The 144,091-nt window shown below is 36.4% G+C and overlaps 3 protein-coding genes across 12 annotated transcripts; 1 reads left to right on the top strand and 2 right to left on the bottom strand.

The window, feature by feature from the left end:
* Window positions 1-4,887: 4,887 nt before the first annotated feature.
* Window positions 4,888-36,078, bottom strand: LOC109046097 (glutamate receptor 2). Of its 6 annotated transcripts, none has more exons than XM_042738314.1 (17): window positions 35,816-36,077; window positions 35,584-35,724; window positions 21,778-22,017; window positions 16,734-16,930; window positions 15,803-15,856; window positions 15,557-15,715; window positions 14,373-14,540; window positions 14,059-14,163; window positions 13,849-13,956; window positions 13,553-13,759; window positions 13,067-13,434; window positions 12,477-12,675; window positions 11,960-12,207; window positions 10,633-10,747; window positions 10,096-10,209; window positions 8,148-8,282; window positions 4,888-6,718 (listed from the first exon to the last, which is right to left on the bottom strand). In XM_042738314.1, exons 1-17 carry the CDS (start codon window positions 35,898-35,900, stop codon window positions 6,554-6,556), a joined length of 2,808 nt encoding a protein of 935 aa, XP_042594248.1. In that variant the 5' UTR covers window positions 35,901-36,077; the 3' UTR covers window positions 4,888-6,553. The 6 variants fall into 6 exon arrangements, 5 of the variants coding, with proteins under 5 accessions (XP_042594248.1, XP_042594252.1, XP_042594250.1 ...); XM_042738315.1 differs by having other exon boundaries at window positions 6,579-6,718; window positions 8,033-8,282; window positions 35,816-36,078; XM_042738318.1 differs by lacking the exon at window positions 10,096-10,209 and having other exon boundaries at window positions 8,067-8,282.
* An 11,116-nt stretch (window positions 36,079-47,194) lies between these two features.
* glrbb (glycine receptor, beta b) lies at window positions 47,195-66,699 on the bottom strand. 3 transcript variants are annotated; one of them, XM_042738320.1, is made up of 10 exons: window positions 66,285-66,693; window positions 63,284-63,426; window positions 62,582-62,688; window positions 61,167-61,234; window positions 57,343-57,569; window positions 53,602-53,684; window positions 52,999-53,139; window positions 52,706-52,858; window positions 51,023-51,294; window positions 47,195-48,047 (listed from the first exon to the last, which is right to left on the bottom strand). In XM_042738320.1, exons 1-10 carry the CDS (start codon window positions 66,285-66,287, stop codon window positions 47,751-47,753), a joined length of 1,494 nt encoding a protein of 497 aa, XP_042594254.1. In that variant the 5' UTR covers window positions 66,288-66,693; the 3' UTR covers window positions 47,195-47,750. The 3 variants fall into 3 exon arrangements, 2 of the variants coding, with proteins under 2 accessions (XP_042594254.1, XP_042594253.1); XM_042738319.1 differs by having other exon boundaries at window positions 51,008-51,294; window positions 66,285-66,687; XR_006156445.1 differs by lacking the exon at window positions 47,195-48,047 and having other exon boundaries at window positions 51,162-51,294; window positions 52,042-52,858; window positions 66,285-66,699.
* Window positions 66,700-71,856: 5,157 nt separating this feature from the next.
* On the top strand, window positions 71,857-120,761 carry pdgfc (platelet derived growth factor c). 3 transcript variants are annotated; one of them, XM_042738321.1, is made up of 8 exons: window positions 71,857-72,441; window positions 72,545-72,611; window positions 88,726-88,885; window positions 99,755-99,950; window positions 110,536-110,716; window positions 118,732-118,939; window positions 119,030-119,250; window positions 119,588-120,761. In XM_042738321.1, exons 1-8 carry the CDS (start codon window positions 72,371-72,373, stop codon window positions 119,699-119,701), a joined length of 1,218 nt encoding a protein of 405 aa, XP_042594255.1. In that variant the 5' UTR covers window positions 71,857-72,370; the 3' UTR covers window positions 119,702-120,761. The 3 variants fall into 3 exon arrangements, with proteins under 3 accessions (XP_042594255.1, XP_042594257.1, XP_042594256.1); XM_042738323.1 differs by lacking the exon at window positions 88,726-88,885 and having other exon boundaries at window positions 71,864-72,441; XM_042738322.1 differs by lacking the exon at window positions 88,726-88,885 and having other exon boundaries at window positions 71,865-72,611.
* Window positions 120,762-144,091: the final 23,330 nt, after the last annotated feature.

Raw genomic sequence — 144,091 nt, forward strand, 5'->3', positions numbered from 1 at the left:
CAGCCTCCAGATTTAGCTACTAAATTAAACCCTACTGCTTTAATCATGCTGTTGTTACAAAACCCTGCCCACCAAAGACACGTCAGCCAAACTGATGTTAGCAAACCATTTCATGAATATAAAAAAGCTCAAACTGGTTCAGTTTACAGCACCTATGTTGAATACAGAGATGTGATTTTTCAAGATACGTATTTCGACGATATCTAATATTGTATTTCGAATATCTTGCAATAAATTTTTATGTGTGATATTTCAAAACAATGGTTACATGGTCCTAATTCTCTTAGATTTTTTTTATGCGCTACTGTTCAAAAGTTTATATATTATGTCTGTAAAGCACTAGTTTCACACACAAATTCACAGAGACTGAGATGGCAGAAAGCGCATCCTGTTGCTTTCATTAAAATTTAAAATATTATTTCATAATATTACTGCTTTTACTGTATTTTTGATTAAATAAATGCATAAAAAAATCATTTTTGAACAGTAGCGTATATAATTTATATACTTTATTGTATGGTTGTCCAGAATACATGATTTTAATCGATTAGATAGATTATTTTAATTTTAATCTATGTATTCTCCAGTTAATGATACTTTGAAAGTCATATCTTTGAATTCTTACTAAAGGCAATATGTTTATTCACACAGATGGACAGAGAGAGAGACACCAGATGCAGAAAATGGTCTATGAACAGATGTATGAAACAGAGGCCTTTAGTCTCATATATCAACTTCACACCTCACTCTGCCCTTGGCCTCATGTATTATCATAATCAGAATTAAACAGAATTAGTAAATTGATAACAACAAACATGAGATTATGCAAGCAAAACTCAATCGCATGCACATGCATGCTTGCCTTTTATGTTCCTAGATAAACACTCAAGAAGTCCCATGAGGAAAATTACTGAATCACACTGATGCTTTCATTTACAGATTTATATATTTATTTATTTATGTAATGCTAAGAAGCAGTGACTCATACACTCAGCCACTGCTTCAGTCATACAAGAATCACATATCTCCCTTCTCAGAGAGACACACCATTTAACTTTACTGCTTTAGCTGTGAGGGGGTGTAAGTGAGCGTGAATAATGCGGGACATTAAAGCACTGGAGATCACCCACTCCCTTCTGCTGACTATTCAAAAGAGACTGTCTGACCATTTACTCCACTGTACTGCATTTGTTTAATAACAGAAACCCAATCACATTGACCCAATCTGTTACACATAGATATTTTTTAGAGATCTGCAGCTGTACTTCGTTTTCAAGTGCCAGCAATGAAGTCAGCATAGCAAAGTGCCATTTTTTGTCATTTTGAGAGTGCTGTATCAGTTTGTTCTTATGCTTAATTCTCTGTTATTCAAAAGAATATTTGTGGTTTCTATCACAACATACTCAGTTACATAAAGCACATTAATAACCTTGCACAGTAGAGAATCTCTTGTGGATGAGATGAATAATCATGGCATGGAAGTGGTTGCCATAGAAACTCATGCCGTGTAAGGTGGCAAAACACTAGTTGAACTTCGGCACAAATTAGTGTGTTCCATGACTAGCTCAGCTAGTGACTCCATGGATTTAAGGTACAAAGATCACAGCAATCGGTAGTTGTAGACGTGAGTTCATGACTTGTAAAGGTGACAAAGACACAAATCAGTTACAACAGCATCTTCAGATCCCACATGCTAAACGCCACCCTGTTCCTCACACAGGAAAGAGCACAGCCGATGCTGTTTCCATGACAACTCAGCCAGGGGATAACAGGTTCTATTTTTTCCCTTCTGTGCTGAATCCCAACCCATTATACCGCAAGAGGAAAAAAAAGATTTTCTTCTCATTTGTTGTCTGAAGATAGCCTTGAGAGGAGCAAAATGAAGATGAGCTTTGAGTGTCAGGTCTACAGAGAAGAGACTTCATATCACATGTCAAATGCAGATGCCGTCTGCAACTTTCAGACAGTGTTCTGTGAAACCTTCTCCCAACTGAATTATGGGTCAGGGACACATATATCACACCAGCTTATCAAGTTTTATGGATGGAATCTGGTGAGATATCCAGCTCTCTTATACCTCAAAGACTGACAGTTCATCTTAAAGGACACCTATAATAACCCTTTTTAGTATGTAATATAAGTCTCAGGTGTCCCCAGAATGTGTCTGTGACGTTTCAGCTCAAAATACCCAACAGATCATTTACTATATCATTTTGTAAATGCCTATTTTGAGATGAAGCAGAAACACACTGTTTTTGTGCACGTCTCCACAAACACAAAAAAAGGTATAAAACCCGCCACCTTTTCCAGAATAGGGCTGTGCCTTTACAGCTCCTACCTCAGATACTCTGCTAAAAACATTTGTTTGGTTTTGATCATCGTGTCTATTGCACTGAAATCATGTGTTTTAAACCTTATTAGTTTAAACTTTTGAGAGCGCACGCATCTAAAGCACGCACACAGAAAGCAGCTGTCACACGGCATGTGAGTACTGAACTAAGTTCTCTTTCGTGTCTTATTGCGCTAAAACTGTCAAATACACAAGTTTATATTAAAAACACCATGAGTTACAAAAACAGTTGGTTATGTCTGTGAAGGTAAACAGCTGGGAAAGAAATTGCATGTTTCTATTAGATGTGTGTGGTAGCAGCGTAATATACAGTAAATTAATTAACAAATCCACAGCTCCGTTGTCTCCTCTGAGCCTGGGACTCTAATAGTGTTTTGTGCTCTTCAGTGTAGCCAAAGACAGAACAGTTAGCATCCTTTGCTCAGACTTTGGTCATGGCATTAGAACTTATGTAATGTTGTCACTTGCAAAAACACAGTGTCGGTGATGTGGGCAGAAACTTGCAGATAAAGGGGTGATAATATTATAATAAGATCCCCTTTCTATGTCAAGGGGAAGTGAAATCTGAGTGGCTCGTTTTTATTTTATTATTATATTAATAATAATAATAATAATGTACTATTATTATTGTCCTTGAATATTTTGATTTGAAATGTACCAAGAAACTAGATCAGAGTTTGTTCTGATTAATCACATCTCTGGACTGGGGAAATGGAAATATTGTAGTGGATGAATACAAATGATTTGTAATGAGACTTTGGCCACTGACCCTAATATCAAAGTTTTTCTCCCTCAAATGGGTGACATGCAAAATTCATTGCTAGGGCAAAATTGTGAATTCAAATTAAATCCAATGGACTGTCAATCAAAACATTGCGAGGATATAGTCCTACATTTCTCTTTTACCGTTCTTGATGGAGAGATTGAGGTCATGTTACATCGCCTGGTCAATATAAAGTGATTTCTTCATCATTTTCTATTTTGGAAGGTAATATAAGTTCATCCTTATGAATATGTACATACAGAAATATTTACATGTCTTTTGCCAAAGCTTGTAATATAAATTATGCAGTGAATTGGTGTATTATTTAAAATAGTCGCATTTTTGAATTAGGGATTATTGGGATTACCGCAGGAAATTTTCTTGCCCCAATTTTGTTTCATGTAATTCCACTTATAATGCATATGTTTTCATGAAACTCTGGTTCCTCTGCAGATCCCAGGCAATAGCTTTGGGGCTTCATTATAAGAGTGGCGAGATGAAAGGTGAGGCTGTATGAGGTATTGATGTCTCCACTGCACTGGCATATTCAGGGCAGTCCTGTTGTTCCTCCTGCTGTCATCTAGCTGCGCTGTGCTTGAGTTTATCAATGATGGCTTTGATTGAGTTGCAAAAAGGGGAAGCTGAAGTGCAGATAGTCATCTTGGACATGGCAATGGGTTTTGAAATTTAGCCCACCAATCCCCTGTCTTATCATTGACCTAATGACTGAAGATAACCCAAAGGTCAGCGTTTTCTGACTGACGTGGATTTAACCACAGCTATATCCCTCCTTTTGTCTGTGTATCAGATGACACTGCCTTATTCTTAGCAACGCATCTTTGAAAGTCTTTTGAAGACAAAAAAAATCTTATAGTAATTTAACCACCCTATTATTGATGGACACTTTTTGCATCCATGCTACTAAGTGTCAAACTAAATGCAAAACATAAACCATAAAAATATGAGCAGGGTGCTTTGTTTGGAAACCCAGTAGAGGAACGGAAACAGATCAGGAGGTCTTTTAACAGAAGCTTTGAGTCTCAAGCCAGATATCTCCTTTTTTGTTTTCCATCAAGCATCTTTTGAAATGCAGGGAATGTATTTGAAGTGTCCCAAAACACAAAAGTTCAGATGATGAAATGTGGAATTAGATAAAGAGTCTGTTATTTCTAAAGTGCCCTTCTAAGTCAACACACACCTTTGTGCAAAAGCCCAAAGAGCCTTTAATATTTTGAGACTAGATGTTAGATGAAATGTTAAATGAATGTCTCCAGAAGTGTTGGGCACCATGTGGACTGCAAAGATGGAAGGGAGATTATGTAGGAAGAGCAGGGGAGGGTATCTGTTATTTCGGAATGTGTGACATTCATTAACACCAATGCAGAGACGTCACAGCATGATTACTTATGATCAAAAACACCTCTCTGTTCCTCTCACTTCCTATCAGCTAGCAGACACATTTAAATCCATCCCAACCCAACAAGGAATGGGTGGAAATTACTTCATGAATTATCTATTTGGAAGAATGAAATGGTTAATTGTGTGTTTGATTGAGTCATTTTGTCTGTGATTACTGAAAACACTTTAAAAAGAGTTTTTTTTACTTCAAAATGATTAGCACATATTTCTCAGAAGACTTGAAATGTTCTGTAAAATGGTGTTTAGATGAAGCTCTGTAACCTCAAATGCCTGCAGAGTATATTTTGTTGCTTCCTGCTCAGGACTGAATTTGCTATAATCATATTGATCAATGAAAACTGCAATCAAGACATAAGACTATTAGTCAGCTTTTATTTAGAAAGGATCCCAAAAAATAAACAAGTTGGCACACATTCATTTACAAAATGGTAGAGAGAGCGGTCCTTAAAATTACATGGTCTTGTTCAACTAATAGTAATTATATCATGACAAAACCAAAAGTCTTAACCAGTCTCCCAGTCTAGTATGAAAGACTGAGAGAAAGGCTGAGAAGGAAAAAAATCATACAGAAATGTACATAACTGTGATAATTTTCTGAGTTTACAAATGTACTCTCACTTTTGTGGACATCTTTGTTTTTAATCTTGGTTTATTGCAATATCAAGTGTTAACTGTTATAGTTGCCATTGCTTTTTTAGGAAATAGTAATTTAACTGCGATAAACTGTGGAGTATCTTCATTATCAAACAAACTGTTCTCTAGTTGTAGGTTTCATAAATACTGAAGAATAAGCATAGATGTGTCGGCCTGTAATACAGCATTTCTTGCCTTTTATGAAAAAATATATGTAAGCTGGATGCTTGGAAAACAAATTCTAGATGCAGAGTGAAAATGTAAAAAAGCCATACTGTGGTCTTAATGCTAAATTTGCTATAAGGTAGAAACAAACCAGCAAAAATGTAAATAAAATCCTTGATAAATCACTGTGTATACCATCCAACTGTACATTTAGTAACAAAACTTACAGAATGTATTGACTACATTCACATTGATGACAGATTAATATATGACTATATTTATCAATAATTTTGGCACACTTAATTATTTGGCATTTTTAACAGAGCATCTTGTTGATGTGTATGCTTCTATTCATTTCACAACAAAACATATGCAATAATACAATAGGTACTTTTTTTAACATTTTCCTTTTTAAGTTCATGATGTAAACACATTTTCTTTTTTAATATTATAACCGCTACCCTGATTTTCTTGATAAACAAAAAATACAAACAGATTCTTGAAACCAAACAAGTCGATGAAATTAAGAGAAAATAACTGCGGCACTCACTTTTCAAACAGATTTCAAATGTCAAGCATTGCTAGATATTTCATATTAACACCAAATGTTAATGAATATATCAGAAGAGGACTAATAAATTACAAGATAAGCAACATATTTGGCATTAAAATGTGAAACTAGTAGCTAAGCTCTTAAAAGTATGTCAAGATTATGATTTACAGCTTTAATTAACTGGTATGCAAGCAGGTTTATTTAAAAGCCATTTCTGTGAAAATACATAAAAATACTTTTTCATAGAGATTTTTTGTTCGTTTTATTAATAAAAAGACATTTCACATCCTGAAGCAGACGATGGTAACGTGTGCTTGAGCCGAAATAGACATAAGAACGCCGTCAGCTACGAAAACAGACAGACTTTATTAACTTCTTTCTTTCCCGCAAAGAGCTTCTATGAGTTTCAAGTTTGTCATCAAAATATCCGTTACAGAGGGGTAGATGTCATCAGCTCGCTATGCGAGTGTCTTTGTGTCAGTCTCCGTATTTCCATTAGAAGAGTGCATCTTTTGTTATAAAGGGCCAAGGAAGGATTATGTCTCTATGACATCAAATGAGGCCCCCGTCCTCCATTCAGGTGAGAGATAGGGGAGAGAGCGACAGGAAAGAGAATAGAATGCGCTCTATTGAAAACCATTGTGTAAGGCACTCGGCAGGTTCTTATCCATCAGGAGAGATCAGTCAGACTGACGTTCATTCCCACACCAGGTCTAACAAAGGGCACCGCATGTACTGCTTTGGGGAACTCAGGACTCATCACACGTCCATTCTCACCAGTACTCCCAGTAATAGACAGTCTCGCTTTGCTCCTCATAGCGTCCGAAAAGGTCACCTGGAACACACGCACATAGATGCGAACGGAGAAACAAACATCCACACACACACACACACACACACATCAAACAGAGAGATGAAGGAAAGTTAGAGCGGATTTCGCAAACTGGCTTCAAGCTTATTTTTAAAATGTTTAGTTGAAAATGCAGACATGAATTTTATGTGGTGGAAAAACATCAAAAATGAGGAGCAAAGTCGCGAGCAATCACCATTTAAAAAATCATAACGCAAGCTGGCAATGAGGGAGATGGGTATGGAGGCTTGTTTCTGTCATATAAAATAAAAAAGGTAATTGCGACTTTTTATCTCACAATTCTGACCTGTTTTCTCACAATTGTGAGTTTATATCTCATATTTGCAAGTTATAAAATTTTATTCCTGAGTATATATCTTGCAATTCAGATTGTTATTTATTTTATTATATTTCTGGTAATTTCAAGTTTCTATTCCTTACAGTTTAGACTTTTCTTCTACTAGGTCTTAACATCTCACAGTTCTGTCTTTTTTCTTGAAATTCTGAGATTATATCTCAAATTTGCAAGTTATAATTAATAATTCTGAGTTTACATTTCACAGTTCTTTTTTTCTTGTAACTGCAAGTTTGTATTCTCAGAGTTTGGACTTTTCTTCCACTAGTTCTTATCATCTCGCAATTATTACTTTTTTGGAGTTTTTATCTCATAATTCTGACATTTTGAGACTCGTAATTTGGATTGGATTTCTTTTTTTCTCTGAATAATGATTTTACGTCTCGCTTTTGTCTCATAAAATTGTAATATTGCACAAATGTAAGTTATAAACTCATAATTTTGAGTTTACATCTCGCAATTCAGTTTTTTTCCCCTTGTAATAGCTTGTTATTCTCACACTTCAGACTTTTCTTCTTAACATCTCGCAATTCTGACTTTTCACTTGCAGTTCTGAGTTCAAATCTCACAATTCTGACTTCTGACATATAAACTCAGAATTGCAAGAAAAAGTCAGAATTGTGAGATAAATAGTCACAATTACATTTTTTTTAATTCTTTGGCAAAAATAAGCTTCCATATGGATGGGTGATACAACAACAGTCATACATGACAATGGAGTTGACAGAAAAAAATCACACGAGATGTACAAAAAACTTTTCTCTCCAATATATGTGCAGTGGACTGAGAGAAAGGAAGTTTTTTTTCCACTAGGAACACCAGTACATACGATCCAGTTTACGGTCCAAATCTCCTCATTCAATAGAACATTCAGGGAATGGAACAGATGGAAGCCAAAAGAAGCGTGCACGGGGACAGACTGGAATGACGGCCGCGTATCCTACCCCCTTAAATTTTTACACTTTCGATCCCATATACGTTGTACCCTTCCTTATAAGTGGCAAAATTCTGTGAATTCTGCGAGGAAGTGGGTTTAATATTCTGTGCATTCTTTGCCACCTTCATGCGCTTGGCCTCGGCTCGGGACTTGTAACAGAACTCGACCAAGGCCACCAGCATGGCCAAGCCCAGGCCGCCCACTAGGATGTAGAAGACTCCAGCCACATTGCTCAGGCTGAGAGCGCTGGTCTTCTCCTGTAAATGCATACGAGACACAGGTCAGCAGTCAGGAAAAGTACAGGATCTCAGTAATAAGCATTCAAACTGTATGCATAAATAACAGTATATTTAAGTGGCAGTTTTATGTCTATGTGGATATAAATGCACAGCTCAGGACAGTAATGCTAAAACAAAAATTGTACTAAGTAGAATGCCCCGCTGGTTAATGTGCCCTTGAAGCGATGCAATGGGGGCATTCAACAATTCTGCTTGAATGGGATGGATTTACTAAAGCCTTTAACATTTGCTTGAAACTTACATACAAAACCAGCATTGTGGTTTATAATCACAGCTCTTACATTCCTGTATGCTAATGGCTGTAGTAAACATTATTTCTTTGGTGAATTCACAGTTATAGCAGGGTTAATGTGCTATGCTTAGCTGTTATATGAATTACGCTTGTCTAAGAAAGCCTACAGGACCATTTAAAGGGATGCTCAAGAGAGAGGCATCTGGATGGAAGGCATAGCATTAGACACAGGGAAGCAGATGACAGGCATAGTAGGTAAAAGGCAGGAGTTTAACACACAAATACACACCTACTAAAAGGTCTTTGGGGAGAGGAGCTGTCATTTAGATATTCTTTTCTAAATATTAGTGTTCTGTACTGTGCACAAAATGACCACGCATAAAACACAACACATAGACAGATACAGAGCTAACTTTTTTGGAAATTAATTTTTTTTTTTTTTGCACTGCAAAACACCTTAAGGATCTGTCGACCTGTTTTAACCTGGAATTTAAAAAAAAATCATGTATAAAGACATTTCATTGTTTAATTAATAATTTAACCACTCTAAAATAATAATAATAATAATAATAATAATAATTTAACCTTTAAAAATGTGTTTTGTTGATTTTTATTTGTGTAACTGTATGCAGTTGGGTTGATTCAGTCATTTTAATTAATATTTGTGACTTGAATAAAACCTGTTAATAAAGGTTTTTAGGTTAGCAGAAAAAATAGTCCAATAATGGTAATACATTAAGTTTTTAAGAAATTAAAAAAAAAAATATATGTACTTAAATTGATCAATCAATAATCTGAATATTCTGATCAATATAAATAATCTGATCAATCACTAATCTGAATATTGCCTATAGTGGTTGAGGTTGTACTTTGATTACATGCCTAAGAAAACAACCTACACTACGTTGCAAAGAGCACTGTTTTACATACCCATATTTTGTTGTATTCTACAAGTGAAAACATGGCAAAGCATTATGTACCAGGTTTCACATATTGTACATATATATTTCTGTAAGCATCAGCACAAAGCACATCAACACAATACGACAATTGACAAAACACAACCAAACAGCTTAACACACAATGAAACAAAGACATTTAAGAATCTTGGACACCCTTGTAGATGGTCCTACAAATGACCTGAGAGAAATCATGTTCGTACTTGAACAATTTGAAGTCTTTCACTGTATGTGCTGGATATGAATGTCTGAGAACTGCTATTCTATGCTTAGGTCTACAATTAATAGCCGGATCTGTGATTCTCAGATTGAGAAGCTGGAAGGAGACCACTAGTTGTGTTACAGATATTACAAAAAGTGCGTATGACTGAAGTGGCATGCATTACGTTTTAATTATCAGTGGATGGTACCAGATATTAGTAGCTCTGCAGGCATTAGTCAAAGAATCTCACCAAGGCATCTCATGCTTGTCTGTGCATTGTCTGTCTACATTTTTTTTTTTTTGTCATTATTATTTAAATATGGGAAATTCCCACTAATCAAAAGTGTGGTTGATCACATAGAACCTGCAGCGACTAACCTTACTTCCAGAGTCCTTGGATCCACATTCACCTTTATCGTACCACCATTTGTTTTTCAGCTTGTCTAAGGTGCCTTGCTCACTGAGTTTCAATACTGCAAGGTTTACTGGCGTCTTCACGTGGGAAATAACATAAATAACATTATCAATGTTATTTTATGTTATTATTACATCACACTGATTCAACTTTCTCTTAGAGTTGACCTTTTCTCTCCTCTTTTCTTTACTGCCGTAGCGATTATGACGTTGATGCGCCATTTGGCCTAAGCAAATGCAAGTTTTGCAGAGCCAAATGTGCATTAACGTATCGCCTGAAGTAAGCAGCAAGGGCAACAGCGATGTGTGCTGCACACGATGACCAATCGCAGAGTTTTGGTGGTTTTGTTTATGTGTGCGTCCTCTAGCAATGGTTGGCAATGCTTAGTGTTGTCAGTGTTGTAGAAAATGTCCGCCTTTGGACTTTTGGATGCTGTGCTGTTTTGCTGCTTGCTTGAGTGTTGCATTGAGTTACCCATCACTTTGCTCTCTGGGGCTGACCTTGGAATCACCTCCCCCGCTGCCGCACTCTCCCTTGTCGTACCACCATTTGTTTTTCAATTTGTCCAACAGGCCTTGTTCATTCAGTTTTAGTACTGCGAGGTTAACCGCATTTCTTGAAACGATAAAACATAACTTGTAAGACAGGGTGAGCCAACTTAGCAATTGTCAATGGTCCTCTTTCAAACCTGAAGACTGCTTTCCTCTTTTTCAGCATTTTAACATACGTATAAGAAGAAATCATGATATCTCCTCCCTTTCAAAATATGAAGCTGTTAGAAGACTAATAGCATATATTAAGTGAGTTTAACTGACGAAAGTGGCTCAGAGTGCCATGAATAGAGAATTTTAACGCAGTACTCACATCCATAACTAATAGCAGTGGCCTGCAAGTAACATTACTAGAAGAAGGACAGCAGAACAGCAATAAAAGTTGGTTATATCTTCATCATACATAATTCAATCTTCTCCTAAGGCCCTCCCACCCACTTGTTAAATCTGGCCAGATTGGTTTCTGTTCACAGGAGGAGGAGAAATTGAATCCCACTAAATGAAGACTGTCTCTAATAAGGCAATATGAAATACATCTCAATCAAATATCAGCATATCTTCAATAAATGCATTAACATTGGTAAACCCAAGCAGTGCCACCTGTTACATGAATATGACTAAATTTGGTTAGATCGGCCAAATTGGAAGTTCAAAGCACATCTTTGTTAATGTTCTTTAACGAAAAATGTGTACTGCAAGGGTTTGGTAAAAACATTTCAGAAATCACATTATTACAAATAAGCAAAGACAGCAATAATTAATGAATATAGAAAAATGAGAGACATGACGGCAGAGGATATTAAGCAGAACCTTGAAACATTCAAAAGACAAAAAACAAGACAACTTTTGAAAAAGACAAAATCTCAAAGATAAAAAAAAAAATAATAAAATATAAAATTTAGAGTAATGAGGTATTTGAATATAGAATATATATAAAAATAAGCTTTCCATATATAATTATTAATGTAAGTGTAAATAAGATATAAATAATGAGGTATCTATAAAAATAAGCTTTCCATATATAATTATTAATGTAAATTTAAATTAAATAAAAAATATTAAGAATACTTAAAAAAACTTAAAAAATCATCATAAATATCATGATAAATATTTTCCTTATTATTATTTTTTTTTTATCCATTATTTATTTGGCTCTAATGTATCCGGCTACCACATTTATCTTTTTTATACAAACCAGGACACATGAGCACAGCTACATCAGGGTAGGTGGGATACTATAACAACATTGGACACATTGTTATACTATTCCACCCACCTTAATGAGGATCCTTTGGGGGTGGCGATGCCGTAGCCTTTGGAATCCAGGTTTCCTCCAACCTTCATAGTGTCACAGGGTTTGCGCTGCTCGATGTACTCGTTCATGGTGGACTCCAGCAGGTATGCATACTTCCCCTTGGACTTCCTCACCCGCATTACACCTTCTGCTGTCGTCTTAACAAATACAGAGGGCTCTGCGCTTTTCATGTACGTCCACATTTTGTCAAAAAGAGCGATTTTGGAACGCTGGAAAGAAAAAAAAAGATGCATGGATTAATATGAACTCTTTACAATCTCTCAAAATAATGAAACCAAACAGGTATTTTCAGTTTACTGTAACTACAAACACCAAAGCAGGCATGGATTTAACGTTTAGGTTCACATTTTATATTAGCCTTTGAAACATTCAACAAAAGAGTGTTATTAATAGTAGTTAAAACCAAATTGCAAATGCAAAATTAGAGAAAAAGTAGGCATATGGATTTTAGGGATTACAGTGAGGAAAGAGCTCTTACCCTGAAAAACTCTTTTGTTGAACCAGAATCTAAAGTTCCATAAGCAATCTCTGTTTGCTTTGCTAAGTCCTCTGCACTTTCAATTGGAGACACCATCCTCTCTACTGTTAGGAAGGCAGCCAAGTTAGCCGTGTAGGATGAAATTATGATCAGGGTGAAAAACCACCAGACCCCTCCAACTATGCGACCAGAAAGAGACCTGATGAAAAATGCCCAATGGGAAATATTAGGCATGAGAGCATGATGACAGTTAAACATTTCATTCTCAGCAAATAGGCTTCAATGAAAGCTAAATATGTTCAATTTAAATGCAACTGTATATCTGAAACTGTTAAGTCTTGTATGATCTTGGAAAAGATATTTATGACTAAGGACTCTGAAGTCAACATGAAGTCTGAACAGATGTTTCACTAATGGTATTTGTGAAAATAGCTGCTAGGCAAAATTTGCTTCGCCTGCTTAGATGAGTCTATCATGCATAATGAATAACGATCATCTAAATATGTAATGTTTTAGTGTAGTATGTTTATTCATTTAAATCAATATCTTTTGACCAAAAAATCAAGGCCAAAGCAAGATCAAGAACAAACCTTGGTGAAATATCACAGCCCTGTCTCATAAAAGCTCCAAGAGAGAACCAAAGGCTGTTGAAAATCCCAAACTCATTGGTTGACTCGTTAGTCTGTATCTGGCCGTCCTCATATTCCTCTGTGTGCCACTCATATGGACTAAAACGACTGACCAGGAAAAGCACCACGCTTACGCCAATGTAGGCAAACACGATACACATCCAGATCTCATAGGCCAGTGGGTCCAGGAATGAAAAAACACCAGGCTTGGATTTCTGAGGCTTCTTGATCATGATGGAGATGCCCAAACTCATAAATGGCTTTGAGAAGTCGATGACTTCTTCTCTGACTAAAGTGATAGTCAGTGGAGCCACTGCAATGTCAGCTTTCTAAAATCAAAGAGATTTAATATTTATTCATCATAGGAAATGCTGATGCTAACAGTTTAGAAGCTACTTATCAATTATGCCCAACTTTGAAGGTTATAAAAATATATATGTTTCTTACCCCGTAAACCAACTCTCCAACCATTCCATTCCAGATCTTCGTCTCTGCATCTCTGGCTCCATATTTGCCATCTCCTACTATTTTCAGCTGATATTTAAATCCACAGTGTTTTGCTATTTCAGCTGCCAAGTCCACACAGTACCCCTCGTATCTTTCATTATCCACAAAAAGGTCAGCATTCTTCTTTAGCATTACATACGGCGCTTCCTGAAAAAGACAGCAGGGAACACCTTGTCAAGGAGCACATACTTTAACAATACAGCATAATAGTATGGAAAAACACAACTGAGACCTACTAGAATAGTGGTGACGATCACAGTCTTGTTTTCCAACCCCATTGTATCATTTGGGAAGAGATCAGACTTTGTCACAACCATTTTGTCAACTTCATTCCAATAGCCAATCTGAAAAAGAGAGGCATTTATGAGTAACTTGTAACACTTGTGATGTGAAATAATACATGTTGCTTTCCTTTCTATACATTTTTTTTTAGAACCAAGCCTTACCTTAACTGGTCCATTGCTTTTCAGTTCCATGACATTGACTGTGTAATTCACCCTTTTTCCGTATTGGTCAAACTGAATATTACCAGTGAGACCATCAACTCTCACCTGCATGAAAATGATATGACAGAAAAGGACAATCATTTTTGAGGGATTTTCTTTTCTTTTTTTAAAAAAAATTCAAATATCTAAAATGGCCTCTAAAAGTGTCAACCCGGGTTTAATTTTATTTTACAAATACTTCAACAAACCAATATAAACAATAAAATTATACAGATTTTATATACTGTAGGCAGGTTGTCATAATGACTTGTCACCTGTTTTAGGGCACGCTCTATCTCCACCCCTTGTGCCCAAGGTACAGCAGGATTGGCCAGGCAGTCTCCATTGTTAGCTCTACGGGAGATGTCAATTCGCTGTTTGTGCAGATAACGGAAGGCCTCAGTCATCACCTGAACTGCGTCATATGTCAGTGCTGAAGTGTACTGGATACAGAGAGAGAGAGAGATGGTAAGGAATTAGTTAACAGGGTTGGAGAAGATAATCAGAAAAATACCTGTACTATGGGTGATAATAGCAATTCTAGCATTCAAGTCAATGTGCATTCACGAGAGCACCACGCATGCGTATGGTGCTGCTGACGCAGAACCCGGATACACTGCGGCTTGTTTACAAGCAGAAGAATGCACATGCATGCATTGTGGTACTTTCCTGATGGCAGAGAAAAATTGTTGAATAGAGTTATTTTTGTTTTCTTTGTGCAATAAAAGTATTCTCAAAGCTCCATAAAATTACAGATGAACCACTGATGTCACATGGACTATTTTAATGATGTTCTTACTGACATTCTGGGCCTTGAACGTGGTAGTTACTTCAGTTTCTGCATTGCTGTTTATGCAGGTTCAGAAAGCTCTCGGAATTCATCAAAAATATCTTAATTTGTGTTCCTAAGATGAACAAAGGTCTTACGGGTTTGGAACGTGAGGGTGAGTTATTAATGTCACAATTTTCATTTTTGGGTGAACTATTCCTTAAACATTTATTTTGTAAAGCTGTCTCGGGAAATAACAGCAGTTATATGAATTTCATTACATTTGAATTTGTTTGCTACCACAATGTACATTCAATTCAAATTCATGAATGTACTGCAATTTAAAAGGCGTTCTCAATTCTAAATTATGCATTTTCAGGATAAATTGGTAATGTAAGAATGAAACACTTGATTTCAGTCCCAGGAAATTAAGCACCTACTTACTCTTTGTAACTTGGCGAGAAGACAGATGAGACTACATTTTATCTAGAGTTGAAAATGACTAACAAGCTTGTCCTGCAAATTGCCTGAAATATACGGGCATTTAAATGAAGAGGTTTTATGTTCATGTAGCAATTACCTGAACATTTCTTTTAATCATATTTAGTGAAGCTGTCTGAAACAGTAAAAGGGACTGTCTCTCTCTCACACACACACACACACACACACACACACACACACAGATCTCACCCGTATCTTGTTGTCTGCTCCAGGATATTCTTTTTCCTCCAGGGCTTCCCAGCGCTGGTCAAATTTAGATACCAGAGGGTCATCGAAATCCACAATCTGAAAGCCTGAGACATTAGCTCCACCGTATTGGATTTTTGAAAGATCTCCATCCACAAAACCCTGAAAACATGACATTTTCTCAGCATTTTTCCACATTTTCAATAAAATGTGTTGTTCTTGGGTAGTGTTTAATTGTATATAATTTACCAAGTTTGCTATGATGTAGTGATATCCTTTCACATGCCTGCCAATAGTTATGACCTGCAAAGAGAATAATAAAGCTCATGAAATCAATTAAATGAAACTACACTTCATAGATATATTTTAGATAATGATAAGAAAATATATACTGCTCCATGTTGAGAGGTTTGTGTGTTGATGGCAAGGTACTTGTGACATGTATGTGCAATTGTGTGTGTAGATAAAGCTATATTATAGAGCCCAGATCAGCTGCACTGATTCTGGCGGTTGGTTAAACACACTTCTGCAGGCTTTAAATACAAATCAATAGCTCTTCCCTGAGGGTGCAGCGAGTGTGAATGAAAAAAAACATCTTATGAGGACTTTTCTGCCCGCTAATGGTGTCTGTTTGGGCAGCCTAATTAATGATTTATAGTTATGGTGCTCTTAAAATGTACTAAGTTGCTTTAATTGGTAGTTTTTATATTGTTATTTAAGTATTAAGTAGACTTGTGTTTTATATAAAGATAAAAAGTTCTTTTTCTTTACATACTGTACACTACTGTTTAAAAGTCCCTTACACTCACCAAAGGTACATTTATTTAATAAAAAATGTTAAAGTATAAATAAAATACTATTAAATACTGGGTCTGCATTATCCAGGAATCTTTTATTATTAGAAAGTTCAATAATTTACTAGATTGTTGGTTAATAAATGTATAAAAAAACATCTTGCTGATCCTGAACTATTAAATGATAATGCATTTATCTCGCTTACATGCAATGTCTGCATTATATCTTCACCCATACAAATGACGATTCAGAATTAAATACAGATGCAGCTAAACCAACTCATATTAGGAGCACATTTTTGGAGCTAAAATACTGCATGCTAAGATGACAATGTCATAATGTCTATCACATCAGAACTATTCAGTGCATCAGTTGATATGTATACCTGTTCCATGATATCTTTAACTTTGTCCTGCTCACAGTCAAGAATCACTCTCCGCTCCTTCTTGTTTTCTAGGTCCTGAAAGAGTGAGCGATATGCTTCATCCTTCCTGTCGTCCTTCATGTTGCCCACGTTGATGGCGGTCACCTGCCATTTCTTCTCTGCTGCTGTGTCCAGCACAACTTGGAGAGTGGTAAGTCCTGATTATGAGGATGAGGAACAGATTAGGTTTTTGGAAGATGCTAGGAAGCAATAAAAGCTACAAAGGTCAAACTAGGCTACTAAAAAACATAAAAAAAAAATTTAACAAAGCAAACAAATAAAACAAAAATTCAAAATCTCAAACTCTTCAACATTTGTACACTAAGCACCAAACATAATTATATAATTGTTTCAATTTCTTTGCATGATTTACAATACTTCACACCATTTTGAATCACTGGTTGCCAGTTACATCCTTAATAATACTCCATGGAGGATTTGATGCAGATAATAAGACTCTAAAATTGGCATATTCATTTCTGTCAGTCACAGGGGCACTTATTAAGTAAATCAATGTGAGTGAGTGCTTGTATGCTAGATATGTGCATTTGATTTGTAAGAATATGAAAACAGTGTGTTGTGTTTCGACAGAGTACATTAATTGTGGATAAAATCTCAGGGAGTGCAGGGCACAGTGGGATCCTGTGTTTAACCTTTGTTAAATGTGTGGCTTATAGACATGAGGATCAAGGCTTACAGCTATTCTTGGAGATAAGTGGTTAAAAGCTTGTTAGTAAGGGCCATTTGTGCTAACAAATGAGATGATAGCATTGAAATGCATTGTTACTCCAGCACTCTCCAAAACACTTCTCAATCTAGGAAATCCTGATGTGGGTCACTTAAAACCTAAGGAGCAAATGAGATGATAGCACTTCTGTTCATTATTGTTCCAGCACACTCCAAAATCACTTCTGAATCTAGGAATGCCTGATTGGTGACATAGAAGCTGAAGATTTAACCATTTGCAGGCAAATCCTGACTCAATAGGAATTAATTTAATTTGCTAGCAATGTCCTTAACCATGATATGCAACAAAAAAAAAAAAAAGTCATTTGAAATGTAAAAAGATTTAACATTGTAACACTTATTTTGGCAAGTTTTGGTCTTAATATTGTTATGCTTTTTAAATAAGTATATTATGCTAAACAGGGTTGCATTTATTTGATTTGATCATAATGATTGATTAAAATAACTGTTTTGTATTTTAATTATTTTAAAATGTAATTTATTCCTGTTGACAAAGCTGAATTTTTAGCAGTCGTTACTCTAGTCTTAGTTTCACATGATCCTTCAAAAATCATTCTAATATGCTGATTTGCTGCTCAAATAAATAAATAAATAAATAATAACAATTAATAAAAATATCAGTGTTCAAAACAGTTGTGCTGCTTATTTTTTTTATGGAAACAGTGAATTTCCCCCAAGATTTTTAATGAATAACAGTTCAAAAGAACAGCATAAATTAGTTTGTTTGTTCGTTCATTTGTTCTTTTTTTTTTTGTTTTTTTTTTGGTTGGTATACTGTCGTTTTCAGCAGTTATGTGCATCCTTGCTCATAAAAGAAAAAAAAATCTTACTGGGTGCAAACTTTTAAACAGTTGTTTATTTGTAGCATGTTTTATATTATTTTATGTAGTGCTCCACAATCTTGTTGCATAAACGTGAGTGAAACCCTAATGAATAATGGTTGTGGTTCAATATCTGTCTATTGGTTTCCCAGTACACCCTGTACTATACAAAACAATAGACAGATACTGAACCACAACCATTATTGAACTGTGATGTCAGCTGTATTCCATAATCTCATTGTCTCTCCATAAGCACTACGCAGCTGGATCTTTGTAGATCTTGGTAGATCAGAGGTGTTACACTGATTTAATTAGCCATCCCAATTATGCAGGGGTTATGGATGAGTCTCACAGTGAAGGAGAATTAGTCTTTGTGCACAGCCAATCCTTTATTGACTATATAAGACACTATAAAGCAAAGCAAATCACCAATAGATGATAAAGTCAAAGGAGATGGGGAGCAGTGACTGTCCTTCAAGCTCAAAAAAAAAAGAAAAGAAATGCACAATCCAGACAAACTTTAGATACTATTTAGCAAGACACATGACTCTGAAGGTGCTCTAGCATGTTTTCCAGTAAGCATATTTCTCTTTTGTCATTTACCTGTCCCTGATGACAACACACCACCTAACAAGCACGAGAGAGCGTTTGTGAGGCTATATGAGTGTGTCAGCATCACCCCTGTCTCATGCGTTCCAGGACCATGGACAGTGACATGCCAGATCCACATGGGCAGCAGGAAGGGACCTGCTGCCCATGTGAAATGACCCTCAGATACAGTCACTTCACTGCTCAACAGCATCCAGTGTAAAAGGATGGTGGCATCTCCACCAGGTGAGTGATGAAGAAAGCGATCAACTGACATGCAGAAAGCACCTAGCAGGCTGTAAAAATCCATCACATCTTCACGTCCACACCACTGAACAGAACAATAAACTGGAACCTTCACAATTTATATAAGCACAACAACTACTGCCCTGGCCACCAGCCACTTTCACTTCCACGCTCTGTGGTTTAAAAATAAAAGCTTTTCTGGGACTATAAATTATGAATTTGTTTCCTGCTAAAGTGCTCAATATCGGGCTTGAATAAACTCTTTATCAACCCATCAGCCATTTCTTTACTTAAACATGCACAATGTATTTAATGCAGCAACAAGTGTGTATGCCTGTATCTGTGAAGGTTATCTAGGCTAAAAAATGCAGTGGTGTGTGATGGACTTGAAGAAATGAATGAAATGAAGAGAAAAAGTCACTCCTCTGTTTATATATATATATTTATTGAATTTATATATATATATATATATATATATATATATATATATATATATATATATATATATATATATATATATATATAAGATAAATTCATATTCTAGTCTGATTCGATAGTTTGGGGTTTTTCAAATAAATAATTTTATTATTTTTTATTCAGCAAGAACATTAAATTCAAAAGTGACAATAAAGACATTACAATTTCTATTTCAAATTAATGTTTTTTCTTTGAAACAAAACAAAACCAAAAAAAAAAAAAAAAAAAAATAAAAAAAATCAAAGAATCCTGAAAAAAAATCCACAAAATATTAAGCAGCACAACTGCTTTCAAAACTGATAATAATAAGAAATGTTTCATGAGCACCAAATTAGCATATTAAAATTATTTCTGAAGGATCATGTGACACTGAAGACTGGAGTAATGGCTGCTTAAAATTCCGCATTGCCATCATAGCAATAAATTACACTTTCATATATACGAAAATAGAATAAATAGTTATATTAAATTGTAATAATATTTATTAATATTACAGTTTTTACTGTTTTTGATCAAATAAATGCAGCCTTGTTTAGCACAAGAATGTTTTTAAGTTTATGCTTTTTTTGCTTTAAAATTTGAACAATTGAAATAAATTAATTAATTAAATAATCTAAATAAAAAACTTTATTATTCATAATTACCTTCTTTTAGACTATTATTCAACAAATCTTTGGTAAATACCACAAGTGTAATGAAGGTTGCAGACATGGATGTACCTCTAAAAAATGGCTTACTCACAAGTCATCATTTCAATCGAGTGATTTTTAAGTATATTCATGACATGACTGAAAGTGGTGATATCAGAGTAAGTGTGTTGTTTAATAATGACATTGCTGCTTTTTGAAGAACTGATTGAGCTGAACTGAACTTGTTTCAAACTGATAAATTCCACACTTTTATTGAAGTGAATCAACCACATCATGTAAATCATCTGTAAATGTATAGTATATTACGTATCCTATAAGATGCAGTGCACATCCTATTACATACCTTAAATCCTCCACATTATTTGCACAAATGGAGGACTGGAGGAATGCTGGATGTGGCATTAAATTTGCATTTATGACTGATCTCACCAGTGAAATGAATCATGACCACAGGCGCTGTGCTGCTGCTCTCACACAGTAACACCGACACATTAATAACACACACAGCACAATGGTTACCATGGGAATGCAGCGTCGATTGACCTAATTAGTATGACAAGTGATGTAAACGTGTGCGTCAAGGTGTATATTTCATTCCACATACACAACCACACAAGTCTGAACTAAATAATGCAGATACAGCCCGCAACAAAAGCAAACAGTCACAAAGGCATACAAGCAAATGCACACACAAAGAGGAATGTTGGGAACATTGGGTTATGTATTATATAAATGACACAAAGTAGCAACCTCACAGTTAATAAATCGCCATTACAGACATTTACGACACCACGGTCCTCAGAGACTCACGTCAACCGTTCTCATTTGTGCCACACAGCTCTCAACCTCCACAACCATCAAAGAAAGTGAGAATTGGAGGATGACATAGAGGAAAATGCGTAAGACAGAAAGGGATATTGAAAAAAAAAGGGAGAGTGAGAGACACAGACGAGCTTGAGGCAAATAGAAAGCTGCAAAACAAATGCCAGTGGGTCCAACAAACACAAAATGAACCTTTAATAATGCTGGATCCTGCTCACTCCAGCTCAAGGTGCAAAATAAACCTGTGTTTCATTGTAGATATGCCTTTTGACAGGCTAATATCCTTAAATATGAATAGTCTGAATGCAACAGCCATAATCTTATCTGTAGCATCAAATATTGTCAATTGCTTTTATTCAGAATCATAATACTGTGTGAATTATAATAATGTCCCAAGCCCTGCATTTTAATGATGCCCCATGCTGAACAAGCCCCATGCACCACCTAAAAGCTAAAAGAAACTCTACACACAAAAATTATAAAATGGTAAAAAAATGGCTTTATCCAAAAGTGACTAAAAGCCCTCAAACTTAAAAACAGCTTCCCACTTGCAAAACACAAATGGGATCCTGTTTAAAAGTAAATCTATTATTTTTCCTCAGTTCACACACGTCATGCTTATGTGGTGTTGAATAATGCAGTGCAGTGCCTTACCTCGGTCACTGTCGTACAGGTAGGCAAACTTGTCCCATTTGTAGTACTCAATGAGACTCAGGAGAGGCCCTTTGATGTCTGGTCGCATCTGAATGATAAACTGCTGATTTCCGTCCAAGGGAAAGCTTGGTGTGATGAAGGAGACGTGCAGTGTCCCACAGAACGACGTTATTGTGTTCACTGACTTCTTGTCATAAAATCCAAAAATAGCATAAACTCCTCTTGAGAACTGAGAACAGACTGAAAAAAGAGAGAATCAGTTAGAATCTGATAGAAACGTAACACATTATGAGAGTCTTGCTGAACTGTAAGATCTAATTTGTAAAGATTCTTCCCTCCCCTAGTGAAAAAAATAATAATAATAAAATGTATTTTTAAGTATACTACAAATACATGCACATATTTATGTGCTTAATAAAAATACCCTGCAATTGTACCCTCCAAATTAATAAACACGTAAAAATAAACATAAAATAAAAAAAGCTAAATTTGAAAAACTAAATTTGTACATAATGCACTTTAATTGTGTGGAAGTAGTGCTGAAGTCCAACTACTTACAGTACTGTAAGTATATTTGATTGTGTAAGTGGAACTATTGCAAGTATACTTCAGGTGCACTTTAAATATGTTGCATTTAAAGACTGATTATTATACAAAGAACATACTTAATAGTGATATTTAAACACATTTTATGCACAATATTAAAAATTGTATTGTGTAATAAAGAAATACTCCAAATGAAGTTTAATTATATTTTTAAATCAGTAAGACTTAAGTGACGTGTCAATAAAAATGCTAATGGATTTCAGGTATACTTAGTATGAAATAAATATATTTTAAATATTTTTATTATTATTATTATTATTATTACAAAGTGGTGCTTATTAAGAAAAATGTTATCAAGTAGTATGTGAAATTAGATTTTTTTTAAATAATCACAAAATAATATTTTTGGAGGGAAAAAGCTATATTAAATAGTAAAATAATATAAACATTAAATGTAACGTTCAGGTATATGATTCTATACATCAATTATATATTTTTAAAGTACATTATTATATTGTTATATTATTTTAATTACCAAAAACCTGAAAGAGGCACTAGACAAGTCTTTTTTATCATAAAGATTTAGATACAATAAGAAAAGACAATGCAGAAAAAATATAATCTAGTTTGGATCCACTATTTTTTCAATGTTTTTTAATGGGCTGATGAAATTAATTCTACTTTGGAAGACTGTAAACTTCTTTGTTCCTATATGTGAAGTCAGCAGAATTAAAAGATGAAGATTATTACTGAGGGATGACATTATCAAATGTATTAATGAAATATCCATTGTAATCATTTAACTTAAGGCCTTTTTGTAATTAGACTTGCTGACCAAATTATGACTTCATGATTGATCAGAGTTAAATTAGTGAATTAAAACCCATGAAAAAGAAAATGACAGAAGGTGGTACTAACATTTATTTTATGTTTTTTAATCACAGCAATCTTGGTCCTGTTGTCTGGTCAAAGCCTCAGGAGTATATGACCAAGAGCAACAGTATTACTAATAAGGGATGTTTGCTGGCACCTAATGAGTCTTTGTGTCACTCATGCTGTGCATCTTCATAAATCACACCAAGACAAACGTAGCTGCAAAAGACTGCAAGTACAGTTCGTCCTCATGTTCCTGAGATGGTATAACATACTGTAACTGGGCCACCTCTATATCAATGACCATCTGGCTCTGAGACTCTGGAATATTTTCCCATCCCCCACTTCCTCCACCCACGACAACAGCTCTATTTTCGTTACCACCCCCAACCCGGACTGTCGCTATTTCCCAAGACACCTTTCTGCCTGTCACCTCCATATATACATTTTATACAATGGACACTTCCCCATGGCATGTGACAGATCATAAAGCAAAAGTACGCAGCTGGTCTTAGACCTGTCCTTAATGAGTGTGTTGCTCAGAGTGTGTTGTATCAGCCAAATGAACTAGGTCAAGCAGCATAGTTTAAAGCATTTATGAGCATAAAACATTCTTATCTCTAACCAGTTTCAACATTTGCATTGATCTAGCAATCAGAGGGGCAAGAAGAGGTCAGGTCATCTGATAGGTCAGAGCAGGTCATCTGGTAAATGGTTGATGAATCAACAAAATGTGGCATGCCAGTGCTGATGCAAGCATATGAAGCAAAATTTTATAAATATTCAATGCAAATGTCATCTACCAATGTCATCTTTTTTTTTTTTTAATTACCAGCTGTATTAAAACAAAATAGGTGAGAAAGGATGTCAAGTACAGATAAAAATGCACTTTCAAATTGCCTTTCCTCAGGCTATTACTGTATAAAAATAATGGGAATGTTTCTTTATTATGCTGCCAATTATTGCTTGCAGTCAACCTCAATACATTCAGAGTTATACTTCGATTAGGGGAACTGTTCCATTCCCTAGTATGAATTGTAGTTTTAAAGGACAGATTATAATAGCCTCAAAATGATGTCTCTTTAATTATTATTTCCTATATAATAGATTTATAAAAATCATTCAAACCAGAGACGTACAACCTTGCATTTTTTCCTTAGAATATATAAAATTATATTTTCACTGCCTTTACTATTTGAGAAAACAACTAAAAGTAATAATATTATATGAAAAAATAATAATATAAAATACATATTTGAAATGAGATATAAAATGAGAGCACATCCCTAGCAGGGCAGTGAAGTAGAGAGCAGAAAACTGTAATTAATTAAGTTTTGCATCATTATTGTCATTGCCAAAGTATTCTGATTTATTTTTCATTATTATTTTAGAAAATTTTATTTTACATTTTTATTATTTTTTTATTATATTATTATATCTTAAAGTGAAGAGATTAGTTTTTTTAAGCGTTTAAAGTGCCTCTATAATTGAAGAATCCCCTATATAACCCATTTCTCAATATGTGTGCTATGTAATTAACACAAACTTGAGACTTAGATGTTTGTATGGCCCAGTCAGTCAAGTTTGAAAGAACAGTAGATGTATGTCTTATTAAAGTCTTTTAATCAAGAGCAAGACTGCCACCATTTACAGAGAACGAATGAGATTCAAGAAGCCATTAATGACACTGTCACATATGACTGCTTTTCAATGGCATAGAGTCATTTGCATACAGAAACAACCCTAACAAGTGGAGTGTGTGGATAAATTACTTCATGCTGTTAATAGCTAATGCTTCTGAGCTCTGCATATTTATTTCATTTCTTGTCATTATTACTTTTGCATTTAATTGAAATGTTGCTTCTCTTAAGAGTGCAATTAAAATCTCTATATTCTCTAAAAATACTGTGTGAAAGAACAAAGACTGCATGGTGTAGCTGGAAATTATTTGTATCTAATTCTGCCAAGCGACAAGTATTATGTCACACTTTTCTGTAACCACAACTAGTAGGTCTTACAGGAACAGTTTGCTCACCCCAAGACATTGTAAACTCATACTCAGACAATTAGTGTCCAGGGTAGGGTTGCAATAGAAATTCAGGGGTTCTTAAATTGGACTGTAAAATCCACATTAGAGGCTTTGTAACTCATGGCTAGTTTGTAACTAATGCTTCAGTTGCACCATTGGTTCGTGTGGCAGAACATACCTAGAGGCTCGTTAGCACTCCAGAAAGTAATGCATAGTCTTATTAGGTTTACTTTTAAACAACCAACAGCCTTCAAATTTGTGTCAAGAAGCTGTGTTGCCTTGAATTTCAGTTTTGGTTGATTCTAACTTATATTGCTTCGCGTAACTTGTGATAAAAACTATTTTCCCATGAAATACAGTATGTGAAATAAGTTAGTGAAAACTAGAACAGTCCTGTTCCTCATGTACATACTATGTACTTATTTTAGTAATTACAATGACTATGTAATAACTAGGTACTAACCCTGAACCTACCCTTAAACCTAACCCTACCCCATGTAGTTACCTTGTATTACCAGAACTTTCTTAGATAAATACACTGTAAGTACACTATAAGTACATATAAGTACACGTACTGTAAAATAAAGTGCAACCGAATTTTTATATGTACTGCAAATAATATTCAGAAACGTTATTTGATAGTAATATCAATAAATAAATACTGTCACACACACACAAACATTTTATTGAACATGCACTTGGAGGTGTGCTGTTTAGAATTGATTTTTAGATTCTAACAAGTCATTTATTTATATAATGTTCTCTTTCTTAAAATTAGTGTAAATGATCTTATATGCCTAAAGAATTTAAATTCGTCAGGTAAAACATAAGTTTACTTATAGAATTATTAAATTAGTCTGCTGTTTGAATCCCTACCATTAATCATGGTCAGAAGTGTCTGTAAATATTTAGTTTATACAGTACATAGAGTTAGGTTTCAACTAAATGGCGGTGCAATAAAAAATAAGTTGTAACTTATGCACATGGCCAGAGTCTGTAAAGCTCAAAAAAGGACAAAAAATACCTCCATAAAAGTGCTATTATTGTTTTTTTTTTTTTTTTTTTTTTTTATCTTTTTTGGTGTTTGACAGCTGTGGTCACTATAAACCATTGTTGTATGATGAGTTGCGTAATAATTCTAAAAACTACTTTCATGTTCTACAGAAAAATAAATAAATAAATAAATACAGCAATTGGGGTTGGAACAACATGAGGGTGAACAAAATAATGGCAGAATTTCTGAGTTTTTGTACTCTAGCCATGGACACAGTAATTAGTGTGTCTACTATGAAGATTATGATGGTCCAAACCATAGATAAAGCTCTATATGGGCTCACCGGGCCTGATCATAGAGCTGATATTAAATGTGTCCTGGTGTAATGAAAGCAAGGTAACCTTCAGAGAGAGAGAGAGAGAGATGAGAGAGCGAGCGAGCAGAACGCCTGTAGTGGTATATTTAGCTGTCCTCATTAGTTGGCCTTATTTTCTTGCGTCTGACACATTCTGTTCTATAGGGCTTCCATTTCCTGGACCTGCGATCAAGTCTGCTTTCGAAATGTGTTCCTTGATCGACTTGTAGCTGGCTAAGTTCATTTTAGTATACATTGTAGTATTGAATGCAATTTGCTCTGATTACACAGTTACATTAACTAAAGCAAAAATTGGCACAATATTGTGGAATATGTTACACATAAGCACAAATCACTTGTTTACACTGATATAGGTGGCACATAAAAGCATTATACGTACTGCTCCATAAGTCATCGTTATCATTTCTAATTAGTTGTTTATTCATTGTATCATTTGTTTCTTTATACTAACTGAGAGTGTGCACAGTAAGTCTAATTAAATGTTGATTTGTAGCATGATAATTTTTAGTGTTCCTCCTCCTCTTATGTGTTGACATATTGATGAATTGCATATGCCACCTTATCGCTGCTTGTCAAACCATTTCATAGGGTTTGTGCTGTTAGCAAACAAAATTGTGGTTGCTTTTTTATGGTCTGCAGTACATTACTCCGTCACTTTTCACAGTAGGATGTGCTGAGGATGATACTGCTGAAATGGCTGGTTTTGGTCAGGTTTAATAGTCTTTGGCTATTATGGTCTGGTCCTGCGGGTGTGTTTAAGTCCGTATGGGTCTCTGCGTATAAAAGCAAGTTTATGTGAGCAGACATGTCTGAGCGGACACATTCCTGCCATTGGTTTAAGAGGAGCATTGTGGGATGGATGTGGTTCTCACAGTCTCTTCCTGCAGCTGCTCCATGGAAACACAGAGAGCCTCAGTCCCCTGCAAACCCTCTTGTTTACAGAGACAGGATAGAGGCATGCTAAAAAGATAGGGGGGGGTAAAACAGACAAAAGCCTGACCTTTGAGACCTGACCTAAAAATCTGATTTTAAACACATGGGGCAAAAGTTCAAACGAAACATGTTTCAACACATAATCATGTGATCTGGAAATGGAGAGAGATTTACCGATTCAAAACACAGTGTTCTCTATAAAATTAACAAATGATAATGCGTGTCATTTTTGATGTGAAATTATTTTCTCCTATCCAAGCTATCTAATAATAATAATAAAAAAAAGATTATACCAATCTGACACAGCAACCAATAGTCTTTGTTTGGGGTTGGGCTTACTGTGTGTTCAGCCATTTGGTGACACCAATGGAGCAAAAATTACACACATCTCCTAAAATCGTCTCTTTTTTAGTCTCCTCCGGACAATTTAAAATAAGGAACATTTCTGTGAGAAAGAACTCATTATGCTTTTATTAAACTTTTAAAGTGTATTAAACATTAATGTAAAAGTACCACCTTTAGGCTGAAAATAATTTTCTGCATTCCTTAATTATATAATTTTCCTTATGAGAACAATAACTCTTTTGGATCAGTGATTCAGAAATATTATAGCAAAAACAAAATTTAAATATTGTAGTGGTAACAATCCGTTTTTTATTTCTATTTATTTGTACTGTGCAAACCAGTGTTATATTGACATTATTTGTATAGTATTATTGCATTGGTAACACTTTAGTATAGGAATCAATTCTCAGTAACAAATAGTTGCTTATTAGCCTGTTATTAACATATTGGCTGTTTAAAGCACATATTCTACATGACCATATTCTACATCCCTCATCCTACCCAATACCTAAACTTAACAACTAACTTGCTTAATAAGCAGCAAATTAGGAGTTTACTGAGGCAAAAGCCATAGTTAATGGTTTGTTAATGGCAAGAATTGGACCTTAAAATAAAGTGTGACCATTGCATTTATTAATATTTTGAAATAGCTTTTTTTATATAATTTTTTAATATTTTTTAATGTAATTTTGGCACGTGCTTTTGGTTTTAGATTAAGTTCAGGTAGTTGCATTTCATATATATATATATTATATATATATATATATATATATATATATATATATATATATATATATATATATATATATATATATATATATATATATAGGTTATATTTCATCTAATATTACATTTTTTTTTTCAACTTTATTTCAGTTAATGAATATAATTTTTAATAGTTTCCGTTTTAAGTTAACGGTAACAACGCTGATGCCAACTGTCTATCCTGAATTTTTTTATTTATTTTTTTGGTCACTTAGCTGATCCGTAAGCACAATCAGAGAATTCAGGCACAAATTAAAGCCTGAATGCAGAGCAGGTGCGTCTGACAAAAACAGTCAATGAGGAAATTCTGCAAATGGCTGGATGAAGAGAGTGCAGTGCACTGATGTGTCTCAGCATCTAATAAGGTTCTGTAAGTAGCTCGGAGTCGGAGTCCAGTATAATAAACATATGAGACTTGATGTTTGCTCATTATTGACGTTCTGTTGCCATAGCAACAGCATCAGCCAGACACTCAATGGTGCGAGAAGGAAAGCTGAATGTTTCAAAGGCTGCAAAACAAACCTGAATATGATTAAGGGAATGGACTAATAAAACATGAATTGATTAAAATCATTTTGTTTTAAAACACACCTTACAGCCAGTGGAGAATTCATTTTAACGCAAAGACTCTACTACTTATATACTTATACTTATATAGAATTACCTGTGTATTATAAAAAAATAATAATAATTTTTGTTCAGTAAGCAGTTACATTTATTACTAATAATTAGCATAATAAACATTTCCTCCAATAAGTAATAGTTCATTAGCCTAACTGGAGGTCATTTGCACGGCAACCTTGCATAGAAGATATAGAACATGTGATTATAGTAATTTTACAGCAGCTTTGAACATGGCACATCCGATCAGAATTTAGAATCAAAACACTGTATTTTATAATAGTGCTTTTAGATTAATAGTGCTTTAAGCTTTTTTAAAAATGGCATGCTGTCTTCAAAACATGAGCTTAAAATAATGTAATTGGCTGTGTAGATTGAAAAAGTGAAAGCACTTATGGTGAAAGTTATTATAATGCAGTCAGCATGAATAGCAGCAGTTTGTGGACTTTCAAACACTGTTCTGAATTGACTTCTGAGAATTCCTGTTCAAACATGCACACTGTAACCACAAACTGAGCGCAACCACTATGATTAGTCATGCTTAATTTCAGTCATGAACACTTTATATGGATTACAGCAGAGCGACGGCGATAGATGCAATTTCCATTATGTAAATGCAACTCTTTAAAGGAACCCAGCATCTCCATGGTGACCGTCGAATAGAGTGTGTATCTTTCCTGTGTGTGTGTGTGTGTGTGTGTGTGTGTGTGTTGAAGTTGATTTCACACTCTGGCAGGACAAATCATATTCCACCCACACATACAAACACACACACACACAGACACACACATGTTCATTCTAAGGGAGTTCTTCGGTGGCAAGTGTACAAGCTTAGGAACAGATAGATAAACCACAGGGCATTAGAAAAGTCTTCCTATAAGGGAAAGCTCATCACTATGGAAACAATGGCACAGTCTGGAGCGCTGGCTGTGAGGGATACTAGCTGGAAGTCTCTTCGTTTCCTGTGAAAAAGACCCCCAAAAATCCATAAATATGCACATTTCAAGTTTTAGGATTATTATCTCGCCAATAATAGTGTTTGACTGGAAAGTATGTTTTATTTCTTTGTTTACTAGGTTAATGAATGTGCTTTGTGTAACCTAACCTTAGGTGCCTTCGTTTTATTTTATTTTATTTTATTTTATTTTATTTTATTTTATTTTATTTTATTTTATTTTATTTTATTTTATTTTTTACATATAACAGTCCCCATTCATGTCATTGCAAATATCTTAAACAAAAATGATTTATGTACATTACTAATTTGGGGTCTATAATATTTGTAATGTTTCTGAGAGAAGTCACTTATGCTCAAGAAGGCTGCATTTATATGAATAAAAATACAGTAAAAACAACTGTGAAATATTATTAGAATTTAAAATAAGTGTTTTATATTTTAATACATTTAAAAATTATATTTATTTCTGTGATGCCAAAGTTTCGAGCATCATTATTCCAGTCTTCAGTGTCACATGATCCTTCAGAAATCATTTTTAATATGCTGATTTGGTGCTTAAGAAACATCAGTAGGTGGTGTCCAATGAATTTATGAGTTAAATCTATGAATAATTTATTCAGTCAGTTTGTTAAAGAAAAAAAAAACTGATTTATTTAGGAACAAACAAGTGACTGCCTATTTTTGTGAGTGACTGAATTATTTATTCAACTGATTTGTTATATTTTTAAAAATGGGCTGAAGCAAAAATAAATAAATAAATAACTAAATAAAATCATTCAGAACCTCTAGTAAATAGCATGTTATTTTATTTAGTAGCCTAATGTTCAGGTTACAATTATGGCAATCATCATGAGAAAAAAAAAGTGACTCTATATATCCACAATTGTGCACCTCTAGTTCAGAGCTATAAACAATAGTATCCATTTTTATACATGAGAGGCTGACAGGTTTGAGCACAGACTAAAAGAGAGGCCATATTGAGATGTTAACCAGTACTGACTCTCACTCATTTGTCATGATGAGATGATGTACTGGACTTACACAGAAATATGACAAAGCTACGCTGCCTCACACGGCTCAGCCTTAAAAGCTCTTATTGGATGGCGCACAATTACTGCTTCCCTCTGTATGAGAAGACTAGAGAAAGTGGAAATCGAACTGTCAGATAATTTATGCAGGCCATTTCTGTTATGTAGCTGCAGCCAGGAAAAAAAGGGCTTTTAATAGATGGGGGTCATCCCTGTGCGGGGAGCTACTGTATACTGCACTTCACTGAAGACTCCTTCCCAACAGAGCCTCTTTCATTTGCCACAGAGGATTTTCATCTTTCTTTCTTGGTTTCTTTCTTTCAAATTTGCTTTTCAGTATTTTCATGCATTGTCCAACTTGCAGAATATTCTTTTTAATGGCATTTATAAAACCAAGTTACTCATCAGTTGCTTAGTGACTTCATTAGGAACTCTGACATAAAGCATGGTTTAAGATGAATTATAATTTGACCCTTGTAAATGTAAGTGATCTAAACCATTCAAATGAAACCATCTTTTAAAGAAAAAAATCTGTCGCTTTTACCTTGTTGGAAAATATGAAGTCTAGCTAATATTAGACAATGCAAATTCAAAATATTCCTCGCATTAAGCCGCCAAAACGGAAAATATGAGTCATACTGCGACAGGTGCAGTTTTACCAACAGACAAAGTCTGTCATAATGACAAAAAGGTATATATTTTTAGTAAAAAATCAGATAGAAATAATTCAATAAATATCCACAATTCACTTGGCATTGGCAGGTGTGTCATAAAGTTTACTTTGGACCCTGACTTCAAATCTTTCACAGTTTCTAATGCCCTTTTTCTGTTACGTGCTTTTTCCCAGCAGTGAAGCACTAAAGCCTTTCCCAGGCTGCTGTGTGACAGCCGGATCAGAGCGAGCACTCCTGAGAACCCTACTGTGTCAGGTAGGAAAAAACAGCAGGTCTCTTTAATTGAAAAGGGATCGAACCATCCAGTTAGTGGAGGATAGTCGAAGGACTGTGTATGTACTGACAAGAAGCAAGGATTGAAACACACGCAGCTATTGATCATGATCACGTAATTTATTTCCCATGGTTAATAGACTTCACACACTCCAAAACCGTATATGCAGTGAGAAGATAGATCAGCATAGATAGGGTCCTTGCTTTATTTATGGATACTGATATTTCCAGGGGTTTATGTTTGTATGTTTCTTGGTTAGGGCATTTAGTGAAACACAAATGCACTGAAGCGAGTTCCAGCACTGGAAGTGCTTCCAAAACCAGGGACAAAACCACAGTGGATATCAATCAATGCTCCCAAATGGAAATTTGTCAGCTTACATGCAAATGAACATCCTGAGAAACTATTTAGAAAAGAAGATATACATTTTTTTAAGATAAATACTAATGCATAACACACATTTACTAGTGTACAGTATAGTGAGTTGCACATAACTATACTAGAAGATACACTTTCATCCCATTAATTTGATAATTAATCTTTAAGAAATGCCAAGGAGCGGCAGAGTCTTTAACCGTATTTATCTACAACTAATCTGTGTAATATTTTGTGTAATGTCAGCAAACATGCTCCAGATAGATGGAAAGCCTAAGGAAAGCTGACCAGCACATCTGCTTTCTTGATTCAAATATATGCATATAAATACGACTCATAAATCCACTAAATTAGATTGTGAGGCCCTGTGCAAACACAAAGCTTCCATGTTTCAAAGCTGGGGTGTTTTATCAATCAGTTTTTTTTATATTATTATTATTATTATTATTATTTTTTTTGTTCAGAGAGGTGGGCAAGCAATCATGGTCAAATCAGAGCCTGTTATTTAACATTATTGTTATAAACAGTTCTTAACCTACCATTAATCATGGCACCTTAACATCAAATATGTTCCTTCAGCACTTCTTGAGAACATATTTCTCAGTGAATATCAATTTTAAGCTGCAAATGACAAACAACCAAGCTATATGTATACAATAGCACAAGTGCTTTTCAGGTTATCAGATAATGTGAGCGGGCTGGTTCACATCTGAAGATAAGAGCTGGTATAAAACACAGCATCTTGCCAACAGAGTCTCATTACCAGTCTCATACCAAGGTGACATATCTTGTTGTTTGTCTCATTAGAAAAACCATTTAACACTGAGCCATTCGCTCTATCTGTTCTGGAGTTGTCATACTTCAGTAACAAGATCATTCTGACTCATTCCTAACCAGCAAAACAGAGCAAATGTCAGGTTTAGAGAGTAAATGTTTTCCGAACCAACAAGACCCGTGAAGTCTTTCCTATACCAGAGACCAAAGACCTAGTCTGATCTGTGTCGCATAATTGGATCATAACATCCACTGTGTTCTTCACATGCTTCATGTTAAACACATCATGACTGATCTAAATGACATAGAATGTGGTCTAGGTTAAATTCTGCTGATGGATACGGTCTCCCCAGGTGCTTTTGGAAGGAGACACTAAACTGTATGGGAAAGATGGAAATGATAAAGCGGTGCCTGTAAATGCATAGTGCCATCTAGGGGTTTTTATGTATGAGAAATAAAAGGAACGATGCCTGAAAGACCTATTGTTACAGCAAAACACTCATCTTGAAGAATAAATATGAAAAATGGTACATTTCGAGAGAGGTGAGATTAAAGTAAGTTTAAACAGAAAATTATAGATTATGCAAGACTGACCCAGTTAAAAGACAAAATTCACATATATTCTTAAAGACAAAACCCATGGGATGCATACTTTACAAACAAACAAAAAAAACATATGCAAACTAACATTCAAACAAACATTTCCTAGTTTTATTTTTTTTTTTCTTCAATAAATATGCATTGCAAATGAAGTAATAAATCATAAGTGCTACAGTATCAAGGAATGTGTTTAAAAATGCATCTGTAATGATCAGGAAACTAAAACATAGTATAGAATGTTCTCATATGGTTCTCATAAGGCAAAAATGTTAACTGAACCTTTTGAAGCGAGTTTCTTCAACAAGAATCCTTTTTGAAATATTGCTTAGCAACAGCCCACTGAATACTAAATGAAATCCTTGAAAAATAAGTGATCCACTTAATAAAGGCTTCATTTATTCATGATCATCTCATAAAGTTCTGTGCTGATTAAATCTAATGCAGTGATGTTCAAAAAACTATAAAAGAGGTTTATCATGCATTGGAAATTTCTTCTTCTTACTCTTCTGGCCATTTCTAGCTCACACATTAACAACAGCAAACATGTTTATGCATGTGTTATCAACTGTATGTTATCTAGCCTTATGATGCTGATAGACCACAAAAAAATCATACAAAATGAAATATTGTGCCATAGTTTTACATGGATGTTTAATGGCATACATTTTGTCTGCATTAATGAGTTCTAAAAATCTAAAGATCAATTCTGGGCTCTTTTAGCATTATTTATTAATTTACTTACTTTCATGGAATAACTCGTTAAAAACCTTTGGGACAACTTTTTCCTGGTTATTTTAATAAAAATGACCACTTTTGCATAACTTATAATCATAATGCAATTTATAATACTACTGTGTGCGACTGAAGCTGCCAATATAGGCCAAATTTGCACATCTGTCGTGACAAATCCATTCCATCCCACTTATGAAAAACAATTACCTGAAGCATTACAGGTGTTTTGAAAAATGCCATGGGTGTTTTAGCTGAAAATGACATCATTTAAAGGCCTATTATCCCAGGTGGCCTTTCGCCCCATTGTACCCAAACATAGAAAACAGTGTGTGAGAGAGGATAAAAAATAAAAATAAATAAATGCAGCTACACAACATACTAAAAGGCCATAAGTGAAAGGGTCATAACTTCAAAATCTTGGTCAAATTTGACAACATAAATAATTACAATTCTATAGAATTGTAATTATTTTAATTAATATAAATTGTAATAAATAATAAAAAAATAATATATATATATATATATATATATATATATATATATATATATATATATATATAATATTTTTTTTTTTTTTTATTGATTATGTCAAAAATCTTGCTTCCTGTGCCAAAAACGATAGTATTTATAGCATTTTCTTTGCCGAAAACGGAGAGAAATGACCCGAAGACAATAGCATGGTTAAGCAGCTTCTGATGATGAGAGCTCATTCTCATCTCCGTTACTGTGGAAACCAGCTTCACATCCCTCTATACACGAATTCCTACCAATAGCCACACTCAAACTTCAGCAAATTCATTCCAATTGCCAAAATCTGATTTGTTCAAAATATATAAAAACGACCCCCCTGTATAATCTAAACTATGCAGTCGCGTGCACTATTTATATCAAAAAGATGACATAACTTACAGCAGTTAGTTACAGCGAAACTGTTAGCTACTTCCAGATTGTCGATGTGAGGCGTCAGTCTAAATTCAGCCGTTCCGAACTGAACCATTCCGATCCGAAACGCGCTGTACTCCTGATCAGCTCCCCTCGGAAACAAGCCCCCTGCACGACACAAAATATATGTTAAACAATTACACAGTTCACATGTATTAAAACGCTCATTTTATAAAAATTACGCGCACACTAAACATACCAATTTGAACACTTGGAGAGCCTCCAATTGTCAACCCACATAAGAGGGAAATGAGACAAATCGATAAATTCTTAAACTGTTGCATCTCCACGACAGTGTGTGTTCACCCACTGTATGAAGGAAATATTTGTCGTTTACACAGTGTTGAATCGCATCCGTAACATATTGAGGCGTTGCTGGAGAATGAGAGCGGCTGCTGTCTGCAGGTGGTTCCTCTATCGAAGACTCCTGCCTCAGTCCCGCTTCTGGAGGAATAATGCAGACCTCTCTCTCTCTCTCTCTCTCTCTCTCTCTCGCTCTCTCTCTCTCTCTCTCTCTCTCTCTCTCTCTCTCTCTCTCTCGCTCACACACACACACACACACACACACACACACACACACACACACACACACACTTACATACAGGAGCTCTGCACACATACACGGTAACCGGCGACGAACGATATAAGAGCACGGAGGTGATTGAAATTAGAAATAATTTTTAAGAACTACTTCAAAACACGTGCCATTTTCATAATTTTTGTGTTTGTTTTTATTGCAGACGGTTTTATTTTATTTTATTAAAAAAAAAGATTTGATTTAATGTCATGATCAAAATAATAATAAAAAAATCAAGTGCTAAAAATAAATAGGTTGTGTAGCCATCATGGGGGGAAAATTGTCCTTGCATCTTGACTACAGGTTTGAATACTTGAACACATTTTCTAAAATGTTTTCAAACATGTATTTCAAGGTAGCCTAATTATTAAAGGGATACTCCACCCCAAAATGAAAATTTTGTCATTAATCACTTACCCCCATGTCGTTCCAAACCCGTAAAACTTTGTTCGTCTTCGGAACACAATTTAAGTTATTTTGGATGAAAACCGGGAGGCCTGTGACTGTCCCATAGACTGCAAAGTAACACTATCAAGGTCCAGAAAAGTATGAAAGACATTGTCAGAATAGTCCATCTGCTATCAGTGGTTCAACTGTAACGTTATGAAGCGACAAGAATACTTTTTGTACACAAAGAAAACAAAAATAACGACTTTATTCAACAATTCCTTTTTCAACAGTCTCCTCTGTTCCTCTCATGCTGCGTATGCTCTTTTGTATCAGCCGCGCCACAAGGATGCACTGTTTCTACGTGTATTTAGCTTTGATATGAAAGAAAACAGTGCATCCTTGTGGTGTTTTCTGGACCTTGACAGTGTTACTTACTTGGCAGTCTATGGGACAGTCACAAGCCTCCCGGTTTTCATCCAATATATCTTAAATTGTGTTCCGAAGACGAACGAAGCTTTTACAGGTTTGGAACGACATGGGGGTAAGTGATAAATGACAAAATTTTCATTTTGGGGTGGAGTATCCCTTTAAGTTGATCCTACCACACAGTCTTGAGGGTCTAAAGGGGTGTTATCTGTTTCGTTTTATCTAGTCATATGACAACAAAATGGCTTCCTGCATGTTGGTTATGCCACACTGACTTTGATTTGGCTGACACCAGTTGTTGTTGTTTTTAACATTAATAATATCTTAAAACAAAATTGCTTCAGTGCAATTTAAATAAATAATAATAATTATAAAAGATTGTCCAAGGCTCATGGAATAACTGCTTTGTCAAGAATTCTCTGTGTTTTAATTATAAATTTATTTGATTTATTTTATATAAAGCTGTGTTCAAGGCATCTTTGTATTTTCTCTCTTAATAAAGAAAGAAAGGTTTCATTTCCCCAGTTATGAAAATGGACTTTATAAACTAAGATTAAAAATATAAAAGGGGTTTCTTTGTCTGATAAATATTCTGTTAATTTCCCCCTTTTTAAATGTGATGACTCTTTTTAAATGTGATCATAAATTAATTAATATTTTATAATCATACAAAAAGTGCTAAATTACACAAGTTTTACCATCCATATAGGCTACATATAGAGCGTATCTCCACGGCGTTACTGTGGTATATGTGAATATGGATTTAGTTAAGAATTCTGGGCCGATTACCTTTTTCAAAACAAAATTAGAAGTTGTTGTGAGTCCTATTAGATCTGCGGGTGCTTGAGTCATTCCCACAATTTACTCCACTTGCTATGACCCTGGACTACCATACAGGACTTCAAACATGATGTTCACATCCGAGAGGTTGCATTGCCTTCAGGACCATGGACAGGTCCCTCTCACCTCCACAAAACAAATGACATGAAACCTTACCTGATTTGATGAGCTGAACATACAGTCACGTGTCTTTATATCTCTAGATTTCCATATCTATGATGAAACAAAAGTAAATAAAATTTCATGAACATTTTGCATTACACAGCTTTGAACAACCTCCTTAGAACAGTCTGGACTGTGTATTTTTGTCATTTTCTTTTTTTACACTATTTGTGCACTCATTTGTATACTGTGTGTGTCTGTGTGTGTGTGTGTGTGTGTGTGTGTGTGTGTGTGTGTGTGTGTGTGTGTTGTGTGTGTGTGTGTGTGTCTGTGTGTGTGTGTGTGTGTGTGTGTGTGTGTGTGTGTGTGGATCAGTTTGCAAGACATTTAATACACCTGTCCCTAGTTTTTACCTCTGTACCACAACACTGCAAGCCATACTTTTCTGAAGTGTACATCACAGGCCATATTCTCTAAACCCCAGAGTGCAGTCTCTGATGAAAGACCTGACTGCTTTCATTGCTGAATATATAATGGTAATGAATCTACTAATAGTGCTCACAGATCGGATTGAATTTTGGAAACATTCTGTTTCCTCCCCTCCCTGCAGCAGAGACCACAAGCAACACCTTAATCATCCTCTTTTATATCTCCCCAACCGCCATGTCCCAGTTTCATTCCCCTTGGCCCATGCTCCATACTGCATGTGGTGCTATAACAAGATCCCAGGCTGGAATGTGTTTCAGGGTTAAATTGCAAATATAAAAATTGAGCTCACTGAAGTGATAAATAGAAAATTAAATATTTCATGATGAAAAAACGACAATGTATTTTGCTAAAGAAAGGTGAAGATAACCATAACCCACTTTCATTCATTCAAGCTCAGTTAACAGTAACTTCTAATCACTTCAAAAGCATATTTTAACTTCAATCAGTGTGGCTGTAATTCACCTCACAAGCAATTATTGCTTATATAAATTAGATTTTTCTAAGAATGTGCTAAACACAAAAATCTCTGAAAACAGTGGGGTTGAATACGTGTTTTCAGGCAAAACAAACAATATATGGATTCCCCCTATATATTTTTGTAGAATAAAGAAGATGAGATTGACAAGTAAATGCATTACTGAGAAGCAAAAATTAGTAACTAATTAACTATTAATCGCTTTCAGCTTTAGTATATACTGTGCATGGTACACACACATGCTCTTGCTTTCTCTCTCTGTGTCTTCTGGCACTCTTCAATGTCATTTTTCATGCTCATGGCTGTTTATCAAGTGGGTCGTCCTCACATTAACACGTTACTGCTCTATCCTCTCTTCTCCTCCTGGATAAGCCCCCGTGAATCTGCATATATATAAGTAGAAAGGGCATGCAGTGGGCAAGGAGATTGGCTGCAGGACTAATGGCCATTTCCCACGGCATAGACCTATGTGTGACACACTGAGAGAAGTTCACATGATATAGTATGATTTAGCCTATAGCTATATCACAGGCTAGTGTGTTTGTCTTTCTGGCTTTGCTTTTGTAGAAAACAGTACACAAGGCATTTCATATGCTTTACAGACCAAGATATTAGACTTCACCGAAACATTCGCTGAAATGGTGCTCAGTTATTATGAATTATTGTTGGTGTTCAGTTATTATAAATGGTTCTCATCAATCTTGAAAACAGTTTTTGTGGAAACTATGACACATTTTTTTCAGGATTTTTTTGATAAATAGAAAGTTCAAAAGAACAGCTTTATTTATAATAGAAACTTTTATGTTAAAGTGAAATGTTTTTCACGTTTGATTAATTTAATACATCTTTGCTGAATAAAAGTATTAATTTCTTGATTTTTTTTTTAAATTAAATATTACCATAAAAATATTAGCCAGCAAAAACTATTAGAATGATTTTTGAAGAATGGTGTGACACTGAAGACGAGAAATGGCTGCTGAAAATTCAGCTTTGCCATCACAGGAATAAATCACATTTTAAAATATATTAAAATAGAAAACAGCTATTTTAATAATAATATTTCACAAATGAATGCAGCCTTAATGAGCAAAAGAGACCTTGTATATATATATATATATATATATATATATATATATATGTGTGGTGTGTGTGTGTGTGTGTGTTATTCATTCGTTAATTAATTTATTATTATTTAATATTAAAGAATTACATTTCAACAGTGAACACAAAGATGCTAAATAAAAAAAAAAAATATATATATATATATATATATATATATATATATATATATATATATATTGTGACGAGCATCCTAGGAGGAATCAGCGTCGCCCTGGCAACCAACGAGGCACACCTGCACGTCCTCACCGCCGGCTGATCGGTCACCGCTGCATCTCGTTAGAACACGGCTCTTAAACAGCACCTGCTGAGCAGACAAGACAGACACTGGTCTCGAGCCGATGAGACGCTGGACTAACGCTCTCTCTTATTTTCCCCTCTCCAGAAAGCAGCGAGTGACCGACAGCCCGCCACGTTTGGAGCACGTTTTGGACACCCACTTTCCCTCGGATTGAGCACTGAAGAGCACCGTTGAGCACCAGCCTACCCACACCGGCTTGCCAGCCCTGCACTTTAATTGTAATAAAAATCCACCCTCCGGGGCCTTTGTTGTTCACGAAACCAAAACTTGTCGAGTGATTCTTCCCCACGTCACAGTGGTGGAGAATGCGGGCAGATCGGTGAAGAATCACCGGCAAGTTCACCGCCCCAGCCCTCAATCCATCCCTGAACCTATTATTTTCTCTTCCATGTTTGCACGCCCCAGCACCGTGGAAAGAGGCACGCTCAGCCCCACGATGGAAGAGGTTCTGCAGCACCTCGCGGAGGTGAGCATCCGCCAGCAACAGATTGTGGAACACCTCGCCACTCGCCAGGGCCAGACGGAGGAAGAACTCGCCGCCGTCCGTACCGCCGCCTTTCCAGCGTGTTCCGCTACCTGATCCTCGCGCCCAAGCCACCCGCCTGTTACCAAAAATGACCGCGGATGACGATGTGGAAGCCTTCCTCCAGGTATTCGAGAACACCGCTCAGCGCGAGGCGTGGCCTGAGGACGAGTGGGCACGTGCGCTGGCACCCCTCCTCACCGGAGAAGCCCAACGGGCTTACTTCTCCCTTCCCTTTGCGGCCGCAGAAGACTATCAGGAGGTCAAGCGAGAGATCCTAGCGAGGCTCGGCCTCTCACCCGTCTGCGCGGCCCAACAGTTCCATGAATGAGAATTCAAGCCCCAGGTGCCAGCCCGTGCCCAAGCCGCCGAACTCAGCCGCATCGCTCAACACTGGCTGCTGAATGGAAGCCCCACTGCAGCACAGGTGGCGGAGCGAGTGGTGGTCGATCGCCTCCTCCGCGCATTACCCTGCACCCATCGGCAAGAGGTAGGAATGAGGAACCCGACCAACACCCAGGACCTCGTGGAGGCGATCGAGCTGGCGGATGCCATCCATCACCGCAAGGCCGGGGACCGAGCGCTGCCTTTTCCCCGGAGGGTTGTCCAGGCGCGACGCCCGCTCGAAGGCGCACCCCGACCAGTCAGCAGGCCGATGGTTCCCCCACCGCGGGATGAGCCCATGCCCAGCGCTGAACCGCCGTCACCCCCGCGAGCATGGCTGGCAGGCTGCATCGTCCACCAGCGCATACCCTCGGGAGCCCCCCAAGCAGATGTGACGGTGGAAGGGAAACGTTTCCGGGCCCTGCTGGACTCAGGCAGTGCGGTCACCCTCATCCAGTTGCGGTTGTGCCCCCCTCGAAGCGGCCAGAAAAGCTTCCTCCCGATTACCTGTGTACATGGAGACACTCGCCAAGTACCGGCCCGGAGAATCACCATTTCATCCCCCCCAAGGCACCTGGCCGGTGGAGGTTGGCCTGGTGAAGGACCTACCGGTGGCCGTACGGCTGGGAAGGGATTGGCCCGGCTTCGACAGACTGCTCACCGCCGCTACTCAGCCTGCCAGCCCCGAGGGGAACCGTGGGAGACGGAGCCGGCCTCGAGCACCCCGCCGCCGTCCAGCGCTGCTCGCCTCCGACAGTGGGAGAGAAGGTGAGTCCCCCTCCCAGCCTACTAACTTGTTTTATGAGGTGTACCAACAGGCGGCGGGAGGGGGAACAGCGGGAGGACGACCGACTCAAGCACTGTTGGGCACAAGTGCGAGTAGTGGATGGAGAAGACGTCCTCCCCCAGCCCCACCCTCTCCCACATTTTGTCGTAGAGAACGGCCTGCTGTACTGTGTCGCCCAGCGAAGGGGGGTAGGAGAAAAGGTTGCTAGTCGTGCCTCGAGCCAAGACCGAGACCATCCTGGAGCTGGCATTCCCACCCCATGGCAGGTCACCTCGCGGCAGCCAACACCACCCAACGCATCCGCGACCGCTTCCACTGGCCAGGCCTGGAGGCCGAGGTGAAGCAGTTCTGCCAAGCCTGCCCGACCTGTCAGGCCACGTCGCCCAGGACCCCTCCCCCCCCCAGCCCGCTCATCCCGCTGCCTATCATCGAGGTGCCCTTCGAGCGGATTGGAATGGATATAGTGGGGCCGTTGCCGAAGTCTGCCCGGGGGCATGAGCACATCCTGGTCATCATCGACTACGCCACCCGGTACCCAGAAGCAGTCCCCCTGCGGAAGGCCACCGCGAAGTCCATCGCCCAGGAGCTGTTTCTGCTGGCCAGCCGAGTCGGCCTCCCCTCGGAGATCCTGACTGACTAGGGGACCCCATTCATGTCCCGGCTAATGGCGGACCTCTGCAGGCTGCTACGGGTGAAGCAGTTGAGGACCACCGTATATCACCCTCAGACGGATGGGCTCGTGGAGAGATTTAACCAAACCCTCAAGCAAATGCTTAGACGCGTGGCAGCGGAGGACAAGCGGGATTGGGACCTCATGATCCCCTACGTGCTCTTTGGGATCCGCGAGGTTCCTCAGGCCTCAACTGGCTTCACCCCCTTCGAGCTCCTGTTCGGCGGTCAACCACGGGGGCTCTTTGACGTGGCCCGGGAAGCGTGGGAGCAGCAGCCTGCCCCTCATCGCACCATCGTCGAACACGTCCGACACATGAGGGAATGGATCGACCGAGTGATGCCGTTAGTCCGGGAACACCTCACCAGGGCCCAACAAGCGCAGCAACGTCACTACAACTGGGCAGCCCAACCACGGGAGTTCCAACCCGGAGACCGTGTCATGGTCCTGGTCCCCAGCTCCGCCTGCAAGTTCCTGGCCTCCTGGAAAGGGCCCTACTCGGTGGTGGAAAGAGTGGGACCGGTCACATACCGGCTGAGACAGCCGGGACGGCGGCAGGCGGAGCAACTCTATCACATCAACCTCCTGAAGAAATGGGTGGGGACCCGGGACCAAGTAGCTGCCCTGAGCCTCACCGAACCCGTGGTTGTGGATGTCGACCCCCATCTCTCGGCGGCCCAGAAGACAGAGCTGCAGCACCTGGTCAGTCAGTTCCAGGATGTGTTCTCCTCCCAGTCCTGGAGCTGCGGTACTACCTTCTGGGACGCAAGTTCACCCTGGTAACCGACCATGCGCCCCTACAATGGATGACCCGCTCCAAGGACACCAATGCCAGGGTGACTCGCTGGTTCTTAGCACTCCAGGACTTCCACTTTGAGGTGCGCCATCGAGCCGGGGCCGCCAACGCGAATGCGGATGGCCTCTCACGAATCTGGACAGCTTATGCAGGTCTGTCGGGGGTCATTTCCCCCTCCCTCCCCCCTACTTCACCCCTACTTTCACCGTTTATCCGCAGGACCAGAACGACGCTTAGGGGGGGGGATGTGACGAGCGTCCTAGGAGGAATCAGCGTCGCCCTGGCAACCAACGAGGCACACCTGCACGTCCTCACCGCCGGCTGATCGGTCACCGCTGCATCTCGTTAGAACACGGCTCTTAAACAGCACCTGCTGAGCAGACAAGACAGACACTGGTCAAGAGCCGATGAGACGCTGGACTAACGCTCTCTCTTATTTTCCCCTCTCCAGAAAGCAGCGAGTGACCGACAGCCCACCACGTTTGGAGCACGTCTGGACACCCACTTTCCCTCAGATTGAGCACTGAAGAGCACCGTTGAGCACCAGCCTACCCACACCGGCTTGCCACCCTGCACTTTAATTGTAATAAAAATCCACCCTCCGGGGCCTTTGTTGTTCACGAAACCAAAACTTGTCGAGTGATTCTTCCCCACGTCACAATATATATATATATATATATATATATATATATGTATATATATAATATATATATATATATATTATATATATATATATATATATATATATATATATATACTGTATATGTGTGTGTGTGTGTGTGTTATTCATTCGTTAATTAATTTAAATTTCAACAGTGAACACAAAGATGCTAAATATATTTCAGCATTTGGTCATATTAAAGCATATGGACCTCCCCCCATTTATGTGCACTGTGGACTAGAGCTGCTCTAATCCATGGTGACATGACATTGAGGCCATAATCAGCAGTGTCACCCATGCAACATGCAGCTAAACTGGTCAGAAAAAAGAGAGAGAGAGAGAGTTTGAGGTTAGAGGAAGAGATGGAGAATGAAAAAGACAAAGAGAGGCAGAAAAAATGACTTCTCATCATCCGTTTCCTCCACACATCATTTCACCCCTATTCTTGCCATATATCCAGTTCTGTCATGCCTCCATTTAAAAGATACCATCCCTTTCAAACACCCAAATTTATGCACACTATCAAGCACACACACTCCATATCAAAAAAGTCAGTCCATCTGCCTGGGTGTTTGCAAGTAACCTTAACATCAGTCTCAGCTCATGATAAAAATTTTCCCTTCACACTAAGACTTCACTCATGCGTGGATGAGAGGCAGTGACAGTGGAAAATTCAGCATTGGGAATGATGCTTCCAATGATTTATTTATTTATTTATTTATTTATTTTTATTGCCATTTCTTCTGATTTGTCTTAAATACCTAATAAAATATCAGCTGAAGATATGTCACTATATATTATAATTATAATAAAGGCCAGTGTTGGGTGTGGAAGGTGCAAGAAAGAAGAAGCTGCCATTCCACCTCCACCTCACCCAGTGTGTGTTCAGGTTGTATTAGACAGTAGTCTATGTGATATAGGTTACAGACTGAACTGACCGGTGGGGTGGGAGGACAGATAACCAGCAGGAATCAGACAAGCTGCTTGAAACAATGTTTGAGACAGCAATCACGGGGAAAACGCAGAGGAGAACGCACGTAGGTGGGCTTGGAAACACACGCTGAGTAGAGTCACGCTCAAACACACAACTGCATGCTGCTGAAAATAACTTCAAAACCGTTGAGACACATTTTTGAGGAGTGCTTTACCTGTATTGTTCAAGTCAGTCTTAAATTTTACCTGCTTCGACTATCAATAGAGCACATATCTAAAATAATTTCTTATAATGTGCATTGTAATATCAAAATGGCTGATATGTATGAAACATTTCACCAATGCTGTCTTTTTTTTTTTTGATTATCAAACTGATATCTGCGTATTCAATGGCGTACACCTCCATGTTAGCCTGTCTAGTTACACAAAGGCAGCGGCGCTACCACAGTAATTAGTCAAATGACTGTGGAGGAGGATCTCACAGTAAAATGCTCAGAGGGAGGAAATACATATAAAGCAATTGGCTAGATAACTGAGAACAGTTTTTCAACACTCCATCACACATTTGAGTGATTTTGATATGTATATTGTAGTCTCTTTAGTGAGAAAGTTCATAAGTCTGACCCCTAGGGGGCTCTGTAGTGCATCTTAACATTTTGAAGTCTGAGGGTTTAATCAACTTTAAGTTAAAGAAGGCTACCTAAAATACATAATAGATAACCAAAAACATATCCAGATGAAGGTCTTTATACTAAAAACACTGATTTCCACAGCAGTCTGAATCTAATGTGACGGCTTTAAAGGTTTTCAAAGCAGACCTGGCTCCAGACACAGTCAACCCTGTGAGACAGGGGAAATATATCAGCAAAATCACGCAGTAGCTGTCTCAGTGTCTGTTGCCATAGCAACTAACTAACCATTCACATGCTCTGCAACTCTGTGTATACCACAATGATAATATGAGGGGAAAAAAATGTGGTCAGGTTTCCCGACGGTTTCTTCTTGCACTTTCCTTTTATATAAACAACTTCAGGTTTCTCTTAGATTTATTGGCATGGCCTTTTTGTTGTGTGAATGCGGCAGCTAGGGAGGGGTGGGGCACTCTCCTTTAGCACGCTTCATTACATTCCAGACAGATTTCATATTCTGACTAGTGCAAAGACACCCGTAGGTCAATCTACCAGCATATTTCACAGCATAATGAATACTGGTGCTTGGGTTGGGCGCAGGAACAGGTCAGACCCTGACTCCCAGACAGCTTTAGTGTCTTAGGTCTCATGCTAGGTCAGCAACACACATAACAATAAATCAGTAGGACTTTAAACAGCCCTTATGGAAAAAATGCTCATAGTTCTTGGGTAAATTAACTTTGATATTATGGAATCAACACTAGAAAAATCCAACTTCTATTTTGTTAGGTACACTGATTTAAAGTAAAAATGTAGCTACATTCCATTGCTTTAAACATTGAATTATATTTCTAGTGCACAAGTTTAGATTTCTACATTTACATGTTGCACTTGAATAATTTAATTTTGTTTGTCTGTTCAAAACATTTGGGAATTCTGTGGATTATCGGGAATTATTTAATTGTCATTTAGAAGTAAATGATAAAACAATAAAACATGTTTTATTTTAAAATGTCACCATTAGCGTGATTAGTGTTCAGTTGAACATATTCAACACTAATAAGACGTTTTAAGTTAAGTGGACTTCACAACCACAAACAGTATTAGTTTAGTAGTTTATTTGACCCCATAACTTTTAACTTTCATCAAATACTTAATGTACTTGTTTATATTTAGGTCTTATATTTATAATCATAAAGATTTTATATTTAGCTATATTTCATTTAGGCGAACAACCAGTCTATCAAAAATTGCCACAACTGTTGAGAAAACTCAAAAACGCTTTGCATTTGGTAGCGTTAATTAATTAAATAATTCACCTCAACTTTTTTTTTTTTTTTTTTTTTTTTTTTACAGAAAGGTTTATAACATCTACAGACATGATCCAAAACTATGAGCAAAACGACTTATTTCTAAGACTTTTTAGGATATGATGATGTTAGGAGAGATATAAATAAGAAAAATAATCATAGGTCATGAGGTCAGATGAGCCATTGGGGCCTTTATTGATGGTTGATTCACAAGCACAGAATATGTTTGTTTATTTTTTTTTCTGTTTTATACACTTGCTTGTAATTTCTGGAATGCTTGTAATAGGAACATCAAAAGACAGTTCTTATGGCAGTGTTTATCAGTACAAATATCTCAGCATCATCTTAACAGCTGATCTGTAGGTCAAAAATAATGTTATATATTTTAAATACAATATATTAATATCCATATATTCCATTTCCACATGCAAGATAATAATTTCTCTCAGGTTTGTGCATAAAGTAAACATAGCAGCTGAAAATCAATGTTTTAAGCAATGCCTTCATTCATTCTTTCTATTGGAAAATTTATATATATATATAATATTAAGCAATATATATATATATATTATAAGCACTGTGTTTATTCCCATAGTTTTGCTCTGACTGCACATCAGAGAAAAAACTGCTCCGTTTGATGTCTGAGGTACAAATTATATGGGCCGAAACGATACAAAGGAGGGAAAAGTTATCTGAATGGAAGCAGTTTAAACTTTACACAATCACAAATACACAGACCAGTAAATGACATTAAAGAAAAGGAAGGTGAATGGGAAAATTGCACGAGCATAAAGATCTATGCGCTTGGCTGCCGAGGGGATGACAGGTTTAGGAGGTGGCGGCTTCTTGTTGTTCTTGGCTTGCGATTTACCTAAAGCACTACCAACTTCAATGGGTTTGCCGTAGCAGTCAAAGTTTGAGAGTTCAAAGTCTCGTGGCAGAGAGCCTACAATGCTGAAGTCATTGGAGCGCAAATCTGACTTGGAGGTGCATACCTTTTTGCACCTTGTCTCTGTCACCTGAGAAGGATAAAGAGGGAGAGAGGGAGAAAAATATGAATAAAGAGAAAACATGTCAGATCTTTGCAACATCTGGTGTGATTTTTACTGAAACATTAAAGGGATAGTTCACCCAAAAATCAAATGCCTTCATCACTTCCTCACACTCATGTTACTCCAATCCACTGTAACATATGTTCTTCAATGAAGAACGAAAAGAGTTATCCTGAAGAATGTCCAAGCTGCTTTCTACCATACAATGAAAGTAAATGATGACCAACACGGCTGTCTCTGGTCCCTTATCCCCAAAAACATAGTAATAATTTGTCTAATAAATCACTACCAATGGTACTTTGTTTTTTACCATTAAAAATAATAAAATTAAACTAAATTATAAATAGTAATAAATAAATGGTAAATTTAGAAAATTACAAATTTAGAAAAACTAATTTTTCCTGGTGAGTTTATTAAATGAATAACTGATTTTATTATTACATTAGTGTTTTTCAGTGTGTGAATTAGGGTTAGTTGTGTTATTATTGCAAATATATGTAGTATGTTATATGTAGCTTCACTGAAGAAAGAAAATCATACTGGTTTGGAATTATATGAACACAAGTTATTGGTAATAGAATTTCATTTTTGACTTAACTATCCCTTTAATTTCACACTTAGGTATTTTCATTTGTATAATTAGGAAATGAACAAATGATAGCTGGCAGGCGGATCATTTATGCATTATGATACTCATTCAGGCATCAGACATGGACAACTCATGCCAAATCTGATTAAATGTTTCCCTCTGACTTTTGTCCTTCAAGTAGAGGCACATACACTCTCTCTTTCTTTTTGCATTCTCCTTTCTCTTGACACTCTAGACTGCTGGGAGAGGGAGATTTTGAGGACAGGCAATTATTTCGAGCTCTTTCTGAAGCCCTAACAGGGCAGAGGCAGTGTAGCATAGCCCTCCCACGCAGGAACAACAGGAGAAGGAAAAAAAGTAGTGTGAAGAAACACCTACCTTGCATCAAAATAGAACAGGACAAGACAAGCATTACGAACTGATGTGACATCGCACTGTCTGTTTCTCTCTCTCTCTGACTAACGGAGCAGAGGGATGTCTGGATAACTGATGTCTGATGGTCTAATGCCAACTTGTCTGTTGTATTAGTTCTGGATGTGTGGAAAGGGGCAGAAGCCATGCAGTGCTGGACCGCACTACTTCCCACTGGGCACACAACACTTAAATCCTCAAACAGCTTGATATCTTTTCTAGTGTGTGGGGACACATGCACAGATTTAGGAAACTGTCTGTCAAATGCAGTAGGAGCTTTCATATGCTTCTGATAAATGCTGCCTGCTCAAAAGCATTGAGCATGTCTGAACAGCCGTGAGATGGCTAGAGAAATCAGTGGCAGCAACCAAGCCTTGGGACGCGTCCAAACAGCTCTAATTCAAAGCAATGAATGAGGCTTTCTTGGAGGTCAGTGACTTTCAGGGGTTGTGCAAAGAGCATGTGGGTTAATTTGGGGTCAGATGTTCTTCTGGTAGCTGCTGAAGGTCCAGTCTGGGAGTAAATGTGTGACAGTGGTTGAAAACACATTGCATCCTTAAACCTCCCTCTGGGACCAATTTAAAGCTTATAATAGACTTGAGAACACATTATTCAGCCTATTTCTCCTGTCTGTTAAGCTATCCTTGCATTCAAGCTCGGCTTCCAACTGTTGCTATAAAGCTGTCTGTTCTGAAGAACATGAAGTACTGTGATTATCCCACCTACACTTTTGCATGCAGACTTAACATTAGCAGTGCATGATTTTAGATTATATAACCACAGGGACAGCAATGCAACTGAGTACAATAAAACAGAATTGAAACAATGAGCTCTTTGAAAAGGTCAAATCACCCATTATACATTATGTGTGTCCCCATGTGCTGCTTAATTGCATGGTCTCTATACGGCATACTGTTATGGAATAACAGTATGCCGTAATGAATGCAGTAACAGGTTAAAATATATAATAACAAATTAACAATATATTAGTATTACAGTAGTCAACAAGACTAGGATCAAAACCTTTCATTAAAGTTGTCCTAAAACAAAAACAATACCCGTTCTTGTCTTAGGAGAACTTTGATGAACTTTTTTTAATCCACTTCATATGCTGACTCCTGTAGATAAATTATTATAAATGCAATTTGATTATTTATTTATATGTTTATATATTAATATACTGTATACACTAATGTTCAAAAGTTTGAGGTTGGTAAGATTTTTAAGCCTCTAATGCTCACCAAGGCTGCATTCATTTGGTCAAAAATACTGTGAAACAATGCTATTATTACAGTTTAAAATAACTGTTTTCTATTTTAATATATTTTGAAATGTAATTTAGCACAGCTGAATTTTCAGCAACCATTACTCAAGTCTGAAGCACCACATGATCCTTCAGAACTCATTCTAATATGCTGATTTGGCGCACCATAATATTTTATCATAGCTGAAAATGGTTGTTCTGCTTAATATTTTTGTGGAAAACTTTTTCAGGATTCTTGATGAACAAGAAGTTCAAAACAACAGCATTTATGTGCAATAGAAATTTTATAATTTATTTATAACATTATAACATTATTATAATTTATAACATTATAAATGTCTTTACTGTCTGTTTTGATTGATTTAATGGAACCTTGCTGAATAAAATAATTAATGTCTTGAAAGAATTACCCCAAACTTTTAAACAATATTGAATATAAAATATAAGTATGCAAATGATAAAACTAGGGTACAATAAGATTATCATGGTAGATGTTCATAAAACGGTTCTGACATGTCCAAATAGTTGAGTACCATCACAATATGTACTGTACAATAAATCACTACCCCACTTCCCATGGTGCTTTTATTATAATTATGAGCTATGGTAGCAATACATTATAATCAGTTTGTTTAAATACAAAGTCGTCTGGTTGTTTCTGACCTGTAGTGTACTAACGTGTATAGGGGTGCTTCCCATGCCATTGATGGTGTTCTTGGCAGGAGTCTTTCCCTCCACCTTCTCCTTACTAGCAATCTTTGCTCTCTCCGCCTCCAATCGTTTAGGGCTGTTAAGCATCACCTGAACCACAGCGTATTCGACCAGAGAGGCGAAGCCAAAGAGCAGGCAGGCAATCAGCCAGATGTCAATCGCCTTTACATAGGAGACTTTGGGCAGTTCAGAGGCCAGAGACGTGCACTCAGAAGACAGCGAGAGCACTGACAGTATCCCTGCAGACAGAGAGAGGTCATTAGATCAAATGAGTTTATCTGAAGTTGTTTCCCAAGATAATACTAGAGCAGACTGTAAAACATAATATGAAGGCATCTGTAACAGTATTAGATCAGTGGACAATAAATGCCATCCATATTTAACAGGTTTTCATCTTTTTCTGTTACACTACTGTTCAGAAGTCAAAGATTAGTATAAGATTTGACTGCATTTATTTGATCAAAAATACAGTAAAATAGTAATATTGTGAGAAGCTTGATGCTTAATATTTTTGTGGAAACTAGGCAACATTTTATTCATGATTCTTTGATAAATATAAAGTTCAAAAGACCATCATTTATTTGAAATAAATCTTTTCTAAATTAATTAAATGTATTTACTGTTACTTTTGATCAATTTAATGCATCCTTGCTTAAAAAACTTATATATGCATCCTTATATATTATAAAATTATATATATATATATATATATATATATATATATACTGTATACTTTCCTTACATGTTTGTTCCTGTTCCGTATGTTTTTAAATTTTGTTATTAATAATTTAATATAATCTTACATCCTATAATATACTTATATTTTAACATCAATAAAATTTGTAAAATATGATTAAATATTAAAATTCTATTTGTTGATTTCCCCACAAAATCTAGTTTAATCTGGGTCTGTGTATGAATAATTTAAATGAATGCAAACACACAAATATAAACCAAACACTCACAAAATGCAATAAATGACTGACCTGAAATGACCATGGACAGTGGCGTTTTGACATGGCTCTTGATGTGAACACATTGTACTGTGACAGTGACAACAATGTGGACAGAATGATGGTGGTACTGGAATTACCAATGAAATTGCAGAAAAAATCAATCGTAAACAAATCACAGCAGAGGGTTTGCAGACATTTTGTAATGTCCACCCATGAAGCGCTACGCAGTGCACAAGGAATAAGCAAGTTCTGTGAAACAATGCATGCATTTATCAGCAATATCAGGCTATAATTAGAAAACACAAGAAATCATCACATTTCACGGCATCTTGCATAATCTTCATCGCATCTCAGAATCCTCTCTCACTGACCTCTGTGGTTCCCATACAGAATTAATGCCTGTGGGCTGCAGCTGAGGCTGATGGAAATATCCTGGACATGCATTATATTTCCTTGGAGATGCCTTTAGGTAAGCAATTGATGAAAAGAAGCTAGAGTGCTGTAGGGGATAGAAAAGATCACCCTAAACCTCCCGCAACGACGGTATTGAAAAGATTCATTGGTAGATGTTACACTGATGAAAACGGAGAATGAAAATGTAAAAGATGTGGATGGTTATGGGGGTACAGGACTCCACAGAGACATGAGATGAGGTGCTGATGCTTGTGGCGGGACTGATGATTGGAAAAAGTACCCAGAGGCACACGGGCAGCACTGGCGTCAGGGTTAATCCAAAAAGAGAGCCAGGAGAGCACGACGATGAGCAGGGTGGGAGCGTATACACCCATCATGTAGAAGCCCACCTGCCGCCTCAGAGTAAAAATCACCTCCACACACGTGTAGTAGCCTATCATACAAAAGTTCAAAAGGTTGCTTTAAATTGACATGGTTTATCCTGGAATCGCATCTAATGGCTACCTCCTCAACAAGGCTGGAGAGAGCTTATGTACACATAAGTGCCATTCATGGAAAGTGGAAAGCTTTTACCCGTCCCTGCGTAGAACTTGGTGCAGTTGCCATATTCAATGTCCTCTTGTTTAATATCGAACTGAGGCAGAGCAATCTGTTCCATCTGTACAGGGTCTCCAGACTGCCACATGAACTGCAGGTCATCTGTGGTGTAGCCAACTAGACACGCATTAAATAAGAGAAAAAATAATGTTACAAATAACAATAATAACTGTTAGACTCCAAGAAAAGTCTGAAAATAGGCCACAGCATACTGTGTTAATATGAAGGAATATTAAGTATAGATTTTTCTGATGTTTTACCCGCATTTTGAACCACAAATTGCATTAAGTTGTGTTTTAGGGATAAAGGAAGAGTCCATGAACTTCCCAGTACCTTTTCTGTTTTTCTAATGATTTCTAATTTTTTTTTCATACAATGTGTACTAGCCTGATACTTCAGTGATTGACTTTTTTAATTAAAGTTTTGATTATTAAACATTATATTTATAGTGATCGGGCTCACCAAGAGCACTTTCTAGCAAAATATATATTATTTATAACATCAAATGTATATCAACATCAAACCTTTTATTGTTTTCACATTAAATAATTATAAATGATTGTATTCATATTCACATACAGCTCTCAAGCTGCATTTTGCATCGCTGGGTGTCCATGGGGAAGAGAGTCAAGTCCAGTGGACAAGAGAGGGTAACAGACAACCTGAAAAAAATAAATAAAATAAATAAAAAAGCAAATTTGAGTACCAGACAATGAATCACACCGCAGCCTTGAGAGTTTGAATCAAGAGTAGTAATTTTGAATGGGGCATTTTACATTGCTTTTCCCTAAAATACACTTCTTGATCAGCTATAAATGGTCACCTAAACATTATACCGATTTGCACTTAAACATTTAGTTTTAAAGCCGTGGACATTAATGAGGGATAAAATAGAAAAATAACAGATTCCACTTACTGCATTTAAAGATTCATGCAGAATATATTCAGCAATATTGCAAAGATTTCTACCAAGATTATTTTATCACCAAGTTGCATCACTTGAAAGTCAATCCAAATTTAACAGATTTCATAAATGCCACAGACATAAAAGGTATTTCTTGCCAGTGGGATAAATTCTTCATGCAGTTCCCTTTATTGTGCACAGCAAGCACACCAAGTCATATTTATTTAAAACACCATTAACACATGAAAGCTTTTTGGTTTTCTGCCGTAATCTGACAAGCACAGTCTCAGATGCAGCAAAGAGCTACTTTTTACACCAGCGAGGCCACACAGCACTTGAGTGCCTAAACTGAAGCACTGTGCCAAGATATTTTTGTAAAGGCCTGGGAGAGGTTAGAGAGATCTGTTTTTGTTTTAAATGTATCTTTATGGTGCATTATACAAATTATCTGAGAGGAAGTGAGAAAGAGAGAGACGATGTAAGATGGGGTTAGACAAATAAAAAGACAGGGCATGCAAAGATGCAAAATAAAGATTCCTTATGAAAATAAACACTGCATCCATCATATTATCTCGCTCCAAACAATGTTTAGTTATAAAAAAAATTCATTATTATTATTATTAATTTATTTTATTTATTTATTTGTCACTTATAATGTCCAGTATACTGGACATTTTGACTTACGCATATACAGTTTTAGTATCACTGAGATAGTATTATATTTTGAGTTGTTTAATTATTTTTCTATTTTTTATTTGAATTTTGAAGTAAAGTTTTTGCAGTTAGTTTTTATTCTTTTTTATTTCAGTAGTAGTTTGTTGTTTTGGTATATCAATTTAAACTAAAATTTACTTAAATTAAAACTATTTATTTGGTCTTGGCAACTAGCATATATATATATATTACATTTACATTTAGTCATAGCAGACACTTTTATCCAAAGTGACTTACAAACGTCTATGCTTACAAATCAAAAATTAACAAAAAAGCAATGATATGCAAGTGCTATAACAAGTCTCAGTTAGCTTAATGCAGTACACGTAGAGCAAGAGCAAGCTAGTGTTAGATGCCTTTTTTGCTTTTGTTAATTGTATAATAAATAAAAAGAAAACAGAATGAATGCAAAAAGATTGGAGAAGCTAGTTTTTTTTTTTTTTTTTTTGAAAACAAGCAGTTAGTAAAAGAATAGAGTGCAAGTTTAAAAGGGGCAAGTTTTTATATATATAGTGAAGAAGAATACTTCACTTTAGTTAATAGTTTATTAATACTTTATTTTAGTCATTCCTTTTTTTCAAGTAACAAAAAATGGTATGGTATATAATGATATAGTGTCATTCCGGCATGCTGTTATTTCTGAAATCTTTTTTAAGCTGACTAAAAAAGAAGAAATCAAATCTTTGCAGAAATGTCAGAATGTTCCGACAAGAAATAATATTCTCATTTTTATTTCCAGTACACTGGACATTTACAGTAGAATGAAGAGGTTATGGGAGCAGAGGGATAATAAAGTGTGATAATGGGGGGAGGGGGTGTCATGAAGAAAAAGAGATAGGAAATATATGAAATATAAAGTCTATGCATGTACAGTATTTGAGGAAGTTGAAAGTCGGTGGACGAGTGAAGGCAGAATTTGTTTCAGGGAGGTATCTTATGAAACAAACACTCTTGTTTCTTTTTGAAAGACTCTCATTAAGACAGTAATCCCTTGCCACACACATACCCAGAGATAGAGCAAAGCATCCTGGGCCGATGCCAAAAGTGAGAAAGGGCTCACGGAAGACCACCCAGCTCATGCTGTGATCCGAGTGGCATGGAAAAACACTATGGAAATACATTTGCCTCAGACATAACGTGATGCTCTTAAACACACTTCCCATCCAGATTGAAATGGCTCTGTGCCAGTGTTAAGATTTTATCTTTACCCTAAACTGGACTGTGTCCAATGCCCGGCTGGCACAGTGACCACAGTTACAACTCACGTTTGTGTAAAGCATAACAGCTTGTGGAATAATTGTTTACCTTTATCAGAATTGTGATTCTGATTCTGATACCTTTATCAATAACTGTTTGTTTGAATCTATTCGCGTTGATAAACTATTGCTAAATAAAATAATATTTCCACAGCACTGCATGGACAGATCTACAGCAGGTGTGTTCACTGGCTACTAGAAGTCTCTGAGAACTTCATTCACTCAGCAGGACCTGCAGATGAAGCAGTGGAAAGATAATGACAGAGGTGTCCACCACTGCTAAAGGACTGAACTTTCACATGGGATCAAATAGCAGGAGCTGTAATTTAGGTGTCAGTGGTGAGGTGAAATCCTAGGGTCAACAGATGTATCGAGTCTCCAATTCTCAGATCACTTTAAGTCCCCTGAGGTTTATTAAAAGCATTAAGAAGAGCTTGGAGGAGGACTAAGTCACTGCTCCCTGTCATTCAAACGTGTATTTTCTGTTATTTTGGTTATATAAACTCAAGATACTTATTTCACTTGTTTTGGTTGTATCTATCCTCAAATTAATATGGAAGCCTGTTTCTACCTCAGACTTATTTGGTAATTGGGTCTTCATTTCTTAAAATTGTGAATTTATTTATTGTGATTTATCTCACAGAGTGATTAAAGTGAAGTTTAGGGGCAGTTTGAAAAAAAAAAAATACTTTTACATCCTCAGCAAGGATGCATTAAATTGATCAAAGGGTACAGCAGATTTTTACATTGTTGCAAAAAAACTTGAACTTTCTATTCATCAAAGAAAAAAAGTATCAGTTTTCACAAAAACATTAAGCACACTGAAGATGAGTAATGGCTGCTGAAACTTCGGCTTTGACATCACAGGAATAAATTACATGTAAAAAATATATTTTAAAAATAATTATTTTAAATTAAAACTATTTATTTTATTTTATTATTTTATGCAGCCTTAGTGAACATAAGAAACTCCTTACAAAAACATAAAATAAAACAATAAAATAAAAAAATAATAATAATCCTATGGACCCCAAACTTGTGAACGGTAGTTTATCTCACATGTGCAACATTATTTCTTGTAATTGAAACTTTAAATCTTGTAAGTGTAACTTCATTTCTCACAATGTGACTTTTTATCTCACAGTGTGACATCGTAACTTATTTTAAACTTTGTCTCACAATTTAAGATTTCATTGCTCGGTAACTGGCTTCCATACATTTGTGGACATGCTGAACCATTAATTCCAACACCTTCAGATTAAACTCCAGCACAGTCATTTGTTCCACTTTAAAAGGCCTTGACATCTAATAAACTCTTGTGTTTGCTTTGTTTTGATTTCTGCGGTAAATAATGTGAGTAGGTGTTACCAGCACTCAGACCTCATTTGTCACCATCCACAAAGACAGAGGTTGGATTCTTTGCAGGAAGAGAGCATAAAAGTTCACCTCATGCTGATGAGGACATCTCCGTTCCTGAAGATAAAGAGCAGGATGTTCTCCTGAGTGACGTCATGAAAGTTAGCACTCTTTTCGTTGGCAAAGAAAAGATCGGGTTTCCACAGGCATTTAAACATCTTCGGGTCAACTGTGAGCGAGTCTGACTTGAAGTCCTGAGGAAGCCGGAGTCTGGGATCGTTCCAGCGCTGTCTCAAGAAGATGTTGACACGGTAGTCCTAGGAAATACAAGCCAAAATATCCATTAAAGTTTTCACAAATTCAATCAAGCCTGAAAAACCTGGTATTTTGTGACTATAAACTGGCTTCTTGGATGGTAGTTAGCAGGGCTGACACCTGTCTTTGTGTTACGTGACAGGAACTGTGAGAAGCCTTGATTTGGACACAAAAACAGCACATTAGTCCTTAGGGTGACAGAGGAGCCCAGGTGTCTTAGGCATCGCCATGGTAACCAGCATTTCTCACAACCTCTGAGTGATGTTTTTAAAAAAATGCCTGTCTCTGAAGTATCCAGGCTACAATAATGCCTGGTATTGAAGTTGCACAGCTGCTGCGCTTGGAGCTGCTCCTATTTACATTTCTAACTATCGCAAACATCAGAGGCGTGCAACGGGTGCTGCAGTGAGGGCTCATGTTGTATGTGAGCACCTACACTAGGGAAAACATAGGGTTTGTTAAGTCAGATTGGCCCCAGCTTCCCTGCCAGCTTGCATGAGCAAAAGGCTTTGAAGTGGCATTTTCTAGTGGGGCTTGTTTTGCTAGCGCTGATACTGGAAAGACAGATGACATGCCAAATAAAATTGCCACACCACACTCCAGCTGCACTAGGTCAAGTGAATTTGGTTCCTAAATGTTATTGGTTTTGTTGTCTCTGCGTGTATGATTCACATCTTGGTATGTCCTGTTTTTCATTCGGGGCTCCGACCAGGAACATTCAGGATGTATTGCACTCACCATGGATGGCACTGTGTCATCCCAGCCAACAGGAAACGTTATCAGAACATTCTGGTAAGGTTCTCTCAAAGTTATAAATAAATTTTCTTCCAGGAACGTCAATAGAATGTTTGTTCAAAGTTATCTGGTCTTTGATAATCTTCTCAAAATGTAAGCACAAAAACATTATTTATACATCATTAATGGAACTTTTTTTTTTCTGAAACGTTTTTTAAAGGTCACATATTATGGAAATCTGACTTTTTCCATGTTTAAGTGCTATAATCAGGTCCCCGGTGCACCTACCAACCCAGAAAACTTTTTTAGTAAGACTTTCTCTGCAAGCTTGTGAAAAAAAAAACAAGCCACTCAGATTGTGTTCCCCCCGTGACTTAGAAAGGCGATCTTATTATAACATTTTCTTAAACACCAATTTCTTTCCCAGCTGTTTACCTTCACAGACATAACCAACTTTTTTGTAACTCATGTGTTTTTAGCATAAACTAGTGCGTATTTGACAGTTTAAGCACAATAAGACGTGAAAGAGAACTTAGTTTAGTACTCACATGCCATGTGCGTGCTTCCAATTTGTGCACTCAGAAAACCGTATATCAGAAGTATAAACTAATGTGGTTTAAAATGCATGATTTCAATGTGATAGACAAAAGCAAACACATGTTTTTAGCAGAGTATCTGAGGTACGAGCTGTAAAAGCACAGCCCTATTTTGGAAAAGGGGGCGGGGAGCAGCAGCTCATTTGCATTTAAAGAGATGTGCACAAAAACAGTGTGTTTCTGCTTTCACTCAAAATAGGCATTTTCAAAATGATATAATAAATGATCTGTGGGGTTTTTTTGGACACCTGAGACTAATATTACATATTGTAAAAGGGGGCATAATAGGTCTCTCCTAAATGTTACTACTTGTTTTTGAATGTTTAGAAAAAAATTAAAACTAATTTTTCTATATTGTTTGCAGAATAATATAATGGAATGTTCCCCTAGGGCCCATTCACATTAAGAACAATAACTATAACAATAATAGTGTCCACACCAATGTACAATAACATTGTTTATTATAAGCATGCATTGCGATTTTGTCTTTTGCCACTTTAAATGATTGAGTTCTCTATTAAAGTAGGATGGATTCTGATTGGCTGCCAATGTTTTTATCATTCATTAGCTGAAAAAAAGTTCCTGTGTGGCATTATCATTATAGTTGTGTGGACTCTTCTTTTAAATTTAGAACGATTTTTAAATTGCAGTTATCGTTTATAGTTATTGGGCCTTTAGTGTTCACATAACCATGAAAAATGTTTTTAAAACGTTTAAAAAATTGATTTTTTGGAACATTCAGAGAACTTTCAAAAATAACATTGTCATAACTAAATGAAAAGGTTGGCAAAATGTTCTTAGAACATAATTTTCTTAGCTTTAATGTTTACAAGTGTTGTTTTGTTGGACCTCCCTGTCCAAATGGTAATAAAGTGCTATATAAGCTGTGGTAGGCAAAGTGGCCTACTTTTTACTAGTCATGCCTCTGGAGAGGTTATGAATAGGCTTTTTGTATTTCTGTTGTATAACACCTGTTCATTTTAAGGTTAATCACAGCAGAACGATGCAACAACAAAATGGGACCTCATTCCCAATGCTATAAAAGCCTGGTGTCACGCAACACTCCTGTAGAAGTGAATGCAAAACTATATTCAACCTATGACACCATGCAGTGCTGGGCAGAAAACATGGTCCTCTGATGTGTTTCCAGGGGAAATATTTTCAGTGGAGGTGATCTGAGACACTCTGGCATGACGGGTTGTTTATGGGTGTCACTGCTCATAAGGAGCCAGAAGTAAGATTGTGGGGTCTGGAGCTGATTTATTTATTTTTTTCCTGGTGGAGTGTTAAGTTAACACGGTAAGCCTAAAATAAAGCGCACAGTCATGAATCTAATCGTCTGTCTGGTAGTTGTCTACCAATCTGACATTTTAAAAACTTTTTTTTTGAGACTGATCTGTGTTCTTTGTTGATCTAAACATCGCTTTCAATATCAATGACCTTTTACGATTCTGCAAGTAAAAAAAGTAAGAAAAGAAAGCAGTTGAATAATCTTGAGGAAAATACAAGACTCAATGATCAAACGTTCTGGCAAATGTCACTTAACAGATTTGTGTTCAGCTTGTTTTGATAAACATCTGTATTCAGGGAACCCTTTGTTGTACGGTGAAATTACAAAGAAATTGATTGATTGGAAATTACTCAGATTTATATGAAAAAATAAATATGTGGAAACATATGGAAAATATGTTAATTATATACACTACCATTCAAAGGGTTTGGGGATAATTTTTTTGTTGTTGTTGTTGTTGTTGTTGTTTTTGTACTTTTATTTTGCAAGCATGCATTAAAAAATTAAAAGTGACAGTAAATGTCTTTATTTCTATTTAAAAATGCTGCTCCTTTTAATTTTCTGTTTATCAAATAATCCTGGAAAAAATGCATCACAGTTAACCAGTTAACACAGAAAGAAAGAAAGAAAGAAAGAAAGAAAGAAAGAAAGAAACAAAGAAAGAAAGAAAGAAAGAAAGAAAGAAAGAAAGTTAAAATGATTTCCAAAGGATCAGGTGACACTGAAGACTGCTGAAAATTTATCACAAGAATAAATAATATTTTAAATATGTTAAAATAGAAAACAGTAATTGTAAATTTTAATATATTTTTTTACAAAATTACAGTTAAATAAATCCTTGGTGAGCATTAGAGATTCAAAAACATTTTGAACAGCAGTGTTTATATATTTATGATTATTATTTCTATGTTTATTTATCGCTATATTTCTGTGTTCACTATTTATGTGTATGGAAAGACAAAAGTGATTTACAATACCATAGTAGTCTCTTGGATGGACCCAAAGCTGTTGATAAAAATGTTCACACGATCCTCAACAGGAATACCAAAACAAAACACAAACTTTACATCTCAGCACATCAATCACATCAATCAAACAAGACGCACCAGAAGTTATTCTAGCATGACTTTTGAAAGTCATTCAAGTCATTTACACAGCACACTTTCTCACGGACTATTATGGGTAGCATTAACTATTTGGTTTATACCATGAAACATATGTTTTCACTTTATGTATACTACGTGGAAAGCATGTCACTATAGGAAAATGCTTCAACTACTACATTGCTATTCCTATTCCCAAGATTATAATGTTGACTTTAATGACTGCCAGGAGCTTTCATATTGCCCAGATATGAAGAGCAGCTGGCTGGCCATAGGGAGTAATAACACTGAATCATACAGTGAGCTCTTAACACTCAGACCACATCAAGGCTCACGTTTACGCTGAATGCCAGCGAGCAGAGGTTCTCACTCTTTACAACCTGCTTCATTATATAAGGAAAGGCTGCCAACAGTAGCATAACCTAGAATTATGTATCTGCCACAATGTATATACATACATTAAAACATGCTTTGTAATGTTTTATAATTGGACATAAATATATTCATTGACAGGTGGGTATGCACGCAAAAGGCGATGTAATAATAGTAACAACTAACAAGTGAATAAATAGCAGTACCCAGGTGAAATAAAGTGCACTTTCATAATATATTTAAAGTGCTCTATTTTCATGCACTAATTTTGTTAATATACTAAAAATTGTGTAGTATTTCTTAAGATAAACTTAAGATCGTCTAAGTGTACTCAGCTGTGCTATTTTGGGACACGATGAATATGAACTAAAATGCACTTATACCATCTCTGTATTTAAAAAAAATTATTTAGTTACCACTTGTAGTACACTTGAACCATCTTTCATACACTAGTACACTCAAGTGTACTACAAGTGGTGACTAAATACATTGAGAGTATGTTAAAAGCACATTTTAGTTCATAAGCATGGTGTCCTGCAAAATAGCACAGTTGAGTACAGTTAGATAATCTTAAATTCATTTTAAGAAGTACTAAAGAATAATTTTTAGTATATTAAGTACAAAATTAGTGCGCAAAAATAGAGTACATTATGAAAGTGTACTTTTTTTCCCCCCTGGGTAAACAGTACCAGCAGAAGTATATATTTATACAAGGAAGGGAAAGCTTGTTAAGAAAAACTCCTGTTGCTTTTGCTGAGGTAATCTGAGGAAAGTGGTAGGGCATTGGTTGGCAGTTGGTAAAACCGTTTGAGTGGCTGCTAGGAGGTCTCTATTTGGCTTCTGGGGTGTTGCTAGATAGATGAGACAACATAATGAATCTTGTTCATAATTACATATATCATGGCGCTAATACTGACCTTTGAAGTTGGGTCGGATTCTTGGGTCATAGCTGACCAAAAGCCTGTTGAGGATGTTGCTGGTAGAGTTTGCTGGAACCCGTGCCAGATCCTCTGACGACAACTGCCTGCAGGGAGCAAAGATAGGCGACATTAGGGTTCCAACCAACAACAAAATTATGTGAAATAATGCTCATGTTTAAAGTTTCAGTCATTTGTTAATTAAAATGACTTTCATTTTTCATTACTATTGCAAAGGGCAGCATTTCCAACTCAAGAGTCAAACATGATGATGATGATGATGTGAGTTACTTCATGTGCGAAATATGAAGTACACACAACATTAGAGCAGATTAAATGGATAGTTCACCCAAAAATGAAAATTCAATATCCTTACTACCTTTTTGGGCCATAAAACATTTCATTTGCGTTGCTGTCTATGCAGGGTCAGAAAGCTCTTCGATTTCATCAAAAATATCTTAATTTGTGTTCCGAAGAAGAACGAAGGTCTTATGGGTTTGGAACGACATGAGGGGGAGTAATTAATGACAGAATTGTCATTTTTGGTAACTGTCCCTTAACTGGACAGTAACTGTCCCTTTAACCGTTAGTTAACTGTAAGTCTATAGTTCCCATAGTCAACATTAATGATGAAATGTGTATAGTCCAATAGCAGTGTTTTATGAAAATTAGCCATAAAATGATGCATACAAATGTACTTACGAAGGACAGTAAACTTGTTTTCCCTTCTTCTTTCCCTTCTTAGCAGATTTTTCTTTGGTGAATCCTCTTTCCATCCAGAGACAGATGATAAGCAACACGAAAATCACCTTTAGAGCCTTCATATTACAGCAGTTTAACTTAGCCTGGAAGAGAAACAGAGCAGGCATATATGTACTGTATTATATTAGATGCATACTGACATTATTTCTATAATGGTTATTAGGTAATTTAGGGCTGTTTTTTAATAGTGTGATTTAGTCCCTTTTATTTAATTCCAAATTAAATAAAAATGAATAAATATTTTTAAAAAAGCAGTGTCAATATTTTAACATCTACACTGCATTCCAAATTATTATGCAAGTGATATATCAATAGGATTTCGGTACAATAAAGAGATTTTTGCTAAACAGTTTGAAAATGTGTTTCTACAGCCACTGTGCAGGTTTCTCTTTGTGAGGTTTGGTTAGCAGTGACTGAAATGCAGCTTTACACACAACTGTCAGTCTGCATGGAGAGGATCTTGAGACTCCAGTAGCTTCAAACACCTGTCTGCTGCTCAACAGTGGCTTTTTTACCACTGTCATTACAATACAGTTCATTGTTTGACAGAGACTTTCCTTAATAAATCTTTATCTGACCAAGATCTTCTGTGCTTTAAGTCACTCACAAAAAAAATTTGCTTTTCACAAAATATTGTTTTGATGCCTTTTGCAAGACATTGCACTTTTTGTACTTTTCATCTTCAGAAAGATCTTTCTTCCTCACCATATTTCATAAGAACTGTGACTTGCATAATAATGTGAGGATTTCCATTTAAGTAGGGCTTCCATTTACCTAAGAAGACCTGTCAAACTCTTGAACAAACCTGTCTGAGATTGATACCAGTTATCTAAAAAGATGTGAAAAACCACACAAACAAAAATCTGACTCTTTATTGTACTAAAATCCTATTGATATATCACTTGCATAATAATTTGAAATGCAGTGTACTTTTTCGAGAGAGAAAAAAAAAAAAATGATATTATTTTCTTTGTTCTAAGTCTTACATAAACTTAGCCCTACAATTCCCAGCGATATTAATGGATAACAATGCCCTCTCTCAGAGGACATACAGTTAGGGCAAGAATGCGCTGGGCTGTCTTGGAGACTGATGGTCCGTTGGCTCAGGAAATGTGGTTCTGTTGTATCCGTGACCACTTTAAAAATGGTTTTGGGTGTCTGTCAATGTGGGTGGTCTGACAGTGTGCTTCTACAGTATAAAAGCACAATGTTTCCACAAATTATATAGGACAAATTATTAAATTTATTACCAAATCTACAAATTTTGCCCCTAAACAGAGCCTGGGTGATATTTATGTCACAAGCATTCTTGGTATCCTTGCATGTGCATTATATGAATGTTAACAGGATTCATTCATTTAAAATGTACAATAGGAAATAACTTAGTTATGCTTAAAGTAAGACCTACATGTCAGCAGTATGAACTATGCCAAATGTCAACCTATTTGACTCATGTACAGTCCTCTGTACACAACCATCCATGAGTGTTCCAAATGTAGATGAGAGGAAACAATTGGAAAGATCAGCATAAGGAATTCCCCTCTGAAGAACACTGCCAGAAAACTCCCCTGTCTAGACTCTTCCACCCTCCACCTCTGGAGGCCTGATTCTGCGCCAGTGCATTGATCATCATCTTAACTGAAACAGGCCAGCGTTCATGCACACTCCTCCAATCTCTCACTCATTCCATCATTATTATTATCACCAGATGCTTGTGTTTCTCTTTCCGATCTCTTAATCTCTTTCTCTCTCTCATTCCCTGATTCAGCGGTCATGGCAATTTGAGTTTAATGTTCTTCTTTGGAAAAAGGCACACAAATACTGACTGCAGGTCTGCATATGAAGTATAGATATTAAAGAAATGGATTATAATGTTTTACTACGGAAGATAATTTAAAGAAAAGAGAGACATGGTTTTGCTTTATTTTCACAACAGACTAAATCTAAGTAAATTTGACCCTTATTCGATTGAAAAACTTTTTTTTTGGCTGTCTGCCCTTAGTAAGTCTGACTGCTTCATTCGCAGCTAAAAAAACTCACTCTGTCCCACTTATACACAGGTGATGTTCATTTTTCATGATCTCTGACCTATAACAAATATCTGTACAGGAACCTAAAGAAAACAGAGAAGCATCCAGAAATTAAATGATTATAAATTATAAATTATAAAATTATAAATTATATTAATTATTCCTACTGTAGCTCACACAATATGTTACAGCAATCCGAAGAGGTTTAAGCAAATTGCTGCTCATACAATATTATGAAGGCTCCATATAGTGGCTGTATCCATTTAGAAAAATATAAAAAGTGTATAAAAATATAATGTTTGTGTTAATTTATTTAAATTTCAAACTAAAACAATAATAATAATAATTTTATAATAATTGCATAATTAAATAATAACAACATAGGAAAAATACCAAAATATATAATGTATTAATCAAAAATATATATTAAATATAATTACAATATACATATATTTCACACATTTATTACACACATTTATGTTATGGTTATCATTTTATTTCAGTTATAAAACAGTATCGTAGTTAGGCCCAAATTACATAATTTTAGACTGACAGATGATGCTCATATTGGCAAACCTCATCACTCTAGGTTCCTACTGGCATGCTTATATTTTATGTATATGCAAAAGCGTAAAGGTATAGCAACGACCTGTGGATGCATTTGAGCATCAAGTTGAAGAAGTTGCATTCAGGCATGATAGAAAATAAAGCAGGTCATGGCAGCAGATGGAGGAGAGGGAAAACAGCAACAGTATCCTCCATGACGAAGAGGGGGTTGGGATGACGATAATGAGGGAAAATACAACACAGAATGACAGCATTTACGCGCGTCGCACCTCCCCCCATTCATCGCACAGATTTCAAACGCTCGATCGCTCTTTTCTTTAAATATAACCCGCGGTTTCACTCACCATTTCAGTATGGTAACGGTTGTTGTTCCACAGATCCGATCCAGTAGCGCTGACAGTGCAATCGGTCGTTAAAAAGCCTTCATGACCAGTCAGCGTCTATATCGCATTCTGCTCGTCGTTTCTTCAGTCAGCGCGAATCAGCGCGAAATTTCATTACGACGGCGTTTCCCGTCTTTTTTTCTTATCTTTTTCAATTTCAGAAATCTGAACAGAATATGTATTCCCGCTGTCCTATTGCAATGGTAAAGGGTTGCCAAGATGGAGCCTTGTGTGTGCTCCTGTCATGCAACATGCGCAGTAGAACGCTGTACAAGGACAGGATTAATCCAGCTTCCACAGCATATAATAATGCAAGGCCATCACACTTGCTCTGCCGTTTCAGCACCAGTGTGTTCCTGAAAATGATTATCACGCGCAGTATTCTCTGTTGTGTCCATATGATGCTTGAAATTGTGCTTCTGTAACAGAAAGATGAAAAAGAGAGAAATAAAGAACTCATACAGTATGCAAAAAGAATGAATGCAAGAAAGAAGAATGCATGCAAGGACAATTGCAATAAGAAACAGATGAGAGAGAGAGAGAGAGAGAGAGAGAATTAATCTATACAAGAAAAAAAAATTCAAGAATGAAAGAAACGATATGTAAGAATGAATGTTTCACTTAAAAAAAGAAAAAGAAAACAATATGTAAGACTTAATGTTTCACTTAAAAAAAAGAACAAGAAACAAACCTGTGTTTTTTGTGCATGTGTAAATAATTAAACGCTTAACCTTCATGTTAGGTTTAGGCCATTTTGACCTAGAAAATGATAGTTAAAGTTTTTGCATTGTACTAATACTTACTGTCTTTGTTCACACAGGGTATTATAACTTTTTAAAGAATTGTTTAAGGATTTTTTTTGACAATTTTTAAGTAAACATTGCTAAAATTATCTACAAACAATTTTAAAAGGCCAGTCAATTTCAACTGAGATCACCAGATTAGGGAAAGGATTTTTAGAGTAGCACACGGGTTAATGTTATTTGCTTTATAATTATATATATATATATATCCCTCTGTTCGTGTACTATATATATATATATATTTATATATATATATATATATATATCCCTCTGTTCGTGTTCCTAGCTGAATGAATGGTGCCATTTTAAGCTTAAACAAGACTACTCCAGCAACAAGCAAAGTAAAACACAAGTGTGCCAGCCAACAGACACAAGGTGCAAATGTCTGTATTTTTAAGAACATTGGGACATAGAACCAGTTGCTAGGGAATGTAGCCATCAGGTATAGTCTCAAACCGAGGCCAAATACATTTTTTGTTCCCTCTGAGTGACATCAAGTACTCTATTACTTCACTCAACAGACAACATAAACATTAAGACGTGAACCAAAAGCAAAGCTCAGACACATTTCTCTCCCATGTAGATATTCTCCAAGGGTCCTGGGCAAATGGTGTTTGGATTAAGTAAGAATGAAAACACAGACATTCACAAATTTCCACAGGGCACTCTGGTGTTCAGCAGAGGTCCAAAGACCTCAAGCATTGTTCGTTTGAATTATACGCAATACTATACCTCCTTCATCAGCTTTGTCAGAACAATAGATGGCTTAGTCTCTGTTTTTCATTGTAGCGGAGCAGAACGTATTAATAAAGCGTGCACATAAAAACTAAATTACTGATTAATACAAGTTGAATTAAAACCCCGACGATAAATGACCAGGAACAAAGGGAGGCTTGTTTTCAGAAAACGTTCAATGTTTGGCCAAAAGCCACATAGCTGATGGACAATGTAGTACCGGTCCAAAAATATGTCAGTGTTCTAGCAAATCGAATGTGGTATTATATCTGGCATGCAGACTCCACTTTGCTATCAGTCTCCACACACCCCTGTGCTGACACATTCTTCAATAAAAATCAAAATAAAAGCAGTCATAGGGTGAAGGTACCACTTACTTTCTCAAAGACACTTCTTTTTGCCGTATGATGCTGTGTAGCTCTCAAGAGGTGATTGACAAGCATTCCAGGGGTATGAAAGAATATCAGGAAGACCCTAATGGAGAATAACTGCTGGGACTGTGAATTAGTCATCATATATATACTCACTAGATGTTAAATGACATGTAAGAAAGAGACTCTCACAAGATGTGTATGGAGAAGTCTAAATTATGAATTTAAAGAAGTTAGTCTAGACAGACATGATAGGAAGTTTATTAATCGCAGACTTATATTCTCACATTTCCCTGACAATGTCTATTTCAGGGATTCACACTGTTTCTCTTGACATCCTATAGACTCTCACTCATTCGCTTTACAACATTTTTATGTGATAAAATCTAACAAGTTCATCTGTCTTGTGAAGTACGGAGTGCGATAATTCCTTAGGTAGTAATTGCAGCTTAGCAAGAAATTGTTTTAACTTTTACTTTCCCTTTTTATGTCTCTTGGAACAGACCCAAATGAATCAAAGTGAGCAGGTCAATAGCCTTTTTCTCACATTGGAACAGGACCAAATCACAGACTAGAAGCAATGTACAAGGAGAGAATTTACTCACCTTACAAATTACATGGAACTTTAACATCTACAAATGTGCAGTACAGTACAAACAAAGATCAGATGTTAAACACAAAATGATTTTTAAAATCCATATGGTTTTACTACAACAACCATGTCTTTATTCTGTATGCTACTTAATATCATTACTACAAGCAAAAATACCTTAAACGAGACAAATATCATGGTTACTTATCCAGTTAATGTTAATGTTAGCCAAAACTAAAACTATTACAAATTTTAAATGTAAAATAAATAAAAAAATAATTAATTAAAATAAATATTGCCATGATAAATATTGAAATGAAAGTAAAGTTTAAATTGAAATGCTAAAATTAGTAAAACTAAAACTAAAAAATACAAATAAATTGAAGCTAAATAGAAAAAAAAACTAGTGAAAATGGCAAAAGCAAATAACAAAATTACTAAAAGTTAAACTATCAAAACTACAGTATTTCTAAACCAAATTTATTAAAATATTAAAACAAAAACATATATATAAAAAATAAAAGCATAATATAAAAAAATCTATAATAGTATGTAAATAATGCAAAAATAACACTGGATTTGACCGTAAATCATCAGCACGTTATTGTAATGTCCCTCACAGATGATGCATTTCCTGTTCTGGACAATCTAACGTGTCATATCCTGCATGATGGATACTGCACTGGATAAAAGGTGACACAACGTTTGTTTAGTTTAGTTTCCTCTATGACCTCATTGCAATCAAACAAAGATTATTTTCCCGCTAATGCTACAGCCGGAAGCTAACTCAGTGTTTGCTGGCCAGACAGGCGGTGACCGCAGTGACCTTTTCCTCCAGTCCTCAAATAGCCTTGTTTGTAATTTCACTGTTTATCTAGATTCAATATCAAAGTGACTCGCAGGACCACCATGAAAGCATAAGACACTGTAGTGTCTTAAACCAGGCAAAATAGCAATCTACTGAAACCCCTCCCCCATATACAGAGAGAGGGAGAGATTCTTTCTGGCAGAGGTGCTGACATCTGCTGTAGGTTTTGGGTTGGAATATGATACTCTCCCATAGTCTGCACATGACCTCCAGTCTGGCGGCACCACATACTACACCTTTCCACTTTATGCTACTGAGGGATCCATGAGCAATATTATCTGCATACCTAGAGGCGAATACTTCTACAAACCAAAAAATAGCCAAAATAAAGCATAAGGTATGTTTTGTCTTTACATTACCATGTTTTCTTTAAAAACCTATTCCTGCTCTGACTGTCAGAATCATTTGTCACAAAAAAAAACATAAAATACCTTCCACACTCCCAAAATTACACATTTGCCATATATATGTACTGTACATAATGTATATATAATGACTTCACCTCTATAATTGATATCTCTGTCCATGTTGCACACAATGCAACAATAAAACGACAAACTTCAAAATTGTATCATGTCAGATTGAGATCTTCAGCTTCCACATGCTTCTGGTCTCAGATTTTTCCCCCCTTCTGAAGTGGTCTGGGGCTGAAAGTGAATTGCTTTGCCATTGCATCATTTGTCTGGGAGAATCACTTCAATGTGTGCCCTTCTCTGATTGTTTAGTCTGCCATAGAAATCTACACCTAACAGGCACGTAAGGAACACGTTGACAAGTGAGAGATGAGATTAACCACATGAAAAGACCTTCATGGGTTGATGCTTTGAGCAAGGAGAAGGAAATAACTTACACAAGGGGAGTAAGTGCACTGTCTGCAGCTTTGATTTGACAAATTAAGAGGTCTTTAGCAGTTCCCTTAAGATGCTTTAGGCATTGTTCTGACTTCACAATGATGAAATGCCAAACAAAACGATGAAAATATTTAGACACAAGAACCGACACAGGCCACAACTTGTGATAATAATAGCGGTAGGCCTTGTTTCAAATGGTCACACCCATTCAGGAAGCCTTTCCACCAACATGTGAAGCAGTCATGAACTAATGATTAATGCATCTTCAAGACCATTTGCAAAGGCAGAGTTAATCTTACAATAATGACAAAAGATGGAAATCTGACCATGTTAGCTAAAACTTCATGTCCCTAAAAAATTATATAGTTTCTGTGAATTTTCACATTTATTCTTACCAATAAAAATAACAAGAATTTTTTTTTATTTTTTTTTATTTTTTACACTTTTAAAGGAGATTCCAAATGATCAATTCTATAGCTGTAGCAATATCTAACTATGGTACTTGGCAGAAACTATAGTTATCAAAATATATTGTCAGAAGAATATATAAGAATTAAGTGCAAATTTATTTTGATCTGCAATGCAAATCTGTGGAGTTTTGCACTTTTTCTTTTCTTTTTTTCAACATCTCCAGCACCAGTGATCTCCCAGGTATTCAAACATAGGGAAGTAGGCTACAGATGATGCTACCAATGTACATATTATCCATACTCTTTAGTATGTGAGATTAGACCCAAAGCATATCATGTCGAAAAGTGTATGCCAAAAGTTCCCTAGTATCTACTATTTCCAGTAGACTTCCAAAGTGTGGACAAAGTGCGGTTTGAGTATATATACGTATCATCCCATTGCGTTTTGGAGGGGGATTTGGTTCCGAATTACAAACATGTTGAATGTAAATGAGAGATGCCCTGAAAGGCGGTTTGAGTTACTAATCAATCAATCAATATATATATATATATATATATATATATATAGCCATATAATATATATATATATATATATATATATATATATATAGCCAACACAGTACTGTACTGTAGAAAATGTTGACTGCAAGCACCACAAACATTCTACAAATTAACTTAAATTATGAAATAAATAAAAAAAATCATCATATAAGTCATTTTTGATCTAATCGCGTTTTTAATGTTATTTTGAATAGCTTAATTGATTAACAGACAAAACCAGCGTCACGTTATTGACCCATAAACATATGCTCAATCTCACTCTCATTCTCTCTCTCTCTCTCTCTCTCTCACACACACACACACACACACACACACACACACACACACACACATACACATACGTGTATGGCAGTGGGAATGTGAGAAATATAGACTCTCACTTCAAGCGACAGTAGCGGCAGCACCAGCAGCAGCTTGTGAATGGTCCCCGCCTCTCCGGGGAGTTTCCTCCACGGGGAACTTTTACTTTATGTGCAGCACCTGTTGTGTCGCCAGTCGGCCGTCTGCGCTCGCCAAACACTCGGAGCCACCTCAAGACACTCATTTCCTTCAGAAAGTTGGACGCGCAACGCTGCAAGTACCATTTTATAGTCGGTCGCTATGTGTTGCGTTACTTGAATGGACTATCTGTGGTTGCAAGGGAAAGTCGGACACTCTGCAAACAGACAAACGCATGTTTCTCGTCTCAGCAGATCTTAATTTACAGCCAGTACACGTTTCAAACTGTCCTCTTAAACACTAGTTTTTAGGCGAACAGGTGTGAAAGTTAACAGCAATTATTAACTTTGCGCAGATGTTCCTCGGGAAACTTTCAACAGAGAAGTTTTCACAGTAGAAACTCTGGGCGATCAGGATTATGTGGACTTTACTTTACGCGTGCCTGTGTCCAAAGTTGGATACGCGTCTCACGAACAATATTTCTGCATGGTGATTGAAACAACACATACTAAGTGCCTATAAGCACCGACAGCCACCATTTATCCAAATGATTCCTTTGCTTCTCTTGATTCTTATATCGTCTCTTCATCAGCATGAGTCGGTGGCGGAATCGAGTCACATCAGTAAGATTCACCACGCCAACACGAAAGAGCAGAATGGTAAGTTCAAAGAGTCATATGATTTTCTTTTTCTTCTCTTGGCTTGTGTGGGACTTCTGATGGTGCTTTACAACTAAATGCGTTGAGTTTACCTGTGCAATGGCAAGCCTTTTTAACATTTAGCCAATAAAACTAACAAATAATCAAATAGAATAAATTACAAAAAAATAAGAAAGGGATTGTTGCAAGTACTAAAGATTAAGCAGTAAAACTAATCCAGAAGCAATTAGAATACATGCTAGTGATAGATGATATCTAACCAACGTGTCCTCATGCAAAATTCCCTTTGTTAGCATAGATACTAATAGCAAAGGAACAAATACTAAAATCTGATTAGATTTTAAGTAGCCTATTACCATTCAAATGACTACTTGATTGAATACTAGTCTCTGTTGGAATAAATAACAGCACTAGTATCTAATACATAATTGGTGTTATACCAAATATTCCATTGACTGTTGTACATATTAATGTAAGGAATAGTAATTAATAGAATAGATAACAGAAACAGAATTAAAAGGAGTAAATGTGTAAACAGCTTGCCATAAATGGCTTCAATTTAAGAGGTTCACACAGCATTATGCTTAATAGAAGTTGAAGTTACCTTTTGCTTTCATGTGCATGAAACGCACAACTCTGTGTATTTAAGAGGAAAAAGAATCTCCGGGTAACGGGGTCCCCTGGGGAGGGATTTCTCTCTGATCGCAGAAAGACTCCATTCATGAAGCGTGGGGTGCCCCGGGGCCATGTAATTTGCTTTCCTCTGAATCCCACCAAAACTCACAGGTCAAAAAAAAAAAAAAAAAAATCATAATGATAAATAAAATAAAGCAAATGTTTCCATTTATTTTTGCTCTGAAACTATAAGCTCAGTGTTGTAAAGCAGGCGTTGGTGGGGCCAGGCAAACTGTCGCCCATTGCGCACCATTAACAAAATGTAAACTACTACTTGTGTTGACTTAGGTGAGGGAGCGCCCCTTACTGTGTCAGGGGTGAAGTAGAGTGGAAACATCTTGCTTCACTGGGCCCACTATCAGAGCTTTCATTGTATTATCATTCTTTCTCTAAACTGTGGAACATGCAGAACATGTCTACTGGAAAGCAATGTTTATATGGAGAAAAAATATATAAACTTTGTATATATAGTTGAAAAGTAACTTCTGTATAACTTGGGACTGTAAAGGCAGGCTTAATTGAATTGGCACGTTTAATGTAGCGCATATCTAGTCCTCTCGGGTCAGAGTTGTGAGCCAAAGAAGACCTTTATGATTGCCATTTGATAGGGTTTTTTGGCTGTAATGCCACCTTTATTCCCCAATAACTTAAGAATGGAGGTGAATTGGTAATGTGCTCTGCCAAGGGTCTCTGAACGGAGAGTCTTGTTCTCTGGCTCTCTTTAATTGCCACAACAGTAGATGCTCTGTCGCAGCCTTCTCTGGTTGGTGTTGATTGAGGCAGTTCTTCACCGCTGATCTGAGGCTGGTTTTATTTCACAGCTGCAGTGTGAAGTTAAGGTCAGGTTAAAAAGCTACTCAGCCAACTTTTTCAGGTTAATCTCAGAAGAGAGTTTGTCAGCCCACAGTTCATGGAGCTGTTCAGTCGTCTCTCAAATGCTTTTTCAAAAAAATAGTTCTTTTGGTTCAGTGGTTTTCATACAATTTCTTGATGTGAAGGAGGATATAGTTGATGAAGGTGGGTGAAAGATGTTTCCTGTTCCATCCTTACTAGCAACTCAAATGTGTATGCTGGTGTCTGCACTGACCTGACCTTTAGGTTAGATGCTGATTCATGAAGTCATTATAAGTGACCATGCTGAAGATTAGTTTGTTTACAGTAGAGGCATGTTTAGGGTGTTACAACAGAAATTGTCAGTTGATTAATCAAACTGCAAATTAGTATCATATCAATGTTTTCTATAAATCATATTCAAAGATACCTTATAATGGTAAATGAAGGGATCATTAAATAGAAATTACAAAAATTTGCTTTAGAAACCTATATAGATTGTAGATTATTATCTGCATGTTTTATTTTATTTTTGCATTTGATTTATGTGAATTTATTTTAATACTGAGTGTTTTCTTTTCTTTCTTTTTTTCTTTTTTTTTAAGTGTCTTGCTCCATGTGTTTTTTAGATGGAATGCTAAGTTAAAAACGTATCAAGGCTCCGCCAAATTAACGATTCCTTACTCATTCTGTGCTGCCTGATTTTGGTAAATGTGGTTTGTCAGGTCAGAGAACATGATTAAATATATAAATTTGTGAGTTATGTTTGAATGATTAGCTGTATTTATTTAACATGTTAGATTAACAGCCATATAGTTACGAACATACAAGTACTGTGGAGCTTTGAGTTAGAGAACAGAACCTGAATGGTTGTCTGCTCCACTTAAAATCCCCATTTATTTTCATATTCTAACCTCTGAATGAGCTTATGCACAATTTCCGCCATTATTTTACGCTTCAGTGTGAAATTATTAACATCTATCAGAGATCTTAAATTTATAGCCATGTTATTGAAATCAAATTAAGATGAATGTTATCAGTATTAACTAGATTACATTCAAGAAGAGAGTCAGTCAGAACCCAGATGCTGAACTGGTGAGTAGTTGTTCATTCCTGGTTGCAACAGTGTCCAGTGTCCTACCCTAATGATAAAACTACAAATACTTGGACCATGGTCAGTTAACCGTTCCCATCTTTAGCTGTGTCCATAAGCCAGTTCTACAGCAGTGGAATGGGTTCAGAAAGCAGCTGCAGTTTTCTAATGGTGCCAGATTATCCACCATTAATCTGCTGTAACCCCTTTGACATCTCAGACAGAGACGTGTGAGAGCCATCCTCAGTAATGACTGAATGCTTCGCAAGGCTCTGCATTACTGGATTACTCAGTTAGGAATGGGGTTAATGTGGTGCACCAGCTAACTGGGAAATGCAGCGCGCCTCATGTATCAGACAGTTAAGTGGTGGGTGTGTAATGATTAAAGCATAGCATTGCTTGAATGCTCACAAGCAACACTTCACTCTGCAGCTAGGAGTTTAAATCTAGTTATTAGCATGTACATTTATCATGCCATTTCATGCACATCATGGAGCATAAAGGGACAGATAACCCAAAAATGAATTTCACTCACCCTCATGCGGTGTTTATTTTAGTGTAATCTATATACTATTATAGTATTATTTCCCTTGGAAACTGACTAACATAAAAATGATTAAAAAAAGTTTTATTTAATTTTATTTCAGTAAAGTTTATTTTACTTCAAGTAGGCCAAACTATTATTTTTTGAGGCATTTACTAGCAATTTCTGAGTGAAATTTGTTTCTAAATTTTGGTAATGCTTTTTTTACAATGTCCTTGTTACACATATGTGATTACTATAGTAATAACAATAAATTATGCATAGTTACATGCAACAAACCCTAAAACAAACCCTCATCCTAACCCTAATTATACAGTAAGTGCTTTTAGTGAATTAGTATTACTCGATACTTAAATGTATAATCATACTGTAAAGTGTAACCTTTTTTTTCAGCGTGGTTTTAGTTGACTATAATAACCCTGCCCTCATGTTGTTCCAAACCTGCAAGACTTTATTTATGTTGTGTGGTGGTATAATAGACATATTTTGACAAATGTCTTCTCTCTCTTTTTTAAACATAAAATGAAAGGTCTACTGTTGTTTTGACTTGCATTGTACGGACAAACACAGTTAAATAGATACCGTTGAACTTGTGAAGAAATTGAATTTAAAGCCACTTGCTCAATCCATTTCTCAAAAGAGAACAACATATTGTAGGTATTACCTTTGTTGCAAGGACTTCAGAAGAAGGTGGTTCCCAGAACTCCGAGACTACTGTATGTGGCAGCTGGCAGTGTTCTTGCTTGGCAAAGCTCTACATTACCAGCCTGTTGTGTTAAGTACTTTCCATAGCATTTCAAGTTTATATTGCGATTGTGAATTGTGCATACACTGTGGGTAACGAATGGCAAACCTAAACCAAAAGGATTTTCAATACCCAGTAGTCCAATGAAATAGAAAACAAGCTTTCTAGTAACTCAAACACAGGCACACACACACACCTGAGACAAATGACTCCCTGTTAATGTAAAAGTTTACCCCAGTCCTTTTGCACCAAGCTCTTCTGGCTGTAATACTGTAGGCATTGAAGTTTGTTGTCAATCGACAAGCAGTACCCTGCCAATGCCCGACTTTCAAAAGCTCAATGGGGCTGTGTTGTTTTTTTGTTTTTACTGAAAACTTTAAGACTAAAGGAGGAAAAAATCTTTGGGAAGTTGAAGATATTTTTATGCAATACTACGCAGTTTGTTTAAAGGGAAGTCTCTTCTGTAACCCTTCTGGAATAGAAGATTGCATGGTTGGGGTGTCCATGTTTTTGCTGTCAGCGCACTTGAAAGGCAGTGTGACTGATTTGGCAAGTAAGCAAGTCAATGCCTGTCTGATGTTTGTCGTGACGGACAGTGAGTGTACATTCCTAACCCAAACAGAGCTCCAATTTAAAGGGATCAGCAGCAGGGCCATGGAGTTCCTCTGTAGAACTGGGTCATAGCCTTTGATTTGTTTTGCTTTTTTTTCCTCCTCCTGTAATTTCATGGCATTTCTGTCTTCTGTGCTGGCACCACCTGTGTCATCTACCTAATACCCATACTCCTGTGAATGATAGGTCCTCTTGTTTCAGTTAAATATGAGGTCAAGAAATTCATAGCTTGTGCACTGAAATCGTCATTGAAGATCATTTCAGGAGGACATCAGTAGTGGTGTCCATCATCTACACTGAGGAGAAATGGGTCTGCTAACCCCGCATTGCCCTGAGAACCAGGCCTAGCTTGGCAGATGCTAAACTGTGCTGCTCTAACAGATAGTAGTAAATATTTATTTAATCACACAAATAGTAGAAGACATTTAGCCCAATGCTTCTACTGTGAGACCAAAAAATAGGAATCAGACTAAAAAGACTGTAATTGTGCTACATAGCTGCTTCCTCCTGTCTGCTTACCTCTCATTTTTTGATGATTTATGCAGTGATAGGAAATAACTATAGCCCCAAGCAATTCTAGTTGTAATGCTGAGCCCAGATTTGACTCAAAAGTAGTAAATCTCAAATTGCACTGACAACAAATATGATACTGTATCATTTTGGCTACAGTCAAATGTGCATAACCGCAAATAGGTTTTCTCTTTTTCAGTTTACACATTTACACAAAAAAATGAATATTATATTTTGTGGTGCTATGGTGTATGAGAGTGCTCTAACATACAAAATATTGGGGCTAATGATATTTTATTTTAATACAAAGTGACGGCAAAGACTTTTAAATTAAAACTCTTTCAAATAATATATAACAAAAATTATAAACAAAAGTTTAAAAAAAAAATAATGAAATTATCCTAAAAATATGTATCAAGGTTTCCCCAGAAATATATTATTGATATTAAGCATCACAACTGTTTTCAACATTGGTTAAAAAAGAAAGAAATGTTTCACCAAGTCTGCAAATTAGAAGGATTTCTGAAGGTTCATGTGACATGCTTTTGCCATCACAGGGATACATATATTAAAATAGAAAACATATATTTTAAACATGTAGATAAATTAAACTGTATAATAAAATATTATGTTAGTGTTTTACTGTATTTTTTCATCAAATACCAGCCTTGGTGAGCACAAGAGACTTCTTTCAAAAAACATGAAAAAACCTTACCTAACCCAAACTTTTGAACAGTTGTCTTTGTGTAAAAACAATGTTTTAAAGAACCAAGTTCCAGCACGGACACTGACCATGACTATTGGTTATCTGCACTTGTCTAGACTGGAGGAGCTGAACATCGCAGCCTCGGGTCCAGCTTAACTTGTACCATTAATTCCCGTCAATCACTCCGTGACAACAACACTTCCTCAAGTTTTTGCTCATATCTCACTTTGACTGACTCTTTGGCTCCCTTTCTTTATTCATCCTACCTGTCACCCACAGACAGTTTGAAGACAGATGTATCTGCACTTTTTAATAAACAGAGTCATGCACTCAGGCAACCCTTAACATCTGCTAGAGACTTATTGCAGAGCCTGTCACATGAACTAGTGCTAAAAAAAAAAAAAAAATCCTCTTCTAATATTGTACAGTATATAGTGAAAGTGATTTGTGGGTAATGCTGGTTAAGTTAGACTGGGTTTAGTCACTCCTACCAAAACTTGGCCCGCTGGATATTTAATCCTGTCTGCTGAAATAAGCGGATAACCTGTAACTGTTTGTGAGGGCTAGTGCTCTGCCGGAACAGATAATTCTATGCTCTTAGGTGTGAGCTGTCTGTGGATATTGCCTGTTTTCAGAGCAAACTGAATTCCAAAGGCCTTAGACTTTTGGCAGAAGGTAGATGTGATGACTTGACCTTGGTTCCTATCTCTTCAAGGCATGTCTACATACCTTGGCAGATGTCAGCACTCGCTGTCAGAGAGGTATTTTGGACCTGCCCCCCTCCTTTTTAATCCTCACTTATCTTGCTTGGTCTCTATCTACCCGTGTAGAGATGTGTGTTTAAGTAGATAAAGTGTATTATAAAATAATACAAAATATATGAAATATACAAAAAATGTATAAATCAATAAAAAATAAATAATAAAACCAAATACAGTTACAAAAAATATAAACATAGTAGACAAGCAGATATAAATGTAAGCTACTATATACAGGTCCTTCTCAAAAAATTAGCATATTGTGAAAAAGTTCATTATTTTCCATAATGTAATGATAAAAATTAAACTTTCATATATTTTAGATTCATTGCACACCAACTGAAATATTTCAGGTCTTTTATTGTTTTAATACTGATGATTTTGGCATACAGCTCATGAAAACCCAAAATTCCTATCTCAAAAAATTAGCATATTTCATCCGACCAATAAAAGAAAAGTGTTTTTAATGCAAAAAAAAAGTCAACCTTCAAATAATTATGTTCAGTTATGCACTCAATACTTGGTCGGGAATCCTTTTGCAGAAATGACTGCTTCAGTGCGGCGTGGCATGGAGGCAATCAGCCTGTGGCACTGCTGAGGTGTTATGGAGGCCCAGGATGCTTCGATAGCGGCCTTAAGCTCATCCAGAGTGTTGGGTCTTGCGTATCCCACAGATTCTCTATGGGGTTCAGGTCAGGAGAGTTGGCAGGCCAATTGAGCACAGTAAAACCATGGTCAGTGAACCATTTACCAGTGGTTTTGGCACTGTGAGCAGGTGCCAGGTCGTGCTGAAAAACGAAATCTTCATCTCCATAAAGCTTTTCAGCAGATGGAAGCATGAAGTGCTCCAAAATCTCCTGATAGCTAGCTGCATTGACCCTGCCCTTGATAAAACACAGTGGACCAACACCAGCAGCTGACATGGCACCCCAGACCATCACTGACTGTGGGTACTTGACACTGGACTTCAGGCATTTTGGCATTTCCTTCTCCCCAGTCTTCCTCCAGACTCTGGCACCTTGATTTCTGAATGACATGCAAAATTTGCTTTCATCCGAAAAAAGTACTTTGGACCACTGAGCAACAGTCCAGTGCTGCTTCTCTGTAGCCCAGGTCAGGCGCTTCTGCCGCTGTTTCTGGTTCAAAAGCACACGTCTGTGCACGGTGGCTCTGGATGTTTCTACTCCAGACTCAGTCCACTGCTTCCGCAGGTCCCCCAAGGTCTGGAATCGGTCCTTCTCCACAATCTTCCTCAGGGTCTGGTCACCTCTTCTCATTGTGCAGCGTTTTTCGCCACACTTTTTCCTTCCCACAGACTTCCCACTGAGGTGCCTTGATACAGCACTCTGGGAACAGCCTATTCATTCAGAAATTTCTTTCTGTGTCTTACCCTCTCGCTTGAGGGTGTCAATGATGGCCTTCTGGACAGCAGTCAGGTCGGCAGTCTTACCCATGATTGCGGTTTTGAGTAATGAACCAGGCTGGGAGTTTTTAAAAAGCCTCAGGAATCTTTTGCAGGTGTTTAGAGTTAATTAGTTGATTCAGATGATTAGGTTAATAGCTCGTTTAGAGAACCTTTTCATGATATGCTAATTTTTTGAGATAGGAATTTTGGGTTTTCATGAGCTGTATGCCAAAAATCATCAGTATTAAAACAATAAAAGACCTGAAATATTTCAGTTGGTGTGCAATGAATCTAAAATATATGAAAGTTTAATTTTTATCATTACATTATGGAAAATAATGAACTTTTTCACAATATGCTAATTTTTTGAGAAGGACCTGTGTATGATATATAGTATAGTGTATGTATGTATATATATATATATATATATATATATATATATATATATATTATAATAATAATAATAATAAATTTAATTGAGAGAATTGTATACCATGAGTGCCTACTTGGCCATATTACTGTATTAAGTACCACAGTAAAAAATTACCGTGAATTTAACGGTAAAAGACTGTAAAAATGCTACAGTGCAAACCTGTTAAATGGTTAAGGGTCAATTCCCCTACTTTATATGGTGAAAAACTGTATTGGACATTACATGTAATTTTACAGTAGTATACCGTTTTTTGAAAGTGAAAAAGAATGTATAATTTACAGTGAATTACCGTAAATTGACATTCCCAGAATTCCCTGCATTACATTTTAAATTTGTTGCTTTTGTTTCTTCTTAGTTTTTTCTTGTCTGTTTTGAACATTAGGGTTGTATGTTATACCTAATGTATGTTAAAAGAATGTTTATTGCATTATTTCAGTTTCATGTCCGCTACCATGATAGTGTTTAGTGTTTGTGTGAATGACACTGTGCACCTTCTATATATGTTAGTATTTAAAAGCTGCTTGTGATGGGCTTTGGTTCATCATATGACTTTCTCACCACCAGCTGCGTTTGGTGGTTATCAGCGTATTACAAAGGTGCAAAACAGACGTCAGTAGGTTGATATATGTGACCTTGGACCACAAAACCAGTCTTAAGTGTAAAAAGATTTATACATCATCTGAAAACTGAATAAATAACGTTTCCATTGATGTATGATTTGTTAGGATCAGACAATATTTGGCCGAAATACAACTATTTGAAAGTCTGGAATGTGAGGGTGCAAAAAAATCACCTTTAAAAGTTGTCCAAATGAAGTTCTTAGCAATGCATATTACTAATCAATATACAAAATATCTTCATGGAACATGATCTTTACGTAATATCCTAATGATTTTTGACATAAAAGAAAAATGTCATTTTGACCCATACAATGTATTTTTGGCTATTGCTACAAATATACGCCAGCGACTTAAGACTGGTTTTGTGGTCCAGGGTCACATATTAACATTATATCAGTTAAAGAAATTATGGTATTTAACTGTAAATGTAAGTTAAAACCGTAAAACACAAAATGTTGTTACCAAATTTTTTACGGTAAAATTCCAGCAACCACAGCTGCCGGTTTTTACTGTAAATTTTCAATATCTCCAATATCAATATTTTCAATATCAATATAATGATATGACTGAATTATGCAGTGAGCAGTTTTGGACATTATTAATGGGGTGAAAATGAGAAAAAAAAAATCTCACACCTAGCTTTAGATTGCATTACTATGTTGGTATTGTTTTGTTCAACATAACTTGCATCTGAAAAATTCATTATCCTGGGTGTTTTCTTGGCTTTGGCGTGGTAATTATTACTGAAGTGGCAAGTCCAAAGTCTTTTGTAGAGTTTTACCAATATTCAGTCATATTAGCATGGCTAACTTGCCTATTTGAGACATGAGTCTGAAATTGACTCATTACAGCGTGTTTATGACTTGAGAAGGAGATCACTGGATGATCACCAAGATACATTCTATTAGCCAAATGATATGCCATTATGACTGGCATGTTTGTGTCGTGGCTTTGAATTAAAGAAAATTTTTGCTGTCAACACCACACCACTGTGGTGACGACCTCAGTCAGCCTTTCTCAGAAGGTCTCTGCTGACCCCCGGCTACTGTTTTTGCACAAGAGAGGTTGAGAATGCTCAGTCCTCCACTTTGAATGGTGTGAAAAATATCCCGTGGCCAATGAGGATTCACTGAAGCCAGACTATAAATTTTCATTTCCATGTTAACATTTGACCTGTTTTAGAGAAATGGCATGACTGACAGAAGCATTTGGATTATGCAGCGCTATCAAAGATGTGACTTGGTGGGTAGTGTATGTTGTCCAATATGTTGTGCAGGCGACCAAATTTCAAGTCTACAGTAGTTTTAGATACCACCAACCCATCTTCTTTCTATTATTTTCTGTTTCCTCTATTAGGCTCTTTCCAACCTGGTGTCATGAGAAATCGTAAGAATTCATACAAGATTGTAAGAATTCGTAAAACTCACCATAAAGCCTTACCCTAACCAGACCCCTAAACCTAATGATTGTAATTATAAAAAAAAAAGTTAAATGTTTTCATTGCATTGCCCGTCTATTTCATTTTTAGTGTTTGTGCATTTCTTGGAAACAAATCCATGACTTTGGTGTTGCACCTGCACCAACTTTAAATTTATGGCCCCTGTTGTCTATAACAATATGAAAACATTTAAAAGGATTAAAGTTTTAACACACAATTTCTACCTGATATAATATTTTTTGTGACTTTTCCAGGAATTAGGTTATTTCACATCACTTAAAAAAAAGGTTATTTCACATTTCAATGAAATAAGGTTGTTCAAAACTTTGTTTTTTTTTTCTTCTTCTTTTTAGTTTTCAGTCTTGTTTTAATGCTTGTCTTGTTTTAAATCATTTTAAGTTTCTTCTAAGTTTGCTGACACCCCCTAGTGGGCCCCGTCCCTTTCCCAAAGCACCCAAGACCACCACAGTTATTTTCACTTTCACTGTGGAAAAGATTCACCTGAATAACTCATTTTGTCTACCATGGACAAGAAAAATGTTGAATAATATGAAGTAAAGTACATGGCAAAACCATTTCATTTTTTTCCAGCTTTAACAAGGTTTTTTTTTTTTTTTATAAACATAATCTATGATTAATACAGTGTATTTGGTTACTTATTGCTCATGCAGAACTCAGAACTCAGATTTCTCTGAAACTGTAATCAGATGTGTTAGAATGTGGCTTCCAACAGCTTCATCGTTATTCTGTCAGCGGTACGATGCTGACTGGTGAAATATGGAAGATATGTTATTTGAAATCAAGGGGGAAAAAAGTAGCAGCACACCTGTCGCGGTACTCACTGGCTGAGAACCAGTGTCCCCATGCCAGAACAGATTGCATTATGTTTACTTGCACATGCTGCGATTTGATATACGACAGTGTGCCAGTCGCACACCCTAGTGTGTGTAACTCAATCGCACATAGTATTTGGAGAATGTCTGGCTTTTTGCCGGAGCACAAATAGGTTCTCCGCACACACTCTTACACAGATGCTGGTGTCAGGCGTGGCACGTTGGTTCTCCCTGGAGACTGGAGATCTATTTCCCAGCCTGCAGATTGAGCAGCAGCCTGGCTGTCAGCTAAGATGGACTCCAGGTGTGATTTATAGCTGTATGAATGCAAGGCCAGATTCAGGAAGATTCTCTTGGACTGCCACTGAATCTTTTATCGTATCGGCTTTATAGTGCCGCAAATCTAATTCCTTCATGCATGCAGGAGTCTACACTGACTTTTTAGTGGTTTTGAATGACTCTCACTGAACTTTCTCTGCTTGCTGTCTTTTCTCATCTGATAGTGCTACATAATCAGCCCCACCGGATGAAGGATGCTGATTACACATTTAGAAGCCCATTAATTTAGTGTCCAATCCCTAATGGGCTGTTAAATTCTCACTGGCTTGTAACGTAGTAAGACCGCAACACTGATAAGTGAAATGCATGCTGATACTCACAAAAAAACTCTGGCTTCCATGAGTTTATCCACTGAATCAAACCCCAAGGGTAAGTCGATGTGTATTTATAATAGACTATGCTTTTTATTTTTTCCCTCAATCTCTGTATCTTGGTGTGTGTATACATTTCATGGATAATGGGGAGGTGGGTGATCAAAATGGTGTCAGAACAACTGAGGTGAAAAAAGGTGGGATAAATCAAGCTTAAAGCACAGAAGGTGAAATTGTCTCACCCCCCTCGCATCGGACATCTGTTCAAAAGCCTCTCATTAGCTCCTTGGAATGACAGCACTAATTCAAGCCGGAAGCCCCACCGGCTAATGAGATGCCAGGCACAGCTCTCATTCATCTCTGTGCCACGCTGAGTGCATGTGCATGTTTCACATCGCATCAGTCACCAATTCAAGGGACCATCTCTGTTCCCACACATGTGGCAGGTATGGAATTTAAATGTTAAAGTGACTTCTTTCAGATAATTTGGCATAGTTGTGTGAATCCATTCTTCTTCAATGCATCTGTGCTCACCTCATAACTAAACCACCTGGTATATGTGCCCATACTTGCAGAAACCAGGTGCAGCTTTGTGCTGAAATCTTCAAGGTGTTTTTTTTTTTTTTTTTTTTTTTGTGATTTCATCATGGATGATTTGGTGTGTTTTGCATGTTTCAATCAGGACATGCAGGATGCTTTTAAGAAATAAGGGCATTATAAAGAAAAAAAAAAAACTATTTAAAAAGTGCACATCATCTGCCTTCAATTCATGGCCCCTTTCACTTGATTGAGATGGATGAACACCATCAAGATGGGATTACATGGAGATTTGAAGCAATCATTGGATGATCTGGATTGCTGCTTTGTAATGCAAACAATTATAGCACACCTGGGCTCGTATGTTTAGAATGAAGATTTGAATAAAAGCCTATTTCTTAGCAAAAATACTTAGTTTTATATATTGTAAAGAAGCTAAAAGTAACTTCTGCAAAAGTCTGAATTTGATTAGCAAATATTGACTAAAGTGACACTTAAAGGGTTAATTCACCAAAAATTCTGTCATTAATAGTAAGACCTTCGTTCATCTTTGGAACACAAATTAAGATATTTTTGATGGAATCTGAGAGCTGTCTGACCCTGCATAGACAGCAACGCAACTGAAATGTAGTAAGGAGATCAGTAAAATAATCGATGTGACATCAGTGGTTCATCCGCAATTATACGAAGCTACGAGAATACTTCTTGTGCGCAAAAGAAAAAAATAAGGAATTTATTCAACAGTTTGTCTCCTCCGCATCACCCTGGTGCCATTTTGGAGAATATCCGCTGGACGTATGCTGTTCTGTGTCAGCTGCTTCACGCCGGATCTGTTTCCTACGTTGTTGTGATTTGATCTGAATGGAAACAGCATATCGGGGTGACGCAGCTGACACTGATGTCACATGGATTCTTTTACAGATCTCCTTGCAACGTTTCTGGACTTAGGAACATTTCAGTTGCGTTGCTGTCTATGCAGGGTCAGACAGCTCTCAGATTCCATCAAAAATATCTTAATCTGTGTTCTGCAGATGAAAGAAGGTCTTACAGGTTTGAAACGACATGAGGGTGAGTAATTAAAGACAGAATTTTCATTTTTGGATGAACTAACCCTTTAAGTGTTGTGAGGTATGGACTGATGTCAATCTGAAATGCTCACCCAGTCTGCAAGTGTAAGGCATCAGACCAGTCATTCTTGATTTAATAGTAACCATGCCAAAACATTTAAACCAACATGTGCTCTGCTCTTCTCTGTAGGGTTTTCCAGAAGAGTTTGTGCGGAGGAACTGCAGGCAGTTTATTAGTTGATGACTGTTAGTTGAAGTTAAATATTAATTTAATTTATAAAATCTTTCTAGTTTAATTTTTTTTAAAAATAAAATTATCACAACAAAACATATTTAAAAAACTATTTAGTAAACATTTATTTACCTGCATGTTATGTGACCGTTAACCAACATTAAAGAAATTAGCTTTTTACAGGGATATTCAAGTAAGTATTTTAAGTCAGAGGACTTTGATAAGTTATTTAGGGCAATTTTTATTTTTTAATTTTTTTATTTATTTAGTTTATTTAATTTTGACTGAAAAAAAAACTATTTTGCTCAAAGCAGCTTTATAAAAAAAAATTACTGGTTTATACAATTGCTCTTCTATCAGTATATAAATCATCCATAAAAGCATGGCTTTATCTTAATACACAGAAGTGTGATTAAGAAAAAATACATACTTGTTTCCACAACCTACAAATGTTTTTTTTTTTTTTTTTTTTTTTTTTTTTTTTTTTTTCTAAACTAAGTGTTGGAAACCAAACTGATGAATTTGCATTTTTCCTTATGTCTTGTTTCTTGCTATCCTGATGTTTTTACAGTTTAATTGGGTGTTTTGAGAATCTATCAGTCACACACGACTGAGCATTTGTTTTGTTATCCGTCATCACTAACAGCAAGCGTCTGACACATCAAGGCACTCTCATGCTTAATGGTGTGTGTAGGCTGTTAAAATGCAATCAGAGACAAAGTGTTTCAATTATTTATTTATTTATTTAAACCATTTTATCTGTAATTCTGAAGCAGCAGATTCAGGAAAACATTATAGTAAAAAGCAAATCCAAGCTTTTATTATTCTGTCCTTAGCTATATAATCAGTCTTAAATCATTTTCCTGGTGTCCATTGTGCACATTAAGGAACGTTTTATGGTCTATACATTACAATTTACATAAGTTTGCTGTATAGCTGCAGTGCAGACATATTTCAAATGTAATGTTGCAGTTTGTATCTGTGCGGAGGAAAAATCAACTGCAGTTTCAAGAAAATCACCCCTCAAATGTGCTTTGTAGCCTCCATCCATCAAGACAAGTTCAGCTGGTTCATTGTAAACGTGTGGACCATCTTCCCATGGTATGCATGCATGCTTGAGCAGGCAGGAGTCAGTGAATGTGAACGCTATATGTGTCTACATGTGTGTTTTAGTGTATGTTTAGCCATTAGTAGGGTTGGATTGTGGAATGCTATTAGCAGGGTGACTGATCCTTCCTCATGAAATGGGGTGCTTATTTTGATGGCTGTATTTAGTAAAGAGATTAGGTATTTAAGAGCAATGATGCATTTGCACCACTGGGGATTTAACGGTTTAAATTTGTTTATCTGCCTAGGAATGCATATATTTTCTTTGGCTACATAAATGATATGTTAAACAAGTCAGTAGCTTATACACCAACAGCTGGGCATTGCATGTCTTAATGTGTGATGTTACTAAACAGTAAGTTAGGCATCAAAAGCGCAGATCTGAATCTTGGCTGTTTACCTGATAAATACTTATGTTTTGTCATATAGTAGCTCAGATTCCCACTGTAGTACTGTTTTTATGCTCATTTCTATTTTCTTAAAAACACGCAAACGCACACATTGCAAAATTTCTGTCATTCCCTTATGCCATCTGTTTATTTTTTTTCCAAATCCTGTCAAACATTTTACTTTGGTTGAAAGATTTTTCTCACTATAGATTGGAGCTTTTGTTTGTACAACTTAAACTTTATTTTATATCAATTACATATTATCAGAATGTCCTAGCTAGCCTAGCCATAATTTCTATTCTTATGGACGTTTTACAAGTGGATTTGCCTCAGAAACTCAGTAAAAAAAAAAATAATAAAAAAAATAATAATAATAATAAAAAAAAAGTAATTTGTTTCTTTAGCATAAGGGATGTGCACATTTAAAGGGATGACAATTCTTTGTCTAATGTCATTCCAAACCTGTATGTCTTTCTTCTGAAGGGACACAAAAGAATGTATTCTGAAGAATGGAGTTTTGGTTAACATTTACTTGCATTGTATGAACAAAAATCAGACAGTTCTCAAAATATCTTTGTTCCACAAGAGAAAATGTCACGAATTACATGAGGGTGAGTAAATGCTGACAGAATTTTTGTTTTTCCTGTGAACTGTTCTTTTAAGGAAGCCCTGTGTAATTATGGTCCACCAGGCAGAATCAGGCACATTTCTTAGAGGCTGTTCACACGAAACATTCTTGTTTTCAAAGACAGCTAGATGGAGTACAACAAGAAACGGATTATAGGGCCCTATACAGTAGCTCTTCCAGTATCAAAGTGAATTTAAAATGTGTTTTGAGATGAACTGTGTGAAAAGCTGCATTACTGCAGTAAAGCTTGTAAGAGCTCTCTCTCTCTCTCTCTTACACAAACACACACACACAAATGCAGCACCCAAAATCACAGATGGGATTACAAAGAGCCCTGCAGCCATTCCACAAGAGAACCAGCACAGCTGTAGTAGAAAAGAAGCCTTTAAGAGAAGATGTCTTGTGTCTGAGTCTTGTGTTGGGCCAGCTACAGATGTGCCTGTTCATGTGTTTCAGAGAAGGTGAGAAAAAGATTCAGTGCATAGGTGAGCATTTGCTCTTAGTACCGGCAGACATGGAATTCATCTATTGTAGCAGCTGGTGTGTCTTCTCTTGCCAGCGATTTCTGCTATTATATGAAAGTTTATCCTCTGAACATTTTTACTCTGGCAGGTCAGTATGAGATTAGAGGGGTTTCGAGATGTTAATGTGGCCACCCACCCTGATGAGAATGGATTCCCAACTTAGCGTGAGCTGGTTTGTGTGGGGAGAACTCAGAAGCTGACACATGGCCCTTAATTGGCTTGGTAGTTTATGGACTAGTACAACTACTGGGTACTAAAGCTATTTTCAGAATTGTATGTTTTTGTTCCAAAACGGGGACTAAATTGCACAATGTTGAAAACTACTTCGTCTGGTTCATGTTCACAAAGCAACATTTCAAAACAGACCAAAATTTGTTAACAAAAATCACATGTGAGAAAACTGTAAAATAGGCTGATATGTTCAAGATTATAATTAATTATAGCTTTTATTATTATAAATGATATTAATAATGCATTACATAAATTATTTGTGGCAAATTGTTATTGTGTATTTATTTATCTCTTTTAATTTTAACAAATTTATGAAATTTACTTAGCCAGTTTATATTCGTTATGGACTTCAAAACTAAAACTAAAAACTCCTAACATACACAAATACGTAACAAGCACCCTCACATTCACAGAATGGAACAGAGCTGTCTTTAAATGTACATATGTACCTAAATGATGCTAAAAGGACTTACATGAGCAACTATCATTTCTATACATAACTCCATATCATGTATGTAACCCACACATTTGACTATCATGTCCTAGTCACTCATTGTGTATGTCTTTTGAATAACTATTGAATAGTTTATACTAGGTTTATATTCATGTTTGGTATGTGTGAGTTTGAAAATTCTTGCTTTAAACGTTTCTATCAATCAATTCTTTGTATAATGTATTATATTCTTGTTATAGAAATCATGTTCAAATTATACTCTGCAAGAGCGGGAAAATTCAGACCATGTGACTAAGATAAGATAACATGTTGATTTATGTATTGGGAGGAGAAACATAGTAACACCCCAAGCTAAGACAATGTAATGAACAAGACACCATTTGGGATGTGTCCAACAGCCTAGTTTAAAACTCAGGACACCAACAAAATTAGCTTTTGCCTTAGGGCTTTTTGCCGTTTCTTTGGTTTTTAGCCATGGTTTTGCCATAATTTTTAGCATTCTTTGAGCGCTCTTCCTGCATGCTTCGGACTGCACACCCGCTGCTACTCAATCACATTGAGAAGAAAAACCATCTTTTCTTTTCCGTTGATAGTTTCGTGTTCTGAGTTAAGTTTTGCCACAACACTGTGTCTCAGAGTCCGACCTCAGCAAAGGCCCAACCATTGGCTTCCCAAGACGTCACTTCGAACAACCACTGGATTTCCAGCCAAACAACAAACTTTCTGAACAGCAAAGGCCCAACCATTGGCTTCCCAAGACGTCACTTCGAACAACCACTGGATTTCCAGCCAAACAACAAACTTGGGGAAACCAAAAACTAAATCAAGTACCTCCAGATTCTAGCTGAACTGGTGCATTTAACATTGAAATGACCTTCATTTGTGAGGCAGTCTGGTGTAAAATGATTAGCAAAATCATATAGGACTTTACAGATTTTTTTTTTCTGGGATATTTCTTTCAAAAATGAAACTTAACCACAGTTTCCTCAGCAGCTCAGATGGATGGAGTCTATGGAGACTCCTGTGTTCATCTGTGCATCCCAAAGCACAACACTCCTAATGCCCCTTTGGTGTAGTAGTAGCTTCAGCAAGAAAACAGTAATGGCGGACTGCTGCTTCTCACTTGGAGCTGTGTCTATGTTAATTGGGCAGAGACCATCACAAACGGGAAGGGGTTTCTTCTTACGATTACATGTATGTAGGGAGAATCTGGAACCACTCATTCTGAGAGACTGTTTATGATTTATTGGGATAAAGAAAAAAAAATGAGTGGGTGGATTTTAACAATTTTACCATTTTGTTTCCACACACTACTGCCACAACTGTGTATAAACACATTATAAAAGTGATTTTTGCATAATAGGTCCCCTTTAAGGTCTCTGTCGGATTGTTTTCAGGTGGATCAGATTATTTTAAGATTATTCAAATATAACCGTTCAAAAACGAGGTATTTCCATGGTAGTGTTTTGTATGCATCTGTTCTTCACAGGAAACTTTAGTATGTGATTGCCATAAAAAAAAAAAAAGATCTTCATATGTTATTAACATTTCCTCTCCCAGTTTCTAAAGTTCCAAAATGTTATTGGGCAGTAAAACAAAAATGTTCAAAAGCACCAATAACAGGAACATTTCCCTTTATAAGGAAGGCAGCGGTTAAACTGAGCCTACATTTTATGAGAAAACTCAATGGCTACCTGTCATAGATACCCTATTAGTCTGATTGCTGACTGTCTTCTGCTATGTAGCAGATGATGTCATGTCTAATTCGAGGCCCTTCTGGTCAGAGGTAAGTTACAGAGAACCAAAGCCATGTCTAACTATGTAAACAGAGTGCTGTGGTGAAAGTAAGCATGAGGCAGGCAGTACACCAGATGTCCATTAGAGAATAACACGCACACGTGTTTTGCTTAATTGAAGGCCTCACCAAATTGTTAAAGGATGTGGTCTGTATACAACATGAGCATGCCTTGTGTGTGTGGCCAGAACCGCAAACACAAGTATGCAAGCAGCTGACGTGTCGGAAGAGTTTAATTTAAGTTTGTTTCATACACACAAACAGACGCGCTTTGTTTGAGAAAAGCCACAAAGATATTTTAGCCTTGTTTGAGCCTAGTATTGTTGGTGTTTGTATTCTTCTATCTTCCTCTCATACAAAATCATTTAACCCAGGCAACGTTGTTTTTAGCAGGTAATGTAAAATCGCAATAGTCTCTCTCCCTTTCACTTGGCATGCGTAATGTAAAAATGTCCTGCCCCAGTTCACATTAATATGCAATGTAAACATTTCGGCTCCATGCCCCATAAAAAAAATGGTCTGTCTGTTTAATTGCTCTAATTGGGGCATTTTAGGGCTGGGGCTACCTGTAATGGAGAATCGGGGGAAAGAGTGGAGGGAATGTTTGGGAAACCTATTCGGAAGAAAATTATTTTCGCAGTTTCTTTTGATGCACACTTTTAAAAGGATAGGTCATCTAAAAAGTAAAATTGTTGTCATTTACTCACCTTCATGTCACTCTAAACCTGTGGTGTTCTATATTTTGAAAAAACTAAAAATGTTTTTTTTTTTTTTTTTTTTTTTTTTTTTTTTTTTTTACATTTTCATTTAACTTATTTTATTTATTTTATTTATTTATTTATTTTTATTCAAAGAAAGTTATTGGGATCTAATGTTGTTTAGACTTCAGAACATCTTTTGTGCTCCAAACCCGTGTTTTTCTGTATTTTGAAAAATCCATTTCTTTTCCATTTCATTTAATTTCATTCAATAAAAGTTACTGGGGTCTAATGTTGTTTGGACTCCATTGTCCATCAGAATGTCTTTTGTGTTCATTGCAGAAAGTCATAGAGGTTTGGAATGACGTAAGGGAGACTTTAACAAATTACAATGTTTTATATATATATATATATATATATATATATATATATATATATATATATATATATATATATATATATATATATATATATATATATATATATATTATTATTATTATTATTATTTATTATTATTATTATTATTATTATTATTATTATTATTATTAAAGCCCACCAGAAATGATAGCTTTTTACTTTGCCAATAAAAGCAAATCTACAAAGAACAGAGTTGAACAGTAGATCACCATAATGGTAGTGGGAATCTGCATGACTTACAGTGTGTCTCAGCTCCACATGCTTTTATTTTCCCAGTTGTTGCTGTTAATTTTAGACCTGGCATAAAGCGTGAGTAAAGTGGAGTTGAAGAAATAATGTACCGCCCTGATGATACTTGATCTGATAATCATTTTAACAGTGACGAGCTTAAGCTCACAGTCAGACGTTGAGCAGTATAAACCACATTAAATGAGACATTAGAAAATGCTTGTGGAGAGAGACAGAGGGAACAGTCATGTTAACTTCAGAATCAAATTTCCTGTCAGGCAAGTGCTTCCCAAACACATTTGTACATGCGCTTATATTCACCCACCCACCAAGTGGGTTAGTTCAGTGTCGACATTTGGCCATTTGATAGCATGTGTGGATGTTGCGGAGCTCTCTAAGAGGACGTGTTAATGGATGAGCCTCATTCTGTGAGCTGTGGAGAGGGAAGGTTTTGGTGGCCTGTTAGGATCTTAATCGGATCTTGGTGAAGTGCCTGCAGGATTCTGTTTCTCCATGACACAACAGCAACCTTATGCTCACACAGCTTTTGAAGCGATTTAGTTTAGCCAAGTTTCCCTTAAACTTGCTCTTTACCACAGTATATTTGTAAAATGAATTAGACAAATGTACAGGATTGGTCAGGATTGTGGGGGTGACTAGTCCAATTCACATTTTAAAGGAACTGTTTACTCAACCCAAAACTGAAGGATTACTTTAGTCTGTGGAACACAAGGAAGTTTAGCTGAAAGTTCACTGCTCTGTTCCTTACAATGAAAATAAATGATGACAGGTGCTGGCAGATTACAAAAAGCAGCATGAAAGTAGTTAATGTGGCATGTCTGCTATATTCCAAGTCTTATGAAGCCATATAATCGCTTCAGAAGACTAGGGAAAAAATTGCAGAAAGACTAGGGGAAAAAATGTGGTCTGTTAAACACACCTGAAATGTTGTGCATCAGCTGTATGGAATTCCTTGATTTATTTTATATATTTACATGTTTATATATATATATATATATATATATAATTTTTTTTTTTTTTTTTTTTTTTTTTTTTTATTATTATAATATATATACTATTCCTTTAAGATATATATTATTATCTTATTATTACTGTTATTTTTAATTAATTGATTTCTTATTATTTATTATTTTTTGATTTTTATATATATATATTTTTAGGCAAACTGTTCCTTTAAGAGTCTGACATTACTGTAAAAAAACATCTAACATCTTTGAGTTTAGAAAAATATATCATTATTATATATATTGAGTATTTATTATTATTTTTTGATAAATACGTGTATGGTTGTGCCTGTGAATGTCAAAGACATTTGAGTGTGATTCGTGTCCCGTGTCGAAAAGAATGTATGTGTGTGATGGCAAGTGCCATGGAGTTCAGTCATGATGGCAGTCAATTGCATGTTGATGTTGGCCTTGACTGAAACCTTGACATTTTGCTGCCGATTGCAGGAGGGCACACAGATGATGCTGAAATTAGAGAATGAATGGTTCGATGCAAGTACCTTGACATTATACAATGTCTGGTTAGTATGCTTCTGCCTAATCATTATAAGATTGTGAATGTAAATTGTGAATGTTGTAAAAATATATTGGAAAAAAGGTTTGCCACTTAAGTAATGCTAAATAGCCAACAGTAACTGAGCAATTCAGTGAGTCAAAGCATCAGACTCCTGTGGTGAGTCTCCATACAGAGCATCTGCACGGCAGATTGAACCATTCCAAATAAGTCAATGCTTTTGAAGCCAAATTATTTTTTAATGGTATGATAAATTCCCATGCTGCGTTCCCCTCACTTGTCTCTCCCCCCTCCTTTTCTATTCTTCTCCCTCCTTCTCTTTGCTGCCCAACTGTAAACCTTAAAGCAATAAATAGGAAAAAGCCAGAGCTGGAATTTACAGCACCTGTAGTTACTGCCGCAAACCCTTTAATCATGAGCAGATGTAGGAGCAACTTAAAAGCAGGGGGTAAAATCAGCATGCACAGGGGAAAAAAGGTAAGCATGGGGTACAGTTTCACCAGCCGGCTGCAGTCAGCTCCTGACATATGGGGGATTAAAACACAGACAACACCTGAACAAGTCCCTTGGAATCAGAAACATTAGCACTTTATGTTGTTAAACGCTGTTAAGGGCACTAGCGTCGATCTCCAGCATGAACTCTGTAGAGTGAAATAAATACGGACATCAAGGCCTTCTGCCAGACAACTGGGAAATATGAATTGAGTGAAATGTAGTGCTATTATGCCAAATTTCCAACAGGAGATTTTCGAAAGAGTTTTTATGAGCTCAACTGATTGTAATACACATTTCTGTGAGCAGTAACACTGCAGTTTCTGAACCCGAAACATTTGGTTGTCTGGTGTCACTTTGTGGTAAAGTATAATATGTTCTTGTTTCTCTTGTTTTTGTTTGTATTTAGACACTTGCCCATGTCCAGACACACACGCTCACATATATGTCTGTGCTGTCTTTGTTTCTACTGCTTCCAGGTTAATATTTAAACTCCAGACTCAGTCGGAGGTCTAACATGTGAACAAGGCACAATGGTAGCACTGTGAGCCCTTATTTATTCATACTCAGCTTCCTACCTTAATCAACGTAGTGCTCTCCTCAGGAGAGAGAGAAGTGAGTTAAAAAAAGAGAGAAGTGGGTCAAGGAAAAGTCATGTTTGAGGTAATGCACCCAAGGGGCCAGCCTCTGATCATTATATGACATTATTTAACCCAGAGATGAGGTCATCTTAAAGTACAAACACGTAACTCTTTCAATCCTTACCAAGCCTAAAATTCAAAAATCAAATAAGGAAGTTTTAGTGTCAAGGATGAGGTTCAGTTTCTAATGACAAACCTTCATTTGGTCAGTGACCATCAACCATTATTGTATTTGTGCACTTCATCAGTTTTTGAAGCATTATAAAAATTTGTTTTCCTTTCTCTTACTTTTTTAAATTTTATTTAAGCTGTATACCTATAGGAATGCATGCAGCGGCATATAATGACCCTTTTCTGTTTTAAGAGTTTGTCTGTTAAACCGCATATAAAACTCACTGTTCCTTGTTTGAGGATCAGTCATAATATGCTGTCGTCTTTTTTATTGGAAAATCTTAATGAACAACAGGCGTTTATGACTCTTTGGACAGTAGTCTTCATCATCAGTACCATTAAAAGTGGTTTGTTGCTGTAGATATAGAATGTTAAATCCAAGGTTGTGCAAAATCTATTGGTTCTTTTTAATAATGTGTGAATACAAATTGAATTTGCCCTGCACCTCAGGAAGTTAAATTTGAAATGAATTGACAGAAAGATGCAGTGCAGTCACACATGGAGGGTAACAAGATAAACAATTAGATCATGTAGTCTGATAAATTGTACCTATATACACTATCAAAAAATAAAGCTTCTAAAAGGGTTTTCTCTACCAAAGAAGAACATTTTTGGGTTGCCAAAGAACCTTTCAGTGAAGAGTTCTTAAAAGAACTATTTTGCACTGTATAGAACCTTTTATGCAATAGAAAGGTTCTATATAAAGGGACAGTTCACCCAAAAATGAAAATTCTGTCATTAATTACTCACCCTCATGTCATTCCAAACCTGTAAGACCTTCAATCATCTTCGGAATCATAGATGCCAATAAAGTAACTTTATTTTGAAGAATGTCACCCACATGATGAATTTAGTTGAAATTAAATTGGTGGTATTCATTTAATTTAAAATAAAGCAGAGCACTGACTCATGCTCCACTTAATTTCCAGTAAGACACCAACTACATCTGCTCTTGTTACATTAGCATTTTAAGAACAGGAATGTACCTTATACCTCCTTCCAAGATCTTGTAACAGCTAACAATCATAGGCCTCAATAAGAGAAGGCCTGTCTTAATGCCAGAAACCTAAGATAATTATAAACATTAATACAGGGCTTGACAAGAAGCTGTCAGTCTGCTGGGCAAATGCTGTAACATGCTGAGGAAAAGGGCCCTTTCTTTCTCATTTCAACGGACTTCAAAGACCTTGGCAGCTGCAGCCGACTCCTGATCTGTTTATATAACTGATTCCATAAAGGGTTTAGGCTTGTGCTGCAAACAGATCTGAGGTGTTCAACACTGTTCCACGGGCCTCGGGCTCTTTTGTTTGGATATGTTTCACACAAAATGCTCCTCAACTCTGAAGAGCATGAGTGATCTTGCTTTACCTCCCTAACATTGACAATGTGTCTATTCTACGTGGGCAATAGTTTGCAGGGCATGCCAGGTTTCTGCGTGCCGAGTGCAGTTTTTTTAAGGGTACTTTTCGGATGTGCACAAAGTTTGTCTGTTCAAAAGTGACTTGTGTATTGTCTTTCACATCTCCTCCCCGGAGTGCAATTAATCACAGCATGAGAAAAAGACATCAAAGCAGTTGCTGTCATGTTTACAGAGAGAAATTATATCAGTCGTCTTTTCTTTTTTCCACTCTAAATTTTTCCTCCTGCCTACAAGTCACACAGAGTCAAACATATTGAATTTTGATGTTCTAAACAGATTCTTTTTTATCTCTTTCTCTCTGGTCTTTCCTTCAGTTACGGATGTCAGAGTGATCAGATTTCTATCTCTTGTGGTTGCGGACACACCTCAGGGGTTAAAGCTGTTCCCCAGAACTTTCCGAAACCCCAGTGGTTCAGTCATTTCTCTTCCAGTGACTCCTGAAACATCATTCAGCATTAACTGCTGCTTGTGATGGGATCTGTCATCCAGACCGTGGAGGGAATAAATAAGTCATTCGCCAATCCTAATACAAAAAAAAAGGACATTCAAAAATGATTGTCATTGACCTAATTTTGTTTTAAGAATTTATTTATTTTGTGAAAATACAGAAGAAGACATTTGATGAGAATTTTTGTCCATACAGTGAAAGTGAAACCTGTTTTGGTCCCCCATTGTGCTTACAAGATAATTAGCATTTGCCGGAAAGGAAGCAATGACTAATTTTTGATAGCTTATCATCTGTTATGTACTGTATTGATGTATGCAAATACAACACAGGAAAATGCTGGGTGGTTTGTAACTTTTGAAGGTGAATAGTTCCAGTGTTGTGGAATTCAGATAAACCAGAAAGAGCATTACAGATCTTGTACCATCACTGTAATTGATCAAGATACTTATCGACACTCTGACTTTGCCGCACAACTTGAGGCAGCTGTGTGTGTGTATGTGTGTGTGTTCAGGGAGTGGAGCGTGAAAGAAAATCTGTGTGCATTTCCCTTGGGTGGGCTGTGAATGTGACAGGCCTGTAAAAACCAGCACTGGTTTTGCATTTCAACAGCTGTCTGTTTGCATCAAACATCTTTTCTGAACCTAGTACACAACAGGATAAGATAGATTTCAATCCTCTTGCAGAATTCAATAAAATTTTATTGGAAAGGCAACAAGCATCCCTTTCTAAGAATTGTGGTTTGGAACCGTACTTGCAGGCTGGTTCTTTATTAGTTCTCTTTGCTGTGATGTAAACGTTGTGAAATGTTGGCTAGGGTGCATCAGCACTTGTGAGCTTTTCTTACCCCACATAACCCTGGCTTAATGTCCTTTTAAACCCCAGGTGAAGGCTGGTTTTTACCAGGTTAGCAAGTGATTCACACTTCTATTGAGTTGACAATGGTTTATGAAACCTGAATGCTAAAATGATGCACTGTGAAACACTGTGATGTTAAACGAACAGGCAACCGATCATAATGCCTCAGTGGTTACCTTATTAAATATTCATGCACTTTGTATATTCACACAAAAACAGTTTCTGTGTCTGAAGAGACAGACTTAACCAGTGCTGATATGCATGGTAACATTTCTACTGATAGATAATGTTGTACTTTTCCAATCTATGTTTTTAATCTCATAAATATGCAAAGTATTAACTTCACAAATCTCAAATCCTGACTTTCAAAGATTAATTACTAACCCAGAATAACATTGTGAAACATGGATTAAGTGTTAAGAATAATGACCTTTGGTTTACCATTTCAAGTAAAAAGCCTGTTGAAAGTCAGCAATGTATTCTTTGAGCTCATTTTCCCTTCCTGGCAAAGTTGCAGGTAAAAGGTGCTTTTATTTGTGCTTTATTGAGGAAGCCATTATAGATTCTTCCTCTGGGGAGGAACAACTCTGTAAATCTTGTCATAACAGAGTAGCAAGTAAATCAGTGTGTAATCATTTCTGAACTTTTAAAGGACTAAACTCTTGGCATACCTTACCTCAGTCATGCTGCTAAACCCAGCTCAAAATGACTTCCTCGGCCTTGGATTTCTCTGAACATTTAAACTATCAGAGCTCTTAAAGATACAATTGACTGTAGCAGAACAATCTGTCCTAGTAGCCTTCACAAGTTTCCTCCACCCAAACAATGTCATAGGTTTAATTCTTATCTTACTGCTACAACTAGGAATGTCATTGCCAGCTGTAGTGTCACTATAAATAAAACTTTATAGCTGCTGATTGATCGTTATCTAGATCTATAATGGAAAACTATTATGGTGAAGCAACATCAAAGCACAATATTGCTTTGATACACAGGGGTTCATTAAGTGTATGCGTGTTAGCAAATGGTAGAACATCATTCTGCTGGTTTTATGGTATTGACAAGGCAAAAACATTTCCGGGGTTTCTTTTATCGCTTCCTTAATGTGATTATCAGGTTTGCAGTCAATCAATGTTCAAAAAAAAAAAAACAGTCTTGAGTTTGGTTCATCCTTTCTTTGTGTGATCAGTTATTCAGTATTCAGACAGTGCACTGCATAATCCATATTATTTGGGGTTTAATGTGATGCAGTAGAAGCTAAATCAGGTTTGATGTTAATTTGCATTAAGAAAAAAAAGAAAAGAGCTATTCACAAATGACTACAATGTGTTCTTTCTCCACTCTGATGAGTTATGCAGGTTCAAAAATATTTTAATAAACCTCTTTTTTTTTTTCTCTCCCTCTCTCTGTTCTGTAGGAGTGCATGATTCTCAACACGAAAAGATCCTCAGTGTCACTGGGGATGGAATTATTCAAAGTCCTGACTTCCCCAACACTTATCCCCGGAATACAGTTATAGTGTGGCGGCTGGTGGCAGTCACAGAAAGTTCCAGGATCCAGCTGACCTTTGATCCTCGCTTTGGCCTGGAGGACGCCGAGGACGGCATTTGCAAGTAAGAGACACTGACATTTTGGTCACTGGCAAGACCTCACATGCACATCAGATAAAGACAATATCTTAACATATGTAATGTAGAAGCTGGCAATTACATCATTATTATTAATATTATTGTTATTTTTATTATTATTAGTCACTTTGTATTGGTCTATTTACCAACATTTTTGGCAGTTACATTGCATCTTGCTGTTTAATTTTCGAAGGAGGGGGATTTTCACTTCATGGCATGTTTCTGTAACTATTTTATTTTTTATTTTTTTTCATGGCTGTGACCTTGTAGTACAAGTCAAAGCTGCCAGTTGATTTAAACTGGTGGGTTGCAATATAGAATCAAGGCTGGACCGAAACTGTATATTGAGGAGGAGATTTAGAAGATTTGAGAGCTTGAAAAATTCCTGCGTGTTTCCTTTCAGGCACTCAAATATTTGCTTAGTGTTATGCGACAAATCAGCACTACTAAACAAGCAGCATTAGGCATCCATTGCACTCTCTTGACAGGGTCAGATGTAAGATAAAGCACCCATATACAATGCAGCGGTGTATGTGGAGAAGGAGGGGGAATTACAGTGGAGATGTATGTGCTTGTTGTGACCGAGTCCATTTTTTAAGATTTAGAGTCGAAAGGAGGCCATTTGGGAGATTGGCTGTGCTGCAAGAAGGCTGATGAATAATGAAAAGCCCACCCCTAGAGTGATTATGTTCAGTTATATATTTATTTTTTCCATGACTGGTACGATGACATAAAGAGCAGCCCTTTCTACTTTGTGCATATTTAGTTCCTAGTCTCCTATGTAACTCCATAGCATCTGTTTGAGATTCTGGAGACGCATACGATCGCAGATGTACACTCACACACAGTTTAGGTCACACACAGCCCAGCCAGCCAATCCACATTAAAGACCCTTTCAATTACAGGCTAGCTTTCCTTCCTTCCTTCCTTCCAGGCCTCTGTCCATGCCTCTGGTTTGCTGTATAGTGCAATCGATTGCAGACGTGCACATCTGTGCATTTCTGCTTTCCAGAATCTAGATGATGACCTTCCCATAGCTGGTGGTTTCATGTGGACAAAAATGTCTGTAGACCTCTTCTAATTATTGATAAATAATAATGTTTTTCTAGCATATTCTGTCTTAATGCCATATTGACTTGTACACATTACCTGTGAAAGGTTCTTCATTGTCTGCAAGCGTTATGTGTGACACACAGGGTTACAGTAAATCAGTGTAGTTTTATTTCTTGTCAATAATCAATTACATAATGTGATTTCATACACGTTTGTTAGTAAGCCTCTGGAGCACCTCCTAGTGGCTTCATGTTAACTGCATATGAACACTTTTTTTGGTTAAAGAAATAATTCACCAAAAAATGAAAATTTGCTGAAAATGTACTCATCGTCTTAGATGGCCTGAGGGTATTTCTTTATTGCAACAGATTCTGAGCATTTGCATTACATCACTTGCTCACCAATGGATCCTCTAAAGTGAATGGGTGCCGTGAGACTGAGAGTTCAAACAGCTGAAAAAACGTATTGTATTGTATTGATGTAATGTAGCAAATGTAGTCAGATTGAATGCTATTCTGTTATGTCTATACTTTTGCCTTTTCGTTAACTATCTACTAGCATATAAAGTGATTTCAGCAGGAAAACACAGTAGTTTTTACACCGATATAATATTCTCAGGAATGTGTATGACGTAAACGGCATCCATTATTTTTTGATGTTGGCTTACAAGTATAAATATGCTTTATTCTCTGCCTATAAACATATCAGACAGATAAGTGAACATAATAGAACAGAACCCTTTGGCATAACAATGATGCTATAAATCTGTGCTTGCTTGTCCACTTTGTTTAAATCACAGGCTGTGGCCTTGAGGAGCAAGTGTAGGGTTGGGGTTTTTGCAGTAAGTGTATTTGAACTGGAAAGAGTTTGTGTGTGTGTGGGTTTGTGTCGTATGTTTTATATACTTAGCAGCCATGCAGTGACGGGGATCTGTATGATTGCACCAGCAATAAATCATTATTTAAATTCATTATTATACAAGTGATACAAGCACTTACTCTGAACGTTTATATATACAGCCACATACAGATACTGTACACACCATGCAACTTTCCCTTCACAACTTCCATGCTGTCCTCCATTTTTAAATAATTAGAGCAACCACATATTGAAAAGCAGTAAAAGACTTAATAGACAGTCGATGAAGAAAAAAGCCCATTCCGTTTGGATCGAATCAAAGCAACTGGGCTGGAATAAACTGTAATAAAGCTGCATGCTGAATCCTATCACACTGCCTCCAGCAAAGCCCAGCCCAGAGCCGACAGGCCACTACAGACAACTCTCATCTTCCTGTGTGTTTGTTCAGACCGATAAGAAAACTAGGCCAGATTTTATGTGCTTGTTAGAAAAATTTTACAATGTTTTGGTTCTGTTTTTGATGGAAGGCCAAAGGGTGTTGAAAGGGAACATAAGAAATAAGATTCAGTCGTCACAACTATTAGGAATTGTTATCAACATTACATCATTTAATGTATAGACGTATTTGTCATAGAGGTTTATTGTGATAGATAAGGACAATTTTTTTATTTTTTTTCGTGCTATTCATTCAAAATATATACAACTCATTCACTCATATCAAAACATTAAAGTGACGTGACATTCAGCCAAGTATGGTGACCCATACTCAGAATTCGTGCTCTGCATTTAACCCATCCGAAGTGCACACACACAGAGCAGTGAACACACACACACACTGTGAACACACACCCGGAGCAGTGGGCAGCCATTTTATGCTGCGGCGCCCGGGGAGCAGTTGTGGGTTCGATGCCTTGCTCAAGGGCACCTAAGTCATGGTATTGAAGGTGGAGAGAGAACTGTACATGCACTCCCCCCCCACCCACAATTCCTGCCGGCCCGAGACTCGAACTCACAACCCTTCTATTTTTACAACGACACTAAAACAAATATTCCAATACTTCCCTAACATCTTTTGCATTAATTTAATAACAGAGAGAATGATTAAGCTTATAAAGTGGTGTTGGTTTGCAATGCTATTAACTGAAATCTTGTAATGTGGCTTGTTTTTAAGGATTCTGTTTAAATGGATTTAAGACAATCCAGTGTTTGTTTTCTGATGCTGTGCCATATTTTCTAAACTATATCAGTGGTGCTTTCTTGCTTCTGTCCTACTTTAGCTTCTGTGGAGTGAATGTATGCATGTAAACCTGGTAATAGTGAAATCACATTACATTATTGATGAGCCATCTGCCTCAAGTGTCACTGGGATGAGACAAACCCCTTTGCTTTGTGGTCTTCTGAGGTAGAACAGAAACACAGACAGAGTGAAACATGTATTCATTAACTAATGTGTGATGCTGACTTAACATTTAATTTTGGCTAATTGCAGTTTATATGTTGTTTTCCTTTGTGAGCACAAAATATTTATATTGACCTTCATTGCAAAGCAGTTGGCACTTAATGGTTTTCTTCTACACCTGGTGCATCCGTCTACACAGATTCATAAGAAAGCTTTCAGCCCTCAGGACTTTTTTCCTGTGTATTGGCTTAGTGGAAATCAAACCTTGATGTGTCGAAAATCAGGGGCTCAATGTCCGCTTAACCAGCAAGTGTGTCTTTGTTTTTGTTTTTTGTTTTTTGTTTTTTAGTGCAGTGAGTGATTACCTGTTGTTTTAATTGAATGCGGTTTGAAACTTTAGTGTCTGGCTGGGCAGAGAGTAAACAATGACTCCAAAAAGCCAAGCGGCTGTGCTGGCACGTGAAAGTATTCCTGTCCAATCAAAAGTTTAGTACCAGGCTTTGGCTGCGGCCACTGAAACCTCCCTTTATTGAACACTGCAGGAGCATTGAGGCCATGCAGGCAGAAATAACACAACCTCAACACTGCTCTTTTTTTCTTTTCTTTATTAAAGAAAAAAAAATTGTTCAGGCTACTGTGTTCAGTCCAAGTTGCATCAAAGACTGTAATTTAGGGCCTGCAAAGAAGGCCATGAGAGACATAAGGGGTGAGTTAACTTAAAGGGGTCATATGATGCGATTTCACTTTTTCCTTTCTCTTTGGAGTGTTACAAGCTCTTGGTACATTAAGAAGATCTGTAAAGTTGCAAAGACTAAAGTCTCAAATTCAAAGAAATATTCTTTATAAAAGTTAAGACTCATCCATGTCCCCCTAAAACAGCTCATTCTAACATGCCCCCACATATCTACATCAGTATGTGGGAAGATTTGCATAACGCCGCCAAGATGTCCATGCAAAGAAAGAAGGCATACCTTTTATTCTTATAGTATTGTTGTTGCCTTCGCCACCTCGCATATAGACGCTGTGTGTTTCACTATGAAAGCAAAACTACTTTGTTTGTCCTTCCAAAAGAGGACGATATCTGCTTCATCATGCCTGGAGCTGATCCATGCTGGTCATTGAGAAAATACATCGACTTTGCACTGTGGATCGCCAGATCAGTTTTCACCGTAGTCGAAGCAGAGTCCAGCCCGGGGTCGTCACATGTGGTTGCCGCAAGCCCAACGGACACGCCTTCGTAGAATCCGCCAGCCGTTCTCAAGCCCTTCCATCTCTGCTCGCCCAAGCCGGCCTCCACTCACTCTAGACCGTGGCTCACTCTAGGCCTCCGGCCTCTGCTCACTCTAGACCGCAGTGTGTGATGCTGTTTCGTTGAGAAAGCGAAACTACTTTGTTTGACCTTCCAAAAGAGGACACGATTAGAAATCATGTTTTAATGTTTGTCTCGTCGCTCCAGCCAGACAGGGGAGTAGCATTTCTGTCACACGCTTGAGGTATTCCGCCAATCACAATGCACTTGGTAGCTGGCCAATCACAGTGCACCTCACTTTTCAGACCAATGAGCCTTGTAAAAATCAATGCCTTTCAGAAGGTGGGGGATAGGGGGAAGTCGTGGCCTAGTGGTTAGAGAGTTTGACTCCTAACCCTAAGGTTGTGGGTTCGAGTCTCGGGCCGGCAATACCACGACTGAGGTGCCCTTGAGCAAGATACCAAACCCCCAACTGTTCCCCGGGCGCCACAGCATAAATGGCTGCCCACTACTACAAGTGTGTGTGTGTGTGTGTGTGTGTGTGTGCGTGTGTGTGTGCACTTCGGATGGGTTAAATGCAGAACACGAATTCTGAGTATGGGTAACCATACTTGGCTGTGTCACTTCACTTTCACTTTTTCACTTTCATAGAGGAGAAACAATAATGTACGGTGTAACAATATAAAAACTCCATAACAACGGGAAGGAGGAGGCGGGAACCGGCGAACACTCAAATAAAACTTTAATGACGGTGACTGCCGCGCACAAACAAAAACCAAACACAAAAATAAAATAAAGCCCAGGCCTGGTCCTCTCTTGTCCTTCACTGTCGTCACTCCTCTTTTGTATCCTCCCAATCTCCTCCGTGGGACTCGAGACCGGTGAGTGGAGCAGGTGTCGCTCATTTCCCAATCACTCCACCGGCCTCGCTCCGTTCCCACGGCTCTCGGCCCCGCCCCACTCGTCACATACGGTATGTGGAAAATGTGTTTTTTGAACGCATTTCATTACACCAAATACACAAAATAATGTTCTTTTTACAACCATGCATTATTGCATAAATTCCTTTAGTAAATATTGCCATATAGTTTAATTACAAAATGTATACTTACACCTAGCTTTTCTGTTTTAAAATAATTTTAAATACAAGTCTAATAGAAAATTCAGCCATTGCACCAGTTCTCTCTGTCAACAGATCCTTCAGAAAAGATCAGAATTTATTTGCTACAGTACCCAATGCAGATTGATTTTACCACATGGGAAAACCACTCTGATTTTGAGCATCTTTGCATTATTGCATAAATTCCTTTAGTAAATATGGCGCTAAAACAATTTGTTTATAGACAAATTTAAATATTTAAATTATGCTATTATTTCAGAAGGGGCTGTTCATTTTCACCCATAATTTTGCTGTATGTGTATATAACCCCCCCAATTACCAAAACTAGCAAGTACCATCCACATCATGTACAATATACAAGTACAATCTGAATGGAGTGGTCATCAGCACAATATGACTGAAACACGTTATTTTATTTGTCCATGAGTGGTGCGTGAATCACCGTATACCCTGCGTGCGTTCACCAGCACGCTCGAGAAGTGTGATAAGATTTGAGCCATTCCTATTGCGAAGCTGATGGTCAAATATGTGATGTATTTGAATTATTTAGAGAAACAGCCACTTTAAAATGCTATGGAGAAAGTTGACTATATCTAAAAAAGGCAAATAAACTAAAAAGACTGAAAAGAGGAGAAAACAGTCTTGAACCAGCACTAACATCTTTACTAGAATTGATCACGTTTTACTTTACCACCTTTACTAGAATTTATCATGTTTTATTGTAGGCTTATTTGTGTACAATTTTCTCTTAACTTGTTGGAGAATTTACAATAAATAATCTGTTAAGGGAATAGATTTCCCCTACATATTTATATTACAACTGTGGCATGTTGTAGCCTTTGGTTCTTTATGTGCAAGTGGTTGTTTCTTCATAACAAATGCTATACTGATTGATTAAAAAAAGTAATTACTGGCCTGGTAATGATTAATAGGCTAGTCTTATTATAACAAATGCTATACAGTTAAGAACTACATGGCCTTCAGATATTCCAAAAGATGGCATAGATTAAATCATTAAGAGCCTGATGAACTGTTAAGGAGGGAGAGATAAGCAATATCAGTATAAGAAAATGTTAAGTTAGATTGACTTCCCATGGCATGTTGATTTAGAACATTGTCAAACTATAGCCAATAAGTGCCTAAATAATATAAAATGCATTCCATATATATCCTATGTAAACAAGTACTTATTAACTATGATGTTACTTTATTGCACCAACTTTGCATAGATGATAGCACAAAAGACCACTACACAAAAATTAATATATAAGCAAAAAAACAAGTAAATAAACCTTATGAGTGAGTTACTCTACTAAAGCAGCCCCCCGCCCCCCACTATGTCCTTTAAATTAATATAACCTTTTTTGCAGTAAACTTAATTTAATATAATTTGATTAAGTGTGATTTCCCTGAAGCATGTGTAGTACAAAACAATTCTTCAGTTGATGAGTGCCGATTTGGGATACCTGAGTAGTCCCAGAATCTAATATGTTTTTAGCCGTCATAATAAAAGCTAGATTTAGCTCTAATGTTCTCTGCGGACAGCAGTGCCATCAAGGTGATTGAGATAGTAATACATTTAGCCGTGCTTCGGCTCTTAGCTTATTCAGTTCATTAAATGCTTGTGAGAATGGATTTCTAGGTCACGGCTATTGTAGCTTATGAAAAGCCTAATGCGTTAGCATATTAGCTTAAGATCAAATACAGATAAATATAATTTATGAGCTTACATGTCTGTAGCCCTCCTTTAATCTTATTCACTCTTCACTTTCTCCCAGGAGTTTTAGCTCTGTTTTTCTCTCAGTATCCTTCTCCTTTCATTTTTCCTTTCTCTACTTTTCCCATCTTTCCTCACTGCCTATGTTTGAATGTCTGTATTTAATAGTGTGTAGCTTCATCGCCATAGTTCCCAGTGGAGCCCCTCAAAGCATTAGACCTACACTTGATGCCCTCTAGCCATTAGCCTTCCCTCACCAGGGCTCTAGACTGCGACCAAAATGGTCGCATTTGTGACAATTTTTTGATAATGTGTGAGTATACTCGCCGCGTCCGCACGAGCGCAAAAATGACACAAATACTGAGGAAATGATGGCAGACGGAGGATTTGTTTTTTTTAAGCTAGAGTAAAGTAAAAGACTTCTTAAACCAGAGAAGGTGAACATGTTAGTATTCTTGAAAAAAAAACAAAAAAACATGCAAGTCCTGTCACCGACAGCCAGTTTAGTTTTACTTTTTGTTTTCGTTTTGAAAAGCTTGCTATCGTTGCCGATTATCTCACGTTATGCTATGGAGGCTTTCTTTATTATTATTCTTTAAATTTATTTGATTCCTCAGTGTTGTTGGTGCCAATAGCCCCGTGGTAAGTGTGTCGACATGTAGCGCAACTGCGCTCACGGCGACCCGAGTTCGAATCCCATCTCAAGGTCCTTTGCCAATCCTGCTCCCCTCTCTCCTCCCAGTAATTTCCTGTCTTCTCTCTACTGTCCTATATGAATAAAAAGGCATAAATAAAAAAAAATTATTTGATTCCTCAGTGTTTGCTGAACAATCTGTAATTTATTACTCTGTATGCCATGCCTCATTTTATAAGGTTTTGTTAATTTGTTAGCTAGTTTGTCATTGTAGCCTGTTTTATTGTTGTTGTGCTTTTTAATCAAGAATAACAATGAATCCATCTTTTGTTTGTCTTAAGTTAAAGGCGTATAGAACTTAAGCATATATATTTATTTATTTATCATTATATAAGCAAAACAGCAATTATCTTTTCTTGTAAAACGTGACGATACTACAATCGCGAATTCGTGAAAACACGAAGCTCAGCTAATAACACAGCACAAGAGGAATTTCTGTTCACAAAATTCAATTCACAAATTTTAATGATGAAAATGATTTACCATATAACTATAAACTATGATACAAGTTCATCAGCATGCATTGATTAATACCATGTAGCAAGAAAAAAAAAAGTGAACAAATGAATAACTGAGAAAGTCGCAAAAGAGTGACCAGTGGGAAGAATGTGTCTAGAGCCCTGCTCACACCGAGTGATAGGGGACGGACAGTGATGAATTAATGATGTAGTTGTGACAAAACAGCATTACCCTTCCCTCAGATCATCTCAAGCTAGTCGTTTCCCCGCATCCAGGCATGTGACAGGAGCTGGTGGCCAACAGGAAGGACACGATACTGGATTTATGGCAATTGGGATGAGGCACACTTAGCATCAGGTGCACATTGTCACATGCTGCTGGCGAGACTGATGTCACGCCCCTCCTCTGGGCTTCTGTCATGATGAGCCTGTACTTCTGATAGGGGCTGCATCTGAAAGCTTAGGCAGATACATTTTTGCCTAGCTGCTCTATCAGTCAATGTCTTTGCATCCAGCATTTGTGCATTAATATACCATCCAAAATTGATTTCAGACCTCTAACGAAATACAGAAAGCTTTGGTGATAACTAAGTGAACATTTAAAGGGTTAGTTCACCCAAAAATGAAAATTAGTCCATGCATCGATTTGCTACAGGAGGCTTTTATTCACCCCCGGATCTGTGTGAGGCACGTTTTGATATGGATGGATGTGCTTTATTTGACTACTTTTGAATTTAAATTTAAATTTACTTTTGGACTGTTGAATAAAAACACCTGCCTACTCACATTTTAATGCTTGGAAGAACCAGAACAATTTCTAATATATATCCGATTGGATTCTTCTGAAAGAAGAACATTATATACACTAAGGATGCCTTGAGTGTGAGTAAAACATGAACTAATTTTAATTTTTGTGTGAACTAACGCTTTAATTACTGCAATACTATTTTCTCGCTAGAAATGACATCAAATGTGGAAAAAGTCCAATATATACATGTACTGTACGTACAAAATGTTAACCATCCTTTTAGACGACAATGTCATCTTTATTTTTAGCTCAACTTTCACAGAATTGAACTGATAGGATTGTGCGATATTTTAGGTGGCGAGGTAGCAGTCAAAAATGACCCTTAAACTTTAAGCCTACTCGTGCTAATTCGACAAAACGCAGAGATATTCTGAATATATCTATGTATTGTTTAAAGTTTGAGGTCAGGGATTTTTATGTTTTTGAAATAATTCCATTATAGTCAACAAGGCTGTATTTATTTTATCCGAAATACAGTAAAAACAGTCATATTTTAAAATGTATATATTTTTTCAGCAACCATTACTTCAGTCTTCAGTGTCGCATGATCCTTTAGAAATCATTCTAAAATGCTGATTTGGTGCTGTGGAAACCATTTTTATATTATTATCAATGTTGAAAACAGTTGAGCTGCTTTATATTTTTTTGTGGAAACTGTTATAAATTTTTCAGGATTCTTTGATTAATATAAAGTGGAAAAAATAGCTGCATTTATCTGAAAAAGTAATCTTTTAAATGTCACTGTTGATTATTTTAATGCATACTTTCTGCGTAAGTGTAAATTTCTTTGAAATCTCACTGACCCTGAACTTTTGAATAATAGTGTAGATGATTTTGCCTAATCCAATCCCATCTAGGCAGTGCTAAATGCAAATGTAAACAGCATTCAATGTGTTTTGACATCCAATCAGTTAAACCACATTCGTAAAAGCTTCTCTGGATTGTTTTACATCAACAACTAATGACATGTATCCAAATGACTGTTTATATAGGATCCTGATTAAAACAATTAGCTTTTTTGTTTTACTGTTCATAATTGTTTATCACAATATCTGAGATCCTTTCTCTTGAAACTCCCTCTTAAAAGGCCACAAGTGCCGATCTGTCTTGCCCGACTGCTTATGATGAGATCATTGAAGATGAATGTAAACAGGACCTGAATGCTAGTGATTAATGAGTCTCTTGTAATTAAATGTTGTGCTTTGCTGTTGTAGGTATGATTATGTGGAGGTGGAAGAGCCTGTCGGAGGTGTGGTCTTGGGGCGTTGGTGTGGCTCAGAGATGGTTCCAGGGCCCCAGGTGTCCAAGGGGAACCAGATCCTGATCCGCTTCGCCTCCGATGAATATTTTCCCTCGGACCCAGGATTCTGCATCCACTACTCTTTGCTTCAGCAGGTATGAAATGAATCATGAACCACGTTTTGCCTTATGTAATGCTTATTCAACATTTACTGAGACGGCTGGCTGTGTTTTTTCTGAAAACTTTTTGTTAATCCCTAATGGCCCTGTACTATATTATTTCTCCACCTGATGAAACTTAAATACACAGTGTGCAAAATAAAATGAATGTTTATGAGAAATACAGTGAGCTTTGCTGAATATCAAAATGTAAAAAGTGATACTATATGTACTAGGGACCAAAAAAGAAATCCTGAGAACTTAAACATACTCCTATTTTATTACAATGCATCTGTTGCTGTAATCACCATCCCTTCCTCTGAAATGACCTGGCAACCTTAAATGGCACTTACTAAGTTGGAAATTTCAAGCTATAATCATATTCCTACCTCAGAGACCTTCTCCTCAATGTCTCACTTCTTGTGGTGGTGAAAACCACAGCGGGGCGGGCTACGGTGTTTTCCACTTTGGCCATGGATCAGTTTCCTCCCTTTAATTTACACCCTGACAGGCGTCACACGGCACATTTGAAAAGGATTATTCCCCTGAAATGATTTAATAGACATGCTTGGCTTTGATGTGTGATGCCTGTCAAAGTTTTATGACTCCACTTTCCCTTGCATTTGTTTACTGAGGCTTCAGAGCGTGTCTGAACGCTTTGCTACCTTGCTTGAAAATTGCTCTCATTGTTTTCCAGTGAACAAAGGTGTGCTTTATCTCCAGGTAGATAATGGCTGTATCTATTCTGCTGAAACTTAATTATCTTAGTGTTGATTGTGGTGAGATAGGCCACCAAAATTAGACCGGACAAATGTGGCTGTGGATTGTTTTCAAAGAAAAGAAAAACATATGGGGTTTCTGTATGCCCTTTCCTTCTGTTCTCATCTTTTCTATTAAAAGTGCTGATGCCGATCTGTCAGTCTTTTTCTGCGTTTCCGTTGATTTGAGAGCTGAACAATGATAACTGGTAACTGTGCTACTACATTACTCGCCAACAAAAATATTGTCCATCACTGTCTTTTAGAGTCTAAGGGTGTTTTGAGAACATAATTTATTAATCAGTCACAAAGTAATACACTACTGTTTAAAGATTTTAGAGTCAGTAAGTTACAATATTACTGTTTTACTGTATTTTGATCAAATAAATGTAACCCCGATGAGCATAAGAAACTTCTTTCAATATCATACTGACCTCAAACATTTTAACGGTAGTGAAATTATTTGATTTAGAATTGGGACTGTTTAGTTTAGCATGATAAATTTTTGTTTTGCTTCCTCCTTGTAAGTTGTTGTCGTTTTGAAAACTTTTTGTGGTCTGGACATTATCCCAACTTCCTAGCCGCTGAGCAGTTCTCTGGTAAGGGCCAGTAAGGAGCCTTTTTTTCCAGCCTTTTTCTGTTTTGGAAATGCATGAAATCATTTTAGTTTATCTCTGGCTCCAAAACTGACAACAATAAAGGGACATCAATTTGCCTTTAAGGAGATCTCCTAAACAAATCAGTTGCATGAAAATTTTTCTTTTTAGGGATTTTTCCCTAGATGACATTCACTTTTGGCTTTCAGGTATAAAATTAAGTATGTTTATATGTAGAATAATGTGTAGATGAGTACATTCTCCACTCTTTATACAAGGTGGTGTGTTTTTCTTTGAGCGGTGCTCTATTATTGCAGAGGAGGTGGTGTGTTATGGCTGGTTTCTGGACAGCGAGCTTGCATCTGAGAAGATGTGGCTGAATCAAGCTCTATTTATAGTGTTTGTGGAGGAGGATGGTGAGCTGGAACCTACAATTCCAACATGGCCTCCTCCAGCCCTGACTCACAGTGCATAGTGTTTGTTTTATTGCTCACCAAAGCATTTGTATTCAGGAGGCTTGTGGATGGGAGTTACATCTCGATTGTTGTGCGCCTGTGTGTCAAATTGTTTGAATTGGTGTGTTATAAAATGTCACGGAGTGTGTGGCAGAAGGACTTCAACAAACTAAAAATAAATCATTTGCTCTTTTATGAAACATTGCTTGACTGTCCTGCAAATGTTGTTGTGTGCTGTTTTGACATTACGTGAGCATATGCATGATACATTGTTTAATGCCAGGTGAACACAAAAATACAATTTCATAGTATGTCAAACAAAAAATGCACATAGAATCTACAATTTAATGAAGAAATGCCTTTTCTAGCTTCTAAATGTTTAACAAAGCCTTAAGTTAGCTTATGTGTTAATCTCCTCTGCCGTTAAATTCAGCTTCTCTCTGGTGGCATGTCTTAATACCCAGTTTAATTTGCACATCCTGCACCACCTACTGTCAACTGAATTGTTTAAAGACAGCAGTGGTGTTAATGACACTAAACTGCAATTTAGCAGGAAGTGCCCTTGGATGCCCTGCAAAAAAAAAAAAGCTAAATTATGTCTCTGTCACACTTCTCTTTTTTTTTTTATTTTTTTATTTTTTTTTTTTTTGACACCGACAAATTTAAAAATTGTGACCTTCTTTGCTACTTTACCTGCATAGTTAAATAGTAGTGGTAGTAAATCTGAGTTATATTTCTTACTGTTTTTATCTAATTTTTTTGTGTTGCAGTTGTCACTGAAGAAAAAGCTTTATCACTGCTAGTATGGTGATTTTTCTTTTTTATAAGCATTTTCACAAAAAAGTGTGAATTCATTAAAGATGTTTCTTTTATCAAAATAATGTTGGGTGGATGGACATTTTTATTAGTTAATACTAGTAAATAAGCACATTTTTTTCAGATAATAGATTAATCATTTGTTTTGGCTTAAGACAAATATAGGTCATCCACAAGTCTGTAATATCATGCTTAGTATTTAATGTATTCCACAAAGTATAAAGTATATAGCTGCTTATATATTTTAGAAAAGGAGTCATATTTGGTCCTTGACATGTAAGAGATTCAGTGTAAGGGAATGTCAGTGTAAGGAAAAGAGCAGAACATTTCATAAACTAAATCTGGATGAAATATCAATAAAACCCAACTACACAAACAGATAAGAGTGGACAGTTGCAGAGATCAACATTCTTAGCATGCAGCCACACATTAATAGATGGTATAACATTGTTGGGTAAAACTGTTCATTGTGGAACTGTTAATTCACCTGACTGTTCACAAATCCAGTGCACTTCTCAGAAAATGCTTAATGGTGTTCCTATAGTCTATACTGCACCCATGTTTATAGCTCAGAGGTGCCCTTGAGCAAGGCACCGAACCCCCAACTGCTCCCCGGGCGCCGCAGCATAAATGGCTGCCCACTGCTCTGGGTGTGTGTTCACGGTGTGTGTGTGTGCACTTTAAATGGGTTAAATGCAGAGCACGAACTGAGTATGGGTCACCATACTTGGCTGTATGTCACTTTCACTTTTTTATTTTACCCTGCTGTCCACTGATGCTAATCTAAACAAGTGCTTCAGATCTTCTGCTTGAAAGTTCCCTATTATGATGCAACTTGGGGAAATGAGTGGCCTAGCTGGCTGGCTGTTGGTTTTGTATGTGGTAGCAATGGGCTGCCATGTTGGAACAGCCGAATTTTGTTTCTATGTGGTCAACCTCAGCTACTGGAAACCCGGGATCACGGGGGCGCCCCTGCACTTTCTGTTTAAACAAGCAATCACTCCCCTTCACCACTACCACAGAGAGAAGAGGGAAAATGAGCCCCAGTTGCAATTCTCAGGAAGAGACTTTGGGAGTTGGTAAGGTTTTGAGGGAAGAGGTCATTAAAATGGCACCTTTCTCTGGAAATAAGAAAAAATGTGGGATTCTCACGAAAGTCAGAGGAACTGGACTGCTGCTTTTAACTCCCAGCTGGATTTCATAGATGTTTTCCTCCTCGAATCAACCTGAAATATGCCTTTTGCATGTGGTTACAGATTTCCACTTGCTTTGCATAAACTTTACTGCCATTAAATTGACCAAAATAGTCTAGAACAAAGGCGAGAGATGTTTTCATAGGCACCAAAAGTGGGACATGGTTGCTGAGGCCAAACTAAGTTCAGAACAGATTTTTTATAAACATTTTAAATTGGAAACAGCTTCTCTTTAAAAGAATTATGTTAATGTACATTGTGAATACAGTATACACTTGTGTGTAAGAACCTTTCGTAGTTGCCACTTGTTTTTAAAGTAATTGTAGATGGCGGTTTTGTTGGCCGGACCTTTCTTCTCAGCAACATTAGTTCAGGACAACAACAAGGATTACTGAATTACATAAGGCGTATCATTTCAAACACAATGTCTATTCAAAATTCAAAGTTAGATGTGTGAAAATTACTCCCTTCTCCTCTTCCTTCAACCACTGTGTATGATTGGCATGCCACCAAGCTTGGCCTTCACCAAAATACGTCCGCAGTGAATCACTCGCATTTTTGAGTGAGACCTCTGCACTGTTATTTGGTATTCTACAGAGCTGAATGCTCTCATGTGTGTTCTGACGGCTACTGGCAGACATCTGAGTCTGTGCGCTCATGTCCATCTGTTAAGCCATTTTCCTTGTACAACCTGCAAACAATTTGAAACATCATGTTGTCAGGCTTCAGAACATAAATGAGGCCATTATTTTGTGGATAATATTTTACCTTTAATCAATGCATCTGTTAGGAAATATGATGACATAAGAGGAAGATGTTGGAGAAAAAGCACCTTAAGTGTTACTGTGATTTGTGATGTACTTTATTGGCAGATTATAAATGCAGTGACATGATGCTTAAGAATAATAATTTCTGGTAACACTTTACTCAAATCCTTTATGATGCATTCTAAAAGTAGTATTAATGCATTAATTATGCCTTGTAATGCACCTTATGATGCATTGTATAGTCTCATGAATAATTGTAACCACAGTTAATACATTATAACACTTATCAATTCATTGTTACTCTATGCATTTTCAATTTGAATATTTTTTTATGACAAGATATATTACAACGCATATTATGAATAATTATATTGCATAATACCCTTTAATAACCCTTTATATTGCATTATACATAAAGGCTTTAAGTAAAGTTTTGCCTAATTTCTTCACTCAAAGTAGACTTAAAGTACAGAGTTGCTTAAGGTATCAAGATTTATTTTGTATGCATTTAGGTTTTCTTTTTATGTAGTCATTATTTTATTTTTATTTCTTTATTTTTGGACTTCATTATTGATTTGACGATTTTTTTTATAAATGCACTCTTTGCAGGCATGATTTAAGTTAATATTTTTTCAGTCTTTATATATATATATATATATATATATATATATATATATATATATATATATATATATATATATATATATATATATATATATATATATATATATATATTTAATATAACATAATGAGTGAATTCCAAAGGCTTTTTCACTTCGGGAAGGGGACGCCATTTGTAGGGATGTTCCAAAAGAAGGTGAGCAACTGAATCCTTTCACGTAGGGCCCTTCCAGAAGTCCGTTAGCAAAGGGAACATGTGATGGTCACTTCACGGAGTTGGGGTTGATTTCGACTTCACATGCAAACGTAAGTAGAATAGGCTGATTAAATTTGCCTTTATTTTAATGTGATACAAAATACTTTTTTTCAGTGATAGAAATATAGTGCAAGCAAGTTTAAGCATCTTAAGTTTGAAAAAGTTTAATAGTAAATAAGACACAGTGAGACAATATTTTAAATAAAATAATAATAATGAGAAGAAATATTTATTTGCAACAACTGATGGAGTGCTGAATGCTGCACGCACACACAGCGTTCCAAATGCAAATATGAGACAGTAATGCCCTTCACCCTTAAAAGAACACACTCCTGGCTCTGCCTATTGAAGGGAGTAGGGCTACTATTTTTTTATATATATATATATATATATAGGGCATCCCTAGGGATTTTTTTTTTTTTATGTTTTTTTTTTATTATTGTTTAGATCTATGATCCATTTATTAGATTATATGTTGCCTGCATTTTTTTTTTAAATAAATGAATGTCTGACTGTGAATATTGCATTTCTGTAATGACATCAGTTACTGAGTGCACCCTTAAATGCATTTTAAAATCACTTTATACCTGCATATTAGAGATCTAAAATATAGGAGAAGTATTCAATTGTCAATTGTTTGTTTTAATATGTTGAATTTAAATACATGCTTCCATGTTTTATGTCTGAAATTCTTCTGAATTTCCTTTGTCTTGTGAGCGAAGTTGCTAAAGTGCTGTTATATAGGCTTCGGTCTGGATGCTTGGCTGTGGGTTTAGAGTCCAGGGCTCAGAGGATCTTTAATTGACAGATTGAAAGAGTGCCTCACATTCACAAGCTGTTAATGGTTTCCATTCCCCACTGCTGACCAGTGCCAAAAACTGGAAGCCAGCTTTGTGTATTGAAGGATAGCTGAATATACAGGTTTTTAGGAGGTACTGTAATTGTAACTGCTCTTGGGAGCTTACAAAAAAAAAAAGATTAAAAACATTTTGATGTGTGCAGCTGATTTACATCTCTGGTGAATGATGATGAGAGATGTATTGAAGTACACAACACTATCATTTATTTCACGTCAGGCATGAGTGAAAGTTATGCTGACTTGCTGTTCAGTGGGTCAGGTGATAATTCACTAAAGCGTTCATTAGAATGATTTAAATGGGACTTGGGAGTTCTTGAGTCCTTTTGAACAATTGAAATGACAATAAAATAAGTGTCTTATAAGAGTCATGCATTTGTCATAGTCTTTCAAAGGCAGTGGAACACTTGTTGTCTTTGATTTATATTGAGATTGACCTGGTCCTTTCACTCATCACATTAATTTTTAAATATACTGTATATATCCAATAAAATATTTTAGTGACATAAAAGAAATGTTTTCATTGCTTAATATCCACATACAGTATTCTTGTACTGACAGACAGGTTGGCACTGTGTTATTTCCAGTGCTTGACTCAGATGCCCAATCAGTCTGTCTTGGTGACCTCATTTACCGCTTTGTTCACGGTAGCAATGCTTTTTTTTATCATTGTCGAAATTGCAGGCCTTCCATTGACACCTTGTCCTTTACACAATAGTAACCATGCCAACTCACTCGTCACTTGTTACCCGGTTTAGAGTGCGGCATTGGATGTGTCATTCATAGGGGGATTATGTTAGTATGCCTGAATTAAGCTGCTGGAAAAAGGACATGTTGACAGATCCCACAGCACCTGAGGCAGTGGAGCAGAGCTGAACTGAGTGCAGAAATGTGGCTTCCTGCAGGTTGCCCAACACCATAGGTATCAGTGTTGCTGCCCTGGCATACGTTTTTAATTGTGTGCTCGAGTTCAAACAAGGTAAAACTGCTTGAGGACTAGTTAATTGACTCTGTGGATAAGCCAGTGTCAAACATGAACCTTTCTACCAAAATTATTTCCTTATTAACTGGTAATTTAGTAACACAAAAGCTCTTTTGTTGTTCTCTGATGCTTTGTTGGGGAAAAACTGCATTGTGTGTAGATTTTTTTTATACAGTATATTTATTAATATACTGTATATACTGTGTCTAAATATATATATATATATATATATATATATATATATATATATATATATATATATAAAATCTCTTTATATTTCCCTATAGTCATAAAACAATTTTTATATTTATATTATACTTATCATAGAATAAAGAATTTTAATATCATATATTAAAATAAACATTAAAATGTTATGTATTTGTATATGAGTTTAAAAAGTGAATTTTATTCTATAATTATATATTATTTCTGCATTTTAAATACTTATAATACATTAATATATTATTTCAGTTACTTCTGAATTCTGCACAATCAGTCTTAAATGATATTAAGACCTGCTTAAATGATATTTACCTTTTAATTTCACATAATAAGCCACAATTTGTGAAGAAAGCAAAGCGTTAAATAATAAATACGTTAATATTAATCAGGCTTCTGCAGAATATTTTAAAATCACCTTTTAAATTGAAATGGCCCGGAGTGGCTGCAGTACCACTGATTTCTTGTTTGTTTGTTTTATTTGTGTGTTCAGAGGCAGTCGGAGCCTGAGGCCCCTGCAGTGATGCCTGCATGGATGCAGAGTGTGGATGTTCTGAGTGAAGCTGTAGCTGGATTCAGCACGATGGAGGAAGTAATGAAATACCTGGAGCCGGAACGCTGGCAGGTGGACATGGAGGACCTCTACAAGCCTACCTGGCAGGTGGTGGGCAAATCATTCTTCCACCAAAAGAAATCCAGAGGTGAAGATCCTATATTTAAAAATACTTAGTCAATACTGGAACTACTACTTTTTTTTTAAAAAAACCAGCTGTCTATTTTTGTTTAAATAGGAGTGGTGGACCTGAACCTGCTTCGTGAGGAGGTACGGCTTTACAGTTGCACTCCACGGAACTTTTCTGTCTCATTGCGTGAGGAGCTGAAAAGGACGGACGCCATCTTCTGGCCCAGCTGCCTGCTGGTGAAGCGCTGTGGAGGGAACTGTGCATGCTGCTCTCACAACTGCTATGATTGCCAGTGCTCGCCCACCAAAGTGGCCAAAAAATACCATGAGGTATATAGCAAAAAACAGAAGGCCTTCTGTTATACTCTGTATTTCATATGTTACGTTTCATTAACTAATAGCTGTGTGCAAGTGTTCATATATGCATCAGTGTGACATTATTAATATGTGGCATTTATTCATGTTTTGGTATGCTTGTTTTGAGTTGGTTCTAAAATTTATCCTGAATTTAGAAATGATGTAGATGTAATGTTCAATCATGATTTCATGTGTACACATGGTTAGTAAATAAGACCCATTGGGTGTACATGAAGTGATGATGTGTTTAAGTGCTTAATTTCTTTGTGTGTTTCTCTGTCTGTCTCTATATTTGTCTCTTCTTGTGCAGGTTCTGATGCTGAAACACAGGGCAGGGGGTCGGGGGCTGCAAAAGACTCTAACGGATGTCCACCTGGAGCACCACGAGGAGTGTAGCTGTGTGTGTAAAAATGACTCAGACTAGAGCACTCCAAGGGAGAGGAACACTGGCCCCCAACAGACTCAACCAGGGAAACAGTTCTTGCTTCATGCATAAATGAGCAAAAGAGATTTTACTCTGACATTGCAAACTAATGAAACCCAGCGCTGGATATCTTTTTTATCTTGACTTATCTAAGCCATTCGTTCCATTCGGTTTGGGGCTCACAAATCCATACAGAATTGACCCATGCAGAAGTTTCCATTGGCCCCGTGATAGCATGGATTGTCAGGAGGAAAATTGGACATGGTCTTGCTTCTCTGTGTGTATGTGGAGGTTTGCAAACAATGTATGTACATTCATGAATCTTTTTCTGTGTGTGAATGAATATATAGAGCTCTTCAGGAAATTAGGTATTCCAGGATAACTAGAGAGCCTGACGGGAGTTTGCTATTACTTGTGGAACAAGTGGATTTGACACGTTCTTTTATATAATTTTTCTCTTTGCTTTTTGTTTGCAACTTAAAAATATCAAAGGACATTGACAATACATCAGCTTTCAGCAATCCAAGGACAATTTTGAGGTGGCATGGAAATGAATTTTACTGTCAATTACACACCACATTTTCATTAATAATTCAGAAAGAATATTCCAGGAAAGATAAGGATGTCTCTCTTTTTTTAAACCAGAGCTGAGTGATCATGCATCTTCTGCTCCTTTGCTGTGTACTATAGACTCTTAAGAATGACTCCATTCAAGAAAGAACACTAAAATACAATAGTGAATCTTGTGTAAATTATATTTCAAATTGTGATTTGTTAGCTTTTCCTATGTCATGACAGTTTTTGGTACCAAAATTGTGGGCATGTAAGAATCATTTTACCCCTTTCATAATCACTGTAGTATTTTCAGTATTAGTCACTCTTTTTGTAGAGACATTTATACTTTTGTGTTGTTTGAATAGTTGTTTTAATTGCATAATAAGATTATTTTGACTGGAGACAAAGTGAAAACTGTTAGATGTTCATGTAAATAAACTTTAGAAGTTAAAGGGACATAGAACTGCCAGTACCATATTCCTCTACCATTAAACGATTGACTAAATTGTTGTGGTTTTTCCAAATGGCACTTAAAGCATTGGTTTGCTCAAGTTATCTGCAGTTGTCACCAAATTGCAAAGTACTGCCAGGGAACCCTATGACCATGAACTATTTACTGCAATCTGACTTCAATCTTTGAGAGCGTAATTAGATGTTAATGATGCATCTCTGCATTAAGCTTTTCAAGAGTAAAATCATGTGACTGATAGTGTTACTCTCAGCATTTCTTGAATAATGGACACAATAAAATTTCCTTTTCACTTGTTTTTGGCAAAAAAGTTGATCTCATCTGCATGCAGTAGATGGCATGCGAACAATATAACAAAACATGACATTGGTGGAAAATGAAGACAATGTGATTTGCTCACAAATTCAGTTTTGATTGACTGGAAAAGGGAGCTGAGTAAACAAGACATGCCGCATTATTTCCATTTTTTAAATCTGCCTTAGATGACCTTTTCTGCTGTCTTTTTGTCAGGCTATTCTTCTTTGATGTAATATTTTTGTGACTTGTTTTTCATACTTTGATCACAGATTCCTCACACTTGGCAAACCAATTAAACAAGCCACCTACTGTAAGCAGGCTTTGCGATTGTCTTTAAAGGAAGAAAGGTTCATTTTTGTGCAGCTTGGCAGAGGGAATGAGAATTTGGATTTTGTTGATGTGTCATGTGAAAGTGAGACAAGTGCCTTGATGTTATTAAAAGCACGACGTTTCTCTCCATGAGGCTCATTTATGGTTCAGAGAAAAATTTGAAAATGTGTGCGTCATTTAGGATCGTCATCAGAGTCCTATGTAACAGAATCTTAAAGGTGATGCATGCATTTTTTTCTGGGTTAAAATACTTTCTTCTATTCTTAATTTGGAGAGAACGCCTTCATAAGTTGATCCGTCTCTGTTATGTCATCAAAATTCTTATTCATGGTATGAAATGAGTTTTGGGCAGGGCTTTCTGATCGTTTGACCAATAGCAGATGGGAAAGTGTTTAAAGAACACTGAAAACAACAAGTTTGGTTATGCTAATGGTGCAGCAATCATACACTTAATGTTAATATGCTGTCCAAGGTCATTTTATGATCATCAAGTATAGAGTGTAAGTAGTTGAGCATAATAACATGAAGACTCCTAATATGCATTAGCACATGTCCGTTTGCATTATAAAGAGAATAGGCCATTTCATGGTCACCGTAAATAGTAAAAAATGATGGATCCAAATTTATGAGATTGTCTGGGAACAAAGCATTTATATATTTAACCAGATGTGCGTATATTAGTGTTGGACTGTGGGCTTGGTCTTATTTAGATAATTACAGGGTAGTTGCTATGTGGTTTTCCAGGAACTGGCTGTGGTTCCTGAGGAAAGTAATGACCTGACATCTGAGTGGCATTAATCAGTGATGAGGACAGTTCACTTTTCTGCTGCTTGTGTCATTATGTGATGCAGTCATGTTTCGGATAAACAAAAATCTCAAATCCTTCATAAATCATTCTAATATGCTAATTTGGTGCTCAAGAAACATTTGTTATTACCAATGTTGAAAACAGTGCTGCTTAATATTTTTGTTCAAGGTTTTTTTTTTTTTTTTGTAGTTTGTAACATTATTCGTCTTTACTGTCACTTTTGATCAATTTCATGCATCTTTTCTGAATATAAATATTTTTAATGAAAAAAAATCTTACCCTGATCTTTTGAAATATATATATATATATATATATATATAGATATATATATATATATATATATATATAGTATATATATATATATATATTATATATATATTATATTTATATATTTATATGAAAATCTGGACTAAAAAAATTTAGTTTAGTTTAACTTGATTGTCTGTACAGATTTCCTGAACAGAAATGTATCTTTGACACTGGCATAAAAATGCATCCTAACAGATAATACTATACATTAACATATCACATAATAAAATCCACAGAAAAAAAATAATAATAATACATTTGCATGCCCACACATATGCATACACGTGTACACACACCTACCCAGAAAGATACCTAATGATAATACCTCAATTAAGAATTTGATTAGCTATATTATTTATATTGCATAAATTACAATTGTCTTACTAAGAAAAAGAAGCAAATGGCACAGTTCTCCTATAATGCCTGATCTTGCCTGTTGTATACACATCTGGGAAGCTGTTCACTCAATTCCAGATTCATACAAACACACAAGTAGCAGCATGCCTACTGAAAAACATTTGTTCCACAAGTCCATGCTGTAACTGCAATAAAAGTATCAGCTAAATGTGGTTTGATTCCCTTTAGCCCTGAATATGCATAACTCTTAAAGGCAGGGACTGTAATCTCTTTCTAGAACATCCAGTACTTGTACCAGACAAAACATACAGTCATATTGTCTCACATATGTGTGTGTGTGTGTGTGTGTGTGTGTGTGTTAGGGTTGACGATAAGCTTATTCCAAAGAGGCAGGGAAAAGGCCATTTATCTTGGAAAACCTTATTCTGTCATGTCCAATTAGAACAGATAGAGGGTAAAGTGTAGACTGAACTGTATTTGCTTCTAGACTTTGAATAATGCATGTATTTCATAGGCACATATATGCATTCAGGGTCCTGAGAGGTTAATACGACTGATGCCGTTTTCATAATCTAATTAAGCTAATATAAGTGAGCCTTGACATTCTAAAGTGTTGCCATAAAGAAGATGGCAGAAAGGTAAAATATTCTATAATCTTAGGTTTGGTAGAAATTAAATGTCTCTTCAGAGCCACTTTGCCATTATAATGATGCTCGGCACATTTTGTTTTGTTTTGCCTGTTTATAAGACATTGTGTTTCCAGTTTAATTGTTGTTACATGGTTAAATAGATACTAGAAAAATATATATCAATCGTTTTTTAGTATACAAATAACACCACCATTCAAAAATTTGGGGTAGAAATTCATGCTTTTATTCAGCAAGGATGCATTAAATTGAACAAAACTGACAGTAAAGACATTTATAAATTAATTTTATAAAAGATTTCCATTTCAAATAAATGTTGTTCATTTGAACTGATAATTCTTGAGCAGCAAAGCAGCATATTAGAGTGATTCATGAATGTTCATGTGACACTAAAGACTGGAGTACTGGCTGCTGAAAATTCAGCTTTGCCATCTATATATTGCATAATAAAATGTGTTACAATATAAAACAGTTGTTTTAAATTATAATATTTCAATAAACAATCACAATTTAGTATGTAAATATTATAATGACATCATCAGTACCTACATTTTCAATGGCAGATCATGCTGTCATTATTCACACGCTGAAATAATCTACATTGAAATTAAATGGAACTTTATGTGTATTTTAAAACTGTTTTGGGCTGGATTTCAGTAATTGCACCAGCTCAATGTTTAATGCTTAAGAGTTTTGAACAAAGCCCTAATCAGAATGTTTGAGGAATATCAATGCCATTCAAGCGCTGTAAAGATCCCAGAGCAGTGGCTCTGTTAAAACTGTAGATCAATCAAGTGAGCTTGTGGTGATTATAGCCTGGGGTTTATAGATCTGGGCTGTTAATTAGAAGGTCTTAAGTCTGATGAAAAACAAAAAAGAGCATTGCTTCAGAATCTATAGTGCATATAATGATCAATAAAACCAGAAAAACCCTAATTTGCTATCGCTTTAACTTAACAGAACTGTTCAGTATTTTCCAGGAGAGTTACATACTACAACATAGTCACAGTGGTACTATGAAAGTCTTAGTTACTCTTGCCACCACTGTGACTTACATCAATATGCATATGATACATTAAAGTTTAATTAATCTACCAAATGGGATGCACCTTAATGCCAAAAAAGCATCATTTATGAGTCTTCAGTGCATGTTTGCTTTCTTCATATGTGACCATAGCATTGCTTTGCAATGTGCTGATGCAGGTTCAATCTCATGCACACATTCTCATAATAAACACTGACCTGTGTAGTCTGTGAAGGGCTGAGCGGGACCCACAGGGAATATCAACAGCCAAGTTGTGAACATTCAGCACATAATGTCCTTCAATTGAGGGGGTCATTCTTAGAAACACACCGACTTATGCACTATTTGTACCCCCTGACTTAATACTGCTCCATATGTTTTGAAAAATAAATAAATGAATTTATATAGCTAAATATGTTTTTACTATGAAATGTTGTTATTGTATGCTGCAAAATTTTCTCTTGAACAGTGGTTTGTTAGAACAGTGATGATGTGACATCAAGTCTTTTCAATCACATTGTTCAAAATTATATATCAGTCCTTCTTCATGGTTACACTTATATTGGCTCATCGAAAATAAATTTTTTAGCTCTGTTTTTACAGTTCAGTGTAGTTTTTTTTTTTCTTAGCACGAAATATAAAAATGGTGAATAAATAATGTGGTATGATGTGCATGTAACATTCTACCCAGAAATATTTTGAGTTGGGGGTTTTATTAATGAAAAGGTCATTCATTTTCTTACTTAATAAAAAGTGTTTTATTACAAGGCATACCTAAAAGTGATGATACTGGAATTTACTCTATTCCCAGTCAAATTATAAGCAGTCATTTTTTTCTAATTTAATGATTCTGAATTATTCATGCACAAATTATTCTTAATAAGTACAAGTGTTTTTGCCAAAAATTCTTGCTGATCTTTAAAAATATCATAGCGCTATGCTTATCAGTAGAAATGCCGCCCCTCTTATCTCTGGCAAGGTAATGCATTGAAAAAAACTGGATGTGAAGGTGCCTGGTGCCTGATCTCACACATTCACACATTCTCTTCTCCATATGGACCTCAGGCTCAAAGAGGTCAGCCTCACTCAATCCCCAAGATTCATGGGTAATCAGTCTAGAGGAAGTCCCTGTTGAGCTAAACCTACTGGACGCTTACAACCCTCTGACACTGACAGATGCTGTTTCACACTTACTCACAATATACATGGTGCTGACCGGAAAGTACATACTCTGCTTACCCTGCTGCTCTTTAATAAAAGTAACTTTCAGAAATACAGGGAAGGACTTTAAAATTCCTTCAACTTTTAAAGTTAGGGAACTTGGTAAATTTTGAAGAGTTTTGTCTTGAGGCTTGATTTAAATTTGAAGTCAGCAATCCTGACAGTTATCGAGACTCAGCAAACCCCTACAGCTAAATATACTTTCCTTAACTTTCCTAATCGTTCTTTACCTGTGATATATATCCTGTCTGATCTATGCCCCCAGTCTATACAGTAATATTTTCCATGAGTATTCATGATCTAAAATCTAAACATAAACAAATGTTATGCTTTTTTTTTTTTTTAATCGGACACTCGATATAAGTAGCCTTCAAATAATATCACAAAAACACATATAAATAAAAAAAAGAGACCATATGTGAACGTGTAAGACTAAGATGAATGAGATCTAATCATATTTATTATTCTTTCCAAAGAGGCACCTCCACTCAACCACATCTTCCTCAATGGTATTTTTACTCCAGGCCATCATTTAGCTGGGATTACCTCTGTTGCCTGTCCCACTGACAAGATTGGTAAGGATTTTATATTTACATGTGGTTCTAACTTTGATGTGAAAACATAAGGTAGACCTTTAAAAAAAAAAAAAAAAAAACTTTGTTATTGAGTTCAACTGCACACTTTTGGACATCACTGTCAAATGAGTGAGTTTTGCAATTACTCATTCTTGTAAGAACAATGTTTTCATCAGACCACCCAAATACACAGAGGTCATTTGAGAAGCAGCCCAAATGATGAGAACATAGTCCCAGCAGCCCTTCAGTTCTCCTTCCTCTGAAAACTAATCAGAGAACACCTGAGAGAGAAACAGCGCTAGACAGCAAGTGACCTTGGATCTTAACATTCTGCAGTCTGACCCGAGCCGTCTTGCTTTCATGTTTTAAACTGCCCGGCACCCAGCATTACAAACAGACCATCTCTTTGTTAGTCATACAGACCTAATGGCGCTGGAGAATGGTGCAGGCTTCCTCCATTTTCCCCTCATTCCTCTTTGACCTTACCGAAAAGAGGGTCACAAACCACATGTAAAGACTTCCATATTACAAGTCAGCAGTCCACAAAATGTGCCATTCACATCTAAACACCACTTTCCAGGCCCTCTTAACCACATCAGTGATGAGGTTGTTCAGAGAAGCGAGAAAAAAAGGGGAAGAGAGGAGAAGAAAAAAACAACAGCTGGGGTCAGTTTACTCTTTAATGGTTGAAGGTTTACAAATTTAGGAAACCACTGATGCCTAACACAGTGGAAGGATCTCATTTTGAAAAGGAGTAGTTTCCGCCCTTCTCCAAGCCAGCTCCTGGAAAGTTTTAACTAGACGTCCCTCTTCATTAGGAGACTTCCCTATGAATACACCATGTGCATTCAGCACCCATTGCCCCAGCTGGAGACTAATGTGAGGTAAATGTCTGTTTGTTTTGGCACGGGGATGACGCAGCACATGGCATACATAGGGTACGGTCTGCTTTTATAACTCCTGTTGCTCTTTGTAAACTGCCGAAAAGGAAGGAAGGCTCTGAGTAAATCCCTTAAATCATCCAGTGTTAAGTAACACTATCAAAAATATTTAATCCATTTCATTTAATTAAAGAGGATATATGAATATATCAGCTGAATTACTGAAATAAGTTTGGGGGTAAAAGGTATATGTTTTGGCAGAATCAATCAGTTCTTCACGTCTATAATGGTCAGGCTCAGACAGAACCTGCTGACACATTTTCTGTGCTGATTTTTGGTTAAATATAGCTGAGGGTAGCTACTGTACTTTGTGTTAATTAAAAGCATCATTTAGCAGCATCTTATTACAAAAAATATTTAACAAGCTAACACAGTGAGGTGGATGTATAGAACTTTGAATTACAGTACTGGTAATCATACATTTCTTCTTTTATGAAAAAGACTCGGTAACACTTTAGAAAACTATTCTGTCATTAATGAAAAACTTCACAGGAACAAATGACTAATTCACTATTAACATTCTATTTACTATCATTAACTAGCAAGGAACTCAGATTAAGGAATTAGAAATGGTCAGTAAAAAGTGATTAGCTAATCAGTAACTACAAATTTTTTATATCTCCCAGTGAACCACAGGTTTATAATTAATTTGAATAATGCAAAGTGAGGGAAGATCATGGCAAACAACTAATGACTCAAGTATTACCAAATCCTTCATAAGGGATTACTGATTGTTTGGTTCAGTATTCTAAATTGAAAACCATGATAATACCTTAATATTGACTGAAGTGACTTTAAGCTTTTGAGATTTTTGTTAGTTTTTGGATAATATTGACTATTACTACAGTCGTATAAAGGAATTACCAATTATTTGGATAGGTTTTCTAAAGTGAAGATAATGGTAACCCACTAGTAATGACTTAAGTGTTACCAAATCCATCTGAAAGTACCTTGCAAAAACCTCAAAAGTTCACAATGACTTCTGTCATTAGGGAGTTATTATTATCTTCACTTTCGAATACTGATCCCATTAGTAATTTCTTTAGAAGGATGTGATAACACTTGAGTCATTACTATCCAATACTTCACAAAAACAAGCTTATCATGATTTCCGTCATTTTGAGAAAGTTATCATGTCATTCACTTTAGAATACTGATCCAAATAATTAGCAATTCCTTCTGAAGGATTTGGTAATACTTGAGTCTTTACTAGTGTGTTAACATGATCTTCAATTTAGAATCAATTATACTTTTTCCATTATTCACATTAATTATTAATCTGTATACAGTAGTTCTTTGTAGTTCTCCAGGAGAAAAAGTACTAAGATAATAGTAAACTACCAGCACTATTACTTACTAATCCATTGATGAAAGTTTCTTGATAGTTAATAGTAATTGCTAGAGTGTTAATGTTGTGTTACTCATTTGTTCCTGTGTAGTAATTCATTAATGATAGAACACTATTCTAAAGTGTTACTAAAGGCTCTTTTGCCAATGTTGGGGTTGTATAAACAATTATGTAAATTATATGAATTACAATTCTGGAGTTGTATAAACAATTATATAAATTATATGAATTCAAGGGCATTTAGGAGGCACAAAGAGTAGTATTTATCCCCTTCTTATAAAAACTTTATTTTACCAGGTTATTCCTGAGCAGCATTAACCATTCATTGTGATCTCAGTCATGGTTTTAGGTCAATGTACACCCAAAGCCCTCTCCCAACCCTCTCTCCCTCTTTCTCTGTGGGAGTCTGAACAGGGTGGAACTTGCTTGACCTCACTCGGATGGCCTCTGTCCAAGGCAAACGGTCTAGATTCTCCAAGGCAGGGTGCTGCTCTAGGATGCCATTGACCTAAATCACTGGTCCGCTCCTTGGTAAGAGGTTACAAAGCCTCACAATGCCTCTTTGAATTAGTCCGAACACTAGCGGAGTCTTTAGCTGATGTATACCTCCAAGCATTTGACAGCCTCGCCTTCTTATAGTGTATATCAGGGTTGTGTCCAATTTCACCAAGAACAAAAAGTATCTACAGTACATACTGTATAAACACAGTGTCTCAGAATTTCAAAGCATCTGTTAAGCGTATTTCTGAGCTCTTTGATGATAAATTGTAAGGCTTTGTAGTGAAAACTTTGATGGTTTCTACAGATTGGATATTTGGAATAGTTTTTAAAAGTTCAGATGCCTCTTTTCTCTGTGCTGTCTCACATAATACCTCTCAGCACACTTGATTCCACAGTCTTTTATTGCAAATCAGACTTCTTAGTCTACTCTCAATGGGCCTTTGAAGTCTGTCTTCCATTTGTAAGATCAAACAACTCAATATAAAACCATCACTGAATTACCATGTGGTAATGTTAAAAAAGTTATCTATGTGCATAACCTATCTTCCGGCAACACAAGCAGGGGTTATGATATAATGGTCAGAGACATTCAAACACTGTTTCTGCTGTAGGTTTGGTCAATGTTCAGCATTTCTGGCACTTATTAAAGCCGTCAGTTCAGCAGGGAGTTTGTAATCGATGCTAATAGTGTCTCTTTTGACCATCTTGAGCTTCCCCTACCTAAATTCTTTCCCTTTGTTTTAAAGAAGTCTCATGTTGGCAGTTTTATGACACAGCTCATAACTGCACAGCGAGAAAGCCCATAACACTAGGGTATGAATTTTACCTTTGTTGGCTTTGAAACACTTGGTCCAGTAGTATCTGGAGATCTGAAAAAAGGGACTTTTAGAAAAGAAATGGATTGCAAGCTGTACTCCACAGTAGGCCGACTATCCACACTGATGTTTCTTGAGACACAGAGAGTCATGTGGAAGTTAACAAAGTCCCCCAAGTCATGAAAAAGGTAATATCTCATGTCAGCTGCAGCCAGTCGGACAGCCTAATGGCAGACATTTATTCTGGGTGGGAAAACAGTCTAATTTCTTCTGGATTTATGTTTACTGCTGGGAGCAAGGCAAACTGTGCTGTTTTAATGCAGAGTCATATTGCATGAGTCTCAAGAATAAATAAGACAAATGGACTTGGGTGCACAGTACACAATTGCAGGTCATTATGCTCCAAATTACATCATTTCATATGACAGAGTCATAATGCAAATGAAAAATATGGATGTAGCAGCAGTGCAACACCAGCAGCATCAGAAAGATGACCTTGTGGATTGTGTTTTCCTTTTATGGTTTTCCATTTGGGAACCATGGGGGAAACAAAACATTTCCGCCTTCGTTCAAAAGAGTTTTTGAAATGCATAGATTGCAAAGATGTCAAATTCCCCCTGAATTCCCCTGACAAGAAAATGGCACAAAATGGATGGTTTCTCTTTAACCTAGAATAATCAGGCACCTTAATTGTGCTCTGACACCCCCCCCCCAGATTTCCCCTAAGGAGAAGATAGAAAGCAGGGATATGCCAGGGATTGTGTGAGATCAGACTGTGTCAGGCTGTCAGTGTGAGACAAATGTGTCATTCCGTTGCTTATTCATGTTGATGTGAAATGGTGGTTTGATGATAGAGCTGATGGAGGAACTCTCAGAGGAGAGGTAGTAGTGTGCTGTGAAGACCCCGGTTTCCACTTAAAATACAAGCTGAAAGCCAGATCAGATCCACACGTCACTTTGATTCAATTCTTATGACAATCAAAGCAGTATATCATGTACAGGTCAGCCTGGTGTCTGTTAGCTCTGACATTTAGCTAAAGCAGTAAAGCAGTGCTGAGGAAATGTAATAAAATAATATGCATATTCTGTTTCTGAAAATATATACTCACCAAGGGTGCATTTATTTAATCAAAAATTTAAGTAAAAGTATTTTAAGTAAAAAATATTAAAATAAATGCTGTCTGTTTTAATGCATTTTAATCATTCTAATATGATAAGCTTAATTTATTTGAACAAGAAAATTTTTATTTACTGTCATTTTTGATTGATTTAATTCATCCTTGATGAATAAAAGTAATTTATTGCAAGGAACAGTTATCTTACCCCACATTTTTTGAATGTTGTAGTATAAATAAAAGTATTATTATTGGTTTTTTTTTTTTACATTTTTACATTAACAACAGTATTGGGAGTTATCACAACATAGCATGACTGTGCCCTTTACTTGCAGCAATTAAAAAAATAATCATACTCATTATCACTTTTTGATGGAATATGTTAATGTTTCACTTTGCATTAAAAATTATTCTGGTGGCATTACTCCAGGGAAAAAGACTGTGGTTTCATATAACACTTTTGTTGTTGTTGTTGTTGTTGTTGTTGTTGTTGTTGTCTGTATTAAGAGGGAAAATTAGTACTAATTGTGTAGCCACATACTAATGCTATTCTTTTCTGACTGTAAAATGAAATTACCATAAAAGCACAGTTGCCACCATAACAAGTGCAGGCCAAACCACAGGGGAAGAATGAAGTGAAAGGCAAATATAAATTAGAGGATAGAGTTAAAGAGCATGCAACGGGCTAAAAGAACATCCGCATCTCTGGCTATAGCCACAGCATGCAATGGACTCAAATGAGCTTTTTTATCCTTTGTTTGTTGCCCAACTGCTGAACTTGCTCTCAGAAAAGCTTTTCTGAAAGTCTTGAGATCATTTTCTTCTCCAGATGTTCAAATGTACAAAACCTGTGATCCTTTTCTGATTTTCATTCTTTTCATCTCTCCTTTAACAGAGCCCACGTTTAAGACGCCCACAGCTGGCACGGATGGCCTATTTCCATTAGAGTTGCCAACCAGTCGTGAGCAATGCCAGTGCTGAGGAAGATCAAAGTGGTGGCACTCCTAGGGCACGGGTCACCAGAGGAACAGACTGCTTACACTACAATGAGATGTGTGGGAATACACTTGTGTGTGAGTGTGAGAGTGTGTGTGTTCATTCTCTTTGATTTTGATACAAGCACTTAACACTGTTCCCTGGTGATTTTCATTTAGATCAAAAGAGTCTAGCCCAAACAAAACATCTGCTACAAAATACCAAAATCATTTTCCTTTCCCTCCTCCCAAGCTGGACATCCTAGCAGATCCACACACCCAGCTACTCACAGCTGCACTCTTTTTTGATTATGTTTAAATAGCATACTATGATTATTTTTTGGCTTTTCTACAGATACAGTCAAAGAGAGACAGAAAACAATTGGACATAATTGACAACACTGTTCTTTGACCACTGCATCTTGTGCATGAGTACCATGCTTTTAAGACAGCGTGTCAAACAAAATGTTGTTCAGTATTTAAAAGCTCTCTCAAGACACATAGTTTTCCATTTATCTGCTCTACATCTCACATTTTTACAAGCAAAAATCCATTCTGTGTGAACAGTGCATTTGAGTATAATGGTCTTGATTTGTTGTTTTGGGCCTTTGCTCACCCCTGAAGCCATTTGATTTATTATTTTTCCACAGTTTGTTTCTTTTCACAAACAAGATGCAATGCCATGTTTTGTAGCGTTCCTGTATGTTTTTATGCCTTACGTTTCAGTCTACTGATGGCTGTAATGTTCCAGTATATGCATTCCCTGGAAATCAAATCCATGATCTTGGTCATGCTTTGCCAATGGATTCACAGGGCTGCCCTTATGATATGATTAGTAAACCATTTACACCCTTTATATAGTAAGTCAGATGAGTTGCATGCTGTGTATAGCAACAGGAAAATCTGACCACCCACTCATCACATTGTCTAGACAGAAGATTTGATAAAAGCTGTCATAACACTTGAGCTATGAGGGTGTGACTGCCAAAACAGAGAAAAGAAAGAAATTAAATTATGGGATATAAAAAGGAAAGACGAAAAAGAGGAGAGTCGAAAAATAAGCAACCATGCATTACTGAATCTGAGGTAGGAGATGATAATATTTTTGCACTCCCATATGTCAAGCATTCAGTACAATGAGTTGTGGTTATAAATGCTAGAGTGTCAGGTTCTATTTCAGTGCTCTTTTACATGTTAAATGAATAAATCTGTGTTGCTCAGTATGTATAAGCGTTTTAAAATTCTGTCTGTTCTGTTGATCTAACAATACTGTTTTCTCAGAGTAGCCTAGAAAGGCACACCCACCCTCTTTTCTTTTCATGCCAACCTTCTACATAAGTCTGCTCCAAGATAGTGTTGCTATGGAAATAAAGCATCCCTTGCAACATAGAGCCAAGGGCTTGCCATGAAAGAAGTTAGTTATGCAAAACTAACCCTTCTAGTCATGCAATAACATTGCAACATAAGATGCAGCCAATATTGCAAGCTCCGAGTGTTTGATTCTGTAATCTCACTAAATTATATAATATTAGGCCTATGGAGTGTTTATGATCAAGCTGGCTGAATGATGTAGCCTGGGGTAAGAGAATGAAATTGGAAAATGAAACATCTGGTTTAAAGTCATACTGCATAACAATCTGAACACTTTTAATCATTAATTAGGATGTTATGAGACAGCAATTATTTTGCTTTTTTCTTCAGTTTACAATGTCAATGAGGAAAAAAATAACTTGGCTGTTAAATTTTGATTACACATAATTACTGACCCTGTATCATTAAATCCTCCTAATTATTTATTTTCTTTTTTTAAAGGAACGTCCAAGGTATGATTAGAGTTTTGAGAAGGGAGTCAGTCGCCTGTGGCTCTTGGCTCCTTTCCCTCTCTTCAGCACGAGATGAACGATTCTGCTTCAAAGGCAGCAGTGAACCCAGTTTAAAGGGATAGTTCACCCAAAAATTTAAATTAATAAAGGACAAGACAAGAATGCCAATCAGAATAACTCAGGCATGGAAGATCATACTGTAAAATGCTGAAAAGAAATAATCTCCTTGCTTAAAGGGATAGTTCACCCAAAAATGAAAATTTGATGTTTATCTGCTTACCCCCAGGGCATCCGAGATGTAGGTGAGGATTGTTTCTTCTGTAGAACACAAACCAAGATTTTTAACTCAAACCGTTGCAGTTTATCACTATTATAATGTAAGTGGATGGCTAAAACATACAAAAAAAAACAAAAAAAACATACACACACAAAACCAAATTAAACCCTGTGGCTCGTGACAGTACATTGATGTGTAAAGACACAAATAGACACCTATCTCTCAAATGGACCATTGACACTCTGAATTGAGATTGTAGATAGAGTGTCAATGGTCCATTTGAGAGATAGGTGGCGGTAATGCACATATAAGTCTGTGATCCGCCATAAAGCAAGAAGAAGAAGAAGACACCTGCGCATAGGAGGACGCGCTCAGGCGAGTTCTAACAGGTCGGACATTGCGTGAATCAGAGGTAAAAAAAAAAAAAAAAATGTGTGTGTGAATGATGTAAATACTGTCAATTTCTTGCACAGACCGGTCATTTTGTGTCTTTACACATCAATGTATCGTCACTAGCCGCAGGGTTTAATTTGGTTTTGTTTGTGTATGTTTTTTGTAGTTTTACTGTATGTTTAGCCGTGATTCTCATCCACTTACATTATAAGAGTGATAGACTGCAACGGTTTGAGTTAAAAATCTTGGTTTGTGTTCTACTGAAGAAACAAAGTCACCTACATCTTGGATGTCCTGGGGGTATGCAGATAAACATCCAATTTTCATTTTTGGGTGAACTATCCCTTTAAGCAAGGAGTTTTTTTTTCTTTTCAGCATTTTACAGTATGATCTTCCATGCCTGAGTTACTCTGATTGGCATTCTTCTTGTCCTTTAATACATACATTAGTGCTCATAACTCAATACTAAAAGCTCAGAGTCTATTCAACTGAATATGAGATATCAGAAAAATAGATTTTTTTTTATTTTGAAATACATTCTTTTCACAGTGGCTTATATTTTTATGGATTTATGGGACTTAATGTTGCCATCTGTTTCACTGTAATATGGATATATTAATTCTGATAGATTTTGTTTGTGGTAGCAATAGAAAATATAATAGTTTCCATAAACTGACTCACTATGAGTACATTAACAATTAGATTACAATTAGCATTTAATGAGACTTGATGATGGAAGCTTAATTCTTAATTTGTCAGCTTTATAATTCTCTCTAGTCTTCATGACCCTTCATTGGATCAACTTTAGTAACCTCATCTGTCACAACTTAATCTAGTCTGGGCAGTTTGTCAAGTATGCACAGCCAAATTAATCTCTGTGAGAAAATAATCTGTCAACTTTTTTATAGTGCTGGTCAATTTGTGTGCGTATTTGGTCCCGGATACTGTGGCTGGCACCCATTAGTTCCTGCTGGATTAGTTGCATACTTTAAATTAACTGCAAAATTGAGTTAACTACAACTGTATATTATGTTAAAGTTTCCACAAAGAAAAAAATAATAATTACAATGAACAAACAAGACCAGCACTATAACAATGGGCCTTTGACTGTAATTTTCAATGGCTGTGATCATCTGTATTCATACAGACAATGGTATAACATTAGGAAATATATGAGCTCTGGACACCACAACTGACTAATCAGAATATAGTATTCCATAACACCACTAGGCAATGTTTATAAAAATATCAACACAGCTCAGGAGCAAAATCATCCTGAAGATCAGGTAGAAGACATTTTGTGATGTGATGTGTAATTTAACCCAGGGGCATATCTTTGTGATGGCAATTATGGTGCACATTAAAGAACCCTGGAATGGCAGACACAGAGCAAGTCAGATAAGGTCTTCTGTCTCAGTCTAAGGCCAGTAATGAAAGCTGCTCTTCCCATTATTTTTGTCTTATTTCTTGAATGAGTGTCAGATATCACAAGAGACTATGCTCTGAAATTGGTTGAGTATACCACATTTTTATATTGGTATGATCCAGGTTTTGACCTTGTTGTTAGGCTTGGTGAGTATGGAGCCTCTTGAAGGGAAATATTTTGAGACAGTGGAAAAAATATTTGAATGCTTTCACGTTTGCTGACAAAATTTAATGTCCTCCTGAGAAACATAGGACTAGTTATCATAGTTTTAAACCCTGCTTTTAACTACGGGTAAAGGTAAGGTAAGGTTGACACCTGAAATTTAGAAGCAGGGTTTGCACCACTTTTTACCCTGCTTTATGAAACCCTGTTCCAGAGCAGGGCTTGCATTGTTAACCCTGCATTGCGTTGCCAAACTTGTGCAATGTGAAACGATGCAGTGTTAAAATGTTACGACTAGATACTTAGCAACCGACAGCCAGTCACTTGCTTTATACTCACATGAAACACCATGCTTTGTATATGCAGCAGTTGTGTGAATTTTCCCCCTAAACCAGTTCAGCTCTAATTCCATCCCTTAGCCACTTAGCACACGTGTGGTTTTGTTTACAATTTCTGGTTCACTTTCAAAAGGGGCAGTGTGAAAGCGAAACAAATATCAACATTGTTTTCGGTCTGGATCAAAGCAAGTGAACTAGCAAACTTTCCTGGTGTGAATACACCCCTACTCACACAAATAAATTTGATTTGTTGTGCACACACCATTAAGCTTTCATTGATCATGTAGATCACAGTGATGATTACCTACACAAACCACTTAACCAATGAAACTGGCTGCAGGGTGGATTTGTGCTGAAGTGGTTTTGAAAAAATATTATCCACAATCGTTTCAGGGTTTGAGTGGAAAAATGTCAAATGGTGATGGAAACCAGGTGAACCGGAGTGAAGAAGGGGTTGTTTTATTGTTCCCTTTATAGTATAGTTTACAGAAAGCTACAGTGGTGAAAATCTCTCCAAGTCCAATGATCTACCAGTACTTGTAAATGAATAAAAAAATATTCAGATTATGGATAGTGTGACTTTGTATAGAAGTACAATGTTATGACCATGTAAGCTGCGAACCTATCTTCTCTGAAACCCTTTTTAAATGCAAGTGCTCCCCTCGCACATTAATCAATCCATGTTTAGTAACTGGAAAAAGGATTTCAAAAAGGATTGAATATATCTTTTGTTTGCCTATGCCACTTCTGAATGGATTGACACTCCTGTCTATATTCCCCAGCTCAGGAGAGATTGATCGGGTATTCTGGATAATAGAGTTCTAAAATGAAAGGCTTTATTTCACTCTTCCTGCCAAAGGCAGTTTTCAGTCTGGCAGGGCATCAGCTGTGCTTTACAGCCACTGGCTATTTCAGTAGCAGTATTGTTACACAACCTTAACCAGAGATACGCCTGCCCCCTTTATTTCAGGGGATATGGAGCCCAAGTAAGGCACCAGGCACAGCACCATTTCTAGAAGCTACATTTTTATTGTATTTATCAGATTTTGTCATTCATATCTGCAATATCCTTCTACGAATCTCTATGAACATTTTGATCCAGCAACATCTAAAGGGCTGGTCTCGGCATGTGCTGAATTTAGATTCTTTAGATTCTAAATGTTTTAATTTCACAGGCACTATTTTTGGCAATGGATGCAGATGGTTTGCTGTTGGCTGGACCTCAGTAAAGGGCGGTTAAGTGCAAAGTTATTTACTAGGGCTCTTGGCACACTGTCAGATCTTACATTAACTCTGCTAAGATACAATCTACTCCTGGCAAGAGCAACTTTTGATAAGTTTGAAATGTCTCTTCTGACTTTTAATGGCTTGAAATAAAATTCAGTGACAACAGGAAGCAATAAGTAATTTCATCAACACCATATATGACGTCTTGCATTCTAAAGAACGGCCTTATGTCTCACGTGGGACGAAGAGGATTAAGATAAGAAGATTCTAAAGAACATTACAAAAAAAAATGTCTATTAAAAAAAGAGAGAGAGAGAACCAACTGAATATAAATGTTTGTATCCTGAACAGCTTATGCTCTTTATCTGTTGAAATCTGAGACATCTATATTCCTGGAAAATATATATACATAAAATATAGATTTTTTTTTTTTGTATTCAAATAACTTTTCATTCCCATACTTTCCAACTTCAGTAGTTCACATTAACATAATAGTACAGCTATTTGAGTATAGTTATGCAGTCATCTCCACCCAGATGCATTATGAGGTCGTTTTTCTAGTTCATGTATATAATATATCACAGAAATCATTTTGCAGCTCTGTCTGTGAGAGCAATGTGCAGCCTTTAACAGTGAATGTTGGTAATAGTGGTAATAGTGGTTATTGGGGGGTAAATGTATTCTCTCTGCAGAGGCATGACAGTGATAAAGTATTCCTCTCCTCCCAGCTGGCTTGGCAGCATAGCTAACACCTGGATGATCAAACTCTTAACTGGGTCATCTCCACGGGGAGCAGCACAAGTGGCCACTTACCTCATTACAGCTCCCGCTCATTTGTAAGCCTTTATGTTCATCTCTCTTTTCACCCTCCACAACACTTTCAAATAAGGGTTATGTTTTGGTATGTCATTTTATTTCCCTTGAAAATAAAGACAAATATATTTGACAGTTAAAGGCAGGTTGTAAAATAAAGGGGAAAATAAAAATGATAAGTTGCAAGAATGCTGAAATCAGCCTCAAAACAATTGAATGTTAGGTAACATATTGGCAATAATGATTAAAAAAAAAAAAAAAAACTTTTTTTTTTAACGAAAATTAATTTAACTTTTTACCATGCTATACCATTTTGCTGCTATGTAATGCCTTTTATGTGTAGATCTTAAAATATGAAAATCAATCATACTATATTGATTGTTACATTACAAGTACGATAATATAAACATAACAATTGAAGTATTTATTTTACATTTTATTTTATCTGAGTTTACCATTTCCACAATAAAAAGTTCTACTGCTAAAAAAAAAAAAAAAAAAAAATTTTAGTGTGTATTGACAGCTACGTGGTTACCAACTGTTAAAACAAAAAGATTTAGATGAAATATAAGATATGATGTATAAAGATGTATATAAGATGTGATTTTTTTTTTTTTTATTATTGTGTGTCATTTCCAGTCAAATAAATATTTAACATTTAATAATAACGTTGAAAATTATTCAAAATGTGTGGGTTTTTAGGGAAAAAAATAATATAAAGTTTTATTTCCAGACATTATAGATGCATCATTTGAGATACAGTAGGAAAAAACAGGGTTATTATAATTAACTTAAACAAAAACTCAAGTAAAATAAACATTAACTGAAATAAAATAAAATATATATTTTAAATATTTTATATCAGCCTTATTTTATATTTATCATTTCTAACTTGTTAAAAATGGGTTTTATATATCAGCTGGTTGCCATGGCAACACTTCTCATTTTAGTATAACTTGATGTACTAAAAATAACTAAAAATGAAAAAAAAAAAAAAAAAAAAAAAAAAAATAAACATAAAAAACTTAAAACACAAAAAGCAAACTAAATTAAAAACAAAAATAAAAACAAAATATAAAAAAAAAAAAAGGTACCAAAATAAGACATTTCCAGCATTTGAAAATCTCAATGGTACCAAAATAAGACATTTGTTGGTTCAGAAACTCACTGAGAAATGCAAAGAAATGGCCTGTATTTGAAGACATGTTCATAAAATCTAATTCTGAAATTTTGGATTATGTTGTTTCCAGCAGTCATAAAACATCTTTGGGTTTGTAATTTTTAGTTCTGAAGGAAATCACAACCATCAAATACAAACGTAACATTTTTTAAAATATGTTTGTGATTATATAACATTAATCAAACGCTCGCTAAAATGCTGGTGTGATTATCTGTTTATTGTTTTATGTGGTGGCCAAAAATATGAAATCTTCATACTCTTCATACTATACTATTGAGCTACTGTACCTCAAGCAAGAGTTAGTATGGGACATGCAAACAGAATATCTTCCCTCTTTTAAAACTTGAGTTCTGGAGGTGGATCAAAGGCTCACAGAGATGAGGAGCGATGTGGAGCTTTTCTTTGTCCTCTCTTTTTCTCTCTCTGCCTCTCCTTCTCTCAGGGGCTTTTGACTGTGGATGATAAATAATGGAAATCATATGTAGCCTAGGGCTACAGAGAACACAGCATCTGTGAAATTAAAACTCCCAGATCAAAAGATTAAAATGTGGAAACTAGTCATGGAAAAAATACAAACAATAATGACAGAGTGAGCATATGTAGGTTCATGCTTCTTCACATTCGATTATTGCAAGCAGCCTGTATGCTCTGACAATATTGTTGATTTACACTGCATTTTAATAGCCTATCCATAAGACTACAAAATTGTGATTGGCTAAGTCAATCTTATGCTTCAACAGAAAATTTAATTATCTTTAGATGCCATGAAAAACCTTTCCTCCCTACTTTCATAGGGTTCTGAACTCTATAATTCAAAGCCAGTCTCCAGTTTTTTTTTTTTTTTTTTTTTTTACCCTTGTGGTCATTCTGTGTACTGCAACAGGAAGCAATCTTCAATATCTTTATCAACAATATTTGTAAGTTACAATAAAAAGATACAAAATATATATATGTACAGTATCAATTTGATATATGCAATAACAATCAGAAATTTTATGTATTTATTTTAAGCAGTTTTTTAACCTTATATATTATATATATATATATAGCAATAACAATCAGAAATTTTATGTATTTAAATTAATAAGTATTTCAGTATCAATTTGATATATGCAATAACAATCAGAAATTTTATGTATTTATTTTAAGCAGTTTTTTTAACCTTTAGACAAAATCTTACAATTACTAAGCATTTGCATATGTGTTTTTTGTTGAGTATCATATTTGATACATCAGGCTTTTATGGCTCACATGTAGCTCAATTTTATTCCAAGGCCCAAACTGAGCAAAAAAATAATTTAATTTAATTCCAATTTGGTGTAGTTGCTGATATTTATATGATCAAAATGATCACAAGGTAAAATTAAATTCTGCTAACTTGCAACATAAATCAATGAGGTCTTTAAAACAGTATAGCAGAATGAATACATAAATGTCAGATAGCACTAGCAGTATATCTTCAAGTAAGATGTATTAGTAAGATATTTAATTAAATTTATATATTTAACTGCTAAATTTTATGATCAAAGCTCTGCAGCATTTTCTGGTATAAAACTTACAGTATAATGCAGTGCAACGCCATGATGATTGAGAGACATACAAATAAAAGCTTGATGTATCATACTTGATATGTTAAACATTTATTTTTTTATTACAAAAAAGTATGGATAATCAAGTAAACTCCCTATTTTTGAAAACCCCTTTCTTTTGTCCTGCATACTAAATATTATTTGTAGCAGCTTTCTCTTCTTAAAAACAGAAATAGTGTGTTTAAAAAAATCACTGCAAACATAATACAAAAGAAATCTTAAACAGGTGGTCAAGCTCAAATATGCTCTGTGGGACACACTGCCACTCAGAGGACATTGGCAAAACTGTGCTTTGTTCATTTATTGATCGCAGGGCGTTGCTGGAATGTTCACAAGATTTAGTAGAATGGGGTCTTTTAAAGGTTGTTATTGATCATTGAACACCTCTAGATTTAATATCCACATTCTTGCAATAGGGCTTAATATTTTTATTGTGTGAACTCTTGCTGTGTATGTGTGTATATGCATGCCAATGAGTGAATATGCAAAATTTAACCTCCATTTTTGAAAACATCATATTTTGAGGCGTAGGGAGAATATGAATCAGATTTTTCCTGAAGTGACACTGTGTTTTTGTGAGTGTATGTGTGTGTGCTCTGACATTTCAAACAGAGCTGAGGTGTGTGTGTGGTGATGTGGGAGGCTGTCACTTTTTTTTCCCTCACCCACACCATCATATGGCCTTTTTTGCTTCATGTGCTGCAGCACCCCCGTTGGAAAATGCAGACATTACAGCACTCTCTGACAGATGCAAAAAAATAAAAATACATAAAAATTAAAATGTTAAATCCTCCTGTTTGTTATTACCAAGAAGTATCCCTGTTTTGCACAACTAAATACTTATTGACCCTTTTCCACGCACGTACGATCACACCAGTGTGATCAGTCTAGGCTGGTCCCTGTGCATGACGTGATCAACTTAAATTCAAATGTGCTTCACTAGTTGGCTGGCGCTTAGCCAGAGAGAGGCGCGTTCAGAGAATATTTCAGAGCTGTCATATTCACAACTTTTCAGTGTTTTCAACCACATAATGTTTTATTTTAGGTTTCAGACATATAAGTACTACAAAAACAATACATTTAGAGTTTGTAAAATACACACTGATGTCAAAGGAAGAGGCAATAATAATCCTTTCCATTATAATTAGACACTATTTTTATTCATATCACTTGTGTAAGTAACTTTAAAGTTTGCATTCTTCCCAGTTCACCACCAAGTTTATGTATTTCGGAGAAGTGGGATGAATTCACGTGTTGTAAATCCAACAGATCCGATTCTGACTGCGTCTGCGGCACAAACTAAGATGCCGTCGCGCATACAGCTCACTAACGCGATCGTTATAAAGGTGTTTTAAAACACTTCCACTTGCATATATTTGACAATCGGAATATCAGATATTTCATGCCATATCTAACAACTTGTGAATATTTTGAATTAGAGGAAAAATGACATAAAGCAGATCATCATTCATTCAGCTCTGTTGTTGTTGCGGTTTGTCACGTGACAAGCAATGACGCGTCACCATGGAAACCATAAAAGTGACACATTCTAAATAACGGTCGCCTTAAAACTCGCCCTGGGAGGTCAGCCAGAATGCATCATTGTCAACTGACCTCACGTTGAACGTCAAGGCCCTTTGCAACAGTGAAGGTATAAAATAATAATTAAAAAAACGTGAAAGGTATCTAGATATCATAATGGCACAGAAAAGATTTTGGATTTTTTTTTGGTACACCAGTTCTAAAAAGAGCACGACGAAAGTTTTATTCTTATTAGCTGTGTTCTGTGATGTGTGTCTGCGCCCTGAAAGAGCCAAAAAAAAAGTAGGCTTATATGTGCTGTTAAAAATATTTGCTTTTGTGGATGTTTTGTCCGCTGTTTTTTTTGGAGCTGTTTACTATCTTGGCTATTTGTACGTGTCTGCTATGTGCAACGGAGTCTGGTTACAAGATTGATATAAATATGTTTAATTCTTATTAGTGTGTGTTTACTTTGTTATTAGACTTAGACATTATTAAGAAATGTCCACCTGACACGCTAAAAATGCACCTCCCACTATGGCACCCCCAACTTAAAACCTCTTCCCACGCATCATCTACACAGTCAAACCTTTTTTTTCCCTCACCCACACCATCATCTACACAGTCAAACCATGTCTGGGTAACCATTGTGGAATCCCTGTTGCATAGCAACACATCTCCAACATCTCCAACAAGTGTTAGGTGTTTTGCAGCCAGCCTCATTCACGTCTCTCCTCAGTATTGCTCTTTCCTTTACCGTGAACATGATAAAATGTGAAGCGCTTTAACTACAAAAAAATTTACCTTGGTTCATTATGTTAATAATATATAATGACTGCTATTTAACTTTTAAGGCACACTGTTTGCACTTGTTTTCTCACAAGTGTTGTAAATGACCTTGTTGTGAATAATAGCTCATTCTAGTTATACTGACTGAAGTTGATTTATATCTAGATAGGCATGTGTTATCATATGGAGAATCTCAATCAGTGTGAGAGAGTCAGAAAGGGCAAATCTGATACAGTGATGATGAAGAAGAAAGGTGATAAAAATGAGTAGTGAAATGTTTGAAACAATCAGAGGAAGTGTAGCTGTCACACAAAGGCCCTTTGGTGTTCAGATTAACATTTGTCTTTGAATCGCAGTTTTTTTTTTTTTTTTTTTTTGAATGTACAGTAGTAAAGTAATTTGTCTTTGGTCCTTCATGTCTGATACATCTGAACTACTACATAATTTATAAAAGAACAAAACGAAAGAAAAATACTGTTTCATTTGAACTACTGGATATGTTTTAAATGAACTGATTCATACGGCTCATCACAAATGAAAGTAACGAATAAGCTATTTTGCCTTAT

This window comes from Cyprinus carpio, chromosome B14 (assembly GCF_018340385.1).
Source record: "Cyprinus carpio isolate SPL01 chromosome B14, ASM1834038v1, whole genome shotgun sequence".
Lineage (NCBI taxonomy): Eukaryota > Metazoa > Chordata > Actinopteri > Cypriniformes > Cyprinidae > Cyprinus > Cyprinus carpio.

Excerpts from the sequence above, each read along its gene's own strand:
- LOC109046097 (XM_042738314.1), bottom strand. The coding sequence starts at position 35,900 with ATGCAACAGTTTAAGAATTTATCGATTTGTCTCATTTCCCTCTTATGT. Across the intron at positions 15,857-16,733 it reads TTAAAGATATCATGGAACAG|GTCATAACTATTGGCAGGCA; the intron begins GTATACATATCA and ends TTCTCTTTGCAG. Across the intron at positions 13,435-13,552 it reads TTGGAGAGTTGGTTTACGGG|AAAGCTGACATTGCAGTGGC; the intron begins GTAAGAAACATA and ends CTTTGATTTTAG.
- pdgfc (XM_042738321.1), top strand. The coding sequence starts at position 72,371 with ATGTGGACTTTACTTTACGCGTGCCTGTGTCCAAAGTTGGATACGCGT. Across the intron at positions 110,717-118,731 it reads ACTACTCTTTGCTTCAGCAG|AGGCAGTCGGAGCCTGAGGC; the intron begins GTATGAAATGAA and ends TTGTGTGTTCAG. Across the intron at positions 119,251-119,587 it reads TGGCCAAAAAATACCATGAG|GTTCTGATGCTGAAACACAG; the intron begins GTATATAGCAAA and ends CTTCTTGTGCAG.
- glrbb (XM_042738319.1), bottom strand. Across the intron at positions 57,570-61,166 it reads CCATCCAAGAGACTACTATG|GACTACCGTGTCAACATCTT; the intron begins GTATTGTAAATC and ends TGTATTTCCTAG. Across the intron at positions 52,859-52,998 it reads CAAGTTCTACGCAGGGACGG|GCTACTACACGTGTGTGGAG; the intron begins GTAAAAGCTTTC and ends TTTGTATGATAG.